At 38.7% G+C, this 127,641-nt stretch overlaps 3 protein-coding genes across 3 annotated transcripts; all 3 read left to right on the top strand.

The window, feature by feature from the left end:
* The first annotated feature begins 6,114 nt into the window (after positions 1–6,114).
* Positions 6,115–32,135, top strand: gpsm1b (G protein signaling modulator 1b). Its single transcript, XM_083929510.1, has 14 exons — positions 6,115–6,351; positions 15,381–15,602; positions 16,672–16,807; positions 17,140–17,282; positions 18,438–18,561; positions 19,999–20,114; positions 20,354–20,509; positions 20,605–20,713; positions 20,850–20,964; positions 22,968–23,038; positions 23,162–23,332; positions 29,335–29,497; positions 29,599–29,804; positions 29,945–32,135. Exons 1-14 carry the CDS (start codon positions 6,290–6,292, stop codon positions 30,143–30,145), a joined length of 1,995 nt encoding a protein of 664 aa, XP_083785636.1. The 5' UTR covers positions 6,115–6,289; the 3' UTR covers positions 30,146–32,135.
* A 690-nt stretch (positions 32,136–32,825) lies between these two features.
* On the top strand, positions 32,826–38,126 carry ak1 (adenylate kinase 1). Its single transcript, XM_083929413.1, has 7 exons — positions 32,826–32,930; positions 36,195–36,232; positions 36,925–36,960; positions 37,096–37,259; positions 37,574–37,690; positions 37,765–37,956; positions 38,041–38,126. The coding sequence occupies exons 2-7, from the start codon at positions 36,226–36,228 to the stop codon at positions 38,104–38,106; spliced, it is 582 nt and encodes a 193-aa protein (XP_083785539.1). The 5' UTR covers positions 32,826–32,930; positions 36,195–36,225; the 3' UTR covers positions 38,107–38,126.
* A 6,313-nt stretch (positions 38,127–44,439) lies between these two features.
* eng (endoglin) lies at positions 44,440–80,229 on the top strand. Its single transcript, XM_083929719.1, has 14 exons — positions 44,440–44,545; positions 45,834–46,038; positions 60,379–60,521; positions 66,670–66,783; positions 71,456–71,633; positions 74,023–74,203; positions 74,292–74,394; positions 74,659–74,854; positions 75,251–75,402; positions 75,692–75,922; positions 76,133–76,199; positions 79,585–79,695; positions 79,799–79,846; positions 79,934–80,229. Exons 2-14 carry the CDS (start codon positions 45,981–45,983, stop codon positions 80,053–80,055), a joined length of 1,704 nt encoding a protein of 567 aa, XP_083785845.1. The 5' UTR covers positions 44,440–44,545; positions 45,834–45,980; the 3' UTR covers positions 80,056–80,229.
* Positions 80,230–127,641: the final 47,412 nt, after the last annotated feature.

Below are 127,641 nucleotides of genomic sequence, written 5' to 3'. Positions count from 1 at the left end.
AACACCAGTGCAACTGTATATTGCAGTATATCTGACCTTTACTGTAAATGACTATATATTGCAGTATATCTTACCTTTACTGTAAATGACTATATATTGCAGCATATCTTACCTTTACTGTAAATGACTGTATATTGCAGTATATCTTTCCTTTACTGACTGAAAGTCCAGCTTTGAAAAATGTCTTAGTTTAGAAATCAAATCCTCCATTTTCAGGGCGAGAAATGACAGCTTGTCTCTAAGCTCTACAGCGTCGCACAGCACACTTCTTGTGTTTACTTTTTGCACACAGGTCAGAGTTCACCGTTATCTGGCTGCAGGCTATCAGGCTGCTCACTATCGCCGCCTGCCTTGAGGCAGAGGTACTGCCTGCCTCAAGCCAAGCATTTCCCCTGTGGATTTATGTCACATCAATAAGATGTAAATATTACACACATACGTAAAATACATCACTGAACACCATGGAAAAGAAGACGTATGCTTTTATTACATAAAAGTGTCCTCAACCATCATATTGGAAACATACACAGAAATGGGAACAAGCACGCGCAGAGGGCACGCGCTCAATCCAGTTTGTGAGTGATTGCGCAATCTGGAGGGAGGCACGGCTGTCCGTGCCTCACCTCTTGCATCCGAAGAGACTCCGTTTATTTAAATAGGAAATACAGAATTTTCTGCCATTTTTACTATAAAAACGGTCAAAATACATTAAGAACCACACCAAAATCATAGTCCAGAGGACAAATATTAATACTTGTGTTATTTTATTATTTCGTTTCTTTTTCCTCTCATGATGACAGGGGAGGCACAGCCTCACCTGCCTCCCCTGACCGCACGTCACTGGTGTAAAGTTGGAGAGCCAACTTTCTAGATTTCTTGACTGTATCTTGCACAGTTGCGATGCTACCACAGTGAGAAAATCTGGCCGCAGACGGAAAAATATAAACCCAAAACCCCCTCTAAGTAGTTCCCCCTACAGTAGGTTTCTCCAGGACCACATTTTGCCATGATCTCTCTCACACACACAAACACACACACACACACACACACACACACACACACACACACACACACACACACACACACACACACACACACACACACACACACACACACACACACACACACACACACACACACACTCTTTTTTTCATGTATGTGAAAGGTGGGAATCTGGATCCAAGTCCAACCATCACTGGACAGGATTTGAAAACAACAGGGTGCTTGTTTTGAACAACAAAATTAACCATTTTAACTCATGGTCAGTTACGTTCTTAACCCCCTGACATGCTTTTATCAAAAATGATGAAACCTTACTATGATATATTTTTCCCCACACATAAATGCACTAATATCCAAATGGAGTATAAAAAATGCTTGTCTATACATACGTACAGACTGAAGTTACTGTAAACCCATGAAAAACAATACAACGCGTTCAAGATTACCTAATAGATGCAGGCAGATGGTTTTGTTTTTGTGAAATGGCCTGCCTCACAAATGAGAAACAAATTTGAGTTGCTCAGTTTTAAATCTGAAATCAGCTTACCTCAATCTCATTTTGCTTTTGTTGCTCCTTGTTGTCTGTAATGAGCTGCTGCCATGCACAAGATACAACAGATATATACAGCTGGGGGATTAAGGCAAAAACACAACACAACGTAGAGCAAGAGACCAAAAACAGTTTTTTTGTTTCTTTTTTTTTTTAGAGAGAGAAAACAACAGCATAAGAGTATGAAGTAACTGATTTGAGGAGCTTATTATGTCAAATGTACAAGTTGGGTTTCATCAAAATAAGTGGTTTCTATTGCAATAATACAATAGCAGACAAAAACAAATACAGTATAAACATACTATGAAGATTAATGGCTGTCCGTTTGTCCTCCAGGAACATTCTTCTTATAATCCTGAGTTTGTCAAAGCAGAACCTTTGAATTATAAAGAAATTTGACATAACATTAACATTAATTGAATTAAATCACATTCATTTAGTTCAAATTTATACAATAGTAAAATGTAAAGACTATGGTATGAATACCATATCATCAATATTTTCAAAAATGAAATCATAGCAATAGCTTATGCCTGTTATATGATGGGTAGGGTGGATATAAAACATATAATGGATAATAGAAAAATCATTTAGAACATATGTGATATAATTGTATAAATAATGCTTGGCTTTAGGAGAATTCCCGCTGTTTTCTTGCATAATCTTTTTTTTTTAACCAAATAAAAAAAAACACATAAGATCTGAATTTATTGACATGTGATAATCCTTTAAGCATATTAGACATATTTAATATTCTGTCTGATCCTCTGTTTAGTTGGGTAGGGAGGCTGGGAGGTGCATAGCTCTAAGACATTAATAGCATTTTCCCATATTTGAATCTCATTATACATTGTCATGTTGCCGCTTGCATATTTATGCCATAGAGGAAGAGAATTGAGGAGTGCTGAAAAGCCTAAAGACCTGATACACTGCAACCAAAACAACAGGATTGTGAATGTCGCAGCACAACAGCTTGGAGTCTAACCGTAGGACAGCGTATGTGCTGTATCCTAAAGTGAAAGAAAATATCAAAGAATGTGATATCATGCTACAACACTGTGCATTAGCTTTAGAACATTAAAAACAAACAGACCAATTATGTAGAACAGTAATAAAATGTTGAATATTTTAAATACTGAAATATGCCATAGGAAAAAAATAACGAAAAAAATAGATAACATCAAAAACTAAGAGAATAAATCATCCAAAATAATAAATAAGCGCCAAAGATCAGGAAAAATACAACATTATATCCTATTTATCTTATTTTAAAAGCCGTAATAAAGAGTTGACCCCCCCCAAACCCCCCCCCCCCCGAAAAAAAAAAGCTTACCATTATAAGAACTGAAAATATTAGACTTTTGCACAGCCAAATGGTAAGATATTTAATTGTCAGGTTTTTATGTTATTTTGTCCACCCTGTGCATTTCCTGTCACATACTCCTGTTTCTCTGAGATGCTCAAGCACGGAAAACAAATGTGTTTCTCCTCTTTTGTTGGTGCAAGCCTGCTCTCTTATGGTGAACCTCAGGAACTGCAGAGACCTCTATATTATGAAATTGGATACAACTTTATAGAATCCAAGGGGAGATAATTTGGGTGTTTGGGTGCCGCAGCACGAAGAGAAATAAGTAAAGATAATGAAAACGTATAATAAAAATAAGAATAAATAAATCAAGAAGTATATACAAGTAGTAGTAGTAGTAGTGTAAGAGTAGAAGTAAAATATAAATAAAGTGACATGGTTTAGTAAGTCTATATGAAAGCAGTGTGTACTGTCAAGCTCACAGTGATATATATTTAGCAATGAATATGTGAGTAACAACTCCAAATGGCAATGTTTTAAATGAATAACTGTGACTGATAAGATTTTCTTGGAATGAGACAAACAGCTTCAAGAATGGATGGATAGAGGGATAATCCTCTATTAATATTCAAGTAACTATGAGGTGATAAATGGATTAAGGAAATAACAATGTGGTGCATGTCTAAAAGGAATATGTAAAACGGGCTTTAAATTATTTTTATTTTTAAATTATGTGGTAGCACAAGCATATCTAAGCCTAAATGGACCTGAAGTAGCATTATTAATGAAGAGAAATGGTTTCCAACATTGGGGTCAGGACCAATCTGAATGATAAGGAGCAAGTCTATGAGATACAGGTGCAGATAGCTGGAGTTGTTACGAGAACGTTTTGGATTGTCAGGCAAGTTGCAAGCTGCTGTGGTTGCAGTTTGAGACTACTGACTCTGCTAATGTGTCCGATGACAGCTGTATAGCTCTGTACTGACAATATATTAAAGCCGGTACAGTGAAAAACGCTTATGCAGTATGTGCGGCTTTAATGCTGCATTAGCGGTATAATTTGGATCCAGGCCAGTATGGGAAAGCAAAGTAGTCCAGACGCACTTCCCCGATGTCTAAAAAAGGCACGTTTAGCTAGGGAGGGTGCAGGCGAGGAATCACCAATCCAGGCGTGGCTTCAGGCAGGCTGGTTCAGATGGGCTTTGGTTGATGTGGATTGTGCATTGCATTTGTCTGTAAATGTAAAATGGTTACAGTGGTTCAGAAATGTTGAGACTCAAAGGAGTTGTGGTTTACAGAAACATACCATGCCAACCGTTTTTTTCCGACGACTTGACTGGGGATATTGGAAGCAGGTGAAGTTGGTTGGGTAAAATGGCGGGAAAGCAGAGGGGTTGCTGACTGCAAGACGGGCTTCACTTGAAAGGGGAATAACTTGAAGTTGTTCAAATCACACAGAACCCCATGAGATGTCAAAACAAGTTTTTTTTACACGCTGTTCAACTAAGGTTGAGTGGAGGCAAGTTAGCATAGCTCCAGCATGAGACAGGTGCTGTGACCCAAATAACCACTGCAGTGAGTGTACTGACATTTGTGCATTGTCTGCCCTATGTACTGACACGGTCAGTACACACAATTCCCCCAGTAAGCGCTGTTTCAAATCCCACACTACCGCCCAACACTTACCGGAAATGACAATCGTATTTCTTCTTCTGTTTATTTTTCCAAAAGCTTTTCCAACAACTCTTCTGACTCAGCACACCGCCAAAAGTAATCCTCTTTTAACATTTATAAAGTGAATCTAGTCGTTGCCACTTCGTTTTGCTATTGTTCCGCCATTTTCCTGTTTGAATTAAGTCCCGCCTCTTCCGCTACGTAGACAAAATGACAGTGATTGAGGGCATTGAGTGTCCATCGACCCACACTCAACGATTTGGCCGTTTTTGAGTTCACGACTGGATAAATGCAGTACACTGCATTTTACCGACTTCCGGCGTGAATGCAGTTCCACCCTCAAAAAAGCCAGTTTGAGGGTGGAAGTATGGGACACAGCAAGTGACTCAAGGAGGACTGGGGTTATTTAGTCACTGCGGCCCGGCCGAGCAACTGACTGGTACTGCATCTCCCCGCTGCCGACTACACTGGTCGTGCAGCTAAGGGTGCTTTGTCAAAGGCTGTTTCCTCTTTGAGAACGGGGAGAACTCCTCATGGCGTTGCCACAATTTGTAGATTGGACTCACAGTGGGCCGGCTAAACAATGTTACACAAACACACGTTAAACAAACAAACAACAAACTGCACAATACCAAGTACAAAGAAACTCCTAAACCAATAGAAGACAGGGCAGCTGTGGTTTTTCTGACAATATTAACATTTCTCGTTTCTATATGAATTGTCTGTAGCAACAACAATCTTCCTCATCTGAATCCGATCACTGTCCACTTATATCTTTTCTGCACTACAGTTCTGTTCATACCTGACCTAACAGTCTACTGCGTGTTTACATCTTATACACCCGTTCACATTTCTGCTTACATCTGACACACGCATGTCTGTCTTTCTACATCTCACGCCGACGATGTTCTCCATATCTAACCTGTACTAACACACTAACATCCTGACACTTATTCTAACCTGTACTAACACACTAACGTCCTGACACTTACTCTTCTCCTACACTTTATTCTTGTTGATAGGTTAAAATGTTTTTGTATAGTTGCACTGTCGTTATTTGCTGCTCTGTGTGCCCTGAATTGCCCCCCCGGGGACAAATAAAGTTTTTTTAATTGAATTGAATTGAATTGAATGGTCCAACTCAGTCAACATTGGGTGCACAAAAAGAGGCGTGTCTTGAATACAAAGGGGGGCGTGGTCATTAAACAGTCTTACTGTAGGACCGGAGGGTGGCACACCTCTGACCACACCCAACCAACCACGTCCATCTGTGGTGTCAGAGGTAAAACCAAGCAACAGGTTACTCTGAGAGGAAAAACACTAAGAACATTTTCAAGAAGAGACAACAACAATACAACGCTGATAAACTAAAATACCTAAATATAGTCTGTGTATGAAATGTGTTCCCGCACGTAAAAAACACACAGTTTGCCCTTCTCACGAGCCGGCACATCCAGCGCTCTCACGCACAAGCTACTCCCCACCGCCGTGACGTTGTTTGGGGAGGAGGGGCCGTGTGTTTTTATGGTTTATTTGCACAATACCTCACTTCCTAGGCAGCTGCCATTGCTGTGGTGAATGAAGGAGAGAAAGAGACAGCGGTAAAGGACGAGAGGAGAAGAGGGGAAGGAGTGACGGAGAAGCGGGACGACAGAAAGAAGAGAAAGGTTAGCTGCCTCTGGAGGAAATAATTGTGAGAGGGGGCCCTCATAGCGGGAGGAAGCAAGCTAGGAGGCAGGCTCATAAGCAGCGGCTCTATGGCTCAGTCTGCTGCTAACGGTGTGGACCAGGATCTGGCCAGCAAGAGGCTGCACTCAAGGTAGGACCCGCGGGTAGGTTTGGGGGGGTACACCGGCAAACAGTCAGCCTTGTGGTCTGTCCTTGAATGATAGGAGAAAGAGAAAAGAGAGACAAGAGGGAGCGGCTAAAGGAACAGAAAACAGGGAGAATAATAGAGGCTGCCAGCTCAGGGCTTTGCTTACTAAGGAGGAGTCAGGCAGGCGGAACTTGACCAGCCAGCTTTCACTGATTTAAAGCTCAAGACCCAGCCACAGTTGCAGCCAGAGCCCGGTTCCAAGCCTCATTCCTGGCTCGGGTCATTGAGCTGCTGTGGCTGGAATGTACAGACTGAGAGGAGCCTCATCAGAACATGTGGATGTTGGGGGAATATAGTGTGTTTGTCTTAGGTTGGACACTCTGGCTTTGGTTTAAGATTGCCATTGTGTGGGGTGTAGAATCAAACCATATGTAGGCTACAAAGTCAGGAGACCACATGGATGATCTCTGAACATTGTATGGGAAGATAGATATGTGTTGAGGAACTTTTTTTAACATCGTATTTGCATATCGGGTGTATATGCAATAACCTTGTTCTGACTCATTTGCAAATTGTCTCTTTCGTCTCATCCTACTTCACCATTATCTGTTTTATTGTGCTATTTGCATGTCATGAAGCAGCGGTCTTTCAATGGCAGTCCAGATTAAGAAGCATCAATAACTGTACTTCTGTCCTGAAACTGTCAGAAAATAGAGAGAAGTGCTCATTATATGACATATTCAAATGAGTTGTTTTATAGAACCGAGAGTTCAAAACCCAAAGATATTGAGTTGATTATCATATATTACCAAGAAAAGCATCAAATCCTCACTTTTGAGAAGCTGAACACAATGTTTGGAAATTAACTGAAATTAATAATCAACTGTCAAAATGGTTGCCAAAAGAAAATTTGATGTATCAGTCAACAAATCAATTAATTGAGTAATCATTTCAGCTTTTCTTTAGAATGTATTTTGACAGTTGCTCTGACTTTTGTATGTTTGCCTTTGTTTCAAGTCATAATTTAGACACCACTGTTTTAGGCAAAACTTGCAGGAATGCTGTGCGTGTTTTCAACATTTTAAAAATGACTAATCACCCTTACACATATTACACTGTATGAGTGTGCCTCCACATCATTGTTAGTCATTCAGGTAAAATAAGTCAGATTTACCACCCGCTGATTGTGCAAGAACATATTAACTGCATGGTAACATTTTTCCAAAGGAATAGTTCAAGGGAGTGCTGCAAGTCAAATCAAGCAAATAAAGTGTGTGTAATTGTGCAATATACTTTGAGCAAGCACTTTAAAGGCCATAAAATTGTATCCTTTGCTTAACTGACATGTAACAGATCTAGTCCAAATAACTGATACCCAGCCCTAGAAAAAAATCCAGTACCAAGTAGTATATAAACTTCTCTAGTCAAACGATACCTGCATTCTATCTTTTTTGTACCCAGATCTGTAAAAATTACTATTTGTATAATATTGCTCACACCCACTCATCACAAGCGTTCTTCAATTTGTTGCGATGTGTGATTGGTCCATTACTGCAGCAGCTACAACTCATACAGTCCTTGGTGCGGTGAAGTAGAGCACAATGTGTTTGTTGGCAGTTCAGCATGCCGAGAATTCACCAAAACATTTGAGAGTATGGCTATACTACACTTTTGTGGCGTCTGATAAAAATAAATGCATAAAATGCGTGAGGATAGTTAATAGTCAAGAGTTAGTTTAAGGGTACTGGTATTGTTATGTGACACAGAACAGACTGTTGGAAAAGTTGAGAGTTTTGAAGTGACATCCATAAACCCTTCAAGGACACACACACACACACACACACACACACACACACACACACACACACACACACACACACACACACACACACACACACACACACACACACACACACACACACACACACACACACACACACATAAATACACAGAGTGAGTCACAGTGCTGGTCATGATCATATGGCCGGGTGTACCCTCAGAGATTGCTTTCTCTCTATTTTACAAACAGATAAAGTCAGTACATGACCTTTCTACAATGAGGGTTGTGAGTATGTGTGTGTGTGTGTTCATATATGCTGTCTGTCTGTAGCTGCTAAGGCAACAGATGAGATACATAAAGGGACTTTGGCAACAAACACGTCTTTTAAAATGCTAGTTTTGTAAGGCTATTCTATATCTGGAACCAAAAGTCTGTTTTTTGGAGATTAAAACAGATGGTCAGGCTATGGATATGAGCAACTATATAGAAATATTCCAATGCATATATGCACTTGCTTTACATCAGAACTGATTAAGTTAAATTAAATTATAATCTGTGGACTGAAACCTTCATGTTCTTCACAGAGACCAAGGGTCATGGAAATTATGGCTTTATGATATGAAATTAGCTTTTCTTCCCTAAATGTCATGTTATGTTCTTGCAATGTTTTCAAGGACCATATTATATGATACGACCCCATTACAATAATATTGCTACAGGTTTAGGGGAAAAGCAAAAAGCAAAAATAAATACAAAAGCATATTTATAAGCACATCAGAAGAAAGAGAAGGAAGGAGACACCTCTGCACTAACTGAAAGAGACATGCGCTGCAAGAGGAAAAAACATTCCTTGAGAGTTTCTCTTTGGTTTCCGTGACAACTAGTTGTGGCACTCTGTAATTATGGACGGATTACTACTCTGAGCACAGAGTTTCTTAGCTGAGCCATAAATAATGGCGACAGTAGTGTAGAACCCTGAATATGAAAGCCTAATAAATGAATAAAGTAACAATTATATAAAAATGTTCAGTATTTTCATCAGGATTTAATTCGGGACAGATCACATATTCAGATTGTGGCTGCATATTGGAACTATTAACTATGGTATTTATTATTGTTTTTGCAGCAGCAGCAGGTTATGTTGCGTTTCCAATAACTGCAAACTGCAAATTTGCATCCGTTCGCATCTTTGCATTGTGCTGTGAACACAGTTCGTCACTGCTGGCCAATAGCCTGCTGTGACCCTCAGTGCTGTTGTTTGTGCTGGCTGAATTTGAGTTGCTACAGCAGCTAACTGAAAGGCCGTCTCTGGAGATAGACCGCAATGGCTAGTTAATTCTTTTCTCATTTGTGGTCTTACAAACGGTAAATTTGTCAAATTCAGCGCCCCAAATTGCCATTGTCCAATCTGCTATAGTTTTCATGTTTCACAAAGTACCTTTTTATGAGTATATGGGACCTTGATATATATAATGTAATAGGTGGTGTACAGTATGAAGCAACTCTAAATTGTATTGTAGTTGTTTACAACTATTTAGGATGTAAAAGCTGGAACTACAGCTGCAGCTAATGATTGTTTTCGTGATTGATTAATCAGCTGTTTATTTTATTGATTAATTGTTTAGAATATAAAAAATGTTAGAAAAAATCTCATAACTCCCTAAAGCCTAAGGTGCCAGTTTCAAATACCAAGTTTCATCTGACTAAAAGTCCAAAACCCAAAGATATTGCGTATATTATATGACAAATAAAACCACGCTGTTTGTTTCACACTGAAGGAACAAACCATAGACGTGCCATAGTTCCGTTTACACACAAACCTCACTTCTTCCCTCCTAACTTTGTCGCTGAAACCTGTCCAATATGTTACATGTACTCTGTACTCCATGGTAACAGCACCAGGGGACTGTCTCTCATAGACCACAGGCAGGCTATTATGGGATGAGTGTCTCCCAAACAGACCAATTAGAGTGGTAATCAGAGGAGAGAATAGCAGACTGTACTGCACAGATCCATTGTTACTCCAACCACAAAGATGACAAGAATTAAAACCACTTTCTGAAAAGCCTCTCGAGAAGAATAATCCTGGTTTTGTTTTTGTCTTGTTGCTTTGCCTTTCTTTGTATGTCCATGAAAGTCTTAAGTCATGAAAGATATCGTTGTCTATTGTCTTTTTGTCTGGCAGTTAGCGCTCAAGCTAGCTCTCACACAATAGTTTAACTTTTCAAGCTGAGTGATGATATATTGGCCTCTAACTTTACAACTGTACAGCTTAAATTATTTAACTGTGTCGCCAGGCGTTTTTAAGGGCTACACCCTTTTTCCACAATTTCTTTTACAATTCAGGGTTTTACAATTAGATCGTGGTTTACAGAGGCCACTGCACCATCTGCTGCTAAACTCGTTGTCCATATGTCTTCCTCCTCATCTTTATCTTTCCTCTGTAACACACCGCTTCTCTAACCTGCTCGAGCTTTACTTCTTACCACTATCATGCAAAGCTTCAGCATCCACCTTTTGATTGGATAGATGCAAGGTTTCTATCATACCAACTTGAGATCTTGTCATTAGATGGAAACCGTTGATCCTCTTGTATCTTTTGCTGCCGCTATCCTGTACTCTTTACATCAGGCCCAGCACAAGGCAATGAGTATCATTGCCAGTCATGTCCTGTTTTTGTCATAAAATGTTGATTGTATAAGATGCAAAGGAGACAAAGGAAAACAACATCTCCTGCCTGTGAGGCTGTCAGGACAGTCTGAAACCTTTAGAAACAAAGGTGCTCAGCTCCTAGGGAAATTTGAACAGCAGAGTATTTACGGTCAATTGGTTATCTGCATTCGCTTTCTTCTCTAACGTGGATGTGATTGCTCAATTTTAAACATTCCCTCTGTGATCATTTGTAACTGCATTGACCATGTGCCTTTCATCCCTTGGGCTGCTGCTATAAGTGCCTGTCCCACTTTCCTGTTTGCACTGAAGAGTAGACTTGGCTCAATCTACGACTTTGTAGGCCCTCCTTTGATGACTTATTCAGATATGGTTACTGGAATTATCAACATGTCTGGCCTCTTTCCCTCTGAAGGATTCCACGACTGTTGCAGAAATAGTTGTTGCTATTTTAAGCCTGTTGTAGTTAATGCCGGGTATATGACCTTGCACATTTTTAAGGACTGTGTGGTAACCTGGTTGGTAACTACTTCCATCCAACTTTCAGTGTGATGACTTCCATCTATTATGGCCAGCCCATCTAAATAGTGGTGTACTTTCACCCTAGGACTTTAACATGTTGCTCCAACAACACCAAAATTAATTTGTTATGAGCAAGGAAGACGGTCTGGTCACCCTTTGAATGAGGGGACTGAATGGTTCTGATTGGGGCTACTGATTATGTTAGTTATCGAGTATTCTACCGATTATTCAATCAATGAATTGAGTAATCAGATAAAAAAAATGCCATTGCTAAATTTGAAAGGCACCTGACCCGAACAGACACTTTCTATGATTTTCTCTGGCCTGTCTCTTCTCCTCAACCTCAAAAATTCATACTATACGAGAAATGGATATCGGTATAATGGTTTATCTGGTCTAACGCCAAAGACTGATTTAGAGAGTTATAGGTTTGGCCAATACATAAACATGTATCTCACAGCAGATTTTGCCATGCTGTTTATGTCATGATATCCATCTCTTTAATATATATGGCAGTAGAAGGCTATTGTAGGACTATGTTGCAATTCAATGGCAAGGACAGCTTAAAGGCTATATTGGATTGTTGCATGACTTTTGCACCAATGCAATGAAGTCAAGGTATTAAATTCCCAGGCTTAGCCAACAACAGACACGTCTGACTGGTTTTGTGATTCATCAACAAAACTTTCTCCTTTAACAATATACATACAGGTTCTTTGATACCACGATGTAGGATTTGGGGATTTTTTTCTAGTACTATTGTCCACTGCTAGAGAGATAAGTAACAAGGGGAAAAATATAAAAGACCATCTGGTGGACATCGATGGTAAGTTACACTCAAGGTTAAACCATTTTTTTCTGATCAAATCAGCTAATCCTTTTTGTACAGAGGGTATTTTAATGTGTCACAGTAACAAAAGCACAGGTTTAAATAATAAAATGATTCATAGCTGAATTCCATATGCTTTGGCTTCAGGGTCTTTATATTGTGCATGCTGGTTTACTGGGAAGCTTCAATAGAACATTGTTAGTATTATTAGTAACACCTGTGCTTTTCCTACTTTAACAAGTCAAAATTTCTAATATTGTGAGAGTGGTCTAGTATTGAAAACACAAGGATATGTGTAGAAGCCGGATGCGTTGAGGTACATTAATTATTGAGGGTAGCGCACCTGTTTTTTTTGTTTTTTTTCAAAGCATAAAAATATATATATATAGCATAACTTAACAATTTACTCAATGAAGAATCTGCATTAAATGTATGCCACTTAATTGGAATCTTTCATTATTTGTATTTGAAAAAAATGTCTTATTTGTCTCATTTAAAGATTTTTGACCAAGAAAATAGACAAAAAACATGAAAATAACCTCTCAACCATACATTTGTTTATTTGTAGTGATATGGGAAATGTATAAACTCACTGTCTTGACATTTAGGTCCCTTACCTCCTCTTTACTCAGTCTTATTTGTCTTGACTGGTGACCTAATAATGTTTCTGCCACTGTCAGCAGATAGCTGGCTTAGTACACCCCAGGGCCAATCAGTGCACTGTTTGGTCTTTACCAAGGAGGTGCAGGTCGCTGGATTAGCAATTATCCCCCACGCTCATCCTTCCTCTCAGTCTCTCATTGGGGCACTGGTCAATGTGAGGAGTGAGGCACTGACCGTACCTCGGCTCTCACCCAAATTGTTCTCTATGTTACACCCTCCCTCTTTTGAAAGTGTGGCTTGTAAGGGCAAGGCAGAACAATGGATCTCACTGCCACAGCTGAAGACAGGTTGAAGAGGATGAAAAGAGGACACATTTCTGTCGGGGATAGTAAGAACTAAATAACACCCAGAAACGGACAGTTCTGCTTCTTGTTTTAATTTAGTTGGATAAAAGAAATTTGCCTTCCGTAGACTTTTATATTAACATGTTTTACTAAAAAATACAATTGCAACTGGATCTGCTCTTCTGTGGAATATTTTACACTTCCCTCCTGACTGGTTCGGCTGTGGGAGTAGAGAGTTCATCGTTGAGTTGTTGGAATGTTCTCGAGGTCTTGAAAAGCAGATGTGATTCTTGGCTTGTCTGGGACTGTTTAGATATGCCAGATGGATTGTGTCCAGGTTTGCTGCAACAATACTGATATTTTGTCTCCACACTGCATTAAAAGTGTACTGCTTGAATAAACTTGTTAACCTTTGCCCTCATGGCATCTGAGCCTTGCCCCCTGACTGGAGCAGAGAGAGCTATGTGTAGACTGGTCCACTGTGGACCCCGACCTCAGGCTATGCTAAGGCCTTTACACTTGGAGCTACAGGTGTATGTGGACAAAACACGAACCAAGCAAAAACACAGGTACTGCTTAAACACCAAAAACAACAAACAGTTTTTTTTGTTATTTTGTTGCTTGCATGCAAGGTTTTGCAAACCAAATTAATTTGGTGGGCATACTGAGTCTAGATCAGGTCAAGATGAGAAAATGAGACCAGTCACATAAGGACTAAGGAGAGATTTGTAGCTACATTTTCCCTCGACTATAAAAGGGCTACAGAACACTGAAGGGCTTGCACTGCGTGGATTGTGCTTTATTAAATGTAAGAAGACCAACATTAAAATGAATCAAAATAATAATTTAAGTGCAAAGTGACATGATGTAAACATTTCCTTGTCCTTAACATAATCATGTATGGTGGTGAATTGCAACATGGAAATATGAAGATATGGTAGATCAAATAAATAGATGAAAAAATAATAAGATGGGGGTCCTAACAAGTGCAAATAGAGAATACTTTATGGAAAGTACACATGAACACTCTGAGTTCTCTATAAAAGCTGCAGGTAAAACTCAACGGTACACATCTCTTTGCTATACTTTTGAATGATGCCATTTGAAAAACCGATTAGATTCGCGGATAATCCTTGCTTAACTCTACATTCTAGTACCGTATCTGGAATTTAGAGCTACAACCAAATCTACTGGTCTTTAGTTTATCCTGGATTAAACAATGAATCTGAGGGGTATACTTCCTGAATGTAACTCACTGACAAAGCTTTGTTTTAGCATCTTGAGTGCTGTGTGTGCAAAATTTCTTTAAAGAACACTGTGGTAGTCCACTCACTTGTCCTATGACTATACAAATACTTTTGTCTGGATACAACAATATTTTAATGCTGCCGACGCCGTCAAATACACAAGGCTCAACTTAACCACAACACAGACTATATGGGTTGTAGCTGCCCTGGTAGTGAGCCAATCCCATGTCAAATTAAATCAAAGAACAGTTCTGGTGACTGGCTGCGTGCAAAACACTACACATAATTTTTTTTTCATAATCTGGGTGCAAAAAGGATGGAATGCAGGTATTGTTTGACTGCAGCAGTTGCAATACTACTTGGTAATACCTTAAAGTATCAAGTACTGAAACCCAGCCCTAGCCCTTATTAATAAGGACACTGTCAGTAGACACTAAGTTAACATTTTTTTTTACATTCCCTTGAATCCAGCAGTTGATCCAGCAGTTGCCATGGTAACCAAGGTATTGTGGAAGTGGTGGGAAAACTCCTCTTGACTTTGCTTTTAATAGTTATTTCTGGAACATGTTGTTTCTATTGTCTTTCGTCGTAGCAATGTAGGGGGACTGAGATACACTTGGAACATCATGTGTTGACACAGGACTGACCAACATGATTGATTTGCTGATTTTTTTAATGATTACATGGACTAATATCGGCTAGAAAGCAGCTTGATATAGTCAACCATTAAAGCAAAACAACTGTATGCTTTTATAAATTATACTCAAGAAACAAGCTGATATAAGCAGTTATGGGTGAAAAGTGCAACACCTTTCAAGGTGCTCATCCCTGAGCCTTAGACTCAGTTGCTAAGGCAACAGTCCACCGACATGGCTATAGATCTTGTTGTCATGGTGATTCTGGCAATTTGTTCCTCACCCTGAGAAGATATTGCACTGCCACTGTAATAAGTGTCCATATTACTATACATTGTTCTATCTCTGAAAGTGCTCATTTGTTAATACTGTTTTCTGTCAACCTTTGTGTGCACCATTTAGGATGGAGGCCTCTTGCTTGGAGTTGGCCTTGGAAGGAGAACGGCTTTGCAAGGCAGGGGACTTTAAAGGGGGAACAGCATTTTTTGAGGCAGCCGTGCAGGTCGGCACAGAAGACCTTAAGACCCTCAGTGCCATCTACAGCCAACTGGGCAATGCCTACTTCTACCTCAAAGAGTATGGCAAAGCCCTGGAATACCACAAACATGACCTTACTTTGGCCAGGTGAGCATTGTACATTTTTAATAGCTTCTGTGTACTGCATAGTAAAAGTTTTGAACTGTGAGTTTTGTTACAATAGGTGCTAAAACAAACCTTTTAATATCCAAAAAGAGTCATTTCGAAAGCACTGAAAACATATTTGTTGTTGTTTGCTTGCTTTGGCATCGTAAAAGATATTCAAAAATAGCACAGTATCGTCTTCATACTAAGTGTACTTATAGAAGGATTCAAATGATTAACCTGAAGGCGTTTTTTGTCATTTAAAAAGCAGACTTTATATTGATAATCATGAACACTCAGATACATTTTGTTTTCAGCTAATGAGTTTTCAACTGGCCTAATTAAAGACCATCTATATAGCTGGAAAAAAAACATCTTTTCGTTTTAATTTTTTTGATGCATCAATGACTGTAGCAGATGAAACAATGTAATCCATGACATCTCAGAAGCCTGATTGCGATTCAATTAAGAAAAAAATCCTTTTGGTTGTGGCTTAATAACTCTAGCTAATAAAGAATGCTTCACTACAGTCATCTCATTTATGCAATGGTAGCTCTCTGTATATAGGAGGAATGGTATGCTAATGATTCTGCTATGTGATGTACAGTCTTAGAAAAGACGGATTCAGTTTACCATTTCTGACGGGTTCTATTTACTTTAGGAGATGCAAAACCATAAAGAGCATCTGGGATTTTATTATGTTGACAGTGAGTTAGACAATGAAAATTCCCAGAAAAGGTGAGGGAACTTTCATATAGTAGCTGTCGGCAACTACCAGCTGGATATTTAGCTTGTATGAGTAATCCGGCCCCCTGCAGTGAGCGCAGCTTGTCCTTCAGCAGGAAACAGATCAAAGACCCCAGGGAGATTTACTTTGTTACATTACAGTCTCACCAGGGCCACTGGGACCTGGTCCTATTAAATAAGCAACCAATTTAAAAATCTACAATACAGCATTTCCCAATTAAATCTTTTTACAGTTCCTTAATGGATATTGCTAAAAAAAACTATTAACATAGGAAAACTGTAGCTCCCACCACTGAATCTCGAACATGTTTCTTTGCTTTCTCAGAACAATAGGAGACCGAATTGGGGAAGGAAAAGCCAGTGGCAACCTTGGTAACACATTAAAAGTGTTGGCGCGCTTTGATGAGGCCGTTGTGTGCTGTCAAAGGCACCTGGATATTTCTCAAGAGCAGGGAGACAAGGTGACATGCATCTTTTTATTGTGTATAGCATCTTCTAAAAGTCCTCAGAAAGCTAAAATATATTCAGTTTGCTGCTTGTATTGTGTATTTTCTCCTTTTTAACACATCAACCTTGTCCTAAATAATCTTTATTCCATATTTGAGACATTTTACGTGTGTATATATTGAATTTTAATTCCTTCAGTTTATTTCTGAGCATCATGAAAAATAGTGTGCATCTTGCGGTAGCCATATCTAGAATTGATATACATTGTAACTGATATCTGTCTGCATCCTTTTTAAATTATTTTCCTAACCTTTCTCTATTGTGTCTCTTTATTATGTGATTGCAGGTCGGAGAGGCCAGAGCACTGTACAACATAGGAAATGTGTTTCATGCAAATGGCAAACAGCAGTTATGGGGGTGCACCCGGGAGCCAGGGGACCTGCCTCCTGATGTCAGAGACACACTGCAAAGGGCTACTGGCTTTTATGAGTATGTATTGTCGAGTAATGAACTCATACAGCAGATTGATGTACACAGAAAATCTAAATCACTGTTTGAGCCTGGACTGGTGAGTGCATTTTTTGTTGCCAGAAATGCATTTAATGCAGAAAACTCCCCAATATAGATACATCTAACAGAAATCTCACTTAAATATGGCATATGCCACTGCTTTTATCCCTTCTTGGACTCACCTCTGGCAGTTATTACCCATTTGGTTGTTCTTGAATACATCTGTCCCTGCGTAGCACATGATTTGTGTGCAGATTAAAATGGATGGAGAGGATGTGTTGGGCAGCGGGGAAAAAGCTCATTAAACCACGTACACAGACTTTGACTGATATTTCAGTCGTGGCCTTGGCTGCACTGTTGAAATGCAAACAAAAATGAAAATGAAAACTAACTGCCCTAAGATATTGCTCACTCTTGTACTAGATAACATTTACTATTATTCATTGTTCCATTTATGTTCATAAACCCCTCACTCCATGGTGCTTAAAAGCCCAACATAATGCAGCCACTGTCCTACTTTACAGCTGGGGATTTATGATAAGTTGAGTCAGTTTTCAACAGAATGTGACTTTATGTTGTTGCTGAAGATTTCAGTTCATTTTCATCAGACCACAGAATATATTACTCCATGCTTTCAATGATTTATATGGCTTCTGGCAAACTCCAAGCTGATGTTTGCCTCCACTTAAAAGACACACTGCTGCTCTTTTGACAAGATCTTTTCTCACAGCTATAGAGATCTGCACTTTTGTGGGATTTGTCCTTTGGTTGCTCAGTTTGGGGTGGACAACGGTCTTTTGTAAAGAATATTTTCCCTCTTAACTCTTTAAGAGTTATCACCATGCAAATGCAGTAAAATGCAGAGAAAGTGGTGGTGTTAAATACTTTCTGAAGGTTCACTCGACAAAGGATGGTGAGAATGTGTGTAGCTCCATCAATGCGAGACAGGTTGGTGCTTAGTCAGTCATATACAAACACAGCTTCATGTGTGTTCCATAACATAATAAACTTTATTATATTTAAAAAAAGATATTACAGACTTATATTTAGCTGGTGTCTAATGTGAACATAGTAAGAATTGACTTTTACATCATTTTCATACCACTACTAAATTGCTGTGTTTACTCTCTGTAGGATGAACTTGTGTTTGGTCAAAGAACTTGGAGACCGGGCTGCTCAGGGGAGGGCCTATGGGAACCTGGGTAACACCCACTACCTGCTGGGAAATTTTGTCGAAGCTATCAAGTTCCACCGTCAGGTGAGAAATTTGAGATGTTTGCCAGCATTATATTAATAACACTAGTGCATAGATAAAAGTTATCAGCCTTGTTGTGCCACAACAGAACAGTGACCCTGCGTCACCGAGGCAACAGCCTTGCTTTGCTATTGACACAAGGTCATTCACTTTATAGCTAGAAATGCACTTGAACAGAATGGAAATCCTAATAAAGAGACACAGTGCTATTTTGTCTACAATAAAAAAAAAAGAAAATTCCCTAATGTGTTCATTAGATCAGGTCTCACAAATACTGTCAGCATAAACCGAAACACATCTTCTTGTTTTATGTTTGGTTTTCCTCGTCCAAACCATTAGTTTGTGGGTGTTTCGGTGGCTTATGCACATACTTATTTGCCATGACGCCCTAGCCAGGGAACTTTGAGTGTCCTGCCTGAAGCCACACTGCCACATGAAAAATTTCAGACCATGGTTGTCATTCTGTTTACTGTGGCCTCTTGTGTGCGCCTCTATCAAACAGCGTGCAGCCCAGACACAAACAAGTGGTTACCACAAGATTTGATTCACCGTTGCATTGTGATGAAATATACTGTATTTGCATACTTTTTTAGCTTATAGGTGCAGTCAGAATACACTGCCGCTCATTTAAGGAAAAGGCTATATTCATTTGCTTCTTGTTGAGAAAAGACCTCTCCTAGTTTGCCTTGCACAGACAGACTAAAATGTTACATGCAAAAGAGCAAGAATCTGTCCAGCCAGTTTGAGAGTGAAGGAAGGACTTGCTTTTGTTGTTGCATTGTACTTATTACAGTCTGATTTAGTACAAACTACTGAGTAGAAGAGGGGGCAAGAGGTGAAGACGATATAGTGTTTGCTCAAAATCTGTCATTTTATTGTGGAATGCTAGCATGAGATAGCTAGTCATGCTAGTCCTAGCATTTTTAGCGAGAAAATAACACCTTGGTGAGTTCTTCGGTTCACAATCCACCTCACTCTAAACCAAAACACAGTGTGCAGAGATTAATGGCCTTTCATTGGTAAAAAATGAGGAAATTGGTTTCTGGTTAAATCACTTGCAAGCACGGCTTCTAGCTCAGTCTCCCCATATGTTCTGTCACCCTCCATTGTAAAGCAATTGTTTCCTTATGGGAGAAGCCAGCCTCTCCTCTCTTCCCCATTACACATCTATCAGTGTGCCCCGGAGGGGAGCACACTTCCTTTTAAAGGGAATCAGAGAAGCTGATTTGATGTACCACTACTGCTGCTACAGCACATCTTTTCATGGAGTCATGTACCCAACAGGGTAATTGCACCTGCTTGTACACTGAAGCAGAAAAAACATAGGGCCAAGTAAGGTGAAACGAAATCAGAAGAAGAATTTTCTGAACAATGAAGAGGCAGGTTGAAAATTTTGTACTAATTTGGTTTGACTTGACCTTTCTGCTCTGTTATTCACAGCGATTATCTATAGCCAAAGAATTTGGGGACAAAGCAGCAGAAAGGCGAGCCTACAGTAACCTTGGAAATGCCCTGATATTCCTGGGCCAGTTCAACACAGCCACTGAATACTACAGGTGAGAAAAGAGGGGAGTCTGACATCTAGTGGAGGGAAGGTGAAGTGGGCCAATTTCTGCAAAGTTGAAAAATGTGACTGAAGTACAAATTGAATATGAAAAAAAGGCATGACATGAGAAAAAATACTCTAAGGCTATTTTTTCTTTCACCTCTCTAACTTTCTTATCACCTCTTTGTTAGCCTCTATATTTTTCATGTTTCCTTTTCTCACTTTATCCCTCTGTTTCTTTTTCCACAGAAAAACATTGCAGCTGTCCAGGCAGCTGAGGGACCAGGTGATGGAGGCTCAGGCCTGTTACAGCCTTGGGAACACCTACACTCTTTTGCAGCAGTACGAGAGGGCCATAGATTACCACCTAAAACACCTGTACATAGCCCAGGAGCTTACTGATAGGTATAGTGAGAAATATCTAATACATAGACATGCATGCAGACATGCCTGAGCACAGGAATAGTTTTTAACATTCATCTATGTTCATGTCTCATTAGAGTTGGAGAGGGTCGAGCCTGCTGGAGTCTGGGAAATGCATACGTGTCTTTACAGAACCACAAACAAGCTCTCCACTATGCACGAAAGCACCTGGACATCTCTAAAGAAGTGAGAGTTTTTTATTTTTTTATACAAGCAGAGTATTAAAAGTACAAAAAAAAGTCAAGGCTTCTTGCATTCCACCAAATAAGACTCATCTGGCTGTGTTTGTTCCTTTGCCCCTGCCTCTTCATTTCTTCCTCAGATTGGAGACAGAAATGGGGAACTGACTGCCAGAATGAATGTGGAGCAGCTGATGGAGGCTCTGGGGGTCAACGAGAGCGACCTTTCACCCTCTAGTTCAGAGTTTGAGATGCAAGGTGACAGTAAAAGTTATATTTTTTAACTTTTCATACGAAACATTACATGGTAATCTGTGAGGTTTTAGAGGCGCTGGTTTCTGTTAACTTTTAAACAGAGCCAAGCTCCCCCTGTTTCTAGTCTTTATGCCAAGCTAAGCTGACTGGCCACTGGCTGTTGTTTCATATTTAACGGATGAACATGAGTGGTATCAATCTTCTCATCCAACTCTGGCCAAGAAAGAAAATACTATTTATTTACCAAAACCTTATAGCGCTGGAGACTCTGATTTAAGAGAATCCTTAATGTTCTGTATGTTTGTAACGTACACTACATTGAACGTTAGTAATATGTCATTAAAACATTGCATTGTCACTGTTCCCAGGTAAAGTCAGTTTAATTTACATAAACCAGGCTAAATGTAGCAGATTTGTGGTCTTTAGTGTTACTGAAGAGCTTTTATTGCATATTGTTATTGTATTGTAACGGTAGAATAGTAAAATAAATATCTATAAAATCTAGTTGTCAAGTTAAAAGATTATAATATTTTTTTTTAAAAGTGCGCTTTTGCATAATGTAGATTTTTGACAGAATCATTAATCTCTTGGTGAAAATCATGACTCAATGAACTAGAGGAATTTGGTTCACTTTGGGCCATTATTGTCTTCACCAGTGTTTTACATGCATTTTTTAACATTGTGTAAGCAAGATACTCAGTTTCATGGCACGAGAGAGGGTGCAGGATTGAAAAGTGTGAGTGACACACTGTGAGTGTGTGTGTGCTTGTATTTGTGTGTGTGTTTGAACGTGAATGTAAAACCAAAATCTGTTTGCACTCTGCAAACTGTGGTTAGGGGAAGCCGTCTTGGAGCTGCACTTGCCTTCTCATCTCACTGAAATGGAAAAAAAATAAATAAAGGCCATCGAGTTATAGAAAAGTATTTTATATCAGAAATTTTTAATGAATAAATGCGACTGAGGGGCTGATTGAATAGGTGTTTAAAATCACTTTAAATCTACAGATAAGACTTTAAAATCCAGATTTTTAGATTCTGCTCTTTTAACTTCTATGTTTGACAAAAATAACACGTGGGTTTGAGCAAGCTAGCTGAAATGCTGTGTACACAAAGTGGCCATTTAAAGGTAAAACCAACCTCAGGTGAGACAGACATAACACACCGACAGTGTCTGTGTTATGTCTGACCTGAGTCTAAATGTGAGTGAAAGCAATGGGTGTGTACATTTTTGGGGTAAGATGAGAATTCTTGACTTTACCCCCAGTCTCAGGAAGATGGTCTGAATCTAAAGCACAGTCTGTTGTCAACATCATCCTCAAATAATAACACTGATTCTTCTTCTTCTTCTTCTTGATATTATAAAATCCATCCAACTCACATGAATTGAAGCATTTGAAACGTATCAAATGAAGCACAGAGAAACAGTATGATCTTTATCTGTAAAAGTCTGGCTTTTGTGTGATGTTTGCTTTCATGAACCGTCCTCTGGGCAGAAACTAACACCCATGGCCTAGATTTCCCTCTCAGGTGCGGAGCTGGCAAACAGACTCTTATTCAGATTGTTTGGTTGTCTGCCTAGACCTCACATCCACACCGAAAATCATTAGACCAATGGTGACATGAGAAAAGACATGCTTGATTTAATTTTGGACTATACTGTTTAAATAGAATCTGCACTTGTGTTTACATCCTTAAATGTTCCGATTGCTGAATATAACTGTATGTACCCTCAAGACAAAAAGCCCAGTCTGCTGTGATTAGTCAAGGTTTCAAGGCCTTCCGCAGCTGTGCTCACAGTGTGATGGCTCATTTAAAGACACCGTTTCTGAATATGGGCTGTGTATCTTTCTCTGCATTGAACATGTTCATACTTTCACATTATTTATATAGCTTTTCTTTAAAATAATAAAATACATGTAAAATCTCACTTTTTATAATATGGGAACTTAAATGTTAGATAATAAGTCATGTAGTAATGTTTATTTACTTGTGTATTTTTTCTGTAGGAGCAAGACCCAAATTCACCAAAAGAAACAGCATGGACAGCGTTGAACTGTGGAAGTACTCTTCAGATAAGGTGATTTTTTTTTCTCTCATACTTCATTGCAACACTGCAGAGAGAAATGTGCCTGTAAATGTGTCCCACACACCTCTCCCCCAAAAAGCAATCCCGCTCTAACAATATGTTCTTTTACTGCAGAATGACGAGAACCAAGAATTGGAAAGTATACCCAGGAGATCCAAGAGTCAGATGTCCCAGCCAGGGAAAAGAAAAGGTTATCCTGACAGTCAGTCATCAGATGAAAGGCCGTGGTTGGACTCACCTGTAGACACTGATGACATCACTGTACAAGTCCCGCCTCCAGTGACTGTGAGTAGCTTAAGCTTTATTTTCTTATTAGCCGCTTACTTTGACCCAAGTATGTTCCTCAAAGCTGTAGTCGGTAACTGATACCACTATATCCTGATAGCACAATGACGAACTGTGAAAAAGTCCTGTATCTTTACCTTCATCTGCTGGAGTTGGATCAATCCTCTCATCCTCAATCCTCTTTCACAAAATCTGGAAATGTTCCTGTTGAGATTTTTGTTACATCTATTTTTTCACATTTAGTTCAGAATTTGGAACTGATGCATAATTGAAGCAGTGATTATAAAATGCCAGTATTGCTCTTTATGACACCAAACATTACTGTACTCGTAACAGTGTCCAGTTTCCAGAAGTATCAAAGTTTAAGTACTCCCTACTTTTTATACTTGGTTAAGACGCTAAAGGATAAAGCAATAACAATTGGTATTTTCTTTTAATTTTTGCTGACTATAGGTGCTTTACATTTTATTTAAGTATTAAGCAGACCACCAAAATCTTCAGCCCAGCGCACATTTATCTTAAATCTAAGGTACACACCCCCTCGTTTTTAAAAAGTTTTCCGCCCACACGGCCTCGGCTCAAGAAATATCTGCGTCCAAACGAAACCAGTGAAACCGGCTCAAACGATGTAGTACACATTCCACGGCTATATGTGGCGCTGTAACTTTGCCACAGAAATACTCCTAAAATGGAGAAGAGAAGGAGCATGCATGTAAAGCGGGATTAGAGGTCGGGTCGAGAGATGGGGCGATGCTGTCGTCGGTTAACAAACTATCTGGCTTCACTATCCAGACGACAACGCAAGAGAGGCGTTTTCAGATCCATCCACTCTGGGACCCGGTTTCAGAAGATACTGTTTTAGGCTCACAGAGCGGTTACAGGAAAACGCATATCCATGTGGATGGGGCCCAAGATATACCAGTCTGTTAATTGAATTACTGAGTGCCCACCTGAAAGAAGAGAGCATCCTAGAGAGCATCAAGGAGACTGCTAAATTCACCTAACTACTTTTACCCTTCCTGTCTGTACACCTCCTGTCTAAATTGTCTTTAGGGCTTCTGCTTTTCAGAGAACACAAGATATTAGAGAGATTAAATTGGGATCATTTCCCTTAATTTCCCATGAGTTTATACAGTATTACGTTAGAAGTCAGATACAGTGTAAAAGGTGTCTTCTCATTAAATGCCAACAGTGCTCCATTTTCTGTGAACTAGATTCTTAATGAACATGTTGTTTCACAGCTGCTGTATCCCTAAAAGTCTGTGCCCCCACGGCACCTAATCATGGCTCACTTCTGTGACAATGCTAATTGTTGTAATCAGAGAGCTGACAGAGTGAAAATTACTGGGCTGGATGATGATAGTTCATCACAAGGGAATAAAAAGCGTAATGTTGGTAATCCTGATGACATACCCTTTTTCAAATCTACCGGTCTTTTAAAGCCAGCTGCGTTTCTGTGAACTTGGACCGCTTCCTAAAACTAGAGCTTGTGATTTCTTTACGATGTACAGTATTGTCAGTGGCAGTTAGTGCACCAACTTTGTGAACCATTGAATAATTAGTTGAGTTAACAGACTGAAGTTCACCTTCCAGCGAGAGCTTGATATGGATATGTGATGTTTCCTGGTAATTAAATAAATAGTTAAATAGTTAATAGTCAAATAGAGTTTTGTTTATCATTGTATTAAGAACTGTATTATACCATCTTGGTTGGCTGTCACCATCTTGTTTTTTTGAAGCCAGAGAAAGACCGGTTTGGACGAAGAGTGGAGCTACAGTTTATTATCCAGTATGGCCGCTAGCTAGGTAGCATTGTTAGCATAGAAGAGTTTCTTTTAGAACAATTGAATACTGTTTAAGACATTTTTAGTCAACCAAAATGTTACAATTAACATCCATGAACTGAAAACAGGTGTGTGTGAGAGGGTTAATGTTGTAAGATGAAAACACAGACATTTACAAAGTAGCGATTTGTCAATCACGAGGTAGCCACGCCCTCGAGCAAACCCTGCTTTATCGTCTATTTTACTATTTTTAATGGGACCGTAATCCCCAAAAGAAACATCATGCTCTATTGAAGAATTCAAACTAGTGATTATGATCATAAACTCATTTGGAACATGTCTACTGAGGTAATAACTACACTTTCTCAGTCTTATTCTGCAACCAGTGAAGCTGCCCCCTGCTGGCCATTAGAAAGAAAGCAGATTGGAAACAGCACTTGATAAATCAATCTGCTACTTACTCTCTTATTCTAGAGCTATCCACCATATGACACTGTCTTCATTAGAAGAATACACAGTATACAGATTTTACAATTTCAGTTAATTTATTATAAATGTATGCTTTGCTATCTGACACTGTTGTAGTCCTACCGTTAGCTAAGCTATAATTGGACAATTACTGTCTGGGGCAGAAGTCAGTTGAGGATTGTGTTTATTCTTCATTTGAAATTCATTTCAAAATTAACATATGAGGTTAGAAAGCACAAGGCCGATATCATCAGCTAAGAACTGCCTTTGTCTTTTTTTCCTCCATTCACACACTCACTCCCCTTCTCTCTTTCACGCACAACTTAATTTCCTTCCCACTCTCTTTCTACCTTTTTTTCTCTCTCGTTCATCATCATCACTCGTTCCTTTCTCTCTTGTTCTGTCCCTTTGGCCTACTTGATTAATTGGACAATACAGAAAGGGAAGTGACAAGATCCATACAGACCATGGGGCCAAGGACAGAGGACAGGAATTGCTAAGTCACAGTTGATTAGTGTGCCAAGAGCAGGTCAATAACAATCCCACAGAATATTTTTTACTTGCATGTCAAGAAATATCCTAGGTTATTATAGTACTCATAGTTTTTTAAGAATTGAGTGCTGACTTCGGTGGTTCCTGTCTTTTAAGGGGTAGTTGATCTCTGCTGCTGGCTGCCACTGTTGGCATGCAGTTTACTCATGACTATGTCCTGCACCCATCCTTACACCCCCTTTCTCCCCTCCTCCCATTTGCTCTCCCCCTCTGCTGATAATGTGACCTTGATCACAGAGCTGTTACCCTCCCCACAGCGTCAACCCCCCTTCCTCCCATAATGAGTTGTTTTCCCACAGTGGGTGAACAGGACAAAAATGGCCTGCAGGAGAGCCACAGGGAGAGAGAGACAGTGAAACAGAAAAAAGAGAGGGAGACAAGAGTGGATGGCAGAGATTAAAAGAGGGCTGGAATAGAGGGATGCAAGAGGAGAGGACATAAGAGGGAGGGAGTTGAGTACAGCAGGGGAGTAAAGAGAGAGAGAGTAAAGTGGGTGAAAGTAGGGGAGAAGGAGGTGGCAGCCAGGCGTGTGGACAGAGCAGGAAGGAGTGAGAGCTCAGAGAGAAATGAGAGAAAAGAGAGAAAGGGGGATAGATAGAGGACAAAAAAGAAGTGCTGCTGGTAAGATATTTCATTTATGTTTCACAGCTTCAGTAACAACATGGTGCTAAGGATACCAGAGTTTATTAACTCTCTTTTCCTTTAGCTTATTTACAAACATGATTTTGCCTGTTTTTACTTTATTTATAGATATTTTACTTTCAGGGAGTTGATGCAGTGTCTTAGTGAATAATGTTTTTTTATGATTAAATAGTAAAAGTTCTGTTTTGTTTGAGGCATACTTTGGTTTTCCAATACAAAAGTTGCCATAGAAGAGAAAAGATTCCCAGAATAGAACTGAGTGAAATCAGGTGTCTGCTGACGCCGACCTACTTCACATTTTGCTTTAAGGCAAAGTGATTTTAATCTCATGCACTAGTTGGTGTTTAAAGTGTCATATTTTGTTTTGGCTGGGTTTTAAATTTGAAAACTCGTGAGTGTTATTTACTGGGAGAAAGTTTCTTCTGGGGGAGAGAAGTAAAGTAAAATAGCTCTAGAGTTTCAACCTCCTCCCTGGCAACCTGCTTTTGGACATTGTGTTGATGTGTTTTTGTTGTTCATGATTATTAAAGTGCCAGTTGTCAAATTTTCAGTTAAGATAAGTCTTGTGCTACCATTTTGCTCAGTTTAAGAAGGCACATCATTCATTACAAAATGATATCTCTGTATCTATGATATTTTGCTGTCACCTGTGCTGCATAATGTAGTATCATTTTTGTTTGTCTTTGAATAATGACTGTTAAGTCTTACATTTTTTTAAATTATATAATAGCAACTCTTAAATTGATTACCGATTAATGCTTAAATAATAAGCCTTTTTCTAGCAATGCAAGCATTGGTAGCTGTATTTTAATTAATTAAATACCTTTTTTTAGTTTCTATTTTTCCACAACCTGGATTTTGACTGATTTGTGAAACAATCAATTTTAAAGCGTAAACGAAACCTTTTCCAAGAGGAAGTTTGATGTACCTGGTCAAGTTTTGCTGTTTTACAATTAGTCCATGTTTCAGATGTTTACTCTGTATGGTTATCCAGATTTATGAGGGCATTGCTTCTTGGAACTGACCGCTGGCATTTCTAAGTAGAACTCTTTAAATTAGGAAGATGAGACGGAGGAATTCAGCCTATTAGTTTATTATTTTGTTTAAAAATAAAGATGAACTTTTATTTATTATTATTATATTGCTTTTGCTATATCTGATCGTTTTAATTAGTTTGTCAGCAGTTGTATTTGTTCCAAGATGATTTCTCAGTCGGCCAGCAGATCTATTTTGTCTTAACGTTATTGTTGTATAACTAATTTTATTGCTGCTGTTCAGTAGATTAGTTCTTATTTGGTATCATAACATCGCAGTCTGATTGCCAGAATATTTGAGTAGTGCTAGTCAAACATAATAAATTCCACATCTGCTTTGCTGGCTCAGTGTACTCGTAGCTAAAAACATTTTTCATGCATATGTTATCCACTTCGGTTGCAAAGCTTGAACACATTAGCTAGACTGTGACACTAAATGAGCGAGCGCCTTTCTTAAAACAAACAATAGCAGCAGCACTGTCAGACGCTGCCTAGCTGTGAGCATGAAACACATACTGTAAATAGCATTCAGTCAGTCTTCGACTGAATTATTGGCTGATCATTGATTACAGATATATGCTCATTTCAAGCACTGACAACTGACTCTGACGGAGTAACACAGTTGATGTTTAATAATTGCCCATGTGTGAATGTTGAAACCCGTGAAAACTCTTTTTAAATAAATGTTGCCTTATTAGGTTAAGAAACCAAATAAACCAAAAATATGAGATGAAACTGTATGATGTGACACTACATATATTTATATTCTATCAAGTTAGGACTGATCAGCATTCTCTGTGGCGGCAACAGCTATTGATATTTCCATTTGCTTTTTATAGGGTACCACTATATGGGTCATTTTACTGAAATACAACAGGGTTGTTTATTTTTACTTGACATTTTATGATATTGGACCACCTCCAGTATCTAGGCCAAGGTAGTCTCACCATGAAGGCCATCCCATGTGAGTTAATCTGATTATTTTTTTCTCTTCTACAAGCTGGCCACCTTGAAAATCCTCATCCCCTTGTAACTCATAATGTCATTGAGTTTAATCATCTGCAAATCATGTTTCTTGTATATAGGAATGGTTCAATATAATTAGGTACAGCGGTTAAATCAGAGACTAGCTTAGAAATTTGGACAATGCTTTACTGTGATCATTGCACATTGTGTTCATTTTGCACTGAAGTTCTTCATAAAATGAGAAAACACTCAGGACTATACAAAAAAGCTTAACCATGTGGGTTTTTCATAAATACTGTGTATTCATTAAATTATCAGAAAACATGGTTTATTGTGATATATATATCATTATCAAGATATGAAATGACCTATATCAGGCTAGAAGATTTTGGCCATGTTGCCCAGCCCGAGGCAGAATTTAACCTATAATAACCATATTCAGTCTTTGTCTATTTGTGCTGACCTAACAGGAGTGTTTTACTATCCTAATCATAAATACTTTAATAATCCCCAGGGGGAAATTATTTCTATAAATGATACTATCTTTTTCTTGCAGAAGCTGGGCCGTGACCCCTCCAATGAAGACTGCTTCTTTGACCTCCTCAGCAAGTTCCAGAGCAGCCGCATGGATGACCAGCGCTGCCATCTTGATGAGCCACAGAACGGAGACAACAGAGAAGCTGCTGCAAATTCCATGCCATCCCTAAACGAGATGATAGGTTGGTTGAGAACAGTATTCGCATACTTATTTGGTCCTTTATTTGCTGTTTTCAGGACACTCAAACTTCTTTTAAAATAACAAGACTCTGTCTTCTCCTAGATCCTGCAATTACCACTTCCCCCCAGACTGAGGAGCTGTTTGATTTAATTGCTAGCACCCAGAGCCGCCGTCTAGATGACCAGCGGGTTAATGTTGGTAACCTTCCAGGCTTGAGGATTACCCATAACAATCTGGGACACCTGGTGGGTGAGGGAGATCATCAAGAACCCAGTGATGACTTCTTTAACATGCTCATCAAGTGCCAGGTAAGGCCACAAGTCACGACAAGAACTCTTAAATGGAAATGAAGAAGTTTCCCAGATTAATCTGTTTAATTAGTCTCTCTAGACCACACTGTGTCCCATTTGCTTCTACAATCTAAATGTATTAATCTTTCTGACTGTAGTCATCTAGGATTGATGATCAACGGTGCTCCCCACCAGAAGCTGGCCCCCACGCCCCCACAGTGCCTGATGAAGACTTTTTCAGTCTAATCCAGAGGGTACAGGCCAAGCGTATGGACGAGCAGCGCGTCCATCTGCCCTCAGACGACCAGGACGACCCTGAGTCCCCTGATCCTGAGCCACCTGGTGGTTTTTCCAGCTAGGACCTGGTGAATAATGCTGCCTAACTTCATGTCAAAGAAAATAAAAGAAATGAAAGGGGGATGAGCCAACATCTAAAGACCGCACTGAAGGGTGAACTAACAAGATTTTTTGATAACAAGACAAAATCCATGTGCAATAGGTGGTGCCCTGTCAAATGTTGCTCAGTGTATTATGTTCTAGATGTGTGTTAATATAACAGAGAAAAACAAGCAGAATTTAAGTTCAGCGGTGTGGGGAAATCTGTGTAGGGTGACATGAATCAATCTAATGCCTTAATCAGCATTTTTTTTTCAGACTCAAGATTGTATTCCCTGGTGTCAGATGTGCTCCGTAGAAGCACATGATGGGCATACAGTGTAGTATGGATGATTAATGTGGGGACATATGGCACGAGTCGTGGGAATCACAAAGATTTAATGATGGAACAGAGTGGATGAAAACATCAGACAGATTTGCACTGAAATCTTAACCAGTTTTATGAAAACGATGGATGATAATGTGTCTACCAAACAGTTTTTATCACACAAGTTGAATTTTCCACAAAATGTATCAATTCAGTTGTACTGATGCTGCTTTTATCATTCAGTTTTTGTGGTTCCCATAGCTCATAGATAACTGGTGTTATTATTGCAGTAACAGTATTAAGGATCATCAAGTGTTCCGTTTTTTTTCCCACTGATTGATAACTACGCTTCATTTTCAAAGTGATATGATTTAAATTGACAGCCTGAGTGAGTGAAATAGGATTTTTCCACATACATATTATTTATGTTCAATTAATTATATAGAAGCTGGGCTGAAAAAAAAGATACCGTCAGTCATTATTATGAGAAACGTTCTCAAAATATACTAAGTCATTATTCCCAGAACGTTTGTCATTATAATGACTTATAGGATAGTTTTTTTTTCATCATAAGGTTAAATTTCCTTTTTCATTCTTTTGGGGGAAATGGGCTTCCATACATTTCTGCATTTATACAAATGCATTTCTTCGCACAGTATGTCGTAACTGAGGTTACTGAGCGAACAATATGAAATAGCTGCTTCTTTTAAAGGTTCAAGATTAGAGTTGTGTGATAATTCAAGCTCCAATTAAATGTTTTGCTCAGCTATGAAAGTAATGCTGCCCATAATATTATCAACAACTGATAGCAGACTACTGCTTACTGCCATTATTATTATTATTATTATTATTTTTATTATTATTATAATTATTACTTAACATAGAAATAGAAGCAGATGGATGAGATGTGTCATATTGTGATGAATCTAATACCATGAACAATATTGAAGCACTAACTGCTGCCAGTGTGCTGCCTTCCTGTGGACAAACCCTTGTATCACCGTTGTGAAATACAAGTTGCAATCTATTAGGGATAAAAGGCTTCCCCTACTCTTGAATATTTAATATTGCGATACAGCACAAATATGACTATTTTGAGAATTTTCCTCTGGTTTCAGCAACAAAGTTTTGCCAATTTGTACCATAAATGTGGACATTTTTGCAAATCCTCAGTTCAGTGTACATTTCTGTCCATTTGTTGTCATGAAAGTTCAAAATCTGCAAGAGAGGTACAAACTGCAGAGACGACATTTTAATTGGCCAAGAGTTTGAAACCTTTTGCTCTACAGAGCATCTCTATAATGGTACTGTAAAAAATAAACTATCTGACCTTACCCATGGGCTTGCTTTGTATTCAAAGTAGTGCATACCTCATTTTTGTACCTCAAAGCTCATGGACCTTAGAGAACCTGGATGGATCTTTACCAAGTTCATAGTGGTTTGATTCATCAATCTTTGATAAACAATACATTGGGAGCTAAAGTTAATATTTTCTTTTTCTGTTTTTTGTGAATTAACATTTTTAAAAAGTACCTGGTACGCTTCTATTTGTCTTTGCCATAATTTGTACATATAAATATATTTTGTATTTATGTTCCTTTTGAGGACATGAATATGTCCCCTCATGCTTTTAATAAAATGTTTCAGATGTTTATTTTGGCTCTATTTTTATTTAGTTTTGCAAAAATAATGAATGTCCTCTTTTTAAGCTTAGGAAAACAACAACATGAGTAACAGTGACCACTGTAGCACAGAAATATCACATCCAGCAGATTGGAATATTATTGGATTTCCCCAAGCTCTAATCTCTGATGTAACAAAGCACAAAGGCTTGACCAAATGTGTTGGTTTACTTCCTTACTTTACTGCCTTACCTTGGTTGCAACACTAAGGTTAATTTGTAATGTAAGTAAGTTATTTATTCAGCCTTTTCCTTTTTAATTGACACTTTCCCTTTTCTGCCTGAAGATGCAGTTCATTAGATTAAGTCAAGTACATTCTAGTTATATAACGGTAATAACAGTAATAATGCATTTGACACCAAAACCAGTGCCATGACATAATATTTCCAGTTTCCAATAGTCTGCCTGGTGCGAATAATAAGTGAAGCACAACATCTTAATAAACTAATGCTGCACAAAATGACCTGAACTGAATTGTGCCACAGCCTTCCCCTCCTTTCCCTCATATTTCACCCATGCCTCCGCCTGTCCATCATCCTTTCTCTCCCTCCCTCACTCTCCATGTCTGTGCTTCCTCCCTCTTACCCAGAATGCAACGCAGGCTGAGCAGGCTCAGCTGAGCTATAAAAGGCATAGCAAGGGGGAGGGAGGGCTGCCGTGCAGTAGGAACTGTGCAGACACACACATACACACACACACGGGGATCCAGGGACTGCAGCCCCTTGCACTGGGATCTAGAGCCACAGCGCGAAAAGAGAGGTCAGTACAGAGGACAAAGGCTCCATAGAGTTAGCATGAAATGACAGGGAGCGGGTGGGAGTGACGGATAGAGAGATTTCAGAGAGAAAGAGTGAGAGTGGAGAAGAGTGGGCAGGGCTGATAGATGGGATGGAGAGTAAGAATAACAGATTGTAATGGTGAACTGTCATTTGGTTTCCCGAGACACTTTGGATAGTCAAACTTTGAAATGGTTGACATTGGCAGAAGATCAGGCATTTCTGCATAGTGCAAGGGCATGTAGCTCTTGTGTGACATTGACAGTGGTGGCACTCAATGTATGACATAATTTTGCTAAAAAAAAACATGTATTACCATCATTGATTCTTATTTATTCCTCCAGACATTTCGTTTCAAATGGTTTGCCTTCACTCTAATAATATTATCCTTCTACACACATTAAAGGCCATTTTCATGTGAGCTGCTGACCCAGTAATGGTCATTAATACCTGATTAGGGGCTGAGTACTATTGATTCTTGTGGGTAGATGGTAAACATTAAAGAACCACTGCTTGAGATTTGGAACACATGTCCACAACAGCCACAGCTAACACAGACATTATCTCGCTCCATGCCTCCATCCTTTCACAAACATCATGGAATATCTTCCCACTGCACTGACGTCAAAGGGTCCCCTGTTCTCCCTTAAAGGAACAGTGTGCTTGATTAATTTGCAGAGTGTGCCTTAGTAACCAGCGGTACACAGAGAGAATGCACGAAAGATCATGTGCTCAGTACTTTGTTTTTACTCTTATTGCTCCTATGGGCGGTCGGTGAAAGCTTTATCCCCACGTGCTTTTTGAGAATGGTTGACATGCTACCCTTTAACAGCTGAGGCTTTTTTTAGCGGGGCTGGATGTTAAGAAATAGTAATAAGACATGAGGGTGGGACGGGTGACTAACATTAGGGTGGGGGTTATGGTGAGTCCGGTATGTCTCAATTCAAGGATAGAATTACAAAAATCACATGTTCAAATGTGTCTCTGTATATCTGGTGACATTCTGCATGAACAGAAGGCAATACTTCTCAATGCAGTTGTACAAAAATCACAAGTTCAGATGTGTCTGTGTATATCTGGTGACATTCTGCATGAACAGAAGGCATTACTTTTTAATGCAGTTGTAAGAGATTCAAACATTGTTAAAGGAAAAACATTATGGATCCAATCCTGCAGTACACCCACAGGGCTTTGTTCACATATGATAAAGTCCAGTTCAAACATCAAACCACATTTATCTCCAGTACTTATACCGCCTCTTTTGAGAAACGTATTAGCACAATCACACTACAGCAAAGCCATGTAATGCAGTACTGAAAGCATTTCCCACACACCATGTAATGCTGTTTGCACCATATTAGAACCAGAACACGTCTGTAATGCCAAGGAAGCAGGAGACCTCAAAAATGGTACCATAATAGGCCAGAGAGGGATTCTCAAAAAGGCTCTATGCTGACTCAGATGCCCGCCTCCAAGTGACATTTACACGGACATAAAACTGGACACCTGAGAAGCAGCACCACCACCGCTGAGGAGTGATGCATGTGAGAACCAGAGAACAAGCTGGGAGCATTTTCAGCTTTGGTGCATAGGCTATCCTCTGCTTAAGTATATCTTAAGGGTGAACCAGGAAACACATTTCCAGCTCTTGATATATAAAGATCTGTCATTTGGACCATGCATAGTATAGAACTTTTGTTTCCTCTTCTGCAGACCAAGACTACAATGAAACAGCTTATATCACCTTTTTTATATTTATTTGACTAGCAGGCATGTGGCAGCGAGCAAACAACCACATTGTAACAAGGTCAAATTCAAATATTGCTCTAATGCCATTCCCCCATTTTTATAGTGCTAAGAAAATATGTAGGGTATAGGATTACCCATCAAGATTTATAAGTCTAAGAGTCCATGATTAAACTCAAACTATTTCATACTGCACCAATTAAGATAATTGTAATTAGAATGTATTTGTGTGTGGAGTATGTTCTTTCCTCCCAGGTGAATATAAATCCAAGCTTGTACCTCGCCATGTAACCTAAAGTATCAGCCCTTTGCCCGCTGTCACAAATCTGGTTTCACAAAACTCACACCAGCAACTCCACAGGTTACTTGATGAACATAGTGTGTGCATGTGTGTGTCATATAAGGAACCCAGTGAAATGCAAATACAATGTGCAGAACCACGGTGTGCATAAGGCGATTATCACTGCGATATAATAGTATTTAAAGACAGTATATTATGTATATTCTGCACATTGACAGGTAGCTTAAGGTGGCATTCTGAGTCCAAATTATTTCCAAAAAACAGTGAGGAAGTTGCAAAATGATTTAAAATACATGCAATTAAGAACTTTATTCAAGGCATTATGGAATTTGACCAACAGCAAAACCTGTTGAGCCAATTCTTTAAAAAGTGATTTAAAGTCAGTTCTTTTAAACATTCATTTTCAGACATGTGACACATGCAAGCAGCTAATTGAAGATATCTATTTATACATGCCAGCGCCAATAACTCCTCATTCTTCTGGCAGCTAGAAGAGTAGTGTAAACAGGAAACCATATGGCTGTCTTCTTCAGATATATTCAGCACAGTTAACACAGAATGAATAGGCATTTCCTGTCAAGTGTTCACATGCGCACTGTAAAAGTTACTTATTAATAAAAACAATTAATCCGATTACTCATCCTTGAAATATTTGGAGGGATGGGTGTGAGCACATACATACTAATTCTGCAGATTTTTTTATGTATTTGTGAGGTGATAGTGAGGCAATTAAAAAGAATTGCAGGTTACCCACCCAGTCCACCAAGAGCAGGCTATTCTAAATGAAATAAGTGGGTTCCTTGTGTTAGTGTTATAGCATCACACAGTATTCAGTATTTAATACAATTCAACATGAAAGTAATATTTTAAATACAACAATACTGTACTGATTCTCAGAATAGATAAGAGTTACACTTTTTGGGGAAATAATTGTATAACCTTGCTGGTTCACTAGAAATAAGCAATTGTCTGGACTATATTTGGGGGATTTACAATGGGGAACATTTTTTAGACACAATTAATGAGATTTTAAATGATAAAAACATGATCATCAACCATCAGTTTTGTTTTTTTTTACAAAAATGCAGAATGTTAGGTTACAGCAATGGACTATATAAAGTTTAAGTCTGTCTTTTTTTCCCCAGAACATCTGCTGTAGTGAACTTGTTTTGTTTCTCTGTGTCCTTTTCTGTCTCTTAGTTGAAGGAAAACACTCATCTAACGCAACACAATGGCAGGTAAATAGTATATCATGAAAGAGATGATTATGAATTATGATGTGTGGAGTTAAAATAAGGCAGAGGCGTACTTGTGCTTATTTAGTCTCTACTGCCCTCCTGTGGTGATTTTTGAGAATACAGTGGAGGTCTGGCATTTGCATTTTACGACAATGTACTGTCATATGTGCTTTTCCTTTAAACAATGGACTGTTTTGATATAACATTAATTCACGACACAACAGTGTATAATAATGCAATTGCCTTATGATATTGCTGCATACATTGTCATACAATGTAGTTAAGAAGTCCAAATTTTCTTTTAGTTTTTCATTTTTTGCCTCTTTAATTCGATTTATAACTCAGACTTCTTCTCTAGATCCCTGTGAGCAGTTAAATGCATTCTATTTCTATGGTTATACCTGGCTAGATGAAATTATCCGGTGGCAACAGTTTCCATAGCAACACTGTTTGATTAATAGCACAGTCCTGCACCAAAGCAACCACAGTCAAAACAGACCATAGTGGATCAGACAACTATTTTCCCTGCATCTTAAAAATGGAAAATATGTCTATTGCTGATTCCACTGAAGGCCTTTCCTCCACCTCTGACTGTCGAGATGGTTTGTTCCAGAAATCTTTTACCTGTCAATTTAACTTTTTGATGATCAAATGTATGGACTCATAACCTCTCTTTAACATGCTCATTTCAGACAAAATTAAAGATGCCAAGATCATCTTTGTTGTGGGTAAGTGACTTTACACTCTTTTGAAATTTTGTTTCAAAGCTTTTCAATACTGCTAAAAAACCCCTGAAAGAAATTAAACAAAACCGAGCTGTCTCCCTTGTGCTGTACCAATGTTTTTTGCCTACCTTTATTCAGGTGGGCCTGGCTCTGGAAAGGGCACTCAGTGTGAGAAGGTAGTAGCAAAGTATGGCTACACTCACTTGTCATCTGGGGATCTGCTCCGTGCTGAGGTGGCTTCTGGCTCTGAGAGGGGCAAGAAGCTCCAGGCCATCATGCAGAAGGGAGAGCTTGTGCCCCTGGTAAGAAAATGGAACATTTAATATATTCACTATAGTTGATATACGATTTTATGCCCCAATAAGTTGACCGATAAATAATCTTACTTTCATGTAATTTTTCTTGAAACTATTTTTGATCTATGGTCAATATGGAGGATGTAGCCTGTGGTGCTGTTTAACTGTGTTGTATTATACAGGGAGGTGTGTTTGTTATTTAGCCTACCGTCACTGGAGGACAACATCTGTCAGTATAATAAACTAGCTAATGAGTGTATTTTCTATCAGAATAGATATAATTGTTAAGGTTGAACATAATGTCTTGGGCCTGCTTTCAGGACACAGTCTTAGACATGATTAAGGATGCCATGATCGCCAAGGCTGATGTCTCCAAGGGCTACCTTATTGATGGCTACCCCCGTGAAGTGAAGCAGGGCGAGGAGTTTGAGAAGAAGGTAGGAGAGGGCATGAGGCGCTGGTCAATAATTCAACAGCGAATAAAATCTTTAAATGAAATCTCTGATCCTAGATCGGCAAACCCTGCCTGCTGCTCTACGTTGACGCTAAAGGAGATACCATGGTTAAAAGGCTCTTGAAGCGCGGTGAGACCAGCGGCCGTTCTGATGATAATGAGGAGACCATCAAGAAGCGCCTGGACTTGTATTACAAAGCAACTGAGCCAGTCATCGCCTTCTACGAGAGCCGAGGCATTGTCAGGAAGGTGTGTATGACGGCTATGATAGGGAAAATGTAACACAAAATGTGAATTGTGTGTCAAATCTAACATTTATTCTGGATATCCTAGGTTGACTCTGAGCTGGCAGTGGATGAGGTCTTCGCCCAAGTCTCCAAGGCTATTGATGCACTGTAGTAAACAACAGAACTAGATGAGCTGTGTCTGGTTGTTGTTGTTTTATTTTTTTATTTTTATTTTATTATATCAGTATCATTTTCATAAGGACATACATAACAAACATGAACAAGAACAGAAATAATACACTTCCCACTCACCTTGGTTAAAAGAACAAACTGAAGGCAGTTAAAGACCACAGAGGCCTTAAACTCCATCTACATCAGCAATAGGACATTATAAACTCACACAACAATGAATCTGCTTAGAGCAGCATCTAAAAATCCAGCTGTGTCTTAATATAAGTCTTGCTTCCATTCTGTGCCGAACATGTGTGTGGATGTATCAAAGTGATATCTCAAAAGGTACTGTGTACAGGAGGTCTCAACCATCTCCTAACCTTTAGCCCGCTATCTGGGGCAAACCTGCACTTTAAACAATCTTTTTTTTCCTGAGTCCAGAGCTCATGGGGAAAAAAATGTCTTCATGATTGTGCTGTTGAAAAATAGCAGACATCACATGCTGTGGACAAACTGGTGAAACTCACAAACGAAATTTAAATGACTTTCTCAGCCATAATTATTGTCTATTAATCCATTTACAACTATATGTAAAGCACAGAAACAATCTAATTATGCACATGTGTGTGTGCATCATCATGGGTGTCTATGAAGTGGTACATGTAAAAAAAGAGAGAGAAAATAAAATTAAAGTATACGGTATGATATGACATGATATTTGAATTTGTTTATTAGCTATGACTGTGTCTGAAGCAAATTGACAATCAATATTATTACTTAAGCAATAGCTCACGACTGGCTGTGGTTTGTTGTGATTATATCACAGCTAAGGGGCATTATTCAGCCTGAAGCGAATGGTTATGAAGTATGGCAATGAGAAAGTAAAGACACATTCCAGTTAAATAGATTTTCATTAATGAATAATATATAAAATAGACCCTCCTGGGCTGGTTACCTGCACAGAACAAAGAGGTTGCCATTGAATGTAGCCTACATTAACTGGTAGACCAGCAACTCTCATGTTCTGCAATGTAAAATTACTGGGTTTTTTTCAAAGGAGTCTGGTGGCTTTGAAAAGAGCATATAACATCTTCAGTTAGGCAAGGTAACATTTTTTTATTAGTTATACTGAACTGTGTAAAGGAATTACAAATCATAGCTGTTTTATGGGGTTGTTATACCACGCAGATTTCTTTATTGGAGTTTTATAATACTATTTTATTGTACACAGACTGAAATAATAAATAATACTGGATAAACACATTCACATATAAAGACGGGGACTTAACAATGCATCATGGTCGAAAAAAGGAAACGCTTCTATTCAGACAACATGGTCAAGGTGCTTCAGCATGTAGACACAACAGGATACAGGACACGCTGCTACAGTCACAGTTCAACACTGTTATTATAACTTGTCCTTTGAGCCCATGATGACCAACCAACAGGTCTTCCTTTACCTCTCACCTTCCTCACACACACACACAGACACACACACATACGCACTTCCAGCTGGCCAAGCAAGGCCTGCAACAGGTATCCGGACTAACCTCCAAGGAGCGCTCTCATCATGACTGCGCTATGGGGGATGAGGAAGAGGAAAACGGCTTCTGAAGGGGGACAGGATGTGTTCATCGGAAAGTCAATCAAGAAAAGGCGTCCGTGAGCACTTTCATAAAGCCATTCGAGGATGCTGCTTGAATGCTAGGAATGCTGGTCTTACCTAATAAAGGTACAAAACAAAGGGGGAAGAAAGGAGTTGGCAGTGTTATTTATCACGTACAGCAGAAAGAGAAAGAAAGAGACACATGTCTGTGAATGTGGGGAAGAGAGGAAACCGAGCCGATGTGTCCCTCTCTTTGTGTCCCTCTCTTTGTGTCCCTCTCTTTGTGTGTGTGTGTGTGTGTGTGTGTGTGTGTGTGTGTGTGTGTGTGTGTACACTTACCTACAGTCCTACAGTTCAGGGATCCCAACTTAATTGAACCTACTAATTAAGCATTCAATACAAGTGTCAATTTACATACATACACATACACATAAGAAATAGCTAAATGATAGGACCCGAAAAGGAAAAAAGCTCACATTCGATCAACATTTATTTGTAAGGCTTCCACCAAGGTCGATAGGATGAACCTTAAATTTAAAAGAAAGTGTGCACAGTATATAATTGTGTGCACTTACTGTAGCTGCAGAGTCTGACATCATTTCAAGGACAGTAATGAGCAATCAGCCATGATATCACATACCAGTTTAATATCACCTACTTGGGAAAGAAAATGCTAATTTTTCAGTTAGGGTTGTAATAATAAAACTAATGAGACGGAAAATGTACTGTGGCAACGTGGCAGCTAAAAAAAAAAAATCAAAGCTGGTTGCAAACATAATATATGCATGTATACATGCTACTTTTGTGTCTGCTGTCAGATGGTAGGATAAATATAACCTGTCTAGGCAGTATCTCATGGGAATCATCTGGGCTACCAGTGAGTTATCCATCCCAGGGTGATATGGGGACATTCACAGCTTTAAACATGGCAAGTCTGCTGAGAAAATAATCCCTTTTTAGACCGTCACAGACAATTACATGCAGCATTGTGGCTCCAATATAAAATTAACCAGAGCCACTCACTTAAAGGAATCCTAACTTCACTTAGTTACATGCAAGTTACATTCAAAATTTAGATATGCTTTTACAAATGGGATTTTTATATAACAAAGGCCATGTCAGTTAGCTGCCTTATGGGAATGGAGATGTCCATTAAGTGACTTTGCACGGCTGACAGGCCTCTGTTCATCTAGTATCAGTGAATGCGTCAGAACCCCCTCAGAGGGCGATTAGGAAACGAGTAAGCTGGCGCATACTCTTTATCCTCTCTCTCTCTCTCCCCTCTGCTATAGACTGCAGAGGGCTGGCTGGCACCACAGAGACCCAGTGGCACCGTGCGGGAACCAACGTCAACCTGTGATGAAAGACGATGGCCGATTGTTTCCTGTTATTGAAACACTACTCACGGGTGGGGCGGGGTGGAGTGCAGGCTCCAATAAAAAGAAAAGCCATTGAAGGAGAGTGCTACTGTAGAAGTGTCTTTTGGCCAGCCGGAGATGTGATGGAGTGCCTTAAACGAATGCAAACTGTGACATATGCCTCAACAACTAAATCCAAGTCATGTCGACTACTAGAGGATTGCAATAATTTAAGTAACACAGAGTCTCTGCTTAGCGTTGTATCCCATGTGCATTTCTTTGTTCGAGCTGCCTGAAGGAATGAGGTCAAAGAAAGTTCACAGAGTCAATAAGCAGATTACCGTCGAGTCTCAGAAAACAGGGCTTTCACTGTTATTAATGCATTATGGGATTTTAGCACTCTAACATGTCAATTAGTCCAATCAGTCATTAAGCGTGTGTGATCTGCAATCATGAATTCAGTAGATTAGATTCAGTGTCTACAGTTCAAGTGCAAATTAAGCTCAATTTAAAATTATGGAGGCAAATAAATTTGTTTTACTATTGAGTGTGTGAAAACGATTAGCCAAGATATAACCCAGGTTACTGCTTAATTAAAGTGGGTATCAATAATGTTTCATTTACCGTGGCTAGACACATTCTAAACTTTTAGCTACTAATAAATATTGTATTGTCGGGTCACATCTGTTATGGTTGATGATGCCAATAAACAGCTAAAATCTAAGCCATTACACTATTGTAACATTTCACATTACGTTGGAGGTCTCACATTTCAGACTTGTATTTACCTGCACTAGCGAGCAGTTTTTGATGTGTCCTACAACTGCACTTTGTCCCTTTGAGGTGCAGGTATTTGCTCTGAATCACAAATTCAATATATATAAGACATGAGATATGTTTCACTTCAAACACTCCTTTCAGCTCTTTTTTTCTTCAAATGTCAGGATTAGGAACAAATTAAACTGAAAATAGCTTGCCCGGCTTTCTTACTGAAGAGAGAATGGAAGAGGATAGAGATAAAGCTTGGTTCTGCTCTCCCGCTGTGTACCGGTGTTGCTGTAAGTAACACACAACACACACACACACGAAGCAAAAAAGGAGAGGAGGAAACAGCTACTGCAGTTTTTTTGTTAAATGCTTTTGTCGAGTTCTTGAAGTGTAGTCCGTATGTCAGTCTTTCTTTTCTGCTGCTCCTCTGTGTCTGTGCCAATAGACTTTGTGTGGAGAGTTGATTTGACAGGATGATGACTCCTCTGAGTCTGTTCAGTACAGAAAGGATGTTGTGTCTACTCTTTGTTCCAGTCTATTTTTCCTCACAAACTGCTAGTGGTGTGGTGTAAGATAAATGCTGTTCCTTCAAGAAAAGATTTTCTAATATTTAGGTTTTATCAGGATAAACTAACCAATACTCAAGACCAAAAAATTGCTTTAATATACAAATACAAAATATGATATGGATCATTTAAAGGGGACGTATTATGTTAATTTTCAGGTTTATACTTGAACATTTTTACTTGCTTAAATGTTCAAAAACAAATAATTTACATACTGTCTGTATGAATATACCTGTAATCAGCTTCTATCTGAAACGCTCCATTTTAGCACCTGTCTCTTTAAGCCCCCCTCCCAAAAATCCCAGTCTGATCTGATTGGTCAGTGTTTCCAGGTCTTCTGCATCTGCGCTCTAGGCATCTCTGCATCGCATTGCAGCTGGGGAATGACTATAACGGCATTGTAGCTATGCTTTCTGCCAGTATATAGTATAGTTGTGACATTATAACCTTCCTGATGGTTCATTTTAAAGATGCTGAACTGGAAATACTGAAAAGAATTGCCTGGACACGGTTCTCACCGACCACTCCCCAACTTGCCAAATACCGTCTGCAGAATTGTCAACTAGTTACACTCTGTTTCCATCTTCAGTCTGACATTGCCTGCACTCTGGAGGATGATGGATTTGATTTTCCCTAATCGATTACAAGAGACTTCTACAGAGGCGCTATGCTAACTTGAAAAGGGGTAAATATAATTCAATTCTGGGGCTCTTCTACACTTTCCAAATGTTACTGGATCGAATCGATGAGATTGTGACAGTGTAACGAGTCATTTTGTGGAGGTTGCGGTGCTCAAAATAATTTATCCACAGCCACGATGGTAGCAACTATACTGCATGGTGTGTTCACAGAGTTGGCTGTTAACACACAGCGTGATAACGCCGTTAGTCCCTCATTGGCTGGTCTGTGCTTTTACCTGAGAAAACGCAGATTATTGTCCCGATCAAAGAAGAACCGGTGTGGAGTAGATTCTAAGGCCTTGACCCAGGAAAACTTTCTATCGAAGGTCCTGCCAAGTCAAAATGTTTACCTATCATGCATGCTGGCTCACTTGTGCGTTTTCATCCATCTGTTTATGTGCATGTTCAATTTTCACGTAGCAAAAGTCTGAAGTGGATGCGTTGATGAAACCAAAATGTGTTTGACTGGAACACTTGAATAGAACAGAGCCATGTTAATGTCATTAGTAACACCTGTGATTTCCCTGCCATGCTCGTTAGCCACGATTACTGTTCCATAATTAATGGGGCTCTGTAAAATCCAGTGGGTTTAACACTTTAAAAGTATGTAACTGAAACAGTTCTGACATATATTTGTGTGGGAGCATCTCTTTTTGTGTTAACTGAATCCTACAACAGCATTGTTTACAGTACATGTCAAATTCTGGCATTTCCTTACACTAAGCCTATAATTAAAAGGAATCTAAAAAAAATGTTTGACAAAAATGTTAGGATATTAGTAATAAAGATGACTGCTGGAAACAGTTTGATGCCAAATAAAACAGTTATGACTCAGAGTATTTCCTCCAAATATGTCCTTTGTGGTAAAACCTTGGTTATTGTGTCCGATCTTTGTCTAAAAATCCTAATCTTGGACTTTTCATCCCCCATTGTTATCATCATGTGGGTCAATTTAACCTTAATAAATGTGTGACATGGTTTCTATCTATTTTTTTTAACGTCCTACACCACCAAGTTTGAAAATCCCCCTGAGACCTGGAGGTTGAAGACGGAGCTGACGTTACGTTATTAAATTCAAAATAATGGCAAAAAACAACACGAAAGACTTTTTTAACAGTTACATAACAAAAATATATTTTTGTAAAAAAAGTAGAGGGGGCTTTTATTTGATATAAAATACAATTTGCGGTACAATCACAGCACTAACTGAGTCGAGATTTACACCTGTTTTTAATAGACTTGTGTCGACCAGATAAGACAATGCTACGGCTGCAGGGGAAGCACTGACGGGGGGGGAAAAGGCCGGTGGGAGGGGTACAAAAGTAAATCTGCACCGCCCAGGCAGCACAGAAGTTTGGAAAGTCCTGACATCCTCACATCGCTGAAGGCGGTCACATGCCTCGCCCTTGGATTATAAAGCCTAAACTTTATTCGAGAAAGCCGACCTACCTAAAAAGTAAAAGTAAGTTTTATGATCCATAACTTTGTTTTTTACTTTCGTGTTTCCACAGGGATGTGTGGTCTGTTTTGAGTTTCCTGTCAGCTTGGTAACTTAGCCATGCTTTTTCCTTAATCCTCGATCGGTCCGTTTTATGTCTGTTATGAAGTTATTAGCCGATGAAAAGGTCGAATAACGGTAAAAAGTGCGATATATTAGAGTCATAAAATAAGGCGTTATGGCCAAACACACTTAAGATTAGTCGTAGCTTATTTTGCCTCATCAATTCAATACTTAGTTAGTTTATTAGTGGACTGCTTGTTTCACACATTTAGCCTATGATATATATATAATTTATAAAGTCCACTTTTAATAATCCCATATTTACACCCTATAAACTCTGCACCATTGCACTGTTATGATGTTTACAGTCTCATTGCCATGTGCGTTTTTTATGTATACTTCTATCCGTACATAAAAGTTAATTGTTCATGTGTTGTTTATTTTTATTATCCTTGTCTTTTTCTGTGTATGTAAATTGAGAAAGACAAAACGCCAAATTCATAATTACTTGGCCATAAAGCTGATTCTGTTCTGATTCTTTTAGTAATTATATTGCTCAGTAGAGTCATTTTCTCTTGCAGTAAGAAATGCAGGGACATAACGTGACTGTTTCCCTTTTAGAAGTGGATAAACAGTTTACACAGGCTCTTCCTTTCCCCTCTATAGGAATCATATAATAAGAGCAGTCTCCTTCTTATCTGATCTCGGCATTGTGATATTATTTAAAGAAAACGATGCCGTAGTGCTTCCTGAAACAGTCGACCAGAAGTTAGTGACCACCAGATAACCCTTTGGGTTCAGACCCTCATTGTGCACCAGGAAGGCAGACAGAAATATTGTGGGTTTGACTCCTGTCATCCTACTCAAGGAATTTAAGACATTTAAGCAACATTTCCACTGTCAGTCAGTGCTGAATAGGTTGTGTAAATGCTATTGTGTTCTCAATTAGGTTTTTGCATGTAGTTAGCATTTAATCAAATATCTTATTAGTGGTAAACTGCTCTTTTAATATTCCTATTAAGTCTTTAATACTTATGGCCAATCAGCATCGGAGAAAATATGTTTTTCTCAACCTTTTCAACACAGTCTTGGATAACAGGAGATACTGTAGGTTTGCATACACAGGCTACTTTTAAAATTGCATGCTGAGTATGAAAGTGTCGTGCATGAGACTGGCAGTTGATCACATCTTTATCAACCATCACATCTCCTCATTGATTCCTGGCTTCTTTTTTCCCCTGACCTTTAGACCTCTTAAAGACTGGGACTGTCTGCTCCTCGGCTGCCACAGTCATTGCTGCTCTGCCACTAGACAAGAACACTTCAACATCTGCCCGAGTATCTTCACACTCCAGACTGAGCTTCTACCAACACCTCTAACTTAAACTTAACAGAGATGGAGGATCACGTAGCACGGTTTGTCCTTCTTCTTTGCATCGCTGCTGCAGCCTCTGGTAAGTGTATCTGCTGATATTCAGTTTTTTTCAGCATTTATATCTTAAGTTACTGGCCATCATGCTAAAACATGCATTTATTGAAAAGAGTATTAGACATAGGCCACTGGATTTTCCAGGGTATATTTCTGTCCACCTAAAGTTCAAAGGCAGATATTAATATTGTCCTGTGTGTTCTGACAAATTTCATTCTGTAAGGCATTATTTGGTGTGTTTTTTTTTCTTGCACGCTAAATCAGGATTTTACAGCTACTCTGTAGAGAGAAGTTATATGCAAAATAGTTGTCTTTTGGCTTGAATGATGGTTTATCCTTACAGCATATAGAGTAGTACAATAGTTTGATAGAGTAGGAGTCCTCAAAGCAATTTCAGTCAAAAGCAACTGGACTTGGTTATTTGTCTAGGCAGACGTTTCGTCATAGAGTAGGGAGATAAATATGATGATGCAAGAGCCAAGTTCAATACCTATGTAACTCCAAAGTCATATTCAGACTATTGAACCACTGAATCATATTGGCAAGAATTTGTTTGTGTAGTGATTCAGGTTGAATGATATTTTATTTAAAGACCGTCCAGGTACAACAAACAAGAAAACACGTACTAGGGTGCTTATAGATTTTTTTTTTGTGATCACCCCTCTAACACTCCCTCCACTGGTAGCCTGTGGCTGCCCATATCAAATCCAAACATGTAATCCCTACAAGGTGTCAAAGGGATCTGACACCCTCCCTGTGCCCTCAGGCCATAATCCAGCCTTCACACTCTTACGAGTGCTCTGCAGCACTGCTTCAGGGTGTTTAGGCATTTGGGGTGGCCACATGGCCACAATGCTTTCAATTAATAAAACAATGCTACATTTTTTGTGTTTGATTATCAGTCCCTTTTTGTGCAAATATCTTCAATATGATGTTCAAAGTCTATTGATCTAATGTAAAAAGGGTGCATTTTGTGATGCAATTTAAATTAAGAATATATATTATATATATAGTGTTTAATCTATCAGAGTTCCTATGGATCTGATGGTTATTGTTTTAGAATAACTGTGTCACTGGCTTACTTGTTAAAACTATAAAGCTATATACACTCTGTTACAAACATATTTGTAAAAGCTGATTGTATATATAAAATACACTTTCCCCCAGACTCCAAATGCCAGAAAATACACCCTGCTGTTATGTAATATTGTTCTAACATGAACCGTCAGCAAAACAAACACTTTAGTGCCAGATAACCTATTTTTCATCAGAAAAATCAACTGGCATTTCCAACTTGTGTTTTAAATAAGGCAAATTGGCCGTGGCAAGCATGCATCACTGTTTATGTGTTTACTATGGGCCAGAAAAACAAGCCTGTTCACTGAATGTGCCTTCATTGCCGACCTACTGTATGACAAATCACAATATTGCAAAAGTGCTAAACACCATCTCAGCATGTGTGCTGGTGGCATGGATACAGAGGTATTTTTTGGCCAACTGGCAGACCTGCAGAGAGTTGACCTCATGTAGCGTTCACTGCAGGGGATCAGTCTCAGTCTCACAGTCTCTGTATGCTGCTGGAGTCTGCAAGGAGCTGTTTAATTGCCTCTGTGACACATAGTCCTGAATTCTCTATCATTTATTTCTTTCTTGAAAGAGCTTCTTTTCTTCTCTTCCTCTTATTCAAAGCGTTAATTCAAACATTAGTGTGTTATTTATCTGTCAGTATACCACTATATCCACTATTGTCATATTAATTTGTCATTTTCTCTGAAATTGTCTCCTGGGCTCAGTACTGTGTTGAACAAATGAAACACAAAAATCAGGTGTGGACTCACTATTTCAAGAATCCATATGAATTCAAATCTGCACATTTCCCAGACTGCGTTGGGCGCGGCAAAATGAAACAGCACCTATATATTCACTGGGATTTTGGGTTTGTTTGTGTAATAGCATCCTCGCCAGCCGCAAATCACTGTGGGGGCAGACACAATGTGAAAGTTCCTCAAAAGAAGAAGTAAACACAGAAAAAATAAGCAAAAAAGTAAATCAAAAATAGCCTGCAGCCTGCAACAAATCCCATGACACTCTTGGCCAATTGCGGGCAACGGTATAGTGTCTAACTTGAGCTCAGTTTGTTTTAACTGTTTATTTATGTTTATCCTCCAGTCACCTTGATATAAGGCTTATGAAATCAATTTGTGATGACTGAAGCATGGTTTGAATGTACATAAGCTATTGCACTCACAGTTTCTATATCTATAGATGTCCTAGATACATAATACAGTATATATGATAGATGCATCACCATGCAAAGTGGCTTAGTATAGCCAGAGGACTCATGCTTATTTATCCACTTCATTTCCTGAAACTTCCTTTGAACAGCCCCCTGGCCTGTTGTCTGTTGTCATGCATTTATTTAATTTGTGACAGATGCAGTATGACGACTGGTTGACTAATGAAGGTATTGGGTTTGGGCCTTTTTTGACACTGTCGCATACTGTACTTGACAATAGATTGTCAGTGCTACCAATACGACCATGACTATAGACTGCCTAAATTTAACATTTTTGAGTTGTGCTTGTACCGGCTGATGGAAATATCAGTAGTGTAGCAGCCGTTGAGATAGCATTCTATTTATATGTAGCCCTATAAACTATCTTCCAAATAATATGACCAATTTTGAAAAAAATATCTGCCATATCAGAGTAAAACTGTCGTTATCTGATTAAGCTCACCAGATTTAACTTTAACAAGTTTCGACCATAGACTATTCATAAAGATGCAAAAGTAAAGCCAAAGTATCCCGGATAAGGGTGCGGCCATGTTGCAATTTTGCAACCAGAGTCTGCACTTCAGTGAATGAGCTGATCGCGAGTCAATCGCAGCTGTCAATCACAACTTTTAATCACAATTTTATAACCTCAAATAACTAATTAAAACTAAATCTAAAAGAAATAAAATACAAACACTTGAACAAACATCAGCGTGATTAAAACGACCTACATTGACAGAAGTCTATGTTTCCAACACTCATTTTCTGTCTAAAACCACAACCAACTCTTCATTTTACCGTTCAGTACGGCATGAGATCCTGTTTTGATCAGCTCTGGATGATGATTGATGAAATCACCCATTGACTATATATTTCAAACCTAGAAAAGATCATCCTTGCTATCACCTAACACCTTGATTATTAAAATTCCTGACATGTATGCTCGGATCAGTCAGGCCTCTCTTTCTTGTCTACACCTTATCCATAATCTCTGGACAGGCTTAGGATCCAATAAAACAGACAGCATCACGCTGGTCTTAGTTTCACTACATTGCCTCCCTGTGAGGTTAATTGTGTTTAAAGTTTTGTTGTTTGTTTTGAAGGTCTTACATGTTCCAGCCTACGGGTTTATCTCTGAGTGCCTGCCGCGATTTGTCTAAATTTGTCCCCTCAGCCATTTAACAGTTTGTTTGCGCCAAGACCATGCAGGTGATGATGCCTTTGCAATAGTGGAATTAATTCTCCCACTATGTTTAGTCAGCTGAATGCTTTCTATTTAAAGCAAGACTTACCTTTCCTGTCGGGTTTTTTGTTTGGATGTTTACTCACTTGGTAATCTTGTTAATTTCAGTCTTTTTCTGCACTGCAAATAGACAGTTGCAACACAGTCTTGCAGCTTTGTTGTTGAAAGGCAATTAATGAATGTATTCAATTTGGCACCTTTCCTCATAGATGTGATAACATCTGCCTGCCACAGGGCATTGTACATAATTTACTCCTAAATACATTTTTATAGGGTGAGAGGAATGGAGCGATTAAGTATTCTACATCCATAAAGTTAGGGGACAGATTAAAAAAACAAAATAGGAACAGCAGGGGCAGAGATATTCTAACTTTTAGTTTGTTCAGTGGTTTCAAAACCACCTGAATTTCCCCTAATGCTACTCACCAGTGTCTTGTATCAGACCTTCTTTGCCTGGTAAATATCCAGGTGCAAACCGTGTAATTTGGTTCTCTGTTGATAATTTGATGTCTCCAAATACAAGTTTAGACTTGATAAAGCCTTAAACTGTTTCTTTGTGCCAAGATCCTACAGGAGGTGATGCCTTTGCAAAAGTGTAATTAATTCTCCTGCTATGTTTGGTCAGCTGAGTGCTTTCTTTTTAAGAAAACCTTGCAAAAGACTTACCTTTCCTTGTTTTCACATGCCAATTAATACTCTCCTTGATAAGTAACAACTGATCTTCATGTGTAAAGTCAGCAGTGTCCCTTTTTAAGGCTTTTAAATTCTAAAATTTTATCATACATGTTTTCCTATAGCTTTGATAGGCTAATAGGCCTTTAAAGGTTATACAGAAATGGAAGTCTGAGTGGTTGAAAGTACAAATTACATGGCGTTGTATAAGGCAAGGCCTTCAATTTGGCAATTCCAGATCACTTAATAATCACAAGCACAATAACTGCTGCCACTTAAGCTGGCTCTAGCAGTTGGGCACATAAGCAATCATCTATGCGTCTGACTGAAGTCTTTGTATTTAGTGATTTTATCCGCTGTATGCCCGGCGTTTCCTGGCAGGGAAGTAGTGTTGAATATGCCCCTTTCTGCAACAACTTTCCCAGTGGGAGCCAGGCATCATGATGTTAACTGCCGGACCCCCTGCTGCATTTCTGCCTACCCCAGAGTCTCCCTCCACGGGCTGAAGAAAAAGCACAAAAGTGATTAGCGAGCCGCTGGGGAAGGAGGGAGGACCGTCTGAAAATGACTCATAAAGAGGGAAAGAGAGCGAGACAGACAGACAGGCAAACAGAGATAACAGAATTCATAGAGACTGATTCATGGAGACAGTAAGGGAGTGGGGGGGTCAAATTTATGTCACCGTCAAATAGCAGATAAGTGGTTCAGAGGGTAAATGTGGGAAAAGAGAAGTAAATAGGGGATTGAAAAACAGAGATAGGGGAAAGGACAAGACGGAGATAAATACTAGAAGATATGGAGACCCTGTTAAATGATAAGTTTGTAAAAGTGAGCATAAAAGATTATGAGTTATTAGAGAAAATAACTAAACAATCACATGAAATAACAGAAATGGGGTGTCAGGGATTTCAAAAGAAGAAATGGAAAGAGATGACATAGGTTTCTCGGAAGGCATGCGGTAATAGAAAAAAGAACAAAACGCCATGTTAAATATGGCGTTGAGAGTCATAACAGTCCACTTCCCCTGTTTTACTGTAGTGAGCCAGCTCAGCCTGCAGTCAGACTGGGTGGCAGGGAGACGCGACCACTTGTCGCTGCCTCAGACCGATTTCAATCTCCTTCCATGTTATGCCCCTCCCAAATAACAATCCATTTCTGACTGCCTTGCTTTTCCTCTGTTTGAAAACAGAATTCAGTGTGAGAGAACCTCACTAACGCCATGTTCCTCTCTTCTGTTTGTTCCCACATACATTTCATCGGCTCACACATTTTGTTTATTTTAGCATGCAGTTTTGCATATATAATATTATATGTGGGATCCTAAAAGAAAAAGAAGTACAGTTGGATGGCATGTATTGCAAGTCTGTTTTCAGTTTTGAGTGCAATTTGCATGACATGATGCTACTGTAAGGGGGTATTTGTTTTTGTTTTAGTATTCTCTCTTTTTGTTTTAATAAATCTGGGAATGTATTTGTTTAGAATAATAGAAAATGTCAGAGAAAAATTATGAATTCGTCAATCTTTACTATTATTATGATTGTATTAATAATATATTAGATTATTACTAAGGAATTTGGCTAATCAGTAGCACACTCAGCAGCTCTTGTCTGTTATTTCCACTTTTTTCTTTGTGCCTTAATTTACCAGAAACATACTGTATTTCAAGCTGACCTTGCCATTTGATGACTCTCGTTTCTGTAAATTGTTAAACAGTGCCCTCATACATAAACGTAAAGGGGAAAAGTTCTTTATACTGAATATAGTGTATGGTCTCAAACTCTATGTTACATAACTGGGTCACTTTTATCAGAATTGGCATCCCAGCATCGATTTAATAGTCAAGCCTGATTCTAAATAATTCAAGTACAGAAAGAATTTAGTGTGTATGAAGAGGTTATAAATCCATAATGCCCATCATTATAGATCATTATGCCTTTTTTCTTTTTGTCTGAATTTTTCCTGAACATCACCACTGTGCAACTACAAGGTCATGCGGCCTTAGGCCTAATGCTTTTCATTATGCAGTTGCATGCGCACTGAATGCCTCATTAGTAGTGGGCGAGATAAACGCCTCGTCAGCATGGCGGCCACTTGTGCTCATATCAGCATGCCCGCTGTCTGCACAGATAAGGCATGGCATTATGTACTCTTATCTCTAAGTCTGTCCACTCATGGTCAACCCTTGGGTCTGCACAAACACAGGAAATGTACCTGGGCAGAATTTGGAGGGAAAACTCTTGGTCGGTCAGCTGACTCACCTATGACTTTAAAGTTATAATGCGTAATATTTTCATCTAGTTAATTGTCTTTTAAGTTACTGTATATCAAAGAGTGAGTTAAAACAATGGTGATTGGTCATATGACCCACTAATAAAAGCACTTCTACTTGCCTTTTTTCCGTGTATTCCAATATGTGTCTGTCCCTTCCCTTTCCTTCCCTATATTCAAATGTACCGCCATGGTAATGACGCTGCTGACAGCAGTTGGTCTGCCGTTTGAGCTCGTCACTGCCAGTTATGCTGCATTTTATTGTAATCGGACATCGTGAACTTCCAACCTCCGAGTCAGGCTTGTAGTAAGGGCAGAAGTGTAATAGGATGTGTGTGTGTATGGATTTAAGAGGGTAACATATAGGGGATGGACTGGAAGTAGAGAGGTCAATGTGTGTCAATAAAGTTTACAAAAGAGCAAAAAACAACAACAAAAAAAGTCAACAAGCATAGCAACCCTGAACATGACAAGTTGGAGGGCTCTGAAAGAACAGGTTAACCTGCAGTTATATTTACCGTCAAAGAGGCCGCTAGAAACAAGGTATCCGCAATCTTATGTATTATGAGTTTAAGTCAAAGGTGGTCAGAGTAGGGAGGGCTACTCTGAGCACCTGGCAAAACAAGAATGTGTTACAACTTACGTCTTCATTTCATCAAAACTTTACTCACTAGTGACTCTAATTAATAAGGGTACTATTATGCTGGACAGAATCAGCCTCTTAATCTGTCCTTGGCAGAATAGCTATGAACAAAATGTTCTCAACTTAAATGTCAGCTCAAATGCTTCTTGGCATTGCTCGAATGAATAGCCTTTGCTTTGAACTTTTCTCTTGGCCTAGAGGAAATTCTAACAAACCCCAACATAGTATTAGTATTTTAGAGAATGTTAATGCAATTTTGCTGTACTAAGTAATTGGCATTTTTTCCTTAAGAGAACATAACATGTTCATGCTTAGACATACCCTGATATCTAAAGTGGTCAGTGCTGTTCAGTGTACAGTTAAGTGTTATCGTGCATAATGGCAGAACCTCTTGATTCAAGCACTGGGTGGGTCAATTTCCTGTTGATTCAGGTGCCACACCGGTCAATCTGTATTCAGAGAGCTGAAATCTCTCTATCGTGTCTGACTGTGTGTGTGTGTGAAGTACTGCATGGGATGAGAGAATCCTCGCTGTATTTTTCATTTTCTTGTATTCCTGCGGTTGTGTTAGAAAGCAGAATATGTGACTCAAAGAAAAAGCTGTGAGACATCTGACAGATTATTTTCTGCCCATATACTGTAGCTGCAATATATCCAACAGTCAAACTCTTGATACTTAATAATCTTCCCACAGACACTGGAGGGAATAAAGTTACACTTGTCAAACAACTCTCCCTAGTCCAGACACTTCCATTAGTTAAATAATGAAAATGAAATGATAAACTTGAAGACATATCAGATCTCTCTGTGAGATGATTCAAAAAACCCTCATGTCTTAGAGGCCCAGTTGGTTGTCTGCACCCATATACATTTAAAGCTCTCTTGTTGTCTTTGAACTACTGAGCAAAAATAGAAAATGGTCTTCTATTACTGATGTCCACCAACTTTTTGTATGGTACAGTATGGGAGTACAAAAAGAGCTGTAAGTCAACTTAGTGGTAACCTCTCTGACCCTGAATATTGCACTTTAGAGTTTTGCCATTCATTTTCTTTCATTTACACCTGGGTCACGAATTGTACTTTTGACTTCTCACTTTAAACATGTTCAATGAAATAATGGAACCTTCATTATTATGCCACCCTCGTATCAGAAAGCATTAATATTTACTGGCAAAAATCCGTCAAGAAAAACGAGCTAATCTCTGTTGCTTCTCCACGAAGCATATGTTGTGCAAAGTAACATCAATCTTGAATGATTGGGAGCAACCACTGTGCAATGAATCTCTAAAGCTTCAATCTGCTGTGGTTGCACGCAGTTAGCATGAAACTTGCTAAATTATTTCTGTCTATCCACCAATTAACACTCAGATGATAAATTGTATTTTGCCAGTGCTTTTTCAGTGCACTGGGGTGAAAACTTACCATATAAGTAAATGGAAAAGACAGACTATACCCAGTAACTGATGGTGTTGGGAATATAATAGATCACCTGGGAGTATATATGAGCATCAACATAAAAATGATGTATTTTTCATGCCTGCAGCTGCTGCTTGCTTACAAAGAACCGCAATCCACATGAGCAAATGATTCTGCATCAAAGAATATGGAATGCCTAATTGCTAGCAGCAGACGAGGCATAAAGTTATAGCGAGTGAAAAACAAAGGGAAGTGAGCCATAGACCTTCCATACGCCACTGTTGGCCTTGTTGTTCTGCTGGCTTCCGACAACGATGAGACGACGGACAAATGGCTCCCAGAGGTGTAAACAGAGCTAGTGTGAAGACAGGCTGTCTCCAAACCCGCTATCACATCCTCAGTTCCTCTTCGGCAAACACTGGACGCAGGACTTGGCACACAGACACACACGAAAAAGTCTTAAGCTATTAAAATGACTAGACTAATCAGCAAATTTTTTGGATACAATTTCAGAACCTAGGGAGAGGGAGGTGAGATGGTCAAGAAAGCCTGTGTGTTGTATGGAGTGTGTTATGTGTAGTATGTAAGGGTGAGAGGCCAGGGGACAGTGCAGGCCCCTGCAGAGCACTGATAAGGGCTTGTTTACCTTCCTGTGGATGGTCAGGCCTCAATCTGCAGTTGCGGAAACGTGGGGACAATAGGTGTGTGTGTGTGTGTGTGTGTGTGTGTGTGTGTGTGTGTGTAGTCCAGAGAGAGACTTGAGCCAGCCTTGAAGCTCCCGTTTCCCTCTCCGACTAACTCTGATAGCACTGCCCCCCCCCCCCCCCCCCCCCCACGACTCCATTGGCTGACCCTGGACACAATTTACTCCATCCCGAGGAACCAAGGGAGACAGTTGGTCTTGACGTTGTCCACCCGCCACCACCCCCTACCTCAGTTCTTTCTTTCAAATTCCGAAGCGTCAAGCTCTACAGGACTTCCTTTTGCATGTAAACTCCAGGCAAGTAGCCGATGGTCTTTTCCACAGTAACTTATAATGAGGGAAGGCATAAAAGACCGGGCTTGAAATCAAGCCTGCCTGCTTGCTCACCGGGGGTAAGTGAAAAGGCAGCTTGTTAATGGGCTCCAGGTCCTTTATCCCTTGAATCTAAATGAACCTTTTTATTAAGGGGCAGTTGAAATTTAAAATCCAAGGTCTCGCCATTGCTTGTCAGTACTCTGCAATGTCAACACAGCACTGATGCTCAAAGTTGAGCCGACAGTGTTACATACAGAAAAGCAGGTCTTTAATTTACTGGCAGAAGCTGACAGCTAAAAGATACTAGCTAACACTAAGATCAAAACTTGACCACCATTTTCACCAAATCTGCCATTTTCAAGTATGCTGCATTTGTAATGACCGCACTTCTATCACAGGATGTGATAATGTAGTCAGTCAGATATACAGTGACAGTGAAAAATCAACTGTGCCTCTATGTTTAGGTGCTTCTTCTTTTTGTGCAGTTATGGCCATTCGGGAGCCACAGTGTGCCATTTCGGACATAGGACATGTGACTTCTCAATTTTTTGTCATCCTATACAAGTTTCTTGTATGGTGAACTAGTGCTCATATAAGTAAGTAAAGCGACACTTATTCAATTTTCTTGCTTAAGGCATTCTGCCACTCTAGGTTTGTGCAGCTCACCACTGTCTCTCCACCTACAGTGAGAGAAAAGTCATTTCAGTTTGGTTGGGTCATTTAAAACTGTTTTTTTCTTATCACCATAATGTTGACATAGTGCATTAAAATGTAGTGAATGCTACTGTAAAGTTGGATTATGTGGGCTGTATTGTAATGTATGTGGGCTGAAGCCTATTGTGCACTACTCACATACCCTACAATGCATTTTTGGCCTCGCTAATGACTCAATGAGCGCTCATGTTGTTAAAACATATTTCCTGGAGCTTCTGTAACAATAAAATGTAGTTTTGTCCACACAGTTTTGAAATATACATGTTAATTTCTGCATTTACAAATGCATTTACATTTGTAGCAAAATTGGTCGTCTTTCACAATTGTTTAAGTGTTTTAGAGAATTTTAAAAAATAGAGTGGTGTATGTGCTCCCATTAGCATGTCATAACAGTCGCTGTCAGGGACTTAATGTATTTGTATTCAAGCACTAATGAGAAAAAAGCAGAAAAAGGACAAATACTGTTAAGGGCTACTTCCCTTAACAGTACTTCCCTCCCGCTACAAAGTTTCCACAGTGTAGCTATGGTGATCTCTGTATTATTATGCAGACCGTAATAGCTTCAGATTCAGGTTGGTATCCTAAGTTAGTTACCTTTTTATAGACTGTTTTATTGTAAATCTTGAGACAATGGAGATAACACTCACACAGGAAGTATTTTACTGGGATATTCTTGGTCAGGCTAGCTGTAGTGTATATATATTTTAGTTGAGTCTGTCCAGCCAGCTATGGGAATCACTATAATTAATAGGTTGGAAGGGGAGGAAAGAAAGAGCAGACATGTGAAGTTACAAGATGGGAGAGTTTGTTCTTGGTAATAAGGGTGCTGCAGATAACCAGGAGAATGCTGAAGGCAGTTTAAAGTGCATCCTATTGTCAGTTATTAATTCCTTACAGATACTGGCACTGTCGGAAATGTGAATTGTGCTTTCTCCAAAAACTGCACTAACAGCAAATTGACAATCATCGATTTTAGCTGCAAACTCATTGGTCTTTATTCCATAAACATTTGATCAGTTTGCAATACGTTTGATATGTTTCCAGTTAAATAAAAGTGCATATTTAGTCTGGTAAATTGGCCATAAAGTATCGTTAATAAGGCAATACAAATTCATTGATACTTATTCGTTGGAATTTGCATGAAGAATGACAGCAAACTTGAGATCAAATCTGATTCTAAGCACTTTTCATGAATTGAGCCCATTTTCTGTCCTCCCTAATGTTCCCTAATGTGTTCTACTCACATCTCCCCCTCATACCTAACATCTAAATGGAAATCATCAACATCCATAAACATGTCTTCAAATGGAATGGGAAATGGAGGGGACTGATATAAGTAGATGAAGAGGACAGGGATTGGAATGGTTCTTCTATACCTCATTTACCAGCAAATCGCTTAGTGAGGCCATTGGCATTTCCGGGGTCAAGAGGGCAAAATGAATGTTCTTCATATCCTATGGTGACTCGTAAAAAGGAGACCAGTGACACACACAGACACACACACGCGCGCACACACGCTCACACACGCTCACACACGCTCACACACGCTCACACACGCTCACACGCACGCAGAGTCTTACGCAGTCAGTGTGATTTATATCAAGACCTCTCGGGCGACAGTCATGGGCCGTTGACTCTGTCACAGCAGAACAAGAGAGAAATAACTTTATGGATGTGGATATTGAGCAACAGACATTAACAAAGGGGGCCAGAATAACAGGAAACGAGCCTTGACCTCTGGGGTGAGGGAGAGAAAAAGAGATGGCAAGGGAGCAGGGATGGCTCTCCATCTTGATTTGTTAGAAAAGCTGAGGTCTAAAGCTGAGCAAACTAAGAAACAGTGAGGACGTTGTTTCAGGAATGATACAGTCCCCCCTCTCAATCACCTCATAAGTGCCAAATGTGTCCTTGATTTGACTATAAAATACAATGTTATAATGTATTACTCCTCCAGAAAATGGGGGGATATAAGATATTAATGGGCTGCAAACAAAATATGTATCATTTCCAACAGTAAGAAGCCCCTCATATATTGTTTGCGACAAGCTAATTCTAAAAGTGTAACTGTGATCAAATTAAAATAATATCTAATCAGTGATTTTGTGGGTCAGAGATGTTATGAACAAATGAATAAATTGAACAAATGACTAAGAGTCCTTGATACTAGCCAGTTTCCATTGTGGGGAGAACAAAAAGCTGATTATGTAACATGTTCTAGCTCCATCTTCATCGCATTTATCCCTTTCTGTCCTATTTTATCTCTGTCCATTCTCCTCCACCGCTAGTGATGACATCGCCTCAACCAGGGTCTTTTGATCAGTGCTGCGTCTAAATAAGGCACATCCTGTTGACCTTCCAAACTTTGCAATTTCCTTTTAACCCTTTCCTCTCGATTCCTCTTTCTTTCTCATCTCACTGGTTTCACTCCACATCTCCTCTCTGAGGGATTGAGCCTGCTGGGTAAACAGACCAAATACATCATAAAAGTCAGCCGAGCGGTATGTCATGCAGCATTTGCTTACTAAATTAGTTGTGTCAGTTATGATATCAGTCTTACCCCCTTTTATGCTTCAGCACCTGCTGTTTTGGGGGTGATCGAGGCATGCATAGTGGATGCTTAGGCGTGTATTACTCATATTCATCTAACTGTAGATATGCATATATCCAATGCTGAGACGCAGGACAGAGTAGTTCTGACTGGTCCCATATCAGCTCAGTCCATAGTGAAGGTGGTTGGCTTTAAGGCTTTGTCCTAAGGAGTAAATCCAGATTAGATACTAGGGTTATATTAAAACAGTTGTTTATACTCGCTAGCGTTGGCTGATATTGAAATTCTCCAATAACGATATTGCTTTAAGAAAAACGATATACGATGTTTTCGTCCCAAAAAAAAGACAAAGCTGAAGAGAGAGACGCAATCCCTAGTGTCAGACCAGTCTTATCTTGCCTACTATATACCACAATGCAAAGCACGGGAATGGTCACAACAACTGAGTTTACTTCTGCTTTCCAAAATCTAGACTGTCAAAGTCAGGACATAACATACTGCAAAAAAAGACAGAGGCCAATGTCGATACCTTTTTTAAAGCGGAAAATTCTAGAAGTGAACACTAAGAAAATTATTATGAATAAAAAAGAATAGCTAAATAAATATCATGTTCAACAAGGCAATTGTTGACAATTTAAACAAAAAATAAATTAAATGGCTAAATAATGAATATATAAATGGCTATACAACACCATTTCTAAATCACCCAAGCATTCTTTTCTGCACTATATGTTCTGTAAAAAACATATTCATATCGTCACATATCGGAAAACATATACCCCGATAAGATAGATACGGATTTCTCGGTAATAGGCTGCGTTCATCAGTAGTATGCATATTGCCCCAGTCAGACCTTTTCATCTCTAATTAGCAAATGGTGGGAGACGAGCCAGGAAAGTGATCCGACCCCAACACCGTATTTTATTCTTCACTGTTCTTCTTGAAATTTCAGACCGGTTATAGTGAGTGTGTGCACACAGATACTCATTTCAATCTTAGACAATAGAACAGACATACATAGCCCAGGTCAAACACCAGGCATTTAAAAACCTAACCTCATCCATGACCGCAGAGCCTCGCCCTGTTTAATTCGGCCTCCAGAGACAAGGATCCCCAGGTTAAACAGCAGGCTCATAGCAGAGAGCAGAGTGAGCGTGCTTGATGAATGACTGCAGCCCGGGATCCTGACACGTCTGATAAACGTGAACCGGCAGATTTGTTTTTAAACAACGTAGTCCTACCTTCACATTTAACATCCGTGCTCTGAGACCAGGGAAGAGCTTTCAGCATGACAAATAACAGATTTAGCCCCTTTCAGACAAGGAATCTGTAACATTGCCGGGTTCATCTATCTTTTAAATAATAGCCTTCATTCATGTGGTATTCATGGTCAAATACGACATGATTGTTGTGGATTGAGCCATTATCTCGCACTTCTTGGCATTTGACACACACAGCTAGATAATGCTGGAATTTGCGTATTAATGTGGGAAGGCAAGAGATTATTTGGGGGAACTTGATTATATCCTGCTGACACTGCTTAACCATTTCTACTTGATTTCTTACAGCCTCAAGTCAGACGTGTGATCCAGTGGAGGTTAATGACAACCCATGGGTGTACGTGAGTGAGATGCTTATTGGCTGTTGGACCAGCTTCATCAGAGAGGACAAGGCAGAGGTCCACATCCTTAACCTGAACTTTGCTGCCACGGTAAGCATGTCAAGGTTATACTAATGTGATGCTGTGGAACCAGTGCTAATTATGTAAATGAGTGAGGAATGTGCTTGACAGTTAGTAAAATGTCAGACACTCAGCCAGAAAAATTGCAATTATATAATGGAAAATTCAGCAGGAAATGAAAACCTGCTCAGTAGACCAGATGCCATTTGCAAAGAGAACATAGCAAATTAAAATGCAGCACAATCAGCACTAAAGCTATCTGTCAAGCTGACAACACAGCTTACTTGTCACTGAAATCCAATACCGTGGCCTCTCATGGGTATATTATAATCTGCTAATTAATAATTTTTTTCATCAGACCTTATATATCTAGTCCAGTCTTACCTAAAAGGAAGAAGCAGTGTGTCTGTCACTGCTTTTTACACATGCACGCCTTTTAACGCATTTCAGATAATAAAATATGTCACTCATGGTTACAAACACAGGGGATCAGTTTGAATTCACAATGGTAAAGGTGAAGGCGTAAATAATAGAATTAGTGATTGCTGAATTCCACTGAACTGCTCTGGTTGCAGGCTCACTGTCACTGCTTACCGGGACAATTATACAAAGCTCAGTGTTGTTAATTAAACCTGTGTTTTGCCTACTATGACAAGTCAGAATATCTGCTTTGCAAAAACCCATAGATAAAAGCGGAGGAGCAGCTGGGTAGGCGGGTGAGTGGGTCATGTGAGGAGCCGAGGCAAGAAACTTGAAACACTGACGTTTGACAGAAAGGTGAAAAATGGCAGATTTGGAATGACCTAATCAGAGGTTATTGTGCACAACACAGATATCAACTGGATAAAATAGAGTCAGAAGAGTCAGACAGATTAACTGACATGTTGTGGGATTTGATCCTGTTGGTATACATTTAAAGGGGAACTCCACTGGTTTTACCTCAAGTGATGTCACTAGAATCAGAAGACTGTAGGAATCTGAAGACTACAGGTGAAAATATTTATTTCTAACTCCATACTCCCAGATTTTCACAAGTTTACCACACCTCTGTAGCTCACACCTCCTCTCTGTTTAAGGCTAGTGGCTCAAGGCCACATTAGTAACAAAAACTGTGGCTGACAAATTTAAAAACGGTCTATCTGGAGTCTGACAATGTTATATAAGTGCAATACTTTATTTATTCTATCCCTTAGATATATAACCCACCCAAAAACATTCATCCCACACTTTAAAATATAAACACACACACTCCATGTCCAGCTTTTATCAGAGGAAGCTAACCCTTAACAGATGCCAGACATACCAGAAAGATGGGGTTTCCCACCATGCCGCGTTTGTTGTTTTTTAAACACTAAGCAGACTAAACAGACAACAAGCTCTTCGATTCTGACTGTGTTCAAATACTTCATTTTTCTGTTAAACAAACACACCATAATTGCAGATAGTGTATGGTGTCATTTTCATGATAAATCTTTTAGCTTTTGGGAATGACACCAGGGAATAAACTTTAGTAAACTTTTAATCTATATGTTGTTATTGCTGTGCCAGACTCCATTTTTCATTGTACAAAATCGTCTGTTAGCTCACATTAGTCATCTCTTTATCAGAGTGCTCTGTTTGTCTGCTTCTCCTTTGTTCTCACTTGGAGTGCTTTATGTAAGACTTTCACATTACGTGTGTTAAGCAACTGCTGTTTATTCATTGTCTCTTTTTATTTTTCACTCTGTTGGCCATTCTTTCTCATTTGGTAGTGATTATGAGGAGGGAAGCAGATGTGCTATGTGCAGTCTAGCTAAGGGACCATGATAGGAGGCCGTAATACAATGCCTGCCTGAATCCATCACCTCTATAAAATTTATAAAAGCACTCAAGGTCCTTTCCTTCAGTTGCTTCTCTGAAGGCTATTGAGAATCCTGTCATAATGTATCTCTTAGGGGATACATTATCACTAAGATAAGCTGATTTACACAGTATGAGTGCTTTTCTTACAGAATTAATTCTTTTGGATGTGATGTTTAAAGATCGTGGAGTGTAGTTTTTATTTTACACAAAGAGACATTAACATAAGTCTCTTAGCAATGAAGCTGGGTTATCCTCACATGTGCCCAGATCTGTAAGTGATATTTTCCTTATTTAGTTTACTTTTAAGTGTGTTAAACATTGTGCAAGCATATCATATTACTATTATTATTGGCGTACATGTTGCTGAACTCTTTTGCCAAGTATTTAGTCTCATTTAATGTACTACAGCGTTACAGCATATTTATTGGAATAGAAATCAGAAGAAAAAAACAGTTTGATGACAAAACAGATTTAAAGCATATTGGGAGGAAAATGCCTCTCTCAGTCATCTTCTTCGGCCTGCGAACTAAAACCACACACATCGTGTTTTGTGGTAGAATAAGAAAAGACACATTTCATTGCAAAAAAGTAGAGTTTGTACAAATAACTATAAAAGTCGTCTTACAAAATAGTATAAACTGGTGTTGGGTTTGCGGGAGTCCACAAAAGGAATTTGGCTTGGAATCTTTGTGATGCAATGGACGCACAGCGTTTGCATATCCTGTTCTCTTGTGGGACTCGACTGGATGTTTTATCAAACGAAAGAAGAAAGTGGACATAAGATCTGCTAACACAGACGCCTTATCTGCTCTCGACTGTCTGTTTAGAACATTTTTTTTTGTAAACACAGAGGAAAGGGAATGTCTTCATCGCTTGCCAAACTGTCCAGTCAGATAGGAGGTTTGCTCTTGCCTCCCCCTTTCTTTGTCCTTTCAATATTCTTATCACCTTCTTCCCCATCTCTTTTGTGTTTCATACTGATTTACAACCTGCCAGAGACAGTTGACTCTCACAGTTTGACCGCACAGAGAATTATAGAGGGAGCATCAAGGGGCTGCATAGGCCAGGAGAAATCATAGGGAGGAGCTGCTTGCACAGGGCCCATTGATGTCACACACCGCCTTGGGTAGTCAGGGTTTTGGCACAAGGCCGAGACTACACCAGTGGAGCCAATTCAAGCTAAGGGAGAGAGCCAAAAGAATAACTGGAAACTGCATCAGCGGAGGCCCTTCAAAAAATGGTCTCTCTCGAAAGAAAAAAGAAAAAAAAAAGTCATGCAGGAAAACAATTGTATCTTGAAAGAGCAGGAAGAAAAGTAGAAAGGTGAGTGATCAGGGTCAGCAACAGTCATGATTCAGAGTTCAAAATGAAAGAATGAAAGTCACAAAAGGGTGAAGGGGGAAACCACACACAGAGACAATGAGGCTCATTAGAAAGGAGTATTTAAAGAAAGCATCGCTGAGTTATCTCTGTGTGAGACACAATGAACTCCACAGGAAATGCCATTCATTCATTTACCGTATGTACGTGCCTGACAATTCAGGTAAATAATGAGTGGTATTTCTGGGAAGACATTTTGTTACTACAATTCAAAGTCTCAGATTCTGTCTGTGAAGGGCATGTGTTATAATAACTCAGTCCTTTTTATTTTCCTTCTGTCTTCAGGACAATAAGGCTATATTCTTTTGATCATAGCTAAATAAATGCACTGCAGATGGAAAGAAAGTGCCTTATCAATGCTAAAACTACAACAAAAAGCTATTTTGTTTTGTCCCTATGGGGATCCTGACTTCTGGTCCATTCAGTAACACATGTCACTACGTTTCCACCTGGGATTGCAGTGCCCCCTTTGGCCAGTTAAATAAATAAATAAATAAATGAGGAAGGGAGCACATTTATGCTGGGCAGCATTCGTGCAAAACCTGCTCTGCACAATGCATTGGTGATATAGAGAGAGTGTGTGTGTGTGTGTGTGTGTGTGTGTGTGTGTGTGTGTGTGTGTGTGTGTGTGTGTGTGTGTGTGTGTGTGTGTGTGTGTGTGTGTGTGTGTGTGTGTGTGTGTGTGTGTGTGTGTGTGTGTGTGTGTGTGTGTGTGTGTGTGTGTGTGTGTGTGTGTGCACATATCACTCTATCCATTGCACTCGGTGTGCAAGCTTCTCTTCAAATGCATGTGTTTTGCTCATAGGCAATTTGTTGGTGGTCTCCACAGACCTAATTTGTTCTGTACGGGTCTGAACATTTCCATAGCTCAGGCCTGAGCTCATCACAATTCTCTTGGATCAAGCTCCGGCAACATCAGGTAGCAAGTAAATGAATTTAATATTAGGGATTCACACTGTTTCCCCAGCATGCTTATTGTCTCCCCAGCAGGCCCAGCTCTGAAAACAATCTACCTTTACATAAACAGAATAAAGTATTGGTTGTCAAAAGGCATCACAGGTGGATGAAAGCAGAACTGTGTATTTATGAATGTTAAATTCCCACAAAAGCCTCACATCGGAGGGATACTTTTTTTTTTTTGAAAGGTGTTGTTCATTTCTAATGCATTGATTTTGACTGATTTCAAATCCATAACTCTTTCACTTTTCCTAGCCCAATTATCTCAGGGCCATTACAGGAGTATAAGTAATTATAAAGAGGATTTATTGGAATTAAGTCAGTCTTGGAAATAAAAAAAACCCTCTAAACTCAGACTTATTATTCCACAGTGAAGGTTTACTCAACACCACTTACATCCATAAAACCAGGCAGTACCAGCTTTACTCTACGCACATGTGGAGCATGGTAATTAAGGCTGATTCATAGAATGACTGACTGTGGTGGTTATTAGCGAAACACATCACGATTGTGTTACCCTCAGCTGAAAACATGGTTAATGAGATATTACATTATGTGTTAAATTATGTTATTAATGAGGTTTTATATACAGTATAACTACCACCAGGCTCAGCCATGTGTAGGAGGATACTGGGCTGCAAGTTATAAGAAATACATAAATTGATAATAAGACTACACTACTTAAAATAATTCTGAGTGACACAGTAGGTATTACTATTAATGTTATAGCATGGTTTTACTCTTCGTATTTATATTTTTATCATTACTCCAGAGTATTATCAGACTGTTTCCCACTCTTTCAATGTTAAATAGACTTACAGTATAAACACATTTTTAAAAATGCAGCTCATTGCACACCGGGTAAATAATAGATTCTAGTAGATTTTCATTCGCTCTTGACTTCTTTCCCTTGTTGACTTACACTGCATGGAAATGTAAGAATAGAACCAAGCTGCATTACCTCATTAATGTCTATGCCAACACCAAGACAGACAGAAAAGACAGCTTCCTGCCTGTCTACAAGCACTGCTCAATTGACTGGCAATGCTTTTTCTGGGGAGATGCATGTGTTGACATTTTCGTTGTTGCAAAAACAAAAATAATTGTCATATCCCCAACTGACTTTTGGTAGAAAAGAAATCAAACGTGTGTAGAATTAAACTGCAGTTGGAACTATTTTTAAACTTGGTGCCGCAAGCAAAATGTCTCTCTACTCCGTCAACTTGAGGTCTGTTCATTTAATGACACCCCATGCAAGATAGGGAGGTTTGCAAATTGGGGAATAGCTATATTCTCTTTCATAGAGAAAACAAAGGATGGCTTGAAGTAGGAATATAGGCTGATTTTCATTCTGTACAGAAAAGGTAATAACTGTTTTTAACAAATTCTCATACTTAAAGTCAAACTTTATAAAATGCTTAAAACACATAATTATGATGTGCTTTTAAAAAAAATCTTAAGTATGAATCCCAGCAAACACTTTAAACAAGCCTATTGAGTCAAATGTATCCCCACACAGTCCTGTACGTTAACACAGTTAACAACTATTTAATAGGAGCAAGAGCCATTGTTTTAACTACTCAAAACATTTCATAAAGTTTTTTAGTTTTTTGATTGCACTACTTTGTTTATAACACCGCCCACCCTCAGCATGGTACACTTACCAAAAAGCTCATTATAGGCAGCACAGTAGTTCCCATATGGATGGCTTCACAATGTGAGTGAATATTTATGCCACTTGATTCATTTATCTTCCTAATCAGTCCCAGTGTTCCACCTTGAGATTCACACCGCTGCCAAACTTTCTCTGCCTACGACACGATCATGAACTCCAAGGTCTTTCACACAGAGATAGAAGTTGTGTCTTCATTATCATGGTTAAGCAGCACTGAATTAACAGCTAACTAAGTGGCGCTGCATATATTTAAATGTGCAGTTAGTACATTGGGATCATTTCTAAAGTACTCAAGTTGTAATATGAAATTTTTTTTCCTCTCAGGATCCCAAGATGTTCTCTCTGGAGTTGACCAATGCCACGCAAATTAACCTTATCCTCACATCGCCAGACATGGCCTTCGGCCTATTCAACATCAACGCAGATGTCAACATTTATGTGAGTAATCTTTGTTTTTCTGCATCAACATTCAGACTGCTCTTACACCAATCTTAAACCTGCATTATTTCTAATGACCAGCAGGGTACCACTCCACTGGTTGCAAAAAGAAGTGAGATTGTGTAGAGTTCTTTGAGAAAACTTACCCTATTCTCACTTGATTTATCACCTCAGTAAACATTTTCCTAATGTGTTTATGGTCGAAATAGCTAAACCAAACCAACGGGTGATGTCATGGTGTCTACGTTCACTTCTTTTTTACAGTCTCAAACCTAACATTTTTCTGGGTGCATGGTCGGTATTAAAAAAATACACACAAAAACAATTGACAACAGTAGAGCATGTCGCCAATTGACAGACTCCTTAAGACATACATATAGCCAAACAAACATTCTTACCCACCAGCATGGGTTAGACAGGACAGCTACAACAATAACCATACAATCAGACTGGATATTATCATGCTGAAAAAGTGTTCACATTTTTGATTGCTTAAGAGTCAACTTGAAACATAGTTTAAAAAAAATGTGACAACAGTTTTTGCTCTTCTGTGGACAGCCACTAATTCACAGTTACTTGCTTAGCATCCCACAACCATCCCAAATGACAAATCTGATCAATGTTACCCCCACTCCCTGCAGTAGGAGTGGGGACTGGGGACACCCATAGAATAGTTTTTTCAAGCCCTGTAAGCTAGTTTAGCTGGTTGAACCGTGAAGCTGGCGTCTGCTCGTAGAATGGGGAAATTGACACAAGGGGGGGGGGGGGGGGGGGGGCACTTACTTCGTTCTGCAACAGTCACACTGGCAAGGCTTCCTGCAGATGTGTCTGCAAACATTTCTGTTAATCGGCCTTGGGGGCGCAGGCATTACTCGATTATAACAAAAAGGCATCAATCGCCCTGATTAATCAGTCGACCAATTAATCGACCTATCACTAGTGTTGATATAAGAGATTGTCTAACAAGTTCTAACTCATCATAAATAATGATTTGTAAGTGGTTATTTTAACAGTTTTTTATGATTACACATTTCTTCTTCTTCTGTATTTAGCTTCTGTCAAGTACCAGCTGTTTTACATACAGTCAAACTGCCACAGCTGTGCAGCTCTGGAGAGAGCAGCTTAAGAGAGACAATGAACCATGTTGATTTTTCCATAGTCATTCCCCAGTGGCTGCTCTGCGCGAGGCAGTTTGTGGTTTTTGAGTTTTTATTACCTAAACTATAAATCGGTAAGAGAAGTTTTAGAGTGGCCAGCAACAAGAGGGGCTGATCAAAGCATCAGCTGTAAAATTAATGTTCCAATGAAATTGGAGGTTAACAGACTGTCTGTAGATTATATCTGGGAATTAAAACCAGAAATGCAAGGAAACAAATTTTATTCAGCTGCTTGAGTGTCTAATTAAATCGAGGAGTAATACTGCTATGGGGGAAAGTGTTCGGTCATTGTAGTGTTTCAAATTGGCGATGAACCTAACAGGGTGAATTAAACACAAACATATTGTTACGTTCCATTTTGACAGAACAGTTTTATGTCACAGTCTTTTGAAACTGAACTAAACAGCCAGTCTTAAACAGGAAAATATATTAAAAAGGACTGAGGTGTCCAAATAAGATTGCCTCAAACTGAACTATAATTCATTCTGAATATGTTACAGATGAAAGACCTAATTTCTTAATGAATAACATTGATTACTTCCAGTTGTGGTCAAGACATGGAACTACTGTTTCTGTAGATAATGCACCTTATTCTCATGGAAAATTATAATAACTTTGATTAAACCAACATTTAAACCATTGAAGTTAGGGTTATTTAACAACTGTAGATACTATCAGTACGAGAAGGAAGAGGTTTCAACCTTCTGTGCTGTTTTGTCATTGCCTGGCTCAAACCTTTAGTTGACAATTCTGTCCGATATCAGGCAAGTTTTCTTGCACACGCTCAGTAGTACTCATGTTGGTGTCAGTTTGGCTAAGTTGTACTTTTGTACACTCATTAATACTCTATTCGGGTTAATTAAAAACACAAAACGCGTCTAAATTCACATTGTGTCTATTACTATTATAACGTTATAGCTGGTTGTTTGTCTTCCATGTTTCCATGTTGCAAATCTGTTTGGCAGCTGACTCGCAAATGTCAGAGCTTTCCCCCTGCACATTGAAGCATCACTTGTCAGAAGCATCTTTTTAACCGCTTCAACACACAAAATTATTTTACGCTGACAAAAAAAAGATGAATTAATGCTTGTACTTTTATACTGACATGAATTCCAACTGATAGTAGACAGGTAAAATAAGATATAATAAAAATCAGAGCTGACCAATAATGGTGATGACATATTTACAGAAATGTCACCAGTAACTGATATGCTGACAGCAGTGTGATACCACATCCTGTATCATGTCCTGTCGAGAGCCTGGACAACATTGCCTGTGACAACAGGATGTTTTCATGGGATGAGCAGTATCACTGGGGGATAATAGTGTTTTACTGCAGATTGCAGTGTAAGAGAAACATCTGTTCTGCGTCTGAGAAAGTACGTCACCAGCTTGACAGCTTGGCTCAGTGTCACATTCACAGCTCTTGTTGGCCTTCAGAAACTTGCCTGAGTACACAGGGTTGTTAAAAAAAACACGGTGAACAAGATCGGTAAGTTTTTTTGTCTATAAAGTCTTGTGGGTCTTACTTTTTTCAGTATATTATTTAACACTTTGTTAGTTGCAGAAGCAGGTTTTTCCCTGCATTTCCCACATTATGCATTATAATATTCTTAATATTAGGCTACTGTTAAATATATAGATCACCTTCTATTGAAGAATCTAAGGTTACTGATCAGATTAAAAGATGGAATCTAGTATCTAAAACTCATATATCCATCCCAAGGCAGACTGATTGGTATCAGAACTTTCTGTAATATCCTGTAAATGCGCTTTTCTCTCAAAACATCTTTGAGTTCCTTGAACTTTACTGTGAGCCTGCAAAATGTCAAACCCACTACACTGAGACTAGTCGGAGTTAACTTCCACTGTAATCATTAAAATAGTTAACATCATTATTTCCCTTTTTCTTCCCATCCTCTGCCTGCTTCTGCCGTGACCTCTTTTCCCTCTTTTATTTTGTTTATTTACATTTCCCTGCTATCTTTGATCTCATGTCAATCAAATATTCATGTAGAAAGACCAATGAATTCCCCTTGCTTATTTGACTTTTCACCATTTGTCTCCCTTTGTGACGCAAGGACATGCACACAAATATAGTCACACATACTAGACAGGCCAGGGAAGATTTTAATTATTTAAACAAGAATACTCCACCTGATAAATATTAACAGGCTGATTTACAGAAAATACAGTTCTTTCTAAAATAGCCCGGCAAACATGATGCTATGAGCTGAAAAACATTTGTTGCCTTGTCCAAATATTAATCTGTATTGTGGTTAAAGCTCAAAAATAAGTAGACTGAGTAAATGAAATAATTAAAACAAGCACAGTAAAGGGGACATATGCTCATTTCGCAGCATGAGCATGCTTTCGTATTTTGAGTTTCTTATCCGAACATGTTTACTGTCCGTCTGAATATACCTGTATTTACCCTCTGTCTGAAACACTCCATTTTAGCGTCTCCTTAAGCCCCCCTCCCACAAAGCCCAGTCTGCTCTGATTGGTCAGTGTTTCAGGGTCTTCTGCATTTGCGCTCTCCATTATTTCTGGCATTGCAGCCGACAAATTACTGCCTTAATCTTACTTTTTACTTTTTATTTATGGGACCTTTGAAACATGAAATAAAATGGTGTCCCATTATACTGCTCAGTGTATTTGAGTTTAAAATTGAACTTGAAATAATTTCTGGTAGACGAACAAATTATACTGTCCTAAAAAAACAAACAGAATGGTTTCCTTTGACAAAATGAGCTGTTCATGAGCGTCCATGAGCATTAAGTGTTTACAAAATAAACAGGCACGGTACTTCACTTTCCACTACGGCCTTTGGTCCTCTGAAGAAGAGGAAAACAAATCTGTAGAAGGAAGAGCCCAAAATAAAATTGGAGCATGTTGTCGTTATTTTTTTAATGTGCAAATTTTTTTGTCATATGTCAAACTGTCTTAAAATCTACTGTAGACAATCTCTACTATATTCCCAGTGCCCCCCTTCATGCAAAGATTAATGTAAACTCCATTATTTCCCATTGGCCCAGACAAGGAAACAGCAGTGTCTAGTCGATGGGATGGATGTATATATTTATACCTTGTATGGAGCCAGATTGCAGCCGACTGCGGTGACGCACAAAGCTAAAAAAGGTCCCATTTCCTGGCCCCACTCAGGAAGTAAAGGAAAGACCATGGCTCCAACAGGGTTGTGCAACTGGGCTCGTGGACACTTAACCATAATAAACATTTCTTTTTAACAGCACCCTGCTCAGAGAATAGAGGGAGAGTTGGGCGGAGGGTAAGAAAAAGTAACAGCGGAGAGTGAGAAGGATGGGATGTTTTGTATGACAAAATATGAGCAGACATGAGCTGAATATGAATAGATATTAAGCTCACTCACTCCGTTCTGTTTTATTGTAGCAGACAGACTCATGATGTTAGGACCTAAGTGAGTCTGACTGTGTTCTTTCTGGAAATATTATTGAAAGAAACTAATTGGTGTTTGCTTGGGCTCTACTTTCCAGGTAAAAAATGACTCCACAATTACTCTGCATGGTAATCAACATCACGACAATGTCCACAAGCAAGACTTTCCCACTCAAGATGAGGAGCTGGTCAAGTGGGCAAGACAGAAGTTTGGGGGTGTGACTTCATTCACCACAGTCCGAAATCTGAAAATAATGTCATCGACAGGAACTAAAGGTGAGAATTTGTGTAACCTAGCTGATATTTAATTTGTTTTCACTAACAGGGCTTATCTTAACAAATTCCCTGTGGTCTGTATTTGCCAGTTTGAAAGGACTCTATGACAGTATGAGGTCTGGTAACATGCCAGCATAGGTAATGTGAATGCATGTGGGACATTATAGTGCAGCATTCCATCAGACCTCCACGATACTGTAAAGGACTTTTTGCCTACCTAAAAGAGTTTCAGATGTATGAATATTGCTATGATTTTAATCTAGAGTATGCTATCTGCATCTTTGTTTGGTTTAAAACAATATATGGTGCTGACGAGGGCAAAGCAATTTCAGGTGTGTGTGTGTGCGTGTGTGTGCCTGTGCGTGTGTGTGCGTGTGCGTTTGGGCTTGTTTGTGTGTGTGTGTGTGTGTGTGTGTGTATGTGTGTGTGTGTTTTTATCTTTTCCAATTTTCTATTTGTATTTTTTTAGAAAGAAATTCCATTAGCGTATGCCATCAACACATTCATTTCCAAGGACCTCAAAACAAAACTTGTAATGCATTGATTTTACTGACATGGACAACCAAAGATCCACAGATAAATAAATGAAAAGAAATCACATATTTTCTAACATATTGTTTTTTTCGAACCTGAAACTTAAAACTCAGTATTAAGGATCAGATGATGACTATGTACAGAGTTGACTGACACTCACTTACTTACTCACTTAACATATAGAGCACAAACCATGTGCAGTTTTGTACTGTGTTCCAAAATATGCAGCTCTACTCATGATTGACAAGGCACCGATGCTGAAGATGGACACTCAATACACACTAAATTAAAGTGAGCATTCACAGCTGGACATTTCGAATAATATGTTCCAGCAGCAGTAGTAGCAGCGGTAGCAGGATGCTTGATGCAAGTGCAATTATTTTCTAACAAAGCCTCCTTAAGGCAGTCTGAGCCAAAGCAGAGCTCTGACATAGGTTAACATAGTGAACAGTGATGCTGAAAATGCAGAGGCTGCTTTAATATCCAGTTACTTTTAAAGTATTTTGGTAAATTAAATTTGAATAGCTCTCATTATGATTTTCATTCTCCTGGTCCGTGAATTAATACATTACATATTGGCAGTGGCACACAGCATTTCATCACAGCTTGAACAACGCATTTAAAATGGAGGAAAGAGAGCAGTGTTTTCAGGCATTCTCAGTTTCAGCTTGTGTTTTTACTGACTCAGAGTCCACAAGGGCATTAAAATTACTCAAGCAGTGCAATGGTTTTCATCGCTATTTTGTTGTGAAGTGTTAGGGGGACTTGCGTAGGCCTTGTTGTAGGTGTTTGAAAAGTATATGCAACGACTACACAACAGCGCGTTGCCAAGTTAAAAAGCTTCCCGAGGAGAAGATATGTAAATGTCCCTTAGGTTTCTTGAAAGTCTCAAAGGTCTATCATTAGTGCAAAAGAGGTTTCTTAAACAGTGTTAAAGAAGCAATTTTGACATTCTTGTTGCAGAGTTTAGGACCTATAGGAACTAAATGTAGCTTGAAGTGATACCGCACTCAAAATCATTCTAGTCACAAATACTTATCCTCCTGTAGGCTTGAAAGGACACTGTTAAAAACTCAATTTCCTCCATGCACAGTATCTGATTCTTAATGTACTTTAATGATGACACATATTAATAAGGATAAAAAAATTCAATACCCATCTGCAGCATAATGCGGGGCATAATCCAAGTACTCACATTCTTCAGTCAAAATGTCGCTCCAATATGCAGGTTTTTTCTTTCCCACGACTCAGAGTACTTGTGTGATGGGGCTATATGAGGTGCTGTGAGATATATCACCCCCATTCCCAGCTGAGTGTTTTGAAACAAAATGTGCGTAGCAATTTGAGCACTGCGCCAGGGTGCACCTGTAAACCATCAGTCACCATTATGTGGTCAAAGGCTGAGCATAGTGGACACCCATGAGACTGCTCCTGAAATATCTCCCATTGCAAGAAAAAGGCAAGGTGTGCCTGCCCCAGCAATTTGGTCTTCTGCTACAAACTGGGCTATGGCTCCCCTGTGCTGGATACCCAGTAAAACACTGTAAACTGAACTTCTGATACCAGCCACACTGGATGGGAAGAGTTTTTCAGAGAATCACTCTCGGTAAAACTACCTTGTTGAATAATTATAAAATAGGCTTTAATTGTAATCGCATATTGCTTGTTTATTGCAGCCTCTACAGCCCTGCCACAAGTAAGCATTTAAAGAGAAGTGATGGCAGTCCATTTTTTTGTTGTCTTCTTGATTATATGACATTATGCAGGGATCATTTTATGACCCATAATTTCCCCTGGAATGTTATTTGTCTTTTGCATGAACAATGATCCAGAATGAATGTTTTTGGTTTTACAGGGACCAAACCTGGCAACCGTTACTGCATACTTAAAAATGAAGATGCCTCAGAGAAGCACTTTATGAAGATTGAAACAGAACCGCTGGCTTCCTCCTTCAAATCTTGCTCCCCACAGCAACAGAACCCTGGTGATGAAGCTGAGCTACATATCATAAACATCCCAGAGAATGCAAACACTCGGTAAACCTTGAGATTCACAAGACATAGATAGTATGTATTGGCTTGCTATCTTTATTGGCCAAGTAATTTTTGATTTTTCACATTGCAGCAATGTATCACTTCGCGTTGACACTAAGAAGACCAGCGTGTTCCTGAGAGGCCCTCAGGGCACCACATGGACCTTTCTCAACCCACAGCACACACAGTTTGGTGTAAGTTAACAGACCTACGCTCTAGTAGTTAAAGCATAGAGAGTTATTGTCTCACAACCTCATGTGATATTTATTAGCTCTACTTCATGTGATTACATTGTTGTAAATAATGTGATATAGCTCACTTGATAACAGGGATAAATGATTTCTTATTCACAATATTTCCCATGCCTGTGAAAAAAACCCTATTATTGAGTGAGTCCTTGTATAAGACAGTCTCTAAGTCATTACTGATTTATTTGAACTCATCTTCTCTCTCTTCAGTCTAACAATGACATCCTGCTACCCACCATCACACACAGAATACAGCCTTTATTTACACTGAACAGCGACAATGCAGAGGATGTGCAAAGGAAGGCTTTAGATCATTTCAAAGCCAGTACTTTCACCAGCTACACTGAGTTCAGACCAGAGGACTCTATGGTTTTACTGGTTCTTGGAAAAAAAGACAACCCTGCAGGTAAGACGATGAGGAGAAGGTTTTTAAAGGCATTTTCGACAAAGACAGTAGAGTAGTGCAACAGCAAAAGCAACAGCCCACGCATAATCATGTTACACAAAGCCAGCAGTGAAATGGAACATTTGGAGGATAATGACTGCTTTAATTTAAGTAAAAGTAATATGCACCAACATCATTATTGCATTGAATGTATTAATGTGCTATGCCGCAATTTGAATTACCCTTTTGAGTTTATTTTAAGTTCCTGAAGATGTTGTCTTGAGGAGGGTATAAACCTCACAAAGAGTGGTGCAATAGCATCGTGTGCACAGGACAGGACAGCTAAAAATATAGATTTTTTAAAAATGGATGTATATGGTTTATCTTGTTTAATTTTTTGTGCCATTTTTCTCTCAGTTATAGAAACCGTTCCAGCACCAGTCACTCCCATTACAACTAATGCCCCTCATCAGATGCCTCTGCTGATGCAGCTATACACCTCCCCAGACTACCGTTCTCCCCTGGACCCTAACACGAAGGTGCAGAGTGACAAGAGAATTTATGCAGAGGTAAGAAATCATTTATCCTCGTAATTGTATTTCACATCACGTAACGCCTGCTCAAATATAGCTAAATATATGCTAGACAATGTAGAATAAAAAAGACGTGTTTAGCTGCTAATATTGGTCAGTCCGTGCCAGACATTTCAAAATCACTTTAATGTGATTATTACAGAATTTAGTTCTGAAACACAGCTATTAAGACCCAGAGTTGTATGCTACGTTGTCTTTTTCAGCTGATGCCCATTCCTGTGCTTTTTCTGTTGACAATATTTGATCTTTTCTCTGTTTCCTGTAGATCTCAGGGCACACCTTCGGGGATATTGTCCTGACCATCAAGGTGATCAGCTGCTTTTTGCGCTCCACAGGCTCATGCCCTGTAATGAAAGAGCTGCCCTTCATGCCAGAGGCCTGCTCCTTAAATTCTTGTCCCAACAGCACCCGACTCAGCTTCTCCCTAGATCAACTCCAAGAGCTGACATCCACCAAATGGGACCTGGAATGCTCCGTGAAACTTTGTTACAGTGAGGTAGGAGTTTATCAAACAGGTCATGTAAGAACATACAAACTTTCCCTTGGTTGTCAAGAGTATTTTGTAGCCAGTGCAGATCTGTTATGGTGGGTGAGTTTGACAGGATTTGGCCTTCACTTCTAACAAGAAGCTCAAATGCAGTTTTGACACATGAAAAAATTATCCTATGGGTTTTATTAATTGTTTTTTCTTTCTCCACCTCACTAGAAATGTGGAGATGGTGGAAGAGTAAAGAGGAATCTGGAGGTTACCCAGCCGTGTCTGCAACCACCAAGTGAGTTCAATCTAAACCCTCATAGAACTAGATTGTTGTTATTAGGAGATTCCACTCAGGTCTATTGATTTAGCTGATTTTCTCTTCTTTTCCTACACTCACTTCCTCACTAAAACTTTCTAGACAGAAAACAAACCTTTTCAAAGCATTTGTATACAACATTTTGTAGATTATTTGTAGATCATATATTGTTTTATCTTTTATTTATTCCTGTAGTCATTTTGTCATAGAAATGTATAAATATTACAATTAAATGTTAAATAATGTATACTGTAAATGGGCTTTACAGTGGAACACTGTTCACAAACACTAGAAACATTAGCAACAAATTGAGATTTCGATTGCGAAATGTGCCATTTCCTTGACAAAGCGTTCCTATGAAGATTAAGGTTTCATATAAATACTTTAAAAATAAACTCTCTGAATCCTCAGAAAAAAAACTAAAACTTTTGAATGACCCTTTTTTGCCCTCAGGACCTAATTGCTAGTCTAGTGCTCGGCCAGTGAATTGCTGCTTGCTGCTCTAATTTTGATTCCAATTGTTGCTTTCAGTGCACAACAAGTGTCGCATGGGCGGTTGTCATAGCAGTGAACTCAGGATATGCAGTGAAGCCAGTAAGGGCTTGCAGGGCTGGGCTTCGTCCTTTAGGAAGGTCTGCAGGCTGACCTTGTGGCCACAATCAGAAGTAATGGTCCTCAGGGGAGGGGGGTGAAGTCCTTTGTGTTTCCAAGAGGGTCTGACTCTTTTGCTGTCCAAACACAGACACTGGGCCTGGTGTTATTGTCAGACCATTTGCCACAGTTGACTCGAAAGATGCCTTTCAAAGAAGGAAAAGTATCACAGATGGATGATCCATTTCTAGAAAAATTCGTATGATTCAATTTCAAAAAGACAGAAGGAAGAAAATGTTGATTAAATGGGGAATTGCCTGGGGTTTGTCGTACTTATTTCTAAAATGGATAAGGGATTTGTTTATTCCTTAAGCTTCCTTTATCCTCTTCCTTCTAGAGGATAAAGATAAAGGTTGGTATGTCAGTGTTGCAGCATACAGTATGTTACTCCTTCAGCAGACTGAACTCTTTATCCACGCTTTCCTGTGTCCTGTTTGTCCTCTTTTTTGCTGTTTTGCTTTAACTTTTAACGCAATTAAACAATGACTTGGATGTGAAATACGAGAATTGTGCTAGTTGTAAAGGAACATGCTGGTTTGGTAGGTCTGTTTCTGTGGTTCCATCCATTAGCCAGTGTCAGAGATACAGGGGTTATATCAGCAGGACTTACAGTGCTCCATTCAGCAATCATTCCTGTTTAGTAGTTTTCATACAGAGGGCTCCAGGGAGTCAAAGCACAGGCCTGCTGTCTGCTGCCTCCTCTCCACCTGCACTGGAGCTTCTGCTTCCTGCTCTTGTTTATTCAGCTTTGCTGTCAAAGCCTCACTTGTACAAACTAACACAGCAACTGATTACAGAAAAAACTCTCAAGAGAAAACCTGCTTTAGTTGCTGTGATGTTTCTGGCTCATTCAGGGTCAAGGAATGTTCCTCGCTGACAGATCAACAATCTGGGTTGGCTGCCGGGGCTGCAGTGGTCCCCAATGGCCACAAGATGTCATTGTACCAGTGCTCTGGGTTGTGTTTAATTAATATATATTTGTTGTTGTTTAAATATCAGCATTATTTATTAGTATTTCATTTTATTTTATTTTAACCTTATGGAGTCACATGCACAATACCAGGCTTTGTACTTTCTTAATGCCCATGTAATTCAGTTAAAAAATTGTATGTTCTAAAATCAGCATTGATTAAAAACACTTCAAATACACATGATGCACAGAGTGGTGGCAAGTTTCTACAAGACAAACCCACTGTCTTCTGTTCTTCATGTCCTCTCTATAATGTACTTCAGGAAAGGGGAGCTGTATTGTGTGAAGCCCAGTGTAGTTCTTAGCCTAGCACATTCCACCAGGAGGCACAAGGCAGCAGAGGCAGGTGAGAGAAACTCGTGCAAAGGTGATGATTAGTTTCTTCCAAATGTTCTAGATAATTGCAGGAGGATCTCTACAGGTAGCAGAAGCATGTGTGTACACTGTTTTTCTTGATATGCAACACATGGCATGCACACGCTGGTTATGTTGGGTTCAGGTGGTTTGTGTGTGTATGTGTTTGTGTTTGTGTATAGCCTTGTAGAGCCACACTATATTCCTAAATTCATATTTTTGTCCAATACTGGTGATACGGAAGTTTAGAAGATAACATTCCAGACCCTTAAACTGCTTTCTGTGTCACAACTATTTTAAACTTGATCTTGGTGTAAGTTTTAAATGAGTTTTTCAAGGATTTAAGAATATCCAATATGTTTTTTCTGCTTGAAAATCGGACTGCAGAGTTTTAAGTGATGTCTGAGTGAAGGAGGAAACTGCTTCATAATCTATTGTACAGCCCTCTTGAAGTGATGTCTATCTCAAGGTAATCCATTCACGGCCTTGCCAGACCACAATGAGCGAAGCAAACCTGTGGGATGGCCTTGCTAGACTAGCACTGGATGTCTCTGCCAGGATACTGTATGTCACTGGCTTGAGCGAGGTTGCCTGTTCTCTTACTCATTCAGAGCTGATTTGAGTGGAAATTATTTTTTATTGCTGCTGGCTCAGATTTTTATGTTTTCTATTAAGTTTGTTAGCAGTGAAGCACGTTGTGTGCGGTAAGTCAGGACACAGAACATCACTAATGCCAAACTTGATTGTGGTTTAAAATTTGTATTATTATATTAGAACAGAGACAATGAGCACATAATTACATCGTTTTTTCAGAATCAATCTTTAAAGACTTAAAACTTGCAAGATACATTTCCAACACAGCAACTATATTTTAATTTGTTGCCATGGTTATGTAATTGAAAGTGTGATTTTAATTAAAAAACACCTTTATTTGTGCGTGTCAGGAAACTCCTACATTTGATTTCAAGATTTTGTTGCCTGAAAACACATTATTCACTAGACACACCAGAACAATTGTTGTGTGGGTGTTCTGTTACACTGGTGCTGGCAACTGGCACTTCTTCTTTGCTATGGTGCTTTAGAGAAATCAGCCAATTTAATAAGGTTGCTGAAATCCTTGAACTTTTTTGCTGTTCCCAAGAGAAACATATTATATTATATAACTCTGGATTCTGAAATATACAATCATATCTCACCTCTGCCGCCTCAACAACTGGCATCATCCCATAAAAATAATCATTGTGACAAAAATACTACTTGACTACCTACTGTACATCAACAACAGTCCAAATTTCTGCTGATGTTCATACTGTGTTGGCATGAGTGCTAACCATTAGTTCTGACTTGTGCTTGTAATTTCATACATTGTTTTTTATGTATATGTTTCAGCCCCACCATGCTTTGATTTTGGCCTACCTGCTGTGTTGGGCATTGCATTTGGAGGGTTCCTGATTGGAGTATTACTTATTGGAGCACTGTGGTTTATCAAAATAAAAACAGGTAAATGTATGGTTAGCGATGTATTGTTTCAGATTTAATATATGAATCTGAATGCATATTTATGCATATTTTATTTGAAATGGTCTCATTCTGCTTATTTCAGGGTACCCAACTGGACTGGACATTAGTTCATCTGCTGCAAATCTTCCTGGTAAGGACTTTTTTCATTCTTTTTTTATTGGTTCTTTTCTTCCTTTTTCATTAGGTTCTTATTGGCGTCTCTCTCATGTTCCCTCAGGATGTCCCTGCTCAGGAGCAAAACGACAACCTGTTTCTACCAACCCTTCCCCCTCTGAGAACAGCAGCGCCAATGCAAGCATTGGAAGCACCCAAAGCACACCGACTAGCAGCATGGCATGAGATTATGGTAATCTCCACCACCAGCAGAGCCACCATCTCCTTTCAAAGTCACCTATACGGGTTTTGTGCTTTTGTTTTCTTAAACAATGCTGTAAAAGCATGTCTCCCTTCAAATTTTTTATTAACAAGCACAACCCATGTCTTTGACTGACCAAGCCTGAAATGGATGTGATCTGGGAGTTTGTAATGGTGGTTCAGGGCAGGGGGGGTGGGTGGGTGATGGATAACAGAAGTCTAATCAATGGCCTCTGACGCTCACCTCTGCAGCCTCTCTGTAATGTCAAGCTTCTAGACAGGAAGTTAAAGAGGGCAACAGAAAAAAATTGGCTCCCAGCAACAGGAAAAACAAACCATATCCCCCAAGAGCTAACAGGAAATTCACTGCATTCCTTTCAATGAATTGTGCTTGTGTGATGGCAGCACAATAATAGTTAGACAGGAGACAAACCAGTCAAAAGACCGACTTTGAAAACAGATGAAAAGCTGTTTTGTATTCACATCTAAGCTACATAAATACAAAGGGCTTTTGGCTAGGTCAGTCCAAAAAGATATCAACAACGTCTCGGGAACTGAAAAGCTCAACATGTTAGGATCTCCAACCAGTGAATGAAAAATCCCCACTTGAAGGGGTATTTGCCTTAATTGGAGTTCGAGGTCAATATTTAACAGCTACCTCCTATTATGTAGAAGTCTGGAGCTAAGTTTAAACTTACTCTATTCTCTGGTGAATATTTTCTGACTTTTTCAACTTTTGTTTTATTCTGTGTCACTTTAGGTGAATCTTAAAGTTGACCCTCTGGGTCATTTGTAGCTCACGAAACAAAGTTATTGTGCCATTTTCATGCTATCCAGTAGCTGTTACAGGGCCTTCACATGAAAGTCTTTTTCTTCCAGTGTTTATTGGAACTTACAGAGAAATATACTTGATTCTTTTATAACTCAACAAAACCAGTCATACTTCATATTTATGGCCCAAAGGTAGCAATAAATTATGAACCATGAAGAAAAAAATACTTTTCTTTTCTCTTGTAAGACAGTACAGTACAGTAAAGCATGCAGAGACACACGGCTGTATCCAGAGCTGAGTAATGTGCTCATTATGGAGAGTTAGAGCAAAAACTCTGCACATCAGTTTTCAGACCTCAGACTTATGCGCCACTCATACAGCACTGGGTGGAGTTTCCCCAAAATAGTCTGTCTGGAGGTGGAATTCCAGTACTTTTCCTTTGTCCATTCTCAGTCCATCAGCATTGCCTGACAATTTGTTGTAACCACGTTTCACCATCAGTGTCATGTCTGTGGTAACATGCATAAATACAAGCATACAAAAAGACCATTACTTACTATATTGTAGGAAAGTGTTTTCAGGGAGATTTAACTATCACCCTGTAGACCCAATGCAGTTGTTTATAGTGTATAAACCATTACTCTTCCTGTATTTGAAGATCAAGACTTTAAGCAAGTATAAAGTGTCCAATAGACTTTTTAATTTTCAATGTATTGTCATTCAAAATGTCGCCAGTAAATAATTGTGTGGTCTTTAGGCCTCTAATGGAACAATGTGACCAAACTCCTCAAGACTTTTATCCCTTGTGGGGGGAACTTTAGGTACCAGGTTAAACTATTCTATAATGAAATTCACATATGATTCTCACACGGAAGGAAATTAAATCTGTGAGATCTTGGGCAAATGTTAAGCAATTGGGCTATAAAAAAAACATTTCTGGGTAAAAACTGGCAAACTCAGACATGTGGACTATATGTAGGTAATTTTGATGTAATTGAGTTTAATACCTGCAATCTTCCTACTGCCTTTCCCTAACTTTTGAACATAAACTTCACATATATGTCACCAGCTCTGAATACAGCCTGTTTGAGACTGTCCTCTCCCTACAAAATGACCCCATAGGTAATATGTAAAAGTAGCTTATTATGAACCATATTTACAATTGTACTGGCGATGACCTTTATTGACCATTGTAATTATGACAATGGAGGAGCAAAAGAGGAAGTCAGGTGATCTATAGAGAGGAGGTTGGGCTGAATACATAAGTTAACTTGTAATTTAAATTAAGTACATAACAAAGTTATGTCATTTGTGACATATGTAACTACATCACATACATTAAGTTACGTGGCAAACGTACTTAATTTAACCCAATCCATGATCCATTTTCTAAACTTTACCAAGTAGTTTTATTGCCTTAACCTAGCCATTTCACAACTTTAACCACGTGTTTAAAATTACTATTGTTACATGTAGGTATAAGGATGTGTTGATCTCCTGCCACTGGTAGGGGGCAAAAATTTAGGAAAGGCTCCTGTAGGTCATATTAGAGTGAAGGAACCAACGACTTATGTGTTCATATGGGTTGGAGGTCGGGTTGGCCTATGTGGACTCCATACTATAATCAATAGTAACAACAGTATGAGAGCACATTTTATATGCACTGATGCAACAATATATCAGTCAATCAGTTGTGCTTTAACTCCATGAAGACTGCTTTCAAAATTCAGCTTTAGCTATATTTCTAGCCATACAGACATACATTCAGACATATAATGCCTAATGATATGGAAACTGTCATTTGAGAGGGATGAGTTTCTCGTTCAAATGATTAACTTCTGCTCTCTACATTTGATAGGCTGCATCAGCCACTGCAGTGCTAATGCTAGACAGATGCTGTATAGATGCATAATGGGGACCCATGAGGGCAACAACTGTTAGTGACGGTTGATCCGTGAACACAATATTTGTTTCAATGTACAAATGTAAATGTATTTTATATTTTTATTGCCACTGTGTTACCTCTTTGAAAATATTCCCAACACATGTCTTGTGGTATAAGTAAACAGTTTGTATCCACAAGCACCAAAATTGTGATGTTAAGAACATTTCTTTATACACATTTGACAGTGATTTACTTTTAGGTGCAGATATATTCACACTCCCAATAGTTACACTTCTTTTGATTTGGTTATAATAATTTATTCACCCTTCAGACCCTATTCTCAAAAATAATCAGCATTATCCAAAACATTTGTAAAATGTCCCCTCATTGCATGTGAGCTATGTAGCTTATTATTACCCACCTCTCTAACTCAGTGTGCATGTACGTTTCTCTGTGCATGCCTGATTTTCTTTGTGTATTTGTGTAGAGACAGAGAACAAAAAGGGCCAGTACAAATTGCCACTTGAGTATTTGTGCAATATGATGAGGTAAACTCGTATGTAATGTCTATATGTTGTTTTTTTACAATGTTTTTTGTAAGTATTGTGTGATATTCTTACTTTGAACACTTCCTTAACATGCTTTGTTCTTTTACATATTTGTAGAACTGGGACAATTCCTAATCAAGGCACTTATCAAATGCATAATATTTTTTTTGTATTGTAATCTTTGTGTTTTATTCTCTTATAGATTTGATTAAATTGTAGTCACTTACAGTGGGTACCATCACATGTCAAAGAGAGTACATTTGGTCTGTTGGTTACCCATTGGACTTGTGCTCTAACCCTAAGATTCCCCTGCTGTCCAAAAACATGATGATACTGACATCCTGACATTGTGTTGTGCACATTGTACTATCTTCAGTGGGTGTGAGGGGGAAGTACATTCTTAACTCACACGCATCCCAGCAACATATTCAACAAGCACAAACTTGTCATTTGCAGGGAACATTCAAACATAAAACAGTGAAAATGTGTTGGTTAGTGAGAACTTTTTTTCCCCATTCCATTTTAGGATCTTCGATCTTTTTAAAATGTCAGTTATTCTGTACCTGTGTTAAACCAGCCACAGTGACTGACAGATCCAGTCTCAGACTGACAGTAAAATCAGACAAGCTTCCAATTAATTCACTTGTTAACCCTGCACATCCCTTAGTTACCTCTGACAACAGCTTCCTTTTCCACAGACATTCTACAGTTAATGAAATATGTGTGCGTCTGTGTGTGCACATACCCTGTATATGTAGTGTATGGATGCATCTGTGTGTAGGTGTACAATATAAACTATGAGTACCTTTATGTGAGCAGGTCCTTCCTCCAGTTTCTTAACAAGGTCTAAATTCTGAATTCCTACCAAAGAACCCAAAGCCTTAACAGCATGTCAGAATGTCTGCTTTGATTTTATCAAGGATACAATGCAGTTTTATTTTCTTACCATTTTAAATGGGTCCATTTCTTGAGACCGTACTCAACTGATGCCTGAAATAATCTTAATAAAATGAATATGAAAATTTCTGCATTTTCTGGTGTCTTTCTTGCACCCTCATGTTATTATAGTGAGTAAACCCAAATCATTGTGTAGTATTGGACTCCAAGGATCTCCCAGGACAAGTAATATCATAGAGTACTAATACAACACTTGGCAGAGCACTCACTCAGTGTAAGGAGCCAGAAATACTACACACTATAAAATGTATTTATACCAGTGACAAAAGGATCAATGAAGGATATTGTATTTTAGCTGCATTTGCCTTAGTGCTTATTGACATATTGTTGAATGTATGTATAGTATGTATGTACAGTGTTGATGTACAGTAGATAGTTCAAATTCAGTTATTTGACTGTTCTTGTCTTGCTGCAATTGCTGTGACATTTTCACTTGATTGCTTATCACATCTACAGTAAGTGTGAGCTTCTTCTGTTGACTTCTCTGTTCCAGATCTGATCACACTTCCACATTAGCAATTGCCCTGTGAGGAGACTTCTCATAAAATTAGCAACAAAGATGAGAATTTTAGTTTCAACCCAGTTAGTAGACATGTCTGGTTTGGCATAATGACTAATAACAGGGGGTCTCAAAGTTTGAACACATATAATACCAGTTTGCAACAGTGTGTAGCCCACACTCCAGGGGTAAAACCTGCAAGATCACTCTCTGCAAAACACTCCATTACAGTAACATAATGGTGTCATCTGCAAAGTAACTTACTGCATCTGTTAAATTAATGTAAAAAGTATCATATTTAGTTATGGCAATTCAAAAACATACGGAAAAACAAATACATTAACAGCAAACATGATGCAAATACAGACACTTCCGTTCTGTCGACTGGATGTGCAGCCTTTTTCTGTTGCATTTGTTTTTGTGTGTTTCTGACTTTATATCCTTTGTTGTCTTTACAGTACATTTCTGTTATTGATCCAAATTGACATGTTTTGGGCTATTGTAGCTCAATTGCTCTTGTCATCCACCACAATAACATTGTATAAAATGGAAATACTTTAAATTGTACTTCAGTGCATTACAGAGTAAATAAACGGTACTTAGTTACGATCCACCACGGCACTTAGTATCATGAAGGTTTTATTCATTTATCTATTTTTGAATATTTTTATTTTTTTAGATTTTCTTGCAGATTAGTTGTAAAAAAGGCATCTGCTATTTCTTGTGAAATTGTGTGTTTATTTAAATCACATAATAAAGCAGAAAATTGTTTCTTTATGTCTTATTATTACATTCATCTGATCCAGTAGAGCATGCCTTATAACTGACCTGACACACAATGAGCTTATAGAATCGAAAACCTCGTACTATAATGGTGTTATGAGTCATCTATAGCCTTTATTGTTGGGTGAAATGATGAAAATAATGGTGTTTTCTTCCATCTATGGCCTTTCCTGAGGTTTCAAATCTTCCTTCGTATATACAAATTCAATCTTGTTTTCAGGACTGGAGCCAAGGCACACAATACATGTTTATGGGCTGTCGTCATCTCCAAATATGACCATGGAACCATTTGGCCTTGCACAGGATACATTATGTGAGGTGTGTGTGTGTGTGTGTGTGTGTGTGTGTGTGTGTGTGTGTGTGTTTGTGTGCTTGCTTGCCAATTCAGGTTCTTGTGTCTCAGGACAAATCTGTTGTTTTCTGCAAAATTGTGCCTGCTGAAGTGTGTTTGTTATCTGTGCATAAAGCATGCAAGCATGACCTCAGGAAAAACAAGTCTTCACAGCTCTGTTCTATAAAAATTAAGGTGTGAACCGGTAGAGAAAATGATTTTCAGTTTATATGTGAGTAAAGAAACAGACATTGGTATCATACAGATCCATGAGCTCCAAGGACATTTATTATATAAACCTTATTCCATGGCAAACTATGTATAAAATTAAATAAAGTAAGTAAAATATATTTTCAAAAGAAAAATGGAATAATAGAACTGTGTAAATAAGGTGCTTCCTACAATACTATACACAATATTTTGTTACTAGGCACTAGTAGCCTTACTTGCGAATGAATACTGTGAACTGGGATAACTAAACAAGTTGCATTATAGAACTGAAAATTGCAATAAGGGAAAGCAAAATGTTTGTCCAAAGATTGGATACCTTATTGATACCTATTTTTTTCAGATGATAATAGCTTGTTCATTTTCAATGTGAATTGCACTGTGTGACAATAGCACATTCAAAAAAAATCTAATACAATTAAATGTATTATGAATTTTATCCTCTTTCACTCAACCCATTACATATTCAAAAATGTAAGAAATAACTAATATAAATCACTATTCAGTCATATAACCTTCAATTGCCATGTGTTTCCAACATATTAGCAAAAGCCAAAGCAGCAAAACTGTCTCTGGATATTCTGCCTTTAAACAGTTTTAACATCATTTGAATGATTTCATGCTGCTGTAAAGAGTGGGCATGTGTTTACAGATTTCAGTTTTAACCATGCCACTACCAACATATGGAATGGCCACTACAGAAATCTGGGAAAGAAAGAGACTGGGAATACGGGATCAGAAAATGAGAGCTGACCTGAGCTGCTTTGAATAGACAGATTGTTGGCAGGTTAATGGCAGAGAAGGTGTTTCATTGTTCCATAACCTTCAATGAAATAAACCTCATATATAGAAGAAAGGAAGGAAAGAAAGAAAAGGATACCAAATGTCACTTTTCACAACTTCAGGAACTATGAGTTGTTCATTGATTGACAGATATACAGATATCGTAATTAGCTATTTCTTCAGTTTGGATTTATATTGACTTTGGGGTTAATTCAAAACTGTATTAATATTATGGTACTAATTAACTTTTTTAATTGTTATAAACAAACTCCATCATAAATCAGGTAATTATGTAAACAATTAACTGACAATATTGATCTTTATCTTTCAACCTTCTGTGCAATAATATCCTTTATTCATAGAGCACATTTAAACAACAAACAGATATCAAGGCAGAAAAACATTACGTGCCAAATAAGAAAAAGAGTGAAAATAATATAATCCAAATGGGAGAAAATGCGAGTCTTTCATTTTCTGAGTTTAACAATGACCCTGATGTGGTTTACTGACAGTAAAGGTCAAGTGTTTAATTGCATATCCCTGAGCACTGCCTAAGTACTCAACAAACTGTCAATTGTGTAGAGCTGACCTGCGCCCATAATGGAATTAAAAAGATAAACTATCCCAGCATAGCTTTCATTATAGAGTCAGATTTGCATGTAACGCTGTAAAATTAGTGGCTGCAGGGAAATGTCCCATTTCATTTAATTACTCTGATAAATTGATTACCACTGGCCACCACCAGATGGTGCTATACTTTTTTATTTTCTCTGAATACAAAGATTGTATCTTATGAACAGAAGAAGACAATGAGCGTGCACATTTAAAAGAACTATATAAAATAAGTAATTAAGTAATGAAGCGACGCGATGTGGAAGCATTGGTAACAGCATTCCGATGCCTTTATAAAATACATTTTGGTTTGGACTGAACATTTCTACACTGTTTTCAGTTCCCATTATTGTATATATATTTAACTACCTATCTGTGACTGATCCCGACATGAAGCCTATAAAGCCCAGAGGGCATGCTGAATGCAGGAAGCTACATGAGAGCACAACTGAAGCTACTCGGAGTAAGCCGCCTCTTCCTCAGACTTTCTCAGCCCGAGGCGATGTGCTGCACACAAGGTTGTTTACAGACACCGACACTGTGTACAGGCTCAGCCTCTCTCCCCATCTCTCACCCACATGCAGACATTCACTCTCTCACAAGCAAACATACACTTGCCCACACCTCACTGAGCATCCACAGCCTGGACCAAGGTAATCCTCTAAGTTATAGGCAGTGCAGTGTGCTCAAAGCAAATCCCATTCCTTCAAAATTCAGACACCTCTGGAGCTGTGGCCCAAACACCTCAGAGGTGATATAACATGGCTTTGTCTTCTTTTATGTTGGCTCCCTTTGCTCCACTACTTGCTCTCCTACATGCAAATAACTATTGAACGTGTATTGTTTAATAGAAACGTCCAGTCTACAATGAGTTATATTAAAATAATTGCTAGTTTTTATAGAACGGATATGTGACTGTTCGCTGTAATGAAACAAGTTACAGTACCTACTTATTACATGCCACATTTGTCAAGGCAAGAATAATTTAGTGTGTGACAGATTTCACAAAATAAAAAAAAACCTTGACCATAATTACATATATTATAAATCAAGAAAAGTCAGTTTCATGAGCGTCAGGTGGATGGTTTTCTTGCCTGTTTCTTTTTTCCGTAAATGGGGGCTAGCGTCACTGAAAATGAACAGAGTGTACACTAGAGGGACAGAAAATGTGGATGCAAACCAGGTAAGCCTTAGCCTTTCATCCTCTCAGGATTCATTTTAATATATATATACTGTACATTTGTGGTTTTGATTGGTGAAATGGTAACTCTCCAATCTCACATAAACCCCACTTGATGTATTAATGCACAATTGTTTCCACGTCAAGTATGTGGTGAGTGCTGAAACACCCAACATGTCCCCAGACATCTCCATTTGTGCTAAGAACTCCTCCTAAGGCTACTGCCCTGGGATACCCACATTAGAAGCTCAACAGCTTCCACTTGATGGGAGTGGACAACAGATACCACTTCTGGAGAAGTTTTACCTCCACATACCCTTGCTCATTTCCTCATCTAAAAAAAATTGCCAGGTTGTCAGTGGTGCTTCAACTGAATGTTCCAAGTCATTCTTTCAAGAGAGATACCAAATAGTGGTGCCTGAAGCAATGCATTTTCAACTTCTATAAAGATAAGCAAGGTAAGTGCTCCTGTTACAACGCCTTTGTTTTCAACGTTTTACAAGAGTAATGTTCCTTTTTATCCCCCTCCTTTTATACATTACCACAAGTTAATCGCAGAGGTATTTACAAAACAAAAGTATACTTTACAAACCATCAACACAGACAAGAAGATATTAAGATATAAAAAAAGAATAAATAAATAAAACAAAACACACACTAACACATACAATTTGTAATGTTTTTTCTTTAAAAACTGACTGTTAGAGTTAAAGTGTGAACATTTTCTCCTTGAGCTTCTTGTCTGGTGTTCCAGCTCATGTGTAATTGGTCACAGCTAAATGCTTTACAGGTATTGGGTTTGTTTTCTCTTCTGGGTTGGCTCTTTGCTTACTGCCACAACAGATTATAGCTTTTTCATCCTGTTGCTCTTTCCTTTAAGTGCTATTGCTGGTCTCTCAGAGAGAACTTTTCACATTTACCACTTTCACTGAAAAAGGGCTTAGCACAGTAGCAGACTTTCTGTTGAGGAGGTGTTTCTGCTTGTAAAATGTAACTATGTAACTACCAAAACTGGCTATTTAATCAACTTCTTGACTCTGTATTGCCTTTTGTTTGGGCTCTGGCCGTTGCCATCTTGGTAGTGCCTAACTGTGATCAGAGATACTGTCCAGCAAACCTCTCTACCAGAGCTTTATGTAGGAAACTCAGATCCTTTTTTTTGAGTATAAAACTAGTAATAGATGTATAATGCAATTAATACAAAGATGCATAAATTAGTAAACCTGCTTCTATAAATTTTTTTGGATGAATGGTATTTTGATATAGAATGGAAAAAAACATGGTTATTACCCAGGAAATGTTTTCTCAAATATGGTGCAAGCGGTGTCTCTGAAATGATTGCACAGATGATGTCCTGTTAATTCTGTTATTGTAAGATTTATGTTAAATGTTGATCCTCATGATGAGAGAGAAATGTTGAACACTGTGCCATGAAATTAACCTCTTTTTAAAAAGAAAGTTAGGTATATGACTCAAACTCAAAATTCATCGTATTTTGGGGGAATTTTTGAAAATATATTTCCTATCAAAATATTGTATGTTATGATTATTTTCTTATTATTAGGTACAGTCTATATACGTACCACTAAATACACACAACACATATATATATATATATATACATACAATTATTTTAACTCTTCCCTGGACACACTAAAGTACTGCACCAACTATAAAAACTGTGAAAACCAAGGCCATTTGGGATGAATTTGATCTATAATGATTTATGTACTTAAATGTTTTGTTTTATTTATGATATATGTAGTACCTCGAGCAATATTGTTATTGTTACTATTGTTATATTGTTTGAAGATTGAACAGTAATCACTGGTGTAAGTCTATTTGTGAGACTAAAATTACGAAACGAGAAAAAAGAAACATGTGAATAAAACTATGCTTTTTTTTCATTGTTTGTTGCGTTCAATCATACCCAGATACAATAGTGCTATTTTCTGATTGGCCATTGTGGAGCCCCCGTCTTTTTGTGAGTGGCTGGTAAGTGGCCGCTCGACTGAGCTCCAGAAGAGACGCCTGCAGCTTATTATAAAATGTTTTTATGCGTAAGAAATACAATGTGTGGCGGGAGTGCGTGATAAAAGACAGAGATGTGTGATAAAAGAGAGCCCTGAACCATACGTTCACTGTGTTTAAAACAGTGCGTGAAATGGAGCATAATAGTTGGATGTTGACAAGTGACGCCTAGGCCGGTATATTAAAAGTTGGGATGAGGACAGGTTGATACAAGGCTACAGCAGCTGGCTGCGTAGCTTATAACAAAGACTCCAAGCAGCTATCTTACCAATAGCTCTCGCCACCTTGTGAATGTAAGTTTAATATTCATTTTCCTGCTTTTTGGTCTCTACCAACTCTTGAGGGAAATATCTGACTTATCAGTTACTAAATGACACACTATGTTCACCAGTTAGTTATTAACTTTGTCTGTTTCGTACTGAGGACACTGTGTATTTAAACTTTTTTTTGGCTGAAAACAGCTGCATAGCCTAAAAAAGTTATTTGTTGAGGGTATATTTTACAAGAGCTTAACATTTGCTAATGTTTGGAGGCCACACTTTCAATGCTTAGTTCGGTGAAGACACTTTGCTTTTGTATCTTGTTTGTTCTGAGATGAAATGATGAGAAATGTGAAGTCCTCCCTAACTTAGTGCAGGGGGGCACAGAATACATTACGACATGCTGTCAGGTGTTTGATCTCTTATGAGTATGTGAAGTCATCAAGGAAATTTTCAGCATTTGATGTTTTCTTTGAACTTGTCTGGCAGTCTTTAAATCTTTTTCATGGCAACATTATTTTGCTTTTTTTCATTAAGACCAAAATATGTTTGGATCTTGTCTGATATTACTCTCAATATCTCAAAACTGAGTGTGTGGCAATGCTTTTGTGGTGCTGCAACAGCCTGTGTTAGTTATAGTTTAAATGGGATTGATATATTTATTCTGTGAAGGCACAGTCTGCCCACAGTGGCAGATATGGAAATAAGTGGAAAGGAAAACACAAATGTAAATTAGTGTAAGCAGTAAGTGTAGCTCTAGATAAACCCCTGACTGGCGGTAAAGACAAGTGCCTCCGTGCACAGAATGCTGAGCACAGCTAGCCCCTTGTAAACAAAGCTTCTGCTATTTAGTTTCAGTTGGCTTAATTAGAATGAATGAGGGGGGCTGCTGCAAAGAGGACAGTTTTTTTTTGTGGGTGGAGGGAAAGAGGAATTGGCCATGGTGGAGGGAAAGCTGGACTGAGAGATAAAGTTACTAGCGGGTGGCGCAGACCAATTGGACAATGACAAACAAAGCCTCGAGCCAAAAGCGCAGCCGTAATGAATTTAGGGGAACAACATACATGTTAATGTGCGTTCAAATCAAATTATTATGATTATATTCCATGTCCTATCTATACATCAAAGCAAGAGAACATGTGTGTGTTGGAGAGAGAGAGAGAGGTAGATGACGGTTTTATGTCTGTTTGTAGATATTTAGCATTTAAGCCATGCTGAGGCCCTTTACCAGCAAGGAGAACAGATTGTTGTTCATAATAATTTTTATTATCAGTGTAATGTAAGTTTCCAGGCAGTGAAATCTGTACCTATGCTTACAAAAAAACACAATTTTATAACAATCTTGCATTGTAGCACCATTAGGCTACCTCTTAGTTATACATTTCATATGCTGAGTAAATCATAAAAACCACTAATCTCTATGTGTACTTTTTGTTTTTTTCAGTTCCTAGTATGGGCATTAATGTTCTTTATACTGTTAGACGTTATTAATATTTTATGGATGTGTTCTGACACCCACTTTTCAATGTTATCAGCTGAGTGAATGGGCGTTATCAGTTGTTATCACTACCATAGATATAAGGCCGTATGGCCCTACTCTACCTCCTAGCTGGCTCAGTAGGCTGATATAATCTACTGGTAAGCTAGAACACCCATCCACGTCCATATTAGACACTCAGAGCTGCTACTCAACCATGGCGCTGTAAGATAATATAGTATAAAGAGCAATATTGGTTAGGCGTTGTATAAGAGGGAAAAAAACACAGGACTTTCACCAGAGAGACCTATATTCATATATATATGAGATACCAAAAGTCAGCATTGACTTTTGTTAAAGCTAATGAGCTTATGACGACTGTCAGTGTTGGGAAGTTCACTTTCTACATACTAGTTCAAAGTTCAGTTCACAAAATTTTTAAATGAGCTGGTTTAGTTCTTAGTTCATAATTCAGAAATTTGAACTAAGTTCACACTTCCAGAAATTAAGTAGTTCATAGTTCTTTTTTTTCGATATGTTGCTGCAAGCTACTATTATTTTTTTTAATTATTGCCAAAGCCCATATAAAACCACAGACAGCAATTATTTTAACAGTTTTAACCAATAACTGATGGCACCTTTTTGGATGGCTGCATCCTCTTAATTAAGTTTATGAAAGCTGGACTTTCCACTTTACTCGAAGGTTGCAGGTCTCCGACAATATACTGCACCACCAGGTTCCCCAGCTGCGGCTGGGAGATGACAATGGAACCGCTGCTGTACGCAGTTAATGGGATTTGGGTCGAGGATCTGTCTTGACTGTTTTTTTATTTTTTTATTTGCTTGCACATACCTTGAAATGCTGGGTGCTTCAGTTCAATGTGCCGTTTCAGGTTTGTTGAGGACTAAGTGCCGATTTTCTTTTTTAAAGTAGGCAGGCAAAGTTTGCATAGAAATGTAAGACTTTTCCTATCCTCACCAAACTAGTCATTAAAACTTGTTTAAATTATCATACCGCGTCCCCATGCTGCTGTAGCCTCCATGCTGTTTTGGTTTTGATGACGCATGTGGCGATGCAGCACTGGTGTTGCCAGATTGGGTGTTTTTTCTGCTCCATATTAAGACCTGTTTACAGTGTGTTTTAGCCGGGGTTTTGCCTGGAAGGCTCTATAGAAATCTGGCTATTGAATGAAGTTTAACTGAGAGAGCGTATCGTTCACAGACACTAGAATGAACGCTTTCACACCAACGTCAGGCAGTAATACAGTATGTTCAGTTCAGGTTCGCCCAAAATATGAACGAGTTCATGAACTATCGCACAACACGGACGACTGTTACCATGTGAATAGATGATAACTGCCCTCAGGATCTACTAGGTGTAGCACGCCTTTTCTAACTCATATCTATGAGGCTGATAACCACTGAACACGAATTCAATGTAGTAATTATATTCAAAAAAAGTGGTGCTGAACTGAGGTCAAAGTAGATTATAAGTTAGGCTGTCGGAAAGGGCTGTCGAAATCTTTGTAGGCTCTGTTGTAGCACCTCCAAAGTGTCAAAATACAAGATTAACAAATGCATCAGTCTCATGTCCACCCACAGACATGACATATTGAAGGTGAAAGGTCATATCCACAGAGAGAAGGTGATAATGACCAATGTTTGGACAAAGATTGAAGCTGGAGCCCAATCAGGTATGTGTCACACCGAGTCTTGTCAGCCACAGAGCGCTGGATGATAGAGTACCTATTGTTAAATGTAAATGAAACAACAAAACCAAGAAGCTAAAAGAGTGAGATTGTTAATTTAAAGTTTGAAGCGGGTAGGGGGCAGAACCATCTGACGTACACAAAATGTACTATTTCAACATCTGACATTAATGAATACAGTTAATCTACATTTTGTTTGAAATGCAAAAGGAACTGAACAATGGTGATTTATCAACATGTCCAATCTCAGGTTACATTCTCTCCCTATTATAAGTCTGATATATAAACAACAATAACACAGAGGTTGCTGTGTGATGTGTTCAAACACGAACAAGTCGCCCATATTGACTTTGTGTCACCCTACCACTTGGCCTTTTGTTTTGGTGGGGATGGCCTGTCACTGAGATGGCAGTAGAAGGAGGGAAGATTTCTCTGAGGAAAGACGGCAAGGGAAAGGTCATGGTGAATAAAAGCCTTTTAATCTGAGTAGCTTGTGTCGTGTGCCTAGGGAATATCAAAGTCATCCCATTTCTAGTGAGGTCAGACCAGGGCAGCCTTCGTGGTTGCCCACTGCTCTTTTCTGTGTTTGTGATGCCTAAATACCCAGGGTAGAAAGGAAAAGGTTACTAGCAGTTTTTAACGTTTTTTTTTGTCTCACTGTTTTCCCGCCTGTGTCTGTTTCTCTCATTCACAAGTGTTTGTGTCAAGCTCACTATAAGGTATGTTTGTTTACATTCACGGATAGAAGTAAGACTAGATACAGTATTTGCTAGTCATTTTGTGGCGCAGGATTCTATTGCTTTGCCTGATACAGACAAAAAAAACAACCCGATACAACCACATGTTTAAGACGGGGACAGTTTCACAATGTTAAATAAAACGGTCATATATGTCGTTTTGGGATTCACTGACAAGACAACCTAATTGGTTGTTTAGGTATGAGGCCATGTTGTTCTGGTTTCAACACATGTACATTTGTGATACAATGTGCTGGGGGATTGTTTGTCTGACGGAGATAGATAGTAAAGCTTTAATTTGATGTCAGCTTTGTCCGCTTGACAAAATGTCTGGGCCTTTATTTAGGAACTCAAGCTGTCTAGGGGATAGCTTGCCAGTCCATTAGGTGTGAAGTGGAATCACGTTTTCACAACACTGGCACTGAGCATCCATCATGTCACACATTCACTACTATTCAAGTCCACTACAGTGCTCTCACTGCTTTTAAAGATGCACTCTGTGATCCAAACATAAACAAAGGTTTAGATCCAAGAAGAATCAAAACACAACAATGGAAAAAGCATTTACTTTAAATCTGCCTGACAGCCACAGAAGAACAAACACATCCGATCAGGACTTGGGTCAGAGCAGTGTAAGACACATAGTTTTGAGGACAACATGTACAAAATTTAGACAAAGACTTTGTGTGTATGTGAAAAATCCCTCACTGATCTGATTCATCCAGAGCTGTTATGAAATAGGAATATGTTGTTCATTAAGATAATCCTTGTCCTGTGTGCAAGTTGCTGTTTTGTGTTCAGATACACACATTTATTAGGGCCATTTAATTTGTCCATACATACACCAAGCCACCTATGTCAACAGATGTACTGCTTGAGACTATGCAGCCAACAGAGCGGTAGCAAACCCGGTATGCAACTAGTTGGAATACATGTCTAGCAACATGATGCTGCCAATTTGAGAGTGTCTTTGCGTATGTGAGTAATTTTAAACCAGTAGCAGAATATCAATGTTTTGCCTGTGCTATTGTAAGAGAGCATGTTCTGCTAGCACTACAATTTATCTGTGTTCATATTGAATTGCGATTATTTTACTTCACCTCCAACAAAGGGTGCTTTAATTTGGTTAATGTATAGACTGTATCAGATATGGACATATATTTTCCACAACTTCATCCTTAGGTTCCTGAAGAGCCAAAATGAAGCTCAATCAACAGTGAAATTAACTATAAAAAACCAAACTGTTTTTTGTAGGGCTGTAAACATTTTTATTTCTGCTGTAGAGTTGGGCACTTTAACATGGGGTCTATGGGGACTGACTCACATTTGAATCCAGCCTCAAGTGGCCATCTGAGGAACGGCAGTTTTGGCACTTCCACATTGGCTTCATTTTTCAGCCCTGAAAGTTTCCGCTTGGGTTAACATCATAGTTACTAAACCTTTCAATTTAGTACAATATGTACTTTTAATTTGAGCCATATGACCACACACATTCATGCCCTTATAACCTCAGGATTCAGTTGTGCTCTACTCTACCAGCAACAACATTCAGCAACTACTGTGACTACCACAATTATATGCACTTTATACAGATCAGTCTTACCAATTTGTAAAGCTATGCCTAATATATTGCTATATTTCAATGCTATAGGCCCCAAACAGACAGAGTGCGTTTTCACAGCCCAGGGCAGCTTTTTGTAGTAGTTTTTCTTTGCAGTAGCGACCTGACGCCTCAAGTTAAAAAAACTTGAATTACAGTATGCAGTACATCTAAGAAACTCTCTGGCACTTCTCCTGGGCAACCATGCAGAATCGCCATACAGTAGCAACAAATCCTGATACCCTAGCAGCTGTGTAGCAACACCCCAGAAACCTCACAGAACACCATATTAAGCAATTCTTGCAGTTCAGCAGAATATTGTTTTGAACTTAAAATTGTTTCTGCAATGTGACTAATAACAGTAACTTACTAGCATTTTACTTGCCAGCAACTTGCTTGCATCTGTCTATAATATACAGTGAGCACTCATGGAGAAGAAGAAGGTGGCCTCGCTTACAACCGAGAGATCGATTCTAAAGCGACCTCCTCATTTTCATAAAGGTTGAGGTGAGTATGGAAGATGGTGTTGGGTTCATGAGTGCCCAGCTAGATTGAGATTAAGAGGATTTTTAAAATCAATAATATTTATATATTTCACCAGTGATTAGTATGTTTGCAGTTCATATGATGCAATTGTAGAAACTGAACAAGGTCAGTAGAAAAAAAATACCAAGTCCGTGTCCATCTACCATTTGATTTATTATTGATTTTTTTCTTTTTTCTTTTATTTTTACATTAAATGAGAACGTGACATATATGTACTAGGCTGAGGTTCGGGCGGACATTTGCAGCAGTAAAATCAATGAGTGTTAAGTGGACAGGTTGGATGAATTAATCTATGTTCATTCATATTAACCACATCACCTTGTAATGGAGGGTTTTAAACATCTTAGCATCTTCCCGGGTTGCATTAAATGGCAGAAATCAGGGATGACACATAGGTCAGGACTAGTCAATGTCTGAGTGACTTTTCCTTGACTATTCATCCTGACACCATACTTGTCTTTGAATGGACTGCTTTCAGCCTTAGTCAGCATGCCATATTGCCTTTGCCGAATACTAGTCTAACTGAACAGGGTAAGACACAAATAAAAAAAAGCAACCAAAAATGGTCCTGGCAACATAACAAGAGTGTTACATGTCCCACTTGGTTTGCCACAACCACACTGGTTTTATGGAATCATCTGGACAGAAAAAAACTGTTGCAACAGTTACTCTGTCACTAGTTCCTCTCTTTGGGTTTTTCCATTAACTCCATTACCATTTGTCTTTTGTCAGAGATGTTGGCTTAGGCCTTGCATCTTCAATTCGGATACTATGGATGTCGTGAAAAGAGGGGTTCAAACACATTTTCACATTTGAAATGGGTAATAGTCTTCAGATGTTAGCAGTTCTTTGCTAAAAAAAACTCCCAAAAGAGAAATTGCAATACACTCACCAGTTCTAGATTATAAAAGAGAAGAATGGGGGTCTTTAATGAGATTGGGATGAGATGCCATTATATGGAGGTCAGCAAGATGTATTGACAAGAGCTGAGGCAACAGAGAAACCCATCGTTGAAATTTAGCATGAGAGCACTGTGTCTGATGTTGGAGATGAAATAAGATGAAAATGTTATAAAAGAAATGCAGTTTTTGGACATGAATGGCAATTTTAAGATCAATGAAAGCTGATTGTTGTATGTAAAAAAATGTGTTGGATGGGATGCCATGGTTCACCAGATGAATGTGCATCTTGGACAGGTTGACCTTTCATGTTGGGTTCAGGCAAGGCAATGGCAAGACATTCACAGGAATTCCATTATGGTTTTATGTCCTTTCTCCCCTTTAGAAAAAAGAAAATGCATCCATCTTCTTTAACTCTGTAGCTGCACTGGAGTAGTCTTATAGAGGGCGGCTTTCTGAATGAATAGTTTTTCTGTTTTACTGAATGGAATTATGTGACTTTAAATTCTGTCTTTGAGTAGTGTTCAATAGTAGCACGGTATGTAGCAAGAAACATTGCCTGTTGATGTGCCAAGGCATTGATTAGCATTCTTGGCCTTGGTAGCCCATCATATTAATGGACTAACTTGTGAAGTAATTTAACGCAGAAATTACTTTGCATTTCTGCAGAGTAATTCCAAAGATAAAATGCAGAGTGGAGTTTGGTGCCTCTGAGGGATAGAAGATGGAGCTGAGCCTGACCAAGGCTTAAGAGGATGTGTCTGCCATGCTGTGTTTGATTAATGGCACCACAGGCCTGCTCATCAAGAGGTAATAAAATATGAGGGCATAAGTCAGGCCTCATCCTAGGCTTCTGGCATGTGTGCAGGTCTTCAAGCACAAGCTTCTCTGAGGTAGGCCAAACCAAAAGATCTATCTTCATCCTCTTTTGAACACTTAAAACTCAAACACTATTGTCCCGTTGCAGAGTTCTACATTATATCTAAGTTGCTAGATGGCAAAAGAGGAGTGGAAGGAGAAGTTTTAATAATGTTTTCATAAGAAACTGAGGCTCGAAACTCAGTGCTTTGTCTAGAATTCCAAAGTATTAAAAAGTATCTCCTGACATCTTCTCCACAGAAATGGACTGACCAAGAAATATGCTGTCGCAGTATGTCATGTTAGAAGATGACAAATCCTTAAAGACAGTCTTAAAAGTCCAGTCGGAGGAAATCTCTCTGCGACCTTAAATGCATCTTCCTCCAAGAACTTGATAGCAGACTATATGTGACTGGAAAACAGAAGAATGCCACCAGAGCTGTTTTTTAAATTGAAAGCTTTGGAAATCAACAAATAGATGAATCCCAACTTGACTTTAGATGGGCTGCAATTCTCCATGCCTATCTACCAGTAAACAACTACATTTATACATGTGTGTTATTTCTGTTGGCTATAATTTTCTTTTCTTTTTTTCTTTACAAGCTTTTAGTTAAATTTGACATCAAAATATAAACATAAAATATTGTATGAAGGTTGGCTTAGTATTTGCATTCTGTAAGAACTATACTATTTGTGTTAGTCAACTCGGGTGCTGTTGGGTCTCAGCAAATTTGATGCATGCACAGGGAATGATTCATACACACATATGCAATACTGCCAAACAGAAGAGAGAAGAAACCGGAGACTATGCTGATGGATATTGAGACAGTTAAATAATATAAGAAAGAACACTAATAGACCCTTTTAATAAAACACTCAGCAGTTTAACATTGATGGTTTGTCGAGGGTCTTGCTGTACAAATTTGTTTGTCCTCTGCTTAAATGAATCTCTAAGCAGAGAAGATGCTGTAGGCATACTGCTGCCCTTTCTGTCAATACTATATTCTGTTCCAGATGACAGTGTGAAATATTGATGTGACCATCAGAAACTACAATTATTATAGAATCCACCAAAATAGCACCACAAAAGAGCTTGATACTTGGACAGCAAATGGAAGTTTTGTAAACTTCACTTTGAGATAATTTTCTCAATCCTATTTTCTCTTCTCAAAGCCTGAGCCTGAAACATCAAACACAGCAACAATTCGCTCCACTGGTATGGAATTGTGATTTCTATCACAGGCCACGGTTGTAGCACCTTAACATATTGCAATTGTTTATGCTATCTTTATATAGTGACAATGGGTATGGATATATTAAAGTGCATCTTTATCATACCTTTTTACCTATGCATACATAATGCCCAATATTTTATTACACAACTACATTTGCTCTCGAAGCGTGCAATATTGCTGGAAATATCAAAATGAATCATGTTTTAAATTTCCTGTTTACAGAGGGCTTGCGATAGCATTAGTTGATACTGTGCGACTGAGAGATCATCCTATAAGATAGTGGTGAAACTCACACCCTTGTCAGTTTCTCCTTTATATAGCTCCCAATACAAGAAGAATGTATCTTTTCACGTTTCACAATTAAAAGAATCACAATGATTGTTTTTATCCACTGTGACCCTCAAAATGTTTGTATAAATTTGCCTTCTCAATATAGTTGATGCATATTGACATGTCTGGCCTTTTTGCAAATCCAAGTCAATTTGGATAATTGTTCTTAGCATATAAAAGTGTCAGTCATCTTTGTGAAGGTCAAAGGAAGTCAGAGCATGCCTGCCAAATTGTAAAGACCTAGCAGCTAGAGTTTGAAACCCTTGGTATGTCCGTTGAATAAAAATGTAGGAAAGTATGTCTGTCTCTGTTTGAGGTTCAAAACAAGAGTCCAAAAGGCAAAGTTGTGAAACCATTTTCAAAATAAAAAAATACCAGAGGCTGCTGTAATACAAATTATTTTGTTTTATTTTGTTGTACTCTATTCTTACAGTTTTCAGGTAATAATACATTTACATACAGTATCATCTACAGTTATCACAAATAGAAAAACTTAAATAAGCTACTTTGCATGTAATAGGCAATGAGGCTCAAGACTGTATGGTCGTGATGGACAGGCCAGCGCCTCATGTTCGTGTGTGTGTGTGTGTGTGTGTCTCGTAGAAAGGCGCTGCATAAATGCAGTCCATTTATTGTATTGCACATCTTTTTCCATCTTTTTTTCAGTATACACTGACAAAAGCACCAAATAGCACAAGTAGCCTAAGAATACAACACTAGAAACCTGTTTCAGGCTTAAATGTAATGTCAGGATGTAACAATACAGGAAGCTTGTGATTCCACAATAGTTTGACCTAATCCACATGGAATCTTTCTTTTTTTGCCAGCATCTTTTTTCAATTGTTCTGAATGAGGAGAGTGTATGCAGCCACCAAGAGAAAGACCTACCGTCATTTTTCAGAGCGCTCTGCTTTTTTGTGTGCTCTCTCCAAGTGTTTCTAATTGAAAATCTCTTAACTCTTCAGAAAAGCTCTAGTGTCATCACTGCATTTTCAGGAAACACACAAACAAAGACAGAAAAGGGAGCATTTTAAGGGAGCAGATCAACCGGCACTGAAAGGTGCTGGTGAGTGCTGAGCTTTCATCACTATACGCATTATGAACTTGTTGTTAGCTTGTTGTTAGCAGTATAGTCAATTCTCCCGGTTCATGCAGCATTAAGCTAGTTACCTAGCCCGCGGGTAGACACATAGGCCCCTACAATACTGAAAAAAGGCTTGCTTGATAAAATGGGGCATTCCAGGCAGTTGCATTGTTGGACAAAATGCCGTAGAGCAGGCAAGCATATTGCAGATGAAGACAGGACTGTAATGTGTTCAAACGTTTTGTACAATATAAAATCACAGCAGAGAAGGAGATTGCTCTGTTCTCTCTCATCCAATAGACTGTAATGGGGTGCTGTCAGAATGACTTCATGTCAGGCTCTCACTCCAGGCTCTGCTCAATGGCCCTGTGCTTAAACAGAGCATTGTTTTAGCCAGTAAAAGCAATCAATTAAGAGTTAATTACTAGAATGTTACATTGTTTCACTGATGATGACTTTGTTTAGCTTAAAAGTAGTATTACACTCTCAAGACGAAATATGTGGCACCTTATTTAATTCCAACTGTGGTAATTAGTGTCCTTGCTTCAGCAAAGCAAATTCATGATCCCACATTTATGTTTTGGTTCTATGGACATAAAATTTACACCTAACTGGTCCCACATACTTTTACTGAGAAACTGAATTTAACTTTGAAAGGTTCTGCTGCTGGAGGATATATTTGTGTGCTTCTATGCAAATGTTTTATAATTTTAGTTTTAGTTGTTAAGACATTTGACTATTTTTCACTCTCTACTTTTGCCCCAATTAAAGTCTGCGGAAGGCTAGAGCGTGAGATCATCGTATGGAGAAGCTATGGTATTTAAAATTGAACTTCTCACAGTTTTCAAGTTTCACACACACATTTCACATCTAGATTTTCCCACAAGCCTCTTCTATCTTCAAATTTAAAACGTTAACCAACGGGGGTTGCAATTTTAGTGCTTTAATGCCTAATGTACAGCACTGTCTGTTCATATACACATATATTACCCTTTTTAATTAAATATTCTCATTCAATTTAAATGCTATTATATGTATTAAATATATGCTAAATATATTCAGCTACTGTTCTAAATTTTTGGGGATGTGTGAATTGAGAGCTTTCATTTTCAGTGTCTTTCTCAGAACTTTTAAAAGACTATCCATCTCAGACAGGTGTTTGGCATTTGGCTAATTAGCCTTCTCCTCAGGAAAGTCTGCCTGTCAGTTTGCCTGGGAGGCATGCCGGATCAGTGTGTTGTAGCCTCACTATAAAAAGGTCCCTGGTTGGTTCTTAATATGGCCAACTTTTATGTTGGTTGATAAAGACAGAACATCCTGCTTTCAAAAGTCTAACCAGCTCACACGGGTGTCTGGCTAATTAGATTAATCCTCGGAAAACCTTAAGCTTTTTAAAAAGCAAGGTTTCCCTGACAGATGCTAAAACTCGACTGTCATTCCATCTATAGGTGAGTTTAAATCTGTCTCTGACCAACATTTATGTTGAATGACACTTGCTTTACCATTAAGTAATGTAGAGAGACAGAATGTGTTTCCAATAAAAATATATACAATATAGATATCGAGGGCAATGAGACCTCAGTCTTAATAGTCTTCATAAATACAGGTTAAATAAAAAATAAAATGTGGTGGTCGGATAAGCTTTAGACTTTGATTTATTAAAGCTCTGCCTTTCAGCTAAAGCAAGATTTCCACCTGAAAATATACCCTTTCTGTTTCTAATTAATTTATAATAACTTCTTTTCATATTTCAAAGTTATAGGTCGGTCATTTTAAAAAAGGGTACATTTATAAGAAGGATTAGCAGAGCTGTTGAATATTTAGAATATTTTCTGAGACAGCAGAATTACATATCACCTATTGTACCTGTTGTCAAAACCTGCTTCCTCTCCATTGATAATGGCATAACTGACTTTTTTTTGGGAGGCAAAGAAACAAGTTGTGAACACAACCCATATTGTCACTGTTTTAAAGCTGCAGTAGGTAAAAGGCAAAACATGCCAGAATTTGAAGTAGAGTTCTTTGTCTGTACTGAGCCATTTCTATATGAATATTACTGTCTTAGCAATGTATCATATTACAGGGTTATGATTACTGTGAACTTTTGGTGTAGGCTAATGTTACAGATCAGCAGACCCACCAGCAAAAAAAAATGTCTACCTGACCCCAAGCTTTCAAACAAATCTTTAATATCAATTCAAAGTTTGCAGGGACTGATGGACCTTTTTTTTTCTTTCTTTTTAAAAAAAAAATATTTTACAGGTACATAAAACGTGAGCTTTGGCTTTACATCACAGACATATTTACTCGTACAGTATGAGTCAGAATTAAGAATTTTTGAAAATTGTACGGTGTATTTTAATCTTTTAGTATAGCTTTTATCTGTTTTACCATATCTTAGCAATTGCTCTTATTGCCCTATCTTATTGTTAATGTTGATGATTTATTCTATTTTAATCTATATTGCTTGACTCTATGTATGTTGTGCAGCACTTTGGGCAACTAAGGTTGTTTTTTAAATGTGCTATATAAATACATTTTGAGTATGTGCAGCTAGTTCAGTCCAGCTACTTTTTTTGGCAGTTTTCCAAGCCTTTTTTATACAGGACGGACAGGAAGTGGGTCAGAAAGAGAGCGGGGGACATGTAGCAAAAGGCCGAAGGTCAGAATCGAACCTGCAGCCGCTGCCTTGAGAACCTTCGGCCTCTTTACATGGGGTGACTGCTCTAACTACTCAGTACAACATACAGTATACTCTCTTTTAGCTCAGTTTTTGTTCTCCATCAACTCTTGGGGAAAATATCTGTCTCTTAATTTGCTAAATGCTTCCTTATGTCCATCAGCTAGTTGCTAACTGTGTCTATCTGCTGTTTGGTGCTAAGCAGGTTATGTATAGACCAGTGGCGGCTGCTGGTCTTTCAAGGAGGGGAAGCTCATTTTTCCGGCCTACATAAATGTGTTTATTTTATATGTAAATTCTAACCTTCGTTCCTTTTCAAGAAAATGATCTGTGACCTTGTCGTACCAACTAGGCGTCTTTTCCAGGGACTTGACCAGTGTCCTCTCAATGGCAAGCAGAGCTAGGCTGCTTAAATGGCCTTGGCCCATTGTGTTGGAGGTGTAAGACTTGAGCCGCTTTAAAAAGGAGTAGCTCCTCTCTACACCTGCATATGTAGCTCCAACTTTTGCTACTTATGACAGTTTGTACAGCTGGGGCATTGCACTGTCCAACTCCATGTCTTTCAGAAACAGCAAGAAATCACACAGCTTTCCCCTGTTGCCCTGCAAGTCCTGGTTTGAATAAAGGACCTGAAGTTCTGACCTCAGTCTCCCTGAATCAAAGAACTGGCCATAACTTTTCAGGACACTCGTCTCCTCTGGAAACACTTGTTTCATCTCATCAATTTTCCCTGGATTGACTTATTTTAGAAAGTGCATGCTTTCCAAATTAGCAAAATCTATAGATCACTCATAGATCTCTGCTGGGCGATGTCAAACACCACATCAGTCTCAGAGAAGATTTGTTCATGTGTGTACAACATGAACACAAACTCAAAATCCTCCAATTTCATCAGAAAGCCTTTGGCACAATCTAATGTGTCATCATCCATGGTCTTATCTGCAATGATCTTCTCAAAAGTCCCCAGGATGGCATCATAATTGTTTGCCACAGTGCTCACTATCCGTGATGTAAAATTCCATCGAGTAGGAGCGTTTCTGGGCAACCTTGAGCAGCCTGCAGACTCAAGAAAAGATGTCCTTTTTGTGGATTTTGAAAAAAATGTGGCAAACCCAGAGAGAGATGCAAGAAAGATTCTGGACTCATAAGCATTTAGCCCACTGGGACAGCATCAGATTCAATCTGTGTGCATAGCAATGCTCAAACATTACACTTGGGGCTATTGCTTTAACTGGGGCCTGCATACCATTGAGAGCTGAAGCCATGACAGCAGCCACATCATAGGTTTGTGCCACAAGTTTCTCCCTGAAATTATAGCCCTGCATGTTCTCATTCAAGACAGAAAACAGACTGAGCATCTCTTCCCCCAGAAACATAAAAAAATCCAATAAAGCGCTCCTGAATTTTACCTGCACTATCCACATGGCGAACGATGACAGAGAGTTGGTCACAGCAAGCTATATCAGTTGTCTCATCCACCTGCCACGCAAAAAAGGGAGCAGCCTGAATTTCATCTTTGATCTCATCAGAAACAGTGGCTGAAAGAGCAGTGATCAAGTCATTTTGGATTGAATGGGGAATCCCATAAAACACAGCTGATGACTTGAATTGTGTGGCCAGGACAGAGTCATATTTTGCTAATGTTTCTGTAAACTCCCTGTAATTCCCCTTGTTGGATGATTCACCACTCTCATCATGCCCCCTAAATGACAGCTCCTGATGGCCAAGCAAGGAAGTCACATCAATAAGGCGGTTTAGGAATGCCCTGTTTTGTTTGACTGTTTCATTATGTTTTGCTACTTGAATGCGAGCACCTTCATTTTTTGCATGTTCAACCCTGACTCTGCCCAGGCAATGTTTACCTTGCACATGCGCTCACATGTTCATTGCTTTTTTTCATGCCTTTTGTAGGCCCTGTCAAAGTTAGATGGATCACCAAAACCCACTTTTGACCAGACAACAAATCCCTGAGATGGTTTCATCAAGAGGCATGGCCAACAGTACATTTTATTAGTGACAGCACTTCCAGTCAGCCAGCTCACTCTGTCATACCAGGACACCTGAAAAGACCTGTTACTTTTCCCCACCTTTTGCACTAAATCGATCTTAGGAGTTGACCTGCCCTGCTGTTTAACTCTTATTTTCTCTTTGTAAGGAAGACTATCAATTGGCTTCGCCATTTCCGGTCAACAACATTCATATTTTCTGCCATGATGTGCAGCTTACTAATGCTAGCAGCTGGAGCTGCTGCGCCAGGCTACTGTCAAGTGTGACCATCTTTGAGTGTGACGGGGGGAGAAACTCTGCAGCTGCTGGTGCTCACTGGGTAAAGAAACTGCAGAGGGACAGAACAGAGTTGCCAAACACAACGCTAGTCGTTTTTCACAAAGACTAGCTGGGGATTGGTCAAGTCTCGCATCATTTCAGAACGACGGAATGAAAACCCTGGAAAATGCTCCGGTGGATTTTTATTCTTCAAGATTGCTGATTTGCTCATTTAGCTGTAACACAAAAAAGGATTCTGCCTCAGACAGCTCATCCAATCATCATGCAGAAGCCGAGCGTCCGACCAGCCCACTGCCCCATAGACCCTCGGAGACGCTGAGCCTCTGATGGGCGGGACAAAGCCCAGCATTTATCCAATGAACGTCTAGTGTCGCTGCAGTGGAACAACCCGCTCTACGCTTCCCCATTGAAGTCAGTAGAAGCTGACCGTCCGACTGTGTAAAGCGCTGTGGCGCTGTGGGGTTGAATGAGAAGGAAGTTGCGCCGGTTACCTGTGATAAGTAGCTGATTCTGAACAAAAGATGGAGGCTTTCTTGCGCTTATTTAGTCAATGAAATGTAAACACAGCATTACATATTTCCCCACTTTTTCTTTTTGGTGACATTTTAGGGGAAGCTGAGCTTTTCTTGCAGTCTTGGAGCAATCACCACTAGTATAGACCTACACCTTTCACATTGGTGCATTGTTCTCACATTATCATTTAATATTATTATCATAAAAAATATCAATTACAGCCACCTTAAGCTGATGATGTTCTGACTGTAGACCTGTCTGTATCTGACATGCAGCAGCCCCTAGCAAACATGAGGCAGGAAGGAATTAGCTTAAGAGCTCCAGCAAAATGTGCTAACTGCTGTGAAAATGAATGCAAACAATCCCTCAGTTATAATGCATCTCAGTGCCTGCTCCCTAAAAGACCTCCTAAATGTTGGAGCCTTTTAGCGAAATCAGATTTAGTCTTAATTGGATGACAGGTTCAGTGTAGACTCCCCCAGGACAGTGATGCTCTTATGGGGTGGGTAAAATAACAAGAGCATATTAGAGTATATTTTAATGCCATGCAAGAACTACAACAAATAACTGTTGTGAAAGTTTTTCAGTGAGATGTTGATACTATGCTTTTGAATTGAGGCCAAAGTGTGTCATGTTATGAAGCAAAAACACTAGTAAGTGTACTTCAATCAGTGTTGGTGTGAGTCTAACTGTCAGCAATGTTGATCTTTGCCAGTGAAATATTCCTGTGTTTAGCACTTGGCACAATTGTAGTGGTTGTGACCAAATATTCAAACTATCTGGCCTTTTCCTACATTAATTAACGTTATATGGTCCAAAATAGCAATTGTCTGACCTGTATTAAACCTGGCCCATAATGCTGATTTGCACTCAACTATTTATCTCTCTCATTAGCATGCTTTCTAATTAAAAATGTACTGCAACTGAGTGACTTCCAAAACAAGCTTTTCACAGTCTAGGCTCACAGACCATTTTTCTTAGCAGACATTCTACCAAATTCGAAAAGCGCATTTGTAGCTAATAACATTAACAACGCTTCCAGTTGTGAATGTTGTGCCAATAGACTAACTTGCATAATAGCAGGGCCTTGCAACTGGGAAAACCTAAATGGCACACAGCCATCCTGGATGTTACATTATTACACCAGTGCTTTTCATGCTATGATGTAAACTTGCCTACATAAAAGGCTTATTCTGTAACTCCAGCAATTCTACTTATCAGTTAGTGAGACAAGGAATTGCATGGCTTATTTTCCATCATTTATTTTGGATAAGATACAGTATTTAAGTCAAAAATAAGACAATGCATGAATCAGATCAAGTACCTAATTAGTAAGACAAGAATCATCATTTTTACAGTCAGAAATTGGAATGCCTCTTAATTACCCCCAGCTCAGATAGACTGATTTAAACAGAAACACTAGCAGCTTCTTCTCTCACTCAGAGCCCTAACCGCTGAAACCCCTTTAAAGGGTCTCTATCTAAGGAATGTCCTGCTGGTTTCCCAGAAGGAAGATTCAGGCTATAAAGCCTGTCAGGAGCTTCAAAAAGGAGCAAAGACAGAAGCAGTACGGCTAGTGGCGCTCATGATATCTCCTTCGAACACACAGCACAAGAAATAAAAAAATGATACTCTCGGGGTGATGCTTTACTCTTCAGTGGGGAGCTGGGGCGTTAGATAACACCTCACTTTTCACACAGGTACAAAACAGATGAGCCGTCGTTAAGACTTGCCATTAATTTGTTTTTGTCAGCAGAAAATGAAGGTGATGTGGGGATAGCTAACCCATTTTAATGTCTTAAAAGCTGAAGGGTGAATTTATTAATTCTCCCTTAAGCACTGCTTAGGGACTCTAGGCAATATTTGATAATGGCATAGCTGGAGTGTGTGTCAAGCTATGTAATCAATTCTGATTTTTTATAGGGATATGTTGACCCATATTTGTGCATAATTGTATGACATAAAGCACAGAATGCAGTGTTTAGAAATGTCTCTGAAATCTGTAGGGATTGAGAAGAAAAGGGGGAAAGGAGACAATAAAGATTTATAAGAAACAAAATTACAAAGTCACACACTGAATTATAACGTCAACAACCCCGCTTTTTGCAGAAAGTGATGATGCACTTCAAATAGACTAACAACCACCTTTTTAAAATCCTACAATACAATTGTTAAGGCTTTGAAAGTAACACCTATTTCCTTCCTTGTCTTGAGCCTGTTTGAATTCCTATTATGGTTGACGGGGCATAAGGAGGAGAAGGAAGGGTATCTGACTGGGCGCTGTTGCAGTCCATCGACTGTTTTCTTTAGAGGGAAAGGTCAGAGGATACAGTATGGTGGGACACCTGCTGAAGGTAATCATTAATACGCCTGCTGTCCTGTCAGAAGCCCCTGGCTTTACCAGATGTGTGCTACTGAAAAGAGGGACATGTGGCAGGACATCATTATGATACTGCTTCTCCTAAGCATGCAGCAATCTTGAAGTGTGATTTAGGACACAAGAAACAAGACTGAATGTGCTAACTGGCATATTCCGACTGCTGTTCCTGACTGGTTGGTTGGTTGACTGAGAAACTGCATGCCACAGAGTCTCCTCTCCAACAAGGCATTCCTCTAAATTAAAGGTTACCAAGACAACCCTTTCTCCTACAGTAGGTTACTACCAAGGACAACTGTTAATGTTTTAAACTAGCTTCTGTTGTTGTTATGGCATTATAGAAGGCAGCTGCAATAGCTTAAACATTAACTACTATTATGCTGCAGGGTATTATCTGTTCATTATGAGTTTTCACCTCAGCAAATTTGAAACACAAATTAGTTTTTTTTTGTATTTGATGAGAATGTTTAAAATTGCAGATTGGCAGCAATATGTCCACAATTCAGTTTCTAGCTTTAAGGCCCTACTAACCTCCTCTTCCCAGTCCTCCTGTCTCTAGCCAGTATACTTCAATTGCAACTTCATGCAAATAAGTCTCCTGTCCTGCAGAGGAGAAAAGGTGGGAAACCAAATTGGATCGAATGTAATTCAGTTCACCAAGCAGGGAATGAATCGATAATGCTGAGGAATGACTTTCGAAGGACTGAGTGCCCACCTAAGGTAATAGGCTTCTTCTGTTTACAGCGCAATCCAGGTCCTGCGTACTTATATATTTTAAAACAGGTTAATCAAGAATCACAGTATACCCACTCTGCTCCATTCCTGACGTCTCATCTTGTGATGTTCATTGCGCAACACTCCAGAAAATGTCCCCCCTGTTTGTATTCTCAGGTGTGATAGGTCTGCTTAAATGTTTTTTCTATTGACTGTATATTTCCATTATCATCTTTGTGTAATGTCTTCACAAAATATAGCTGAGCAGACAATTTATATTTGCTCTCTGGTCCATCAAGCTATTTGCAAGATAGTGTTTGTATGCTTATATACACTTGCCTTGTACATTAAAACAAAAGCAGTCAATTTCTCTCCCTTTCTTTTTGCCAGTCTAATACAACACACATAATTACAAATAACATAGAGACCACATCGTGAACAAATTATTACAAATGTATAAATCAATTTTCTTGCGATTGAATTCTGAAAAATGGCTATAACTTAATTTTTACATTGCTAGATAATTAGGAATAAATAATGCCAAATCTTAAAAGTATTTTAAGTCTAAGATGATATGGTAATTATGCGGCTTTATAAGTGCAACAATGCAATTACTGATTTTACAACAACCAAAGGCAGTTTACAACAAAGGGTGAGGACAGCAGTGATTTGGAGGCACCTTGGAGTCAAACGATTACTGCTGTTCAATGTGAATTGCCAGAAGAGGTACGAGCACCTGATGTGGATAAAAAAAATACTATATATATATATATATATATATATCTTGCTAGAATTCCAGGCACTATCAAGTGAGAGGACACCCAGGCAAAGCAAATGCTGGAAGGACTACATAAGTGCACTTAGAGATCTCACAGTAGGAAGTGGAAGAGGGAGATATAGAAAATGCATGGAGCACCCAAGGCTTTATCAGGGGTTTGGTGTTGTGTGTGTTAATGCCTAAAATGACTTTAAAGTGTAGATCTATCAAACTATAGAAGACAAACTTCCTGAAAATGTGCTGCCTCTTCATTTATTACCTCACCTTCCAAAATAAAAGAACTTTGATTCACTTTTTTAAATAGTCAGCATGACAAAAGTTAAAAGCAAAATGTGCTTGTGACGCAGTGTTCTTTAAAATATTGAGACAAAGCATCAACCTCAGGGCCTGAGAGTGAAACCAATTCTCAAGTGTCTTAAACCTACATTCTTTCTGATGGCCAGCAGCCAACTGACTTCTCTGGTTACAAAAATAAGTCTAATTGTATAGACGTCGATGAGAAAATGACCCTACTTTGCGCTTGATTTACTACCTTATATACATTTTTCTTAATGAGTTTACGGTCTCCATTGCTAGTTTTGAGTATTTTTTTAATACAGTATGTTGTAAATTATGATCACTTTGGTGACATTTGGTACAATGGGCGTTAGAATGGGTATTCATTAGGGCTTTGTTACCTTGATTGACAAATCACTACCAAGGTGATCAGTCAAACAGGATAGAGAAAGCCATGCCTATGTTCAGTGTGTTTTGAGTTCATGAAAGTTAATTGTAACATATTGCCTGAAAATGTATTTTTAAGCATTTGGTTGTACTAAAGAACACTAAGGCTAGACAAAACTAGCATCCCAATATGGATGCACCTGGCTAACCTAGCGCTAGCATTATCTTGTGACTTAGCGTTTAGCTTATTGCTCCTCCCCAGCTCTACCCTCTAGTCCAAATATGGTCACATTTGGCTCCCAATATGCCAAACTTGAGGCTTCAAAATTATGGTCTACCATCCTATGTGTGATTAAATGGTGGCTATGTCCACTATTTTATACTGTCTATGATTGAGTCACGGGCTTGTGTCAGACAGTCCTACCAGGCTGAAACTATTTTACATATAATTTCCCTTACAGGGATAGATAAAGTTGTGGTAAATTGAGCTGAATTGATTTTCATATGGTAAGTGGGATCACTGAATAGTTTCAGTATGGAAGTTATTATAATATTTAAATAAAATTGAATACTGATTGGACATTTTGGAGAGAATTTCTTTGGAGTTCAGAGGTCAAGACATTCAGAGACTATGTCAAAGGATCCTTGAAGCTGGTGGCCTGTGGTGGTCCACCTAAGACAATTAATGTAGTCGTTTTCTTTAATTTGTCACCCATCCTTATGTTACATAAGACTAATTAAAAGAGAAATGTGTCTGAAAATCAGCAAAACAGCAACTGTTTGAGTGCTTGAACTGTCATATCTGCCAATTTCATCATACCACTTAAATATGCTTGGACCACATGGCTCGTGTGATCAAATATTTTGTTAAACAGTGCTTTTGAATAAAGCTGTTGTACTTAGTAAGGTGGCTATGAGTGTATGTCTTCAGGCTGGGTCTCATTGCATAGCGTTAAAAAAAACAACTCTTTAGTTTGCCAGCTACCAGGCAAAGCTATAGAAAGCACGGATCCATTAGCAGACCATTAGCATTTTGTTTGAACAGTTCCTGGCTGTGACTCCCTCTGCTTGATTTAGGAGGGCAGAGAGAGCAGAAGGGAGAAAGGCAGTCAAATAGACAGGGTGATGTGCTGAGTGAGAGGGAGATACAAAAATGATCTGTTCATCTCATGACAGCCACATCTCAAAAGAGAAAGAGGGCATGGCAAAGCAGAGGGAAAAGGTAGAGCTAAAAGATGCAAAGTGAGAGTTGCAAAGATCTAAAATACTGCTGGAGGGATCAAGGGGAGAGGTAGTTGAAGGTGGGCTGCAGAGAAGGTGAAGGAAGCAAGGCAGATTGAAAGAGGCAAAAAAGAGATCAAGGTATAGGAACAGAAGGAGAGGAAGGTAGCTACAATCTCATATAAATTAAGAATGATTGGTGGAGGAGAGGTGTAATTAAAGTTCCATTAAGCGATATTAACATTAAATAAATGTCTCTGTAATTAAACGGCCTGTGTAATGTTGAAAGGTTGCTTGTGGGCGACTGCCAAACCTGCAGAGAATCAACACATAGCAGCTTGTAGCTAATTGTTTAGGTTCTCCGGTTCATGTTCAGACTCTATGGTTTTTCCCTCTTTCTCTCTTATCGACCCTCTATATACTGTAGGCACCAATTTCCAGCAAACAAGCTCAGACAAGCTAAGTTTATGCTAGCTGCCCACTGTAAAATGGAAGAGAAAGAAAGCTTAACCCCCAGAGCTTTTTCTTATGAGTTGGTGCTTGCTGTTTCTTCAGAATGTGTAAGATGTTTGTTATTCTGAGCCACATGACATTGAAAAGCCTAAACGATACCAAGGCTAAGTTGCTGTGACATTGTTTTGAAGTCTTTCCCTTCTCTAGAGTTCAAAAATTATATAAATATAACAGGAAGGATAAAAAATTGTAGAGGATAGACAAGAAGAGAAAATCTTAAATAGTCAAAATAAAGATGCCACTTTTTGTTATATCAAATGAAACGTTCTATGTATGAGCACAATTCTTTATACATAATTTCCTTACAATTCTCCCTCAGCCGTAATTTGTTTTGGACATTCACAGCCTTGCCTGGAATGTAAAGTTAGTTATATGCTTTCAACGTTTAATGCAAAGCACTATGAATTGCCTTATTGCTGAAATGTGCTATATAAACAAACGTAACTTGCCTTATGTTGGTCTGTGCAGTGGTTGGCCACTCAACGTGCATTTGTAATGATGAGCTGAATGTTATGAGGTAAACCTGATTAATCTGCCAGTGTAGCCACAGACATCTCTAATGACACTTGAAAGCACTTATGACAGACATAGAGACAGATGTACCCAGTGACTCATGTCACCATGCCTATACCCAAAGAGGGCTGTGTTGCCAAGAGCAACACTGTCTGCTGTTCTTCTCTTCGCCCATTGAGAGGCATCCATGACAAACAAGCATGTCCTTCAGTGTGGCTGAGACTGGCTAGCTGCCCCGCTTTCATGTATCCAAGCTCTGAACTGAGGCGAAAGAGGGATCAGGAAAAAAGTTATAAAAGGGGGACTAACAAAGTTGGAGAGAAAGCAAGGGAGAGAAAGAAACAAAGTAGAGGTGAAGGGTTGAAAACAAACAACACTCACATTCAATGGGCTACAGTGCTCGCAAAACAATGGATTGGAAATTAATGGGTTGGTCATACACTTAATCTGACACAGCATTGGCAGCGGCCACCGGAGAGTCTCGGCACAATTAGAACTGGTTTTGGGGCACTGATTTTCTGATAGACGGCTACTTAGAAGCCTTATACCTCCTGAATAAGAAACCCAGGGCAGTCTCTGGGGATGTTTCATCAATGCTACTCACGTAAGATGCAGAAAATAGAGGGGGTGACTGGCAGTAGGGGGGAGGCGTGCTATTTGGAGTAAATCCACTGATGTACAATGCACTGAGTGCACATAAGCAGCAGGGGCAAAAAGGAAGGCACACAGAGAATGCACACACAATACAAATGGAGGCAAACAGTAGCTCAGGAAATATGATATCTATTTATATACTGTAAAAGTTTCATCACCTTGGACAGTTGTTGGTTTTGTAGATTTTCTTAGTTGATAGAATTTAACTCATCCTGAATTCTTGAACACAACATCACAACATCTTTTATTGTATAAACCTATTCATCTAAGCATCTGTTATTTTCTCCACAACTCCCTGTAGACATCTCTAGTTCAGAATGAAATATGTATAGGTCATTTTATGCACTCCACCTTTGAGACATAACTACAGATAGTCAGTAATATTTAAGTGTGGAGTATTTCAAGGACAACACAACACCTCAATCTCTTGTCTGTAAATTGCTCATGGTTGAAATATTCAACATTTTTTATATTGACCTTCTTCACATACTCATGTTGTCAAGATTTGTTGTTGTGTTTGTAATTGTTGATGTGTTGACGACACAAGTCAAACAAGTGATTAGATTAGATTCTTTATCGTCATTGTACAAAACATACAACGGAATTCAGGTGCACTCAAGGACCGGGCTCAAATATAAAAAGAAATGGACACTTTCATGTCATTCACTCACCTAGACCTTTTTAATGAAATTCCATTGCTAGGCAACAGTGTTGGTCCTTGTTAACTTCCTGTAGGCTGATTTCATCCACATTCAGTGCAACAGGAATCAAACTTGGAGACATTTAGAATGTTTATGTTTATTGTTTATAGCTCAACTTAAAGGTCTATATGCTCATTGCCAAGCAGTTAAAATGGGATAAAAAGTGAGAAAAATTGACTGGCCAGTGCTAGTTACACTTTGTGCACTAACAATCCGATGAGTATAGTATGTATAGCCTTGTTACAAATTGTCAGGGAAAGGGTTTGGTTTCCAGTTAAGATCAGAACAAGAAAGGACTCAGCGGTGTCTCCTCATCCTGCAAATTAAATGCAGTCAAAGCCCTGGGTTTTAATAATGCTGTGATGCTTTGGCCAACAGCCCAAACAACTTTCTCTGGCACTAAGATCAATGCTTTTCTGACCTCTGTGTGTCAGGATGTGTTAAGAGTTTCAGGGTGTGATTTGATGACAGCTCATAATTCAAGTCTAATATACTGTGGCAGACTTTTGACTTTGAATGGAAAGCACATGACTGTTTTAGCAATTATCACACATGACATATCACTCATGGATATTTCCCAGCAGATGGCGAATGCATTTACTTAGAGTTTTAATATATCCTGTGTTGGTACAGCTTGTGTGAAGTGTGAGACTTTGCCTAAGGAGTCATATAATATTACAGTTTTTTGCACTAGAGATCTGGCATAGATCTTGTGCATATTTTGCTGACAAATGGGAGGAACTTCATTTTTGCTACCACTACCTAGGGAGTGGCCTAGCGTGCCCCAGCCAGTTCAGGGATGATTTAATATTTTTTCACCACATGGAACTTGCCATTGTTTGGGTTAGCATTATTTCTGCTACTTCACTCCATCTGTTATGGGAACTACAGTTGTCTATCAACATGTTTAATGCCATAGGGGAAAACCTTTCCAGCCATATTCATGCCTAAAAAGGGATTTGTGCTGTTGCTAAATACGGAAAAGGTCCAGGGATAAATGATAATGTGTTAATGTGTTCCTGCTCCCTGGATTCATGTGCAAACTTGATTAACTGTAATCCACCTATTTGAATTCATCCTTCTCTTTATTCATGCAGTACGTACCGTGCTGCTTGCTGCTACTCTGTACCTGTAACAACTTTGGAACACTAAGTATGTACTAAACCTTTTGTAGCCCCAATTGATACTGTACATAATCCCCATTGTTCAGATAGGTTAAGAGTCTTTCAGACAAACTTTTATGAAATATTTACCCTTGGTACTTCACTTTTTTGAAATGTTCATGTATTGCATATGGGTAGCAGGATTTTCCTGGCTAAAACTGTAGCACCAGCTGGACTTCTTCTGGAGGGGGCTGACTGACTTGACAGTTTGATTGAGTGTGTGATTGGCAGGCAGGTACACATATGCTTCATACTGTTGCTCTACTGATCAGATGTACAGTGCATCAATATTTCCACATTCATACCCTGGAGATCAAATTAGAGAACAAAGTATTAATACTCGATTCAATCCTAAATACTGTTATTTTTTACTGTTCATAATTTGAGAGAATCAGCTGTGGCTATACCACTGCTGTATTAGCATTTTCCAGAGAGACTTTATGTTTTTGTTGTATTTTTGACAATACAAAAATAACAATAATTCAGAATAAATCAAGTATTGATAATTTGTTCTCCAATTTTGATCTTGTATAATAATTATATAAGATCACATTTTGTAGGCAAATAGGTGGTGGAGTAATTTTAATCCTGTAAAGCAAAAAAGGTTACACACATTTAGATCCCAGTGATAACTTTGCAGCTCTGTTAATAGCATGTTGCTTGGTGTCATTCTGCCACCGGGCAACTTTGACCGATTTTCTCTGCATAACCAAAATAAGTATTTTAGTCATGTAAATGGATTATTATTCGGGGTTGTCAGTTTAGACAATTCTGAGCAAGGTATTTGAAAAGGTCACATTGCTATGTATACATATTTACAATAATGTACTGAATAAAAGTAAAACTACTAATGAATCACAACATATTGCATTGTGACTTGCCAGTGAACGCATTTTATTTAATTTCAGAATAAGTTATCTTAGAGCACAATATTATATACTTAAAGTATCAGTTTGTAGAATTTATGGAGATCTTTTGGCATAAATGGAATATAATAATTTTTTTTTCCTTAAGTGCATAGTCACCAGAGTTCCACTGAGTCGGAGTCCAGAACGGACAAATCAAACACTGGCTCTAGAAGGGACTGTTTGCATTTTTGTGTCGGCCACCGTAGTTCTCCTACACGCATGTCACATGAGAGAATTTAAGGTGGTTGCAATCTGCTAGATCCTGTTAAATCCTATTCTCAAAAAGTAAGATGTGTAAAAATGCATCAAAGTGACGTTAATATTTAACAAGTTAAATATTTTTGTGCCCTTGAAATGTGGGCAACTGGCTGCATTTCTCAACTGCGAAAGCAGCCGTTGGAACAGCTTTGTTTAGTTATATATGATTTATAATGTAGTTTTGAAATGTAGACTTTGAAAGAACCATTCCCCAAATATGAAGTCATCTTTTCAAATATAACTTGGTCTGCCCTGTGAAGTTTACTATATCTTTAAGCAAACAGTACTTTTCTGTCCACTTCTACCTCAATTTAACACGCTGAGTCATTGATTTAAATAGTTTCTCTAGGTGGCATCTGGTGTTCGGTTTAGTCCAAGGTATGTTGGCAAACTAAATCACTCAATCATTCTCAATGCTTTCACTATTGGAAGAAATGTGTGGTGAAAATGAATGTCTAGCATAGTCTTGTCTTGCATGGCATGCTTTTCCCTTATTATCTAAACTGAATCTTATACATTGGGATTATTGATGGTCATTTTTATAATCTTATTACTTCAAATCAGACTGGACTTTACTTCTGAGCAACACATTGTTGCTTAGCATGTTCTCCTTGATATGGGTATTGCTAAGGTCTTTTGTCTTTGTGCAGTTAGTTTTAGAAATGAAAAATATTACAGCGGAACAGTCAGTGAGTTTATTACGTAAAGAAAAAAATGGTTTTGGTTTATTAAGCAGCAAGTTATAATTAGAGCTGAAATAGCTCACATGTATTGCCTTCAAACATTATGACAAACATTATTTCAGTAAGTGCTGCAGTTGTGCATTAAAATTGCATTTCCTGTGGCCCCTTGTGTCACACAAGGACTTCTACAGCAAATTAGTAATTCAAACAACGATGTTGAAAACCGTCACTCCTTCAGCGAAAAGCCAGATGATGAATTTTTTAGCCAGGGAGTGTGTTCTTCTCCACCAAAATGTCTCAATCAAGGACAGAGTGGAAAGAAACTGGTTTCAATTGAATAACATCGATCTCTGCCCCTTAAAAAATTGAAATGCTGTAAAAAAACAACAAAAAAACCCCACTCGAATTACATAATTTGAATGACAACAACCTGGGACAATATAAAGGAAAAGGCCAGGGCTTTGACCACTGTAGGTCACCATTAATGGAGGTTTGCAATCACAAAAAGGTCATTCCATTGTGTCCTGGTATGGCAGGGGCTCTTTGAAGGGAGCAATTACAGCATTCACTGCTGCCAGGGCCCTGACTTATTTCTCTTCAGAGAGAGCGCTATACACATATATTCCATTTTGCTTTTGCCCTATTTACCATCATTCTGTCTTCACATGCTGTTCTGAGCTCTTGTTACGACTGCTGTGGCTTCCAGTACAAAGACCTAATTACAGTAATGGCAAGGGATAAGCAGATAAACAAGCAAGCAGATGAACTGCAGGCCATGAAGGCAGTTTGATAATATGTAAACCTCCCACACTGCTTGCATAAAATCCATCCCAACCAGCCAGTTAGCTAGTCAGGAAGATCAGCTAAGGGCTACAGCAAAGCATATTACAAATAATCATTAATATGATACAGCTCTGCGTAATTATACAGGAGATGTCCATTAGTCTCATAAAACATGGCATTTAAACTATATCAAATTCCATCTCAAATATATTTTTGAATTAGAATAAATGTCTGTATATGTGAGGTGTGTGAATATATTCACAGCATGTGTAGCTAGAGTATCTTGTTGCAAGATAGCTGAACAGGGAATGGGTTACTAATGAGAACTTGTTTTACCACAGTTGCCTTGACTGTCTGGGTGCAGCGCTTAATCGTGACTGTGCATTGTGTTCATCTTTTAACCATGGGGCCCCTTCTTCACAATGAAGGGCTGCATACAGGTGTTGGAGACGGTTGGCGGAGATCTAGGAATGTGTTGTTGTCCTTGATACTGCATAGCCCAGGATTATTGATCCAAGGTAAAAAACACTCAATCATGACTGTGTGCCTTTTGCAGAGCCAGCAAAAAATGCCTTGCCTTAAAAAATGTCCCAAGGAGCAGCCCCCCTTAAGGTTTTCAAACACACATTAATAAAATAAAAAAAAATACACATACGTTTAATCTTCATCAGTTCAAACATAAAAGTTGATTTGCATGTACATGTATTTCCCTCTTGAACATGTGGAGAGGGAAAACAAGCTGCTGCAAATAAACATGAACCAATTCATGATCTATTTGTACAGATGATTTAAAAGATGTTTCAGCCCAACTGATGAGACTTTTCAACCACCCACAGCACCATTTAAGCCTGCATTAAAGTAATGTTTCTATGAACTATACCTGTGTGAGCAACAGAGATGTACTGAAAGTAAACAAGACAAGTGTGAATGTTTGTGTCAGTCTATGTTGGCTCTGTATATTCCTGCCTAATTCTTCCTGGATTAGACTCTCCCTCTCAACACAGAACATCTATGGAGATTAATGTGTGGATATTAAGCCTTTGGTTAGCGGTGTCGGCATGGAGGTCCCCCGCTAGACAATAACCTTATTTTTAGTTCCATAAAATGTAGGCTACCCGAATTCACGAATATGTAGAATATAACAGCAGACATTCTTGCTCTAACTATTTAGAAGCTGGCAAGCTTGGAGAACAGTGAAACAAACAACGGATAAACACATTTAATATCCTATAAAATCTTCACAGTAAAAGTCCCCATTTTCTTTTTTGAAAGCTTTCATTACGAAGCAGATAAATCAGGATATATTGGGTTGTTATCAGCAGTAACTTAATACTATTAAAACACCTTTCTCTTTCACCTCCTGCACAGACATGAGTTGAATCTTACAGCACATGTTAAAACGCATTTAGTAACAACTCAGCTTGCTTGGAACCTAGAGGGAGTACTATGATAAGTAACAGCAACCATACCATCCACATCTATTGCCAATGGAAAAATAAAAAAGTGTGTCGTGTCAAACCCAACCATGCAATGGAAAATCACCTAATGCGATTAAGTAATGCAATTATGGTACAAAGACAAATTAAAAAAAGACATTTTAAACCTAAATTGCAGTCATTTAGACGAAAATGCATTGTATGGTTCTTTTCTTTTACTGACAGGTAATTTTGTGTGTGCAACCAAGGTAAACATGTCTGAGTCAAAGTTTTCATTCTCAATTGTAAAAGAAAGAGAATAATGTACAAGGTGAATAGTAAGAGGGGAAGGCAATGAAGTGAATTATTGAACTGCACAAAAGTACAAAGAGGGATTCTGATCAAGTTAACATTTCTTGGAGAGTTGAACCTGAACTTGTGCCAAGGATGACTTGCAAGGGATAGGAGAGGACAGGCTAGTATGCCAGATCTAGCACAATTAATTCACTTCTGTGGGATAATCTTAATTTTTTAACTGGTGTTGGAAGAACAATTCAGATCCTCTACGAAAGGAAATGTACTATACCAATACCATACTGTGAAAATACTCTGTAAAAGTCCTATATTTAAAACCTTACTTACTATGTAAGTATAATCAGCATCTTAAAGTATCAAAAGTAAAAGTAGTCATTGTGCAGTTAAATTGTCCCTGTCAATGTTTAACTATTATATATGATGTCTCTGGATTAATATACTATCACATTAATGTGTATGTTGCATTTTACTGCTTCAAAGTTGAATTATGTCTCCTTTATGCACTGCTGGTTAATTTACTCTGCAGCAATGCATCATATTCTATAAGATTTTCATTTTTTTGTAGTGTCCCTGTCCTGTGAGAACTGCGTATCTCTGAAAAATAATTTCATGTTTCATGCTTTAGGAACACTTGGTTAATCACAAATATTCAAAATCACCAAATTTGGAGAAACATTTTTTTTTTTTTTTTGCTAGACAGGAAGAGTATTAAAAAATATAATCTAAAAAAGTAACTAGAAACTAAAGCTGTCAGAAAAATAGTGGAATAGAAAATATAGTTTTTGCCTCTGAGATGCAGTGGTTCATCAAAACTACCGAAACCAACTAAAGTTGTTAGGCAGTTTGACATACTTTAATAAACCAGGGTCTCTACATTGTAATTTGATTTGCAATAGTTTTACAAAAAGATATCACTGATAACACTTTTATGGCAACTTTGAGCGTCCTTTCATCAGCTCCAAATGAATTAACCTGATGGACTGATACAAGCAACACATTTTAAGGGCCTTCACAGCCACAGAGCAAAAGTGAATATATAATGACAAAAATATGCAATAATTTTGAATCTTAATCAACAAATAGGAATCCAGTACAACGGTTGTTTGCTGACTGCAAAGCAGAAATAAAGTCTCCAATCGATCAATGTGAGGAAGACCCTGAGAAACTAACTTCCTCAAATGGGGCAACAACTTAATCCCAGCTGTGCAAGCCACCTTTTTCTGACAGAGTATACTGTGGCACAGGGTTGCCAGTTCAAGTTCCCATGAGAAAGGCGCCAAATCCCCAACTGATCGGGGCGCCATCCTGTGAGGCGCCCCGATCACTCTGACATCTCTCCCTACATAATGCATGTGTGTATTTAGGCCTGTGAGCATGTGTGCGTGTGTGCGTGTGTGCATGTGTGCGTGTGTGTGTGTGTGTGTTACAAAAGAGTGAAAAAATGAATACAGTATACCTTCTTTCCTTCTTAGGAATTACGTGGACATGAAGACTGAAGACAATCGATGAGTTTGAACAGAAATTTTGCTGCTCATCAACTAAGTCTGCTTAAATTGATCAGACAGTCTGAAAAATGTGAGATTACTAAAATTCCCATCACAATATCCCCGAGCTGAGGTTACATTTTGAAATGGCTTTTGTCCAATCTACACACCAAAACCCAAAGATATTCAATGAACAACAGTATGAAGCAGCGAAAAGGAACAATTGGGGAAATGCAACCTGTAGATGTGTGGTATTATTGCCTGACAAATGACTTAAACGATTCATTAATTCATCAAAATTGTTGTCCATTCACTGTGGACTAACCACTTGATTAATCAACTAATCCTTTTAAGCAATAATTGAATTCAATGAATGTTAATCGTATTAGCATTAGCTGGATGCATTCTTCCATACTCTTCCTTCCCTCCTTTAAGTTTCTTTTCATTTCCTTTGCAAAATCAAACACTACAGGACACAATCAGGGACAACTGCCATTGTCACTCTCATCACCAGCGCGTAAGCCCTTGTCAGACCCCAAGGACGAGTGCACTCAATAACTGTCCCTGTCCAGACGCGGTAAGCCTGTGCCACAATCCCTTAAACCCCTGAACTTTGACATGCATGAAGCCTCCTCCTATGGGAGATTAAATTGAAACTCTTTTCCACTAAACTCCCGATTAATTGGATTTTTTTTTAACTCTGCTAATCTGCTCTGTTGTGTATTGTCCTCAAGCAGTGGTGAGTGATAACATCAGGGCATAATGATGAGACGTGACAATGCTCCAGATCAAGTTTTCTAGCCAGAAAAATGATATGATGACTAAGGTCTTGGATATGTCTCTCTAGGAACTGCCTTCACTGATGAGTTTTTTTGCGTCACTTGCATTTCTCACACAAAAAACTAATCAGAGGACTGAACATGCAATTTTTGCCACTGCTGTGCACAAAGTTTTAGACCCTTATTTCATTTCAGCCATTACTTTTATTTATTTATGAATTCAAGATAAATGTGTCAAAGCGATTTTTCTGCAAGGATTATCTGTCATTTCTTCCTATCTGTTGTGTGTGTGTCCTACATACAGTTCTGTATTTACCCTTCAAAATCTCTTCTGAGTTCCAGATATCAAACTGAAGTCTCAGACAGCCTTTTTTCACACAGATTTATGTAGGACTTTTATCATTTGTTTTAGTGGTTTACTTTGTCACATGCAAACCCCAGCATTAATCAATGTTATGACAGCGTAACTGACTATAGCGATACATGCTATTTTATCTATCTACCTACCTACCTGCTTACCGTCCTTCCCCTTCTTGTCTGTCTGTCTGGGATCTGAGATGCTACATTGCACTTGTTTACTTTAACTGCACACATATTGTAATCCCTGAGGTGAGCTGAGCAGCTTGACAAAATTCTCTCTGAAGAAGTGGGAACTGTCTGGAAATAAAAACTCTTGAGTTTGTGTGTTTTTGTGGATATTTGGAGCTTTTGCTCCACTCAAGTCAGATCATGCAGCTCCACAGTGAGAAGTGTATCCATATACATTGCTGTACATTGGGTACACTTTATAGGTTTTCCTGCAGAGTAATTGAATCTCTGGCTGACCTTTACCAACAATACTGACTCTATATGTTTTTGTATCCTGAGTTGAGCCTTTCACTTTCTTTTTCTGAATGTTTATAACTGAGCTTTAATGAAATTTCTACAATTATAACATCTCTAATATTATCATCATTATGGCTTAATATATACATTTTATGTTAAAAAGCTTAGCCTTGCTGTATGCCACAGTGGCAAAAAAAAAACCTGAACACATCCCTGTGCTATAAAGCCTAGAGTTTTCTTGATCACTGTTAGAGAGGACACCTTTCGTTCATGGTTCACCACCCCAGTATTGGCTCTTGAGTGTTATTTAGCCACAACTGGGAATGGAACTCAGATCACAGACTGAATCATTAAAGAGTTTTGCCGGATTTGATATTTGGCTTCAGTATCACACCTTTTATCTTAACCTAATACCCTGTATGACTCTGAGAAAATATATCTTTCACCCCCCTTTTGCAAAAAAACCCCATAAATTTCTCGAGCGTGTTATCACTTGATAAGTTTAAGAGAATTTATTTCATTTCACACATTTATATTATATGGCCATTGTTGTGCAGGCCAAATTGTTGCATATAATTATAGTATACCCACTGCAAAATATTTCTACTATTATTATTTCAATTTTATTATTCTGGTTGCTGTTTTTGTCTCTTTCTTTCTCTTTCTCTATCTTCCCTCCTGAGATAACTTTTGTAATGTTTTAACGTAATAAATAAAACTGAATTGAATTGAGATCTGCATTAAATCCTACAAGCGCATTCAATACATTTAGTGTATACAAGTGTGCGTGTCAGTGTCATGTCTGGAAAGACAGCTGCATTGTACCAAAGTTACATGTTCAAACTGTACATAGCCTATATTAATGTATGCATATGTTTAATGTCCTCAGTTAAAGGGCAAATCATTTTAATGATTGTTGTCAATTTTAGTTTCAGAGGTCTGTATTGTTCATTAAAAAGATGATTAATAAAATAAAAAAATAATAAAAACTTCATTGTTTTGATGAGCAACAATATTCATTGATAATTTGAATTTTTTCCTTGCAGCCCCACATGTAGTATGGCAATCCTCTTGGCTAGGAAGAGAGAAAATAAGGTTTTACTGACATTAAAGCACTCTCTTTGGAAGCCTTGGGAGGCATTTATTTTACAAAGGTGTCAGTATCAAGGAAGCATCAATCTTGAGAAGCCCCAAAGCTATTCTATATGGGGAAGAAGCCATTATCACAAGTTCTCACTTCACTATTGGAATTAAATAAAGAGCAGTCCCCTAGCAGGAGGCCCCACTTGCCTTTAATCCAACTTTAATATTCTACTGTATGTTGTTTGTGGAAGAATATTTAGCACTGTCGCCTCACAGCAAGAAGGTCACAGGTTCGCATCCCGACCTCGGCCTTTCTGTGCGGAGTTTGCATGTTCTCCCCGTGTCTGCGTGGGTTTTCTCCGGGTACTCCGGTTTCCTCCCACAGTCCAAAGACATGCATGTGTTAGGTTAATTGATGAGTCTAAAATTGCCCGTAGGTGTGAATGGTTGTCTGTGCCCTGTGATAGACTGGCGTCCTGTCCAGGGTGTACCCCGCCTCACGCCCGATGTCAGCTGGGATCGGCTCCAGCACCCCCGCGACCCCGACCTCGGGATAAGCGGTTGAAGATGAATGAATGATGAATGATATATATATATATATATATATATATATATATATATATATATATATATATATATATATATATAAAGTTAAAAATTTTACTGCTAGTAAGTTTTTGGTTAATGACTCATAACTTCCTGTTCACTATGTTTAAGACATATATTGCTATTTCTTTCAGTTTGACTACTCAGAAATGCCACAATCTGGCATGTGAATGGTACAATACAGGTTTTCAGCATACAGCAGATGTGAATAGAGAGGCAAATGTCAGAGATCTCTGGGGATATAAGAACTGTCTTTGGTATTTTCTACTGCCTACTACTTTCAAAACATGTATTGATAGTGTTAAATGAGAAGAAATTATAAGAAACGAAAAAAAAAACACTTTAATTTTTTTTCCTTCTATTTGTGAAGATTTTTATATCTGGTAGTGCAAAGAGTAAGTTAACTGTGTGCTTCTACATATCTATCCCTCTTTTTAAAACCTAGTAAGTGTTTTGGTCACGTTGCATTAGTATTTCTGGTGGCACTTGAACCATGGATGCATGGACACCATTCGGCTGGATCGGCACATCTAAAACACCTTTAAAGTTTTAAGGAGTTCCTTGTCATACAATTTCAAAGTGAATTTACATTTTTTCATGGATTTGGAAACATCCCCTTGAAAGAGTAAGTCTTGTCAATTTCAGTGGTATGTGTATGATGTTTGTAAGCTCTGATTTGACTGTGTTAAGAGACTAAGAAAAGTGTATTCTTTTTAGTGTTTAACGTTAATTTTGAAGCAGCGAAACCATCGTTTCGGTCTAAGAAACACACTCTCTCTTTCCCTCTCTCTCCCTCTCTCTCTCTATAGCTACAAAAGATTTTCAAGATTAATTGAGCAAAATAATATTGATATGGGCAAACATTGCACTGTACTGGGATGTTGTTCCCCTTTTCTGCTTTAAATAGAAAATATTCCTTTATTACCCAAGCCTGCCCATTTTTCTCATAGTGTAACTAACTCCTGTATGCAGTGAATCAGAATCTAATTTATGTGATATCTTGGTCATTGTTGTATATAGTATATTGAATATTTGCAAAATTCTGGGTTTAGGATTGAAGTTAATGAATCCCTTGTATGGATTTGACTCTGCCGTTCACAGATGTTTCTTGGGCTGGCACTCTGACTTTTGACTGTCAAACCTTGGGCAGCTTGGTTTGAAGGGTTTCCTGACCCAGACTCAGGCATTTTTTTTTTTTTGACAAATGTTTTGATACAGAACAAAACATATAAGTAGGCACATCAATAAATATAAAAATAAAAAGGAGCTTGAAGAAGTTTAAAATATGTAGTAATTGGTGGTATATTGCTGTTTTGGCAACTCATCATGGTTCAAAAGAAAAGGAAAGAATAAAAACATTTTACAAGCATGTACATACACAGCTGCACATCACATAAGTGTTCCCTTATTTCTCATTGTGAAAAAATAAATAAATTAGAACAGTAGACTACAAAGTTGTCATGAAATCGTCCCCTTCCAGAAACTCCATAAATGAGCCCCATATCTCTACAAATGTGTTCCCTTTAATAGCATATGTAATTGTTCTATAGCAAGAAAATGCAGTTGCCCCTCAACCTAGGATTGCTTGCTTGGTCTGTGAACAGACTTACACGATCGTGCAACTTTATGTTTAGCTTCAAGGCGACAGAATATGACCATCTTTTTACTGCCATTAATAAGAGTACAGCTTGTTGGGAAACATCCAAAAATACAAAGCTTTGGACAGAGTAGAAGTTATTCCTGAATAAAGATGGAAACAATTGCAATGACTCTGCAATTGCTCTTTCCATTTTTTTTTTTAGATGAGGGTGCATTCCCAGAGGCAGTGAAACAGACTACCTTTATGTATACCACATTTGACGCAAGTATCTGGTGTATTGGGGTAAATGCGATGCAATAATTCTGGAGTAAAGTATGTTCTAATCAACCATTTGTACTGGAGCGATTTTGAACGTTGTATTTATTGTTTGCACCTTGCATTGGAAGCATATATCCTGTCACTCTTCTACAGTGATAAATTCATTAAGGTCTGAACAGGCTCAGGCATACTTGATACGTGATACAGGAGTATGTTTGTTTTGGCCATAAAAAAGTGTCTTTCTAATATTTAAAAAAATGTTTATTTAGGTCTACATGATGTCTTTGCAGCATTGACAGTGAATGCTTTGCAGTCATGTAAAAAAAAAAAAGGCTTAACAAATTAGTTGAATATGTACATAGATTTTAGACGACATGATTGGCTTCCTTTCAGGATAATGTCTAAATATGTGTTAGAACCCAAAAGGACAAAAGACAAGGAAACGGGTTGAGAG

This window comes from Echiichthys vipera (genome assembly GCF_963691815.1).
Source record: "Echiichthys vipera genome assembly, chromosome: 16".
NCBI classification, from domain to species: domain Eukaryota; kingdom Metazoa; phylum Chordata; class Actinopteri; order Perciformes; family Trachinidae; genus Echiichthys; species Echiichthys vipera.
The sequence above is the reverse complement of the archived record's forward strand: the minus strand, read 5'-3'. Positions and strand labels throughout refer to the sequence as shown.

Bases quoted from the DNA above. Each gene is read 5' to 3' on its own strand.
- eng (XM_083929719.1), top strand. From the start codon at position 45,981: ATGGAGGATCACGTAGCACGGTTTGTCCTTCTTCTTTGCATCGCTGCT. The intron at 74,204-74,291 runs GTAAACCTTGAG...TTCACATTGCAG, and splicing joins CCAGAGAATGCAAACACTCG to CAATGTATCACTTCGCGTTG. The intron at 76,200-79,584 runs GTGAGTTCAATC...TATATGTTTCAG, and splicing joins GCCGTGTCTGCAACCACCAA to CCCCACCATGCTTTGATTTT.
- gpsm1b (XM_083929510.1), top strand. From the start codon at position 6,290: ATGGCTCAGTCTGCTGCTAACGGTGTGGACCAGGATCTGGCCAGCAAG. The intron at 6,352-15,380 runs GTAGGACCCGCG...TGCACCATTTAG, and splicing joins AGCAAGAGGCTGCACTCAAG to GATGGAGGCCTCTTGCTTGG. The intron at 29,805-29,944 runs GTAAGGCCACAA...TTCTGACTGTAG, and splicing joins ACATGCTCATCAAGTGCCAG to TCATCTAGGATTGATGATCA.
- ak1 (XM_083929413.1), top strand. The intron at 36,961-37,095 runs GTAAGTGACTTT...ACCTTTATTCAG, and splicing joins CAAGATCATCTTTGTTGTGG to GTGGGCCTGGCTCTGGAAAG. The intron at 37,957-38,040 runs GTGTGTATGACG...TGGATATCCTAG, and splicing joins GCCGAGGCATTGTCAGGAAG to GTTGACTCTGAGCTGGCAGT.